The sequence below is a fragment of the Mytilus californianus genome, unplaced genomic scaffold (genome assembly GCF_021869535.1).
Source record: "Mytilus californianus isolate M0D057914Y unplaced genomic scaffold, xbMytCali1.0.p SCAF_14, whole genome shotgun sequence".
NCBI classification, from domain to species: Eukaryota; Metazoa; Mollusca; class Bivalvia; order Mytilida; family Mytilidae; genus Mytilus; species Mytilus californianus.
The window spans coordinates 16,970-161,148 of NW_026262626.1; the positions used below are offsets into that span (position 1 = coordinate 16,970).

The following is a 144,179-nucleotide window of genomic DNA, read 5'->3' on the forward strand; positions in this document are numbered from 1 at the left end:
ATGATTATTCTTTGTTTGATGTTTTACAACTAATAGTGTCTGTCTTCTTGTATCATTCTTGATGTTGCTGAAGTATATAAACCCAACACAAATTTGTCTTTTTATGTTGTCCCTAGAAACTTAAGTCTTACACTGAATCTATAACGTGATTTTGCTTTGAGACCAAAATATTGTCAAAAAATTATTAAAACAGAACTTGCATTTTCAGTTTAAGAAAGGGTCTGGGGAACACCCAGAAAGCATGATTTTGCATCATTTGTTCTATAGCTTCTTGGGCCTTCAGCGGTTCAAAAACCCTTCAAAAAAAAGTTTGCCTCGCTCTGCTCGGCAAAACATGTTTGCCAATATTTTAAAAGAGCCTTAGTTACAACCAAACTTTAATACTGTGTATGTATGCAATACATGTACATGCATTGGGGAATATAGAAGATTTCTTTCTGCAGAGGATAATAATTGATTCTGATTAAATGGTACATAATGACTTGACTATACATGTATTATTTATAATAAACAAATAATTTAAAAATTGTATGTTTTTGAATATTATAAATATAGTTGTGAAAATAAATAATCAGTCCCTTGCTTTAATGAAAATGAAAAATCTTGCTTCAATAGTGCAGAAAATAGATGATCTGTCCTCTTAGTTTACAAAAATAAATAACCGATCCAAAACAAATCCTCCTGGCCCCCCCCCCCAGAATATCAAATGGTCGTCCCCTTAGTCAAATGCGTTTCGTTAAAATATACCTTTTCACTTTTTGGTCTTTTGGAAAATGTTGTTTGTGCTGTATTTAGACCCCTCTAACAAGAAATTTGTTTTGCATGCACACATATAAAAATTGCGGTTTTTAATTTCTGAAATCTGAAATGAAAAAAAAAATTGCCCCACATTTTCTTTTTTACCCCCCTCCCCCTTTCCAAAAAAAAAATTCTTTCCCTCAAGATATGGTCATAATCTCAATTCAAATTTTCAATGGATTTTGCAACCATAATTACCAATCAAAATACATCATAAAAGTCTTAAATAGATAATTTAAAAGCAGTGTAAGGGAGGTAATCCAACATTGTACAATTTTGTTTTTGGATTACCTCCCTTACACTGCTTTTAAATTGTCCATTTACCAGGAAACCCTTGTTTTTCCCACTTTTTACCTCTAATTCCTAAATGGTTTGAGCCATAACCCCCCCCCCCCCCCCCAAAAGCCAATCCTAACCATCCCTTTGTGGTATGGAAACTTGTGGTATAATTTCAGAGAGATCCATACACTTAAACACAAGTTATTGTATGGAAGTTACAAAAATGCTTATTTTTGGCCACTTTTTGGCCCCTAATCCTTAACTGTTGGTACTATATCCCCCAAAATCAATCCCAACCTTCCTGTTGTGGTATTGAACCTTATGGTAAAATTTCATAGAGATCCATTTACTTAAACTCAAGTTATTGTCCGTAAACTAAATGCGTCTTCGGACGACGCAGACGACATGATAGCATTATACGACGCAAAAATTTTTTGGGGTCGTATAAAAATTGTGGTTTTTATCCAACACAATCATAGGTTTGAACGTTGTTTTCAATTTAGACTTGTTTTTATTTTTTCGTTTGAGCTTGTATTATATTTGCCTTCGGGTTTATATGATCCGTTCATCCTATTTTGACTCCTCAAAATTCAAGAGTCTATCCTAAATTGAGGTAAATTGTATGGCTTTCCAAATACCGTTTTGATTCCTAACATCACTGAAGAGACATTAATTGTCGAAATCCGGATATGGTGTACAAAAACCTTTGCACCTTTTGTTTGCGGTATACCATCTTTTCCGCAAGTTTATTGTTTTCTGTTTAGTATTAAATTTATAATTAAGATCTTTTATTACATCGGTGATCCGTTTATTTGGCAATCACCAATGGCAGTCAGCAGGGTTTAAGAACATTTGTTGTTCGACCTGTTAGTCAAATGCGTTTTGTTAAAATATACTTTTTCACTTTTTTGGTCTTTTGGTCTTTTGGAAAATGTTGTTTGTGCTGTATTTAGACCCCTCTAACAAGAAATTTGTTTTGCATGCACACGTATAAAAATTGTGGTTTTTATCCAACGCAATCATAGGTTTGAACGTTGTTTTCAATTTAGACTTGTATATATATATATATATATATATATATATATGAGTTCTGCCAGGCCTTGAACATTTTTGATTGATATGAAATTGAAAAATCAAACACACCTAAAACATGCTTGTAAATTAGCTTATTATTGACACTAGATTTCAAACTTAGATTGAGAACATATCTTTAAACAATACTTGTAAAACTGGTGTCCCAATGTTTTTATACTGTCCCTACTTTTGATTGGTTCTCTGCTCATCTGCTGACTCTGCCCAACGGAAGTTAGTACCTTAGCTAATAATGATTTCATGGTTCAATAAGCTAATAATGATTTCATGGTCCAACATACAAACAAACTAACCAAAGACACTACCTTTACCTACACACTCAAGTCCATATGCTGTAAGAGATCGAATGGAGTAAAAACTAGTTTATTTAACATATAATTCTCATCATTCTATTACTTCCATGAGTGTTTTTTGTATCCAGTTTGTGTTTATTAACTGAAAAATACTTTTAGCATATTTGAATATTCCAATGTTTACCATGTCATAATTCAATTTCTTTCGAATATATTTTAAAGTGTTATATTTGCCACTGTACATCATGTAATCAATTATTAATTATATTGTATGTATTATTTTAAAAACATATAGACAATTATTTATAAGAGAAATAATAAAAACAAATGAATGTGATGACTCAAAGAAAAAACAAGGTTTTTAAAAAAAGAAAATATATACGGACCTATCTTTTAAGTCATAACTATATGCAAGAGAATTTAAAAAATTATAAGTTAACTTGTCTTCCATTTTACAACCGCATTCTGGATGTATAAAAATGAAAACACTTCTATACAAAAATTTAATACCCTGAAAATTACATTATGTCTTGATATTTATTGCGTAACCAGTCATTATTTTTCTGTTTAGTTTAGTAACTAACAAAATATTAATCTTGGAGATGAAAATTGTAATTGATATGTTACCATTGTTACAGTGACATATTTTGTGAGAAAATATGTAAAAAGCGTTGTTTTCAAAACAAGGAAATGTACCACTCAGCTTTGTGGTTCCCAGTTAAGACATTGTAAATTGTATGTGTCATTTGCATTTACATTACTGAAAAATCAGCTAGTTTCAGTTTTTATAACCTTAAAACTATTCTATACACCAAATATAGTGGACCTATTGCTTATGGTATGTAAGGAACAGACTTAACCAGGAAAACTTAACATTGATTAATGATCCATGAAAATTAGGTCATGGTCAGATGATACATGCCCGGCAGACATGTACATCTTACAATAATTCCATGCACCAAATATAGTTGACCTATTGCTTACAACTTAACCAGGTAACCTTAACATTGACTAATGAACCATAAAAATGAGGTCAAGGTAAGATAAACATTGGAAGACAGACATGTTCACCTTATAATCATTCCATACACCAAATACAGTTGTCCTATTGTGTATAGTATTCAAACAAGACCAGTGCATGTTCTGAACTGCCACACTGTATGCAATTGATTGAAGCATCATGTATACTGAAGCAAAACCGATCATTCCTTTCATTGAAGCGAAGAAAACTTTGAAGACATGAGTGTTTCAAACTATTGGCAAACAGAAAGTGGCTGCACAGCAGGTGTAAAAATTCTAAATCTGCTACAATTCAACATTATGAAGCTGCAGATTAAATATAAAATCACTCCGTTTCATATAACCCACAAAAAGTTTTAAGTTTTCTACTATAGGTATTTGGGACCGACCTACATATGGATAGACGGAGTGAATGGGTCAAAAGACTTGCTATTGCCTTGGCAACGCTGATATAAACAGACAAAAAAAACCAAAAACTTATTATTGATCAATGAACCATGAAAATGAGGTCAAGGTCAGATTAAACCTGTCAGATTGACATGTACAACTAATAATCAATCTTTACACACATATATTTGACCTACTGCTTAAAATATCTAAGGAACGTACATAATAACATAACTTTAACCTTGATCACTGATCCATGCAATGAGGTTGAGGTCAGGTGAACCCTGTCTGACTGAAACCTTGACCTTGCAAGGAACCCATATACCAAATATTGCTAACCTTTTACTCATAAGTGAAATCCACATGACAATAAAACTATTCTTTTTATTAAAGCAGTCACTGAACCATAAAAATGAGATCAAGGACAATGGACATATGACAGAAGGAAACTTTAAACATGATTTATAACAAACTTTTCTAAAATTGTCCGTTTATAAATTTTGAAATTATAAAGAAACTAAGGTTTCAACTCCCTCAGGCAAAGTTGACCTTAGATGGATTTGGCTATTTGTTTTTTGGTATTTGGGTATTTTTGTCATATTGCTCTTCAACCGTTTCGGTACTTATACATCCCTCGGATTTCAAATGTTTGGCTTTGAGCGTTCCTGATGAAGGTAAATCCAGAAAAGCGCTTCGGACGCATGAAATTATTAAATGTGTTGTTTTCAATTTTTTACATCACTGGGTCGATACCACTGCTGGTGGACTATCAGTCCCCGCGGGTATCATCAGCTCAGTAGTCAGTACTTCGGTACTGACATGATTTATAACAAACTTTTCTAAAATTGTCTGTTTATAAATTTTGAAATTATAAAGAAACTAAGGTTTCAACTCCGTCAGGCAAAGTTGACCTTAGATGGATTTGGCTATTTGTTTTAGGTATTTTTGTCATATCGCTCTTCAACCGTTTCGGTACTTATACATCCCTCTGATTTCAAATGTTTGGCTTTGAGCGTACCTGATGAAGGTAAATCCAGAAAAGCGCTTCGGACGCATGAAATTATTAAACGTGTTGTTTTCAATTTTTTACAACATAAGGCATCTGTATACAAGGTATGAAGCATCCAAGTCTTCTACCCTCTGAATATAAAGCTTTATACAAACAGTTTACACACCACTGCCGGATTGTGAGCCCTATGTCTTGCATTCTGCAATGAAATGCAACAAGACAAATAGTGTCCTATTAATGCAAACCTCTTTATATGACAGCAGTTAATTCCCTTGAAAATCAAAGGGACAATTACTTTTCATGCTTAATATATGGGTACTTTGTTGGCTATTTGAAAACACTTTGCACAGATAGCTGTAGTCAAGATTTAACCTAAATTATCATTAGTAGGGATAAAGGAAAACAAGAGGCACACCTCTTCCTGTATCACTCCCTTGGTTAAAAATGCCACTGTGTCTAATGCACATACTATAGTTACTATCTGTGTTGCTGATCATTTTTCAATTTACATGTTTGACCTAGCTCCTTTAGTTTTTTAATATACTTAGCAAAAACTGCAGTAACTTCAAAACAAGTTGTCAAGAGTATACATCTTGTCATGCTGATTATTTTTGCAATTCACAATTTTAATCTAGCTCCAATAATTTTCACTATAAGCAAACAACTGCTTAAAATTGGAAAAAAACCTATTTGTCAGGGGCAATAATCCCTAAATGATTTGTTATATATTTTCTTCAATTTTTGTGGTGGATACATTTTGTCATGCTGATAATTTTTGCAAATAACACTTCTAACCTAGCTCCAATAGTTTTTTAAACAAAGCCAAGGGAATGCCAAAAAAGTTAAAATTCTAGGAGCAATAACTCCAAAACAGGTAGACAAAATTTTATGGGTAGATAGAACTTGTTATGCTGACCATTCTTATATTTTCAGTTTTCTCTATTTGATATTGTTTCAGAGATATAAGCCAAAACTGTAGTTTAACTCCTACAATATATTTTCAAACATGGCGGCCATGTTAGTTGATCAACCTGGACAAAAGTCACAAAGTTTATAGTTGAAATCCTACAGATAAAGCAAACAAACTTGTTTCAATCCAATGAGCAGTTACAGAGGAGAAGATTTAAAAAAAATAAGTTTATAGACGACAGAGGCAAAGTGATAGCAAAAGCTCACATGACCAAGTGAGTTCAAAAGGAAAGCTACCGAATGAGAATTTTGAGGAAAAAAAATGAAGCTAGAACACAATTCAAACTAGTACATTAGCCCTGAAAGACTGCATTGATCTTTTCACTTGGATATTAAGTTGATTTATGCTTGGGCTTTTGTATAGAAAATGAAAAATGATCCTTAAAATCAACAGGCAACAACAGTATCCATAATACCATTTATTGATAAAACATTCCTAAGATGAACACTTGTAGCAACTCCTTCAATTGTCTGCTAACTTGTAAAGTGCGATTTCAGCAACAAAGACACAGCTTCTGTAGAGTGATCTGTAAAAGTAAAATAAAATAATAATGATCAACTCTGATTTTTCTTCAAATTTGAAACTTTTAACTTTATTATGTATCAGTAGCTACAAGATTTAAGTGTGAAGAAATAATTCTTTTCGTCCTTACAGAAAATTTCTTCAGTACCTGAAATCTGTGTATACTGGTAAAAAAAAATTTTAACAGTGGGCTATGCTATTATTATTATACTGTTATAGTGGTTTGTTTATGAAGAATTTAGTTTATTAGACTTCTAATTTCAAGCAAAAATTCTTCAATTTTAAAATTCTAATTAGAAATGTCTATCAATGCCTCATAACTATTGTAGCTAGAAAACTTTGCATTTGTCAAGTGATTGGAAATTGTTCTTATTTTCCATTATGATCTTTTGACCAATACATGATCTTTCAATTTGTTGCTTTTCCCCAGAAATTTTCTTGTCACAAAGCAAATATCTTTATGTCACAATGTCCTATGACACGTTTCCCTCCCAAATGACACCAGGTGAACTGGGGTAGTTCATTCATAAAATGGAAATTGGAATGTCCTGTATAAGCATTGCATTGCATTAGTAATAAGGCAAAGAAACCTATTTTGACACTATTTTAACCTTTGTGTTCATTTTTTTTGGAAATCTAAAAAAAAGGGCTGTCAAAATGTAAAATTGGTATGAGGAAAATATTTGATACCTACTTCAAGTTTAAAAGCATTTTGTTAAACTTTACCTTTTGAAACAGATTCTGTCAATGCCAAATATTCAGCATCAGGATAAACTGCCTTTGCCATAGAAAGTAGTATAGAATTAATAGACTGGGTAGCATTTTCCAGTTTCTGTCCTTGTCCAAAGCATTTTCCATTTCTGTACAGGTTATTGATAATGCCATATAACTGTACAAGTCCATCTGTCATTTGTTCCAATTTAGCTTTCTTAAAACAATCTTTATTCAGATCAGAATTAATCAAAATTTCAACATTTTTCCTTATCCATAGTAATGACTTGAGAATCAAGTCTACATCCTCACAATGTTTTATATCATCAATAATCAAAATACACATGTCAAGACAGTTTTGACATTGATCACTGGAGGGTTTCAGAGAAACAGTAAAGATCTGACTGACTGAAGATTTACCACAAAATGGATTCCAAAATAGTAATATTTTGAGAGTCAAAAAACATAGACTTTTGGAAACAGATTCCGGAGATTGGTCTTGAATTTCATTTTCACTGCCATCTTGACAATCTCTTGACTGATCCAAATCATCATCATCTCCCTTGACAACTGTCTTGTTATCTGCTATTGATGATATTTCTGGAAGAGATTTTGAAGAAAAACTATTTGCCATGTGAGAAAGTGCTTTTACATCTGAGCAGCTCAATGACGGAGCACTGTAGGTATAACCTTGACCTTTAAGTTGCTCACATGTGAACTGTAAATGCTGCAGTATCGACAGGATTGTTTCTAACAGTTTGATGACTGATTCTACTGAAGAGTCAATGCTGAAATAGAAAAAGAGCAGCTCTAAAATAGCGGTTTCACTAATGTTTCTAATGGAGAATGGTCTATAATAAAACATTTAAATATATGAAAATATAAAAAGGGGAAAAACTGTAGAAAAATTGATGGCAGTTGCATAAATTCAACAGATGTGCAAATTTTCTATGACTTTTCAATGATCTGGTTAGAAAACTATAGGAGTTGAAAATAAAAAATAGTACAATATTTTGTTAAATTTCACTGAAAAAAAAAGGAATATTTTTTCTGGAAAATCTTAACTACAAACCTGAACTTTCTCAACAAATCTATAGAAGCTGTGAACATCTCCCTACTAAATGCTGTGGGCAGGAATCTGGTTTTACTATCTGACTTATCTGCTTTGTTTCCTAGAACAATGGTCCATAGGCCAGACAAAATATCCGTAAATATATCAAATCTTTTGCTATCGCTGCAATAATTAAAAAAAAAAAGTATTTAAACATTCATGGTAAAACTGATTCCAACTAATATACTTTATCTAAAAAAAATCTGAGGAATGTTAATATACCACTTGATAGTCAGAAGGAACCCTATATCAATAAAACAGGATTTGCTTATAGTCTATAATCCAGTTGAACCTTCTAGTTCACATGTATTATTTATGTCCTAGAATCCAAAGTAGCACAATCAAATCCTGAGGATATTACTATATTGATTTATTTAATAAAAAATCTGTATATTCAACAAATCATTATTAGTCCTTTTTTTACTGAAATAAGTACAAAAATTCAATTATTGCATGCTGCAAAACCATTGATATTTTTTTTTAACAGACTTCTGGTATATTTTGAGTGTTTCAAAATAAAACGGCTTGAAATCATTTGAAAATATTTAATGATACTAATGTTTACCCCATCTTCTTTTATTCATACTTTTCTTTAGTAATCAGTAAGATTCATCAAATCTAACAGCACTTGGTTGATTAACCACTTGGGCAATTAAAATGTGTAGAACAGAACCAGCAAATATGGCTAGTTCCAACATAATAAAAAGACATAACTCAGTTAAAAGCAACAACTTTAACAATCTTACCAGCATTCAACTCAAACATAGAGAAATTCTTTAAGGCAATAAATCAAACAAATTTGATGAGTGATATAGTAATGCACCTGAGATTTAACTTACCTGGTATTTATTGCATTAATCAGCCAAGTTACAATTCCATGGTTTCTTGTAAGATCCATAGCGACAGTCTTTTCTTGGAAGGCTCTGTTTAATATTTTCAACACAAGTCCCTGTAAAAAAAATCAATATTTTTGGTGGTCACATTTTGTGGATATCTAGGGTCTCATCAAAACACTTTGAAGATTTGCGATTTTTTTTTTAAGTTTCAGCATCAAACATTGTTGAAGAATTCAAACTAGAGGCTCTCAAGAGCCTGTGTCGCTCACCTGATTCTACTTTAGTTTTGGAAATCATGTTAAAATAGATTAAAATCATAACAGATACCCTAATAATGAGTGAGGCCAAATTTGGTTTAATATTGGCCCTGCAATTTAATAAAAAAATCCTGGACAGTAAATCAGCAACAAAGTAGCAACTCTTCATCAGCACCTCATAAGAAACATTTATGCCATGTTTGGTTTCATTCCATTCAGTGCACCTCTAGAAGAAGCATTTGTATGTATTTCCAATAGAGTCTATGTTAAAGGAAGTCCCCCCGCTGGCATCTATCGTGGATGAAGGATCAGCTTCAAAGTAACAACACTTAGTCAGCACCTCAATTTATAAGGAACATTCATGCCATGTTTGGTTTCAATCCATTCAGTGGTTCTCGAAAAGAAGACATTTGTATATATTGTCCATAGGGTCTGTCGTAATTTCTGCTTCTTGCTATGTTTTTGTATAGTTTTAAAGCCAGCAAATACGAATAAACCCACAAAACTTGTGACTAAACTAAGGGATAAATAAATACGGCCATCAAATCTGTTGTCTGTTCTCTCTCATCATTGACATTGGTAGCGTGAATAAATAATCAATAGTAGAAAATGATACTTTTATTAAACTTCTAGAACAGCCGATATATTTCCATACATGTACAATATTCTAACAGCAATATAATATTAACATACGGGGCGGAGCTACTAAAATAACATTCTTTCTCTTGTCCAAACGGGATTATCATAATAAATTCTACAATGACAACGTAAATAAATGCAAGGCATACAGCTATCTGCGCTGCTTCTTACCTCTAAACTACGACCCTTACTTGTAATATAAACTGCGAGGCATACAGCTAAATGCGCTGCTTCTCACCTCTAGGAACCCCCGGGCTGAGCCTTGCTGCACGCCAAATGTAAACACAGCAAAGGCTGACGAACGTGACGTTGCACTGGTATTTATTTGAAATTCCCGGAAGTAAATATTCTAAGCAAGAAGAAAACATAACGTCCAACGCTGACATAAAATATACAAGTCCTCGACTCAAAATGCTTATAATAATACACTTTTGTTACTAAAACAATCAAGACATATTATTTCTTCCAGTTGAGAGCTCACAAATGAACACTTTTGGGTTCACGATTACAATATTTACCCAACGGTAACATTCTGAATAATACATGACAAATTTGCGCCATATATGACGTTATCGATACATCTAATAACATAAAGTAAAACACACGTTAATTACTCATTCAATATACTAGAAATACTAGAAATAACTTCTGACAACTCATATAAACTCTCTTAATACAATAATAACAATATTTCTTTACTTGGAAATAACCAATACACACATTTACAACACTGCCCCTCCCCCAGAATACATTTCGTCCTCGAAATATGGTCTTGTCAATTCTGACAATACATTTAAAAAAATTTTCACAATATTGCTATGTACGTAATACTCTATTATACAAATAAAAAATCTCTAATTTGCCAAAAACAAGCAAATATTACAGCTATCTTAAAACTTAAACTTAACCATACATCAACAAACTACTGCGCCTGTTTGTGTCATAAAAACTAATGTCTGTGTTAACAAACTAATGCGCCTGTTAATACTTAAAAGGCAAAATATACATTTTTCTTCATTGTGTCATTATCGAAAATATAAAATAAAAGTCTATTTTTGCATCCAGTTACAGCACTAATACCGTATACTCCATTTAAAGTTCAATCCAAGATTCTCCATTCTATCAGACGCTGGAATTATAAACATCATGAAGCTCAACTTCTTCTAAACACCAGGCTAACCATAAGCCAACAAATGTCCTATCAAGTTCTATACCACAAGGGCACCCCGCGTATAAATATATACACTATCTCAATACTGATGCACCATACAAACATAAGTATAAAAATAGGTACAAAAGTACAACTAATAAAAAATAGTCATCAGTATTCCCCGAGAAATATCTAAAATGGTGTAGACTATAGCTCAGCATACCCATGGTGTAACCAAAATGTATATTGCAATCTAGACTAATCATTAGCCTTAACTTAATCTCCGCCAAAACAAAAATGACTCCTTATAAGTATCCCAACTGCCAATATACACCCACCGAAAGCAGCTTCCCACCAAAATAGTATTAAACAATCTTTACTGCATTAAGGACAACAACGCCAATAGGACCATCAAATTCCAGATTCTGATAAAAAATCACCTGTTTTCTAAAATCTTAAAAACAATTTCAATACCACAATATATTTCTTAAAGTGCAAAAATCTATACATATTTGTGCTTAGTGTATTGTATACTCAGTGGATAAACAAATATTACAAGTCTTCTCAATAAACCATTAAATCACTTTTTACATTTTATCAATAACAAAAAAATCACACAAGTTTCATATCTACATTATAAAAAATCCGAATCTACACAAAAATATTCTGATATTTGGCCAGTAGGCTTATCTGCTATATAGGCCCAACTATTTCTGATAATCCTGACTAGTAAATCTAAACTGGTTCCCTCCGAAAGGATTCATATTTTCTGGTTTCCCTCTTTTTCCTCTTGAGAAAGGACAATCTCTGCTGTAATGTCCCTTTTGGTGGCATGAGTAACATGTATTTACTCTACTACTATTGTTTGTATTAAATTGGTCTTTCTTCCTAACATTATGTCCATTTAACGGACCAAAATTTTCTCTTTCTTGCTTCTCAGTTTTAAACAGATCTTTTATCTCATTTAAATCCTGCTTTATGTCTTCAACATCCATTTTGAACTCCTTTTTCAAATTGTCTATGCCCATTTTAAATTCTGCATGAGTGACATATTGGGTTGGATTCTCCGTTCTACATATCTCGAAGTCTTCTGTTTTCTCTTGTGCTATACAATTTGCATCGGTATTTACTTGTCTGACATTAAAGTTTTTATTTACATTTTTTCGACAACACTCGTGCCATGTGACTATATTTATTGCATCCTGCAATGTTGCTGGCTTCTGTATGAGGTCTATTAAATTACCTGATTCTATATTTTCCTTCTGTGTAATAATTATATTCCTTCCCCCCTTTCCAAAATTAGGATCTGGGATTTTTCTATTTCTAAAATATTTCCCCAAAATATGGCAATGGAAATACTTATTCCCTTATTTAAAGATAGTAGAAGCTAAATGCACCTCTATTTCTCTAATAAATAATTGCTAGGAAGCTAAATGCACCTCCTTTTATATTTTTTTTTTCTTTCTAGGAAGCTAAATGCACCTCCTTTATAAATAATTTTATTTTTTTCTTTCTATGAAGCTAAATGCACCTCCTTTATAAATAATTTTATTTTTTCTTTCTAGGAAGCTAAATGCACCTCCTTTATAAATAATTTTATTTTTTCTTTCTAGGAAGCTAAATGCACCTCCTTTATAAATAAATATTTTCTTTTTTCTTTCTAGGAAGCTAAATGCACCTCCTTAATAAATATTTTCTTAATTTTAGAAGCTAAATGCACTCCTATATCTTCCAAAATATTCTATTTATTACAGTATAATGTATAGAGCTAAATGCACTCCATACACAATATTTGTCACTTAGTGTGTTCCATACACATTAGTATTTCTAAAAATATACGTGCCTAATTCCTTGAAACGTGAGAACTAAACCGCTGCCACCATTTTCGTAATTTCTGCTTCTTGCTATGTTTTTGTATAGTTTTAAAGCCAGCAAATACGAATAAACCCACAAAACTTGTGACTAAACTAAGGGATAAATAAATACGGCCGTCAAATCTGTTGTCTGTTCTCTCTCATCATTGACATTGGTAGCGTGAATAAATAATCAATAGTAGAAAATGATACTTTTATTAAACTTCTAGAACAGCCGATATATTTCCATACATGTACAATATTCTAACAGCAATATAATATTAACATACGGGGCGGAGCTACTAAAATAACATTCTTTCTCTTGTCCAAACGGGATTATCATAATAAATTCTACAATGACAACGTAAATAAATGCAAGGCATACAGCTATCTGCGCTGCTTCTTACCTCTAAACTACGACCCTTACTTGTAATATAAACTGCGAGGCATACAGCTAAATGCGCTGCTTCTCACCTCTAGGAACCCCCGGGCTGAGCCTTGCTGCACGCCAAATGTAAACACAGCAAAGGCTGACGAACGTGACGTTGCACTGGTATTTATTTGAAATTCCCGGAAGTAAATATTCTAAGCAAGAAGAAAACATAACGTCCAACGCTGACATAAAATATACAAGTCCTCGACTCAAAATGCTTATAATAATACACTTTTGTTACTAAAACAATCAAGACATATTATTTCTTCCAGTTGAGAGCTCACAAATGAACACTTTTGGGTTCACGATTACAATATTTACCCAACGGTAACATTCTGAATAATACATGACAAATTTGCGCCATATATGACGTTATCGATACATCTAATAACATAAAGTAAAACGTACGTTAATTACTCATTCAATATACTAGAAATACTAGAAATAACTTCTGACAACTCATATAAACTCTCTTAATACAATAATAACAATATTTCTTTACTTGGAAATAACCAATACACACATTTACAACAGGGTCCTTTGTTAAAACATTTTCCCCGCTGGCGGCCATCTTGGATGATGGATTGGCTTCAAAGTAACAACACTTGGTCAGCACCTCATAAGGAACATTCATGCCATGTTTGGTTTCATCCATTCAGTGGTTCTCTAAAAGAAGACATTTGTATGTATTTCCCATAGGATCCTATGTTAAACTAAGTCCCCCGCTGGCAGCCATCTTGGATGATGGATCGGCTTCAAAGTAACAACAGTTGGTCAGCACCTCAAAAGGAACATTCATGCCATGTTTAGTTTCATTCCATTCAGTGGTTCTTTAAAAGAAGATATTTGTATGTATTTCCCATAGGGTCCTATGTTAAACTAATTCCCCTGCTGGCGGCCATCTTGGATGATGGATCGACTTCAAAGTAACAACACTTGGTCAACACCTCATAAGAAACATTCATGCCATGTTTGGTTTCATTCCATTCAGTGGTTTTCTAAAAGAAGATATTTGTAAATATTTCCCATAGGGTCCTATGTTAAACTAAGTCCCCCGCTGGCAGCCATCTTGGATGATGGATCGGCTTCAAAGTAACAACAGTTGGTCAGCACCTCAAAAGGAACATTCATGCCATGTTTAGTTTCATTCCATTCAGTGGTTCTTTAAAAGAAGATATTTGTATGTATTTCCCATAGGGTCCTATGTTAAACTAATTCCCCTGCTGGCGGCCATCTTGGATGATGGATCGACTTCAAAGTAACAACACTTGGTCAACACCTCATAAGAAACATTCATGCCATGTTTGGTTTCATTCCATTCAGTGGTTTTCTAATAGAAGATATTTGTAAATATTTCCCATAGGGTCCTATGTTAAACTAAGTCCCCCGCTGGCGGCCATCTTGGATGATGGATCGGCTTCAAAGTAACAACACTTGGTCAGCACCTCATAAGGAACATTCATGCCATGTTTGGTTTCATTCCATTCAGTGGTTCTCTAGAAGAAGTTCAAAATGTAAAAAGTTAACGACGATGACGGACGATGACGACGGACGACGGACGCCAAGTGATGAGAAAAGCTCACTTGGCCCTTCGGGTCAGGTGAGCTAAAAATGTGACTTTACTTTGCATAGGTAAATGCAAGTTTGTTCAAAAGGATTGATCATGATGAATTCAGAGAAATGTCATATATTGTATTACATGTATATACGAGATAAATATGGTTGGTATGTATATATAACTACCACTGAAGAAAACACAAAATGTTCTTTTCCAGTTATATTTTTGTATCACTACAGAAAACAATTGATGTCACAGAACATTACTGATTGTTTTGTCTTTTGGTCATATAGCACAACATTAACAAATAAACATAGTCATAAAGACCAGTAACTTGAAATCACAGTATGTATAACCTACCTGTGAACTACTGTCACTGATGGCAGTATCAAAGAAACTAAGTAGAAGTTTGAAGGTGTATCGTTTCTCAAACACTCTATAATCAGCTGTCTCCCTCAGGCCATCCAATAACAAATTTAAAATCCAACCTCTTTCTTCCTTATACTGTAAAATTTATATGTGTATATATGTTATATCTTCTTTAAAAGAATTGAGAACAAGAGTATATAGCCACCATGTCCAGCTTGAGCTATCATAATTTCTCGAACGGTGAGATCTGGGTCAAAACCTTTACTTGGCATATATTTAAAAAAGTTGAAGTCATTATGAATATGTGCAGAGCTCCAGATAAGAATTCATAAATTGGGGCTTTTACCCACCATTTTTTATTTAATTGAGTGAAATAGTTTTTCAATTGCATTATTAATTCCAATTCACCCTTCAAGCAAATATCAAATTGGGTTTTTCACCACCAAGATCCTTAACGTATTGGGTTTTTTCATCAACACAATATTGAATTTAGGCATGTTATAATCACATTCTATCAAACAGAGATGTTCATCCATCTTATTAATAAAATATGTTTCTTTTAAATGTGATAGCTATTTTATTTGGTTTACCGGTATACACTGACGAGCAATTGTATGTTTAATCTGTGTCCGGTTTCAACACAGAGTTTTGTATTTTCCATAACTTATATTTACTGGTGGCACTAATAGGACAGTACCTATTTACCGTTCGAGAGCACATATAATCACCATTCAGTTTATTTGGGGTAGGTGTGGCTAATAGTTTTCAGATTTTTATGTAATATTTGTGAACATTAAGTGATGTAAGATAGTGTTGCCAGTCCCTATCACCTGTTTTCCAGACCTACTTAAAAAAAATATAAGTAGCTCCCAGATTTAATATCCTTGACCAGGTTTATAGGGTGGTTAAATGACTGAGACAACATTCAATTTACAAATAATCCTGCAACATCAAATAAATGACAAAGGTGTACTGCACTTGCCAATAAGTCAACTACATGTATCTTAGGCATACAGAACATTAGACCATAACCAAAGAAAGTGGCAAGCTACATTTACATTAAAACTAATATGTGTGTTCACTCATCAACTAAAATGAAATATATATTATAAATACCCTTGAACTAAAATTAAGCAATTTTTTCGTTTAATTTTATTTACATAAATCTGGGTTTACTTGTCCCTTATTAGAACTTTTGGTTTCCGATGCTGACTTCATATAAGTGATTTGGCCTTTCATGTTCCAACTGATTTAGTTCTGACGAGTTCTAAACCTGTTCTCGTTAAGGCACGCAAACACGCCATTGTAATAACACTAGCTGGGTCTTGTTTTCATCAAAATTCCTCAGCTCTCAAAAAGAAGCTAAAAACATGCTTCTATTCAATATTTTTACCGGAAATCTACTTTCGTTTTAATTCATTGCTAAGTGTAATGTTTAATCCCGAGCAATACGAAAAGAATTATGATGACATGACTAATTGGATAAAGACAGAGAAGATCTAAATGTTTTCATCACCACGTGTACCTTTAAGCAACGGAAAATTTCAACAGGGACTCTTTCAACGCTCTATTTTTAGAACGAAAGGATATTTCCGATTTTCAATATTACAAAAATAGATTTATGCGACGACTATGTAATAGATAAGGGTAAATAGCGCACACGATAGCGACTAAAAGCGTTAAGAACTCATGGTTTTGACAAATTATTGGGTTTTCCTTTGCATGAATTGGGTTTTAGAACGCTGCAATGGGCACTTGCATTGGGTTTTCAATTATTTTTATTGCGTGATCACGCAAATACGCAGCTTATCTGGAGCTCTGTATGTGTACTAAGTTTCAAGTTGATGTGACCACAACTTCATAGCAAACTATCTGAAAACAAAACTTGAACCTGATACAGGAAGGACAAAAGGAAGGACAAACCAACAGATGCATAAACAAGAAAATATATTCCCCATTCTATCATAGGAGGGATATACAAATAATTCTAAATATATGTGTATTGCTGATACGTCATCACATTCAAAAGGAATATTACAAGGATTACTCTGCAGTACCAGGTAAGGTGAGTTATTAATGTACACAATTTTTTACTCTACCACATACTTAATGTGCAAGTTAAGCAAAGATCCTGTAAATTGATTGCTGCTATTGTCTCCCTTTAATATTGTTTTTTTTATTTAATGTTGTTCAATGAAGTATTTTAAAAGGCTGTTCAGGGCCTAATCTAGGATTTTGGAGAGGGAGAAGAGACTTCTGCTTCCATGAGAGAGAAGGGAGAAGTGGTCAATTTCTTGGAGAAGTGAGAATCCATTACCATTTCGGTTGCATAGTTTTCTCGTGCTTATCACTAAGGAAATTGTTTTAAATGCAATAAAAAATATACTCGCAGTTTTTTTCATGTTATTGTAAAAAATGTATATATAGAAAGTTCTTAATAAAAAGGTTTAAACAATATAGTTGTTATTTATTCATTGATACTATTTGTACTATCAACTTGAATTTAAGTTTAAATAAAATTTGTTGCTTGGGACATGAGGGAGTAGCCTAGTAATATTATGATGCATTAAATTCATGTACATCTGCCTCAATTTATTTTTTAAATATCCAGAAAAATATGACTCCCAGTTTACCTGATGAATTTCACATGACTGGGAATTTAATTTATATCACCACTTTAATATTATTTTGTAAAACATTATCGAATGTCCAGGACATCATGTTACATGTAGTTGTAAATTGAGATTCTCGTTAAAGATTGTAAGTATATAAATGAAAATGTCTGTCAATCACATATTAATTAACCAAAACAGAGCTAATTTCTATCATTTTTTAAAGATATCTTCCCTATCAACGAAATTGTCGTGAAGAAAAAATCCACTGCTGATCACATCTGGTCGAGTGTCGTACGTTTGCAATCAAATTATCCATCAGCTGTCTTTTTATCTTTTATATTTCAAATTTTATTCAATGAAAAAATATTAATTGAATTTGATCGTCGACAGTATAAGTCCTGGGTCGTTTCGAAAATCTCAATTTCCTTGTCAGTCGCTATTTTTTTTTACCTGGGAGACTTGTAATTCACAAGTTGTCTCCCTTTTACAGATTTTCATAGCGATTTGACTTCGCCATGAAGTCAGTCGGCTGGCGAGAATTTGCAATTTTCAAAATTCTTTGGCGACTTAAATCGTCATTTCGCGGCAAGATTATGGCCTGGCTGTTAATTGCTGTTAGTTGCTCTTTTGAATGTATTGATATATATTCAAAAAATCTTTCTTATAAATTCATCATTTTACAATCTAAAACATTGTTGGTAATTTCATTAATCGTACAGGTAAAATGAAAAATAACACCACACAACTTGTTAGGTATCCATTGTTGAGGACATTGTTAACCAATTTCAACATTTTTGTGTATTATTTGGAGTGAATTTACTTCCCAGAATGCACCATTTCAGAAACAATGAATTATATAGGGGTTTGCATTTACTTATTTTTGAAGGCTTCACCCACAACGAGTTGTAAATGTTCCTTTTCTCATCTTTTGATCATCGAGAACAGTTGTTTCATTTACAAGCATTTGTATAGAAATGACCTTTCACAATATTAGTATAGTACAGTCAAAACTGCCTTAACAGTCACCTAGTTTTAGAGGTCACCTCCCTCTAACGGTCACTTTCAGACCATCCAAAACATTTTCTCTATATAATTTAACTCGTTTCAGCAGTCACCTAATTTTCCAACGAAATTGCATTTCAACTTTTAACAACTGTCATTTAAATGTTTTTAACTACCAAAATCTTCATCACTAAAAAAAACATGTTGTCAATATCAAAGTTTAAATTAAAATCGAAACCTGTTTACAACCAAGATCTCGCAACAGAAGGTGAATTCATGAATTCCAAGTGTTCAATCCTTTCAGTTTCCATTGAAAACCGTATCACCGACTTATTTCTTAACGAATTTTAACATATTTCGAATTTGTTTTTGTATTAACAGCGCCGGGATCCGCCATTTTTTATTTCACTGCTTGCAAGTGCAATAACTCTACTGATTGAAAACACCAAAACAATTAGTCCCAATCCCAGTCATGGGCGAAGTTGGAATCCGATTTATTTTTGGAACCTCATTTAACAGGTCACTTCTCTTGAGCGGCCACTGTTGATGTTTTCCAAGAGTGACTGCTTAATACAGGTTTGACTGTACTATTTAACAAATTGGCCTGTCTATCATGTGTCACCTATCCCACGAGCTCAAGGTCTACTGTTACAAAGAAAAAGCTCATAGTGTAGATATCTTAATTTCTTTAGTGTCATTTTTTCATAATATTATCTTTCTTTCTTAGATATTATCAACTGATTTTGTAAATCAAAATTAGCTTTGTAACTTTTTTAACTGCTTTGGTCTTACAAAATAATATTTGTTTTATAAATACCTCTAATGTAGAACTGTTGAACAATTTGTAGAACTCTGGAACATTATAGATGTCAAGTGTTGGTTTGAGGTAAAGGAAAGTGTTGATCATCTGGTACATATGCTGCTCTGTTACATAAAAGACAGAAAAAACATATGAATGCAGACAGATGCTGTAGCTAAATTCAGAAATTTTTGCAATATTTTTATTATTGCAAAAATTACAATGAGTAGGTTTCACTATAAAATCTAGCAGATTAAAAATTTGATACTATTATTCGTATTCAGCATTTCTGTAATAACTGATTTTGCACTTCTGTCAAATGTTCAACAAATGCACACAAACACTTTAGAATTTACAGTATAATAAAATATTCAATTCTATTTGTTAGTAAATTGATGGAATATTTTTTTTAATTTTATTTACCTTTTCTCCACCATGAAATTTGTATCAGGAGTGAATTTACTGTCTGTGTATAAGAATTATTCCCTCTTTTAGAAAGTAGGCAAAATTTTCAAAGGTGAATTCCCACAGATGAAACAAGTTTATGATAGGCTCTAGCACAAGAATAAGTTTAGAAATTACAAATGTGAACATCATCAAAATAGAAATAGACCTGAAGTTATTGTTCAATAATCATAAATTGATTTTCACAGCATACAATTGAGTCAAACAAGACTCAATTGTATTTTTTTTCACTCAAAAAGTCTACCTTAAATATCCTGGAGGTACTCTACAAAATCTCTTTTAATTGTCTCGTATATTTTGGATACAAAATACATTTAAATTCTAACCATCATTTATGTAACCTAAACAAATGGCACAAATTAAGTATTTATTTTTGGTGAAACTGATATATTAACTTGTGGTACAAATGAAATGCTGCATTTTTTAATAAAAGCTTGTGCACATCCAAAGCTCTTTTAAACCCTACTTTACCTGCTTTCAACATGAGCCTGACAACCTTGGCAAGGAATACTGTGATGATACATGGTAACTTTACATTAGGTTTCTCTATACTGTTTCTTAGTAGGTCCATCACATACAACACTTGGTCTTTCTCTGGGAACCTTGACCCTTCCAAATGGTGTAAGAAATTATCTAAGACGAAGTAGGCAGCACCTCTCATAGTGCTGTCATGGCAACTTAAGGCAGCTAGGACATAACCAAGACAACCTCTCTCTATGAACTTTCTGCAGTCAATCAATTGATCTATGGTAAGGAAAATAAATTATAGTGATATAAAAAAAAGTAATTATATTGATATAATATAAAATTGCATTGTATTTTCCTGAAGATAAACTTCTTAAAGTGGTTATATAAATATTTTATGCTTTTTAAAATTTGAATATTTATCATAGATATATAAACAAAATGCAGAATTTATAAGTTTTAGATTATATGGAAACAGGTGGCATATGGCATCATGTTAAATGTACAAGACCTGATTTTCATTTTGTTTAAACTGTCTCAGTTGACAACAGCAGGTCAAGGGTTCAATCCCTAACTGTCAAACCAGTCTTTAAAATTGGTATTTGCTGCTTCACAACTAAGCATGCAGCATTAAGGAGTAAAGGCAAAAACTAGTCTGCTGTCTTGGCAGGGTGAATTTTCATTCTACAGACTTTCACTATGTGAACTAGCCTCCTAAAAATCCCTGTCGGGGGTGTCTTTCTAGTACAAGTAGGTACTTATTCATATAACAATAATATGTTCTCATCCTGAATATGTATTTAATTTGCCACTGAATGTCAAACAGTTGTCCTTCATAATCATCCTCATCATCAAAAAAAAAATTAAGAGAATTTGTCTATGGGTCACAGATGCCCCCCTTGTAAATATGCATGAGTAAACTTCCACATACAAGGCAGGATTCACATAGTTTTAACCGTTTTGAGATTATAAGCATTGTGTTTAAGTTTCATAACATTTGGTTGAGGCAAACTTAAGTTAGGGAACAGAAACAAAATTCAGCAATATTTATGTTTATAAAGGAGCATAACTCATGAATGGTAAAAGTGACGCCACCCAATTTCAAACTTGAACTGTGTTTTGTGGTAATAAGCATTGTGTATAAGTTTTATAACATTTGCTTGAGGCAAACTAAAGCTAAAGAACAGAAACCAATTTTGGGGAAGGACGGGACGTTCGGGATGGATAAGGGTAACACTTAATGCCCCCTCCACTAGAGCGGGGGCATAAAAATCTATTTAATTATATACTCATGAACATCATTTCATAGTAATTGATGTATGAAGAAGCTTCATACATGTAAAATGACAATGTTAAGGATAAGAAATAAAAGTACAATTGCATCTATTACCTGGAGTTAAAATATGACTGAACAATGGTAGAATAAAACATGGATCGTAGATATCTGGTGATGATTTACATTCTGTACAATCCTGGAGAGTATAGGCCTGGAAATAAATATATATATATTATTCATGGTTCATTTAAATGTAATACTTGCAGAATGCTGTCCTCTTCTCCTTATAAGACTTATCAATAGATATTTCTTGATACAAATGTGTGATACGAAAAAATGTGTTAATTTGATTGGCTTATCCAGAATCATGAAACGATATTGCAACATTTCCATTGATTTGTTTGGTCATTGAAGTTTTTCAAGGTAAAAATGATGTAGATTTACTCCATGACAATGGAGATATGTGATTTTTTCAATAATATATAAAACACTAACACTTTTCACCTGAAAAGCTTATTACTGTCAAATTCTTTTTCATTCTGAAACATACAAAAAGTTTTAAAATGTCTGATGTTAAAAGTTTCAACCCTGAACAGTCAGGATTCTACTTTGTCAAAATTATCTCCCCATTAACTATTGTCAGGGGGAATTTTCGAAAGTTAAAAAAACACTAAAGAAATTCTAATTAAATATTTCGTGAAAGGGCAGACTACAAATTTTCATAGGTTAATAACTCTAGATAACACACACAAAAATTATTTTTTTTAAGTTATGCATTTTTAAGATCCACAAGTAAAGTCTGTTGTCAATTGCTTTAAGTAAAAATTTGTCATTCAAACACACCTACTCTATTGTTATGACTCATTAGAAAGGTATTTCACTTGACCCATATGTTTCATTTTTTTGACAGTAAATTGTTAATGTTATTATATAAACCTATAGCCTAAATACATAACAAATAATAGAATATGAAGCGAGATAATGTATCAAATATTTTAGCTTTATACTTTTCAGGATAAAACAATCAACCCAAACCCCCTAAACATAACTAAAGGCTCTAAAGAGCCTGTGTCGCTCACCTGCATCTTCAATTCTATTAAGAGTTAACTGACAATTTCAGTAATGTTGACATATTTGTAGATCTTATCCTGCTGATATTTTTTTCTTTTTTTAAGTTTCTATTTATCTATACTAGTTTTCAAGATAATAGGCAAAAAATGCAAAAAAATATAAAAAATTATCATTAAAGGGCAATAACAAAACGAGTCGATTGAAGATTTCCGCCATTTGTCTTGCTGATCAGTTGTGCTATTTAAAGTTTCTATCTATCTATAACAGTTTTAATATAATAGGCATTAATGGTAAAAATTGTCATTAAAGGGCAATAACTTCATTTTCGCTTGGTATTGTTTCTATCTATCTATTATAGTTTTTAAGATATTAGGCAAAAACGCAAAAAATTAGTAATAATCATCATTAAAGGGCAATAACTCCTATAAGCAGTCGTCTGACAGTTTTGACGCAAATAGACAATAGGTAAAGCTCACCATTCTAAACATTTTTGCTCCTGTCAGAATTTCTCTATTCACAGCAGTTTTCAAAATAATAGGCAAAACTTGTATTTTACCTCTATGTTCTATTTTTAGGCATGTCAGCCATCTAGGTTGGCCGGCAGAGTCATTGGACACATTTTTTTATACTAGATACCCCAATAATGATCGTGGCCAAGTTTGGTTAAATTTGACCCAGAGGAAAAGATTTTTATAAATGTAAACGACGATGGACAACGACGAAGACATATGCCAAGTGATAAGAAAAGCTCACTTAGCCCTTTGGACCAGGTGAGCTAAAAAAGGGTGTACTCAACTTTCTCTTTTCAATGAGATTATTGCTCATTTTCAGGATTTTTTCCCAAAAAACTGTTGCCCAGGGCGGAGATGCAAATTAATGCTTTCAAAAAGATCAATCTTTCCTCTTTCTGTGGAATTATTTTCGACGAAATTTATGCTTATGCACAAAAAAGATCCACATGTATATGCACCTATCATAATCGACAGTTTTGTGTAAATTTGTCTTAAAATTAAAAATTTTACATATATCTCTAACCTCCATACTATAATTTGAGTATAAACACATACATGGGATGCAAAAAATCCTAAATAATGAGCCTACATTAAACTTTTAAAGCCCATAGAAACATGTAAACAATTCAAATATACCAACTTGAACATTTTTACCTTCTCTTATAAAGAGTTTCATTTCTTTTGTTTGATTTCAACTGGATAACCGCCTGGGAATGGGACATATGACATCATACTGGTATGTACAAAAGACTAGATCAAAGAGTCAAGATTTTTTTATTTTACACAAAGAGAATGTTTACCATAAGAGAAATAGGTTTATGAACTAATGAGAATTCAATATCGCTTAATATCAACTCTTATTTTTCATTTAAATAGTCAAAGGCTCGTTTAACATTATATTGAAATTAAATACCTCGAGATGATATTAAGCGATATCCAATTCTCACTCTTGTGAAACCTATAATTAAATGAATTCAAAATAGAGCATTAATATTTTTATAACTGACCTGTAACTTTCTCCTAAGTGGAAAATTAAGTACAGATTTATATAACATTGTCTGGTCCAAGATTTCTATCACTTGGTCTATAGAGGCTTTCTTCATCAATGATGGTCCTATGGTTTTCTGGACAGAGTGGTGTTCTACTGCCTTTGGACCCCAAAGATATGGTCTGTAATTATAGATTTTAATGATATACAAGGGATGAATCTTTCTAAAAGAAACTGGTATGAAATGAAAACAATGAATAGTTGGAGTTTGACTTGAGTCTTGTTTACATTCAAGCTGTGGAATAAAGGATGACAAATCAAAAATAAATTTATACTAAAACACATCTATATGATACAAAGAATAAAACCATTCATTAACGGCATCAACACATGAAACAGTTGTTGTAACTCTTATATACACAAAAATTTATTATGTACCTATTTCAAAGATTATCTGATAAAAAAATAAATATTATTATTACATAACCAGTCAGGAATCTGGCAATAAATGTTTATTACCATATTTTTTAGACTTTGGTGTTTTTTTGTCAGATCTTTGGTCATCTATCTGGTAAAGTAAATTTTGACTTATTAAATTGTGGTATAATCATTTCTATATTTGATATGATATATTTCACAATATTGCACCACTGTCTACATTCCAGTTCAGTTTCTTACCTGTACTCAGATATAACCATTTCTATATTTGATATGATATATTTCACAACATTGCACCACTGTCTACATTCCAGTTCATTTTCTTACCTGTACTCAGATATAACCATTTCTATATTTGATATGATATATTTCACAATATTTCACCACTGTCTACATTCCAGTTCAGTTTCTTACCTGTACTCAGATATAACCATTTCTATATTTGATATGATATATTTCACAATATTTCACCACTGTCTACATTCCAGTTCATTTTCTTACCTGTACTCAGATATAACCATTTCTATATTTGATATGATATATTTCACAATATTTTACCACTGTCTACATTCCAGTTCATTTTCTTACCTGTACTCAGATAGAACCATTTCTATATTTGATATGATATATTTCACAATATTTCACCATTGTCTACATTCCAGTTCATTTTCTTACCTGTACTCAGATAGAACCATTTCTATATTTGATATGATATATTTCACAATATTTCACCATTGTCTACATTCCAGTTCATTTTCTTACCTGTACTCAGATAGAACCATTTCTATATTTGATATGATATATTTCACAATATTTCACCATTGTCTACATTCCAGTTCATTTTCTTACCTGTACTCAGATATCACACATTCATTCTTCTCATAAAGATACATCAACTTTAACAGTCTTTGATCTGTAAAAAAAATATAAAAGACCAATAGATATCCTAAAAGTGGGTAAACACAGAATCAAATATACCAAATTTGCAAACATAAAACATATGATACCAATTTCAATAATCAAAAAATTAATGTCCATATATTCTTCCTATTTTTAGGAAAAGGTCTTCAATTGATCCTCAATGAGAAATTGGCAACTGGCTACTATGAGAGTTCTAACTAGGTTATAGCACTTGTGAATATATGTGGTGGAATGAATCAGGTTTTACAGTACACCAAGTTTTCAGGCCTCCAATTTCAGTTCCTATCTACTAATTATCCTTGAGTCAACGTCTTAATCTGAACATGGATATTTATTAATAAATGCTGCACACCAATCGTAGATGCTTGTGAAGTCATCACTTACTATATTCTATGATTAACATTATTATTTTCATATCTAACATTTATCATCTAAACTCACCTGTGTCAGACAAAGTAGCCATGTAAGATCCTAAAAATATACCATAATGTTGGACAGAACAGGAGGATGAATCAGACTCAGTAAGGCTTAGTAACAGAATACTCAAATCTCCTGTAATGACAAATATAAACAGATTCAAATTATTCACTAAGGTGTAGTAGCAAATTACTCAAAATCTCATGTAACGACAAATATAAACAGATTCAAATAATCAGACTCAGTAAGGCGTAGTATCAAAATACTTTAATCTCTTGTAACGACAAATATAAACATTCAAATTCAAATTATCAGACTCACTTAAGCGTAGTAGCAAATTACTCAAATCTCCTGTAACGAAAAATATGAACAGATTCAAATTATGTTAAAGGGGCATTAGCCACAAGATATAAAAAAAAAATAAAACATGTTTTTACCTTATTAAATTATTAATGAAAGTGAAATAGTGAAATAATTATTTGCTTTCAGCACCCAATTTGGTTCAATTTTGTCAAAATAAGCTAAGAGACATCGCTGATTATTTATTCACTTGAAAGTGATTCAAGTGAATAATTCTACCTCATTGAATCCGTATTCATGTGACCTTCAATTTAACCCCTTAGCTCAGCATGTATTGCGCATGTATTCAGCTATCAAAAGGAAAGAATGTCAACACTGAAAATGTTCCACAAGGAATGTAGAGGATTAAGTAAGTAAGAAAGTGAAACAAAGGATGAATCATTTGGTTGTCTGGTTCGATTCCACAAAAAAATCATTCTTATACAGGTAAAAATGATGATAAACTTACTTATAAACCTACAATATGAAATCAAACAGACCTAGAAAAATCCAATTGCACATGGTTGCTTTCTATTTATATTTATGTTTATATTTGGTTATATGACCATCGGCAGTCTTCAGAGTTCAACTGGATGGTTAATTAGATGACGTCTAGACAAAAATGCACACAAAATGTTGAAAAATATCATCGAATCCTGTATTGTTAATTGTAATTGACTTTTTGTAATTTGGAGATACATTTTAGTACATTATGAATCAAACATGAGAATTTGAGTCAAATCAGTGAACATGAATTTGACAGCTAATGCCCCTTTAAGCTGAGTAACAGATAACTAGATCTTAGGCAATAATATAAACTGAAACAGAAAATTGTACAGAAAAAGACACGAGTGAATCAGGTCACTCAAACCTACAGGAAATCACGTTAATAGCTTTTGGCTTCAAAATTCATGAAGTGCAAGATGAACTTCGATGCTACCACTGCATCTAGTGTTATATCATATTTCTACACTTGAGACAGTAAAATTTGCAAGTTTAAAACATGAGGCTTGCTGAGCCTTTTAAATATTTAAATCCAAATGGTAAGAGCGGAGAATTATTGTATTGCACAACATTCTGCAGTGGAAACTGTTCTCCATTTGTACTTTCTTATTACAATTTATAAATTATCCACTCTATCTACCATACCTTTAACATCCTGGTTCTTTTCATTGAACATGATTGGAAGGAACAAGGAGTGTGACATCACCATCTGAAACAACGTTGTCAATGGTAACTCTTCTGGCCAATCAGATATATGTTCTACAAGTTTTGAAATAATCTTGAATGTCCTCTTGTCTGAAAATCTTGATCTGAAATTAAACAATATATTTAATGTTCTACTCTCATATTTTATCAAATAATGCTTACTGGATAATATGGATAATTTATCCTTAAAAAAATCATTATTAAAAAGCAGAAACTTTACTCTACATAAAGATTAATGAAAGTAAAAAATATGTTATTAAGTGTCAATGATGCATATCTATCTACAGAAGTTCAAATTATTTGTTTCATTCAACTAAATCTGTGGAGGGCATTTAAGTGCATTGTAAGCAAATATTAGCCAAAATAATTCCTTTAAAGTTAAGCTTAGTTTCTACATGTTCTGTTTTAGACATTAGTTCAATAATTAACAACTGACTGCCAAGATATGTCCAATAGTGGTGAAAATGGCAATAAAACACTAACAATCAATCAATCAATAATAGAACATATTTAAAAAGCATTTACTTACTTGAGTACAACTTTCAAAAACTTAGGTAAGACTTTTTCTGGTAGAACTAATTCTTCACTGTTTCTCTGAGGATCATAAAACAAATAGGAAATTATCCTAAAGTCAATTTTAAATGTTATGCTTTTAATTGTAATCTACAATTTTAAATTAATTGTTTCAAGGAATAAATTATTAGACATAATAAGCATCCAAGATTAAATGAATCTCTCTCCAAACTGATAATAGAAATAAGAAGATGTGGTATGAGTGCCAATGAGACAACTCTCCATCCAAGTCACAATGTGTAAAAAGTAAACAATTATAGGTCAAAGTACAGTCTTCAACATGATAAGCCTGATTTGAAATAGTTATAAAAATATATCAACTGTGTCCCAAAAAATCTCAAAGAGATAAACAGACTAAATAAAAAATCACCTTAAAGAAAAGCAATTAGTTCCAACAAGCACCTATACACTAAAGTAGGCATATATAGCCAATCATGAATCAAACCCTGTCCAACATTTTTTTGTTTTCTATGGTATACTGTTATACCAGGGTAAGGGAGAGTTGAGCACTCACAAACATGTTCGATTGGCACATTCTTCATATGCCTGTTTCCAGTCAGGAGTCTGTATTTCAGTGATTTTTGATTTTTGTGTTTTTTTTTGGGTTACTGTCTGTCTTATTTGTATTTAGCTTTAATCAGGGTCATTGGTTGTCTCTTTTGAATTGTTCCATATTTTGTCATGCCTTGGGTCTTTCATAGCAGACTATACAGCATAGATTATACTCGTTGTTGTATAAAGTACAGTGCCCTAACATTGTCTACATCCTTGTCCTTTGGTCTAAGGTAGATAGCAGTTTTATTGAAAGTCATACATCTCCTAATTTTCATATATCAATTTGAAACTATGGATAAAAGGGAGTGACTCAACCTTACTTGAGTTTTTCTAATAAAAATCATGGAGCTACTTAATATGTTTATTCAGTTTGTTAAAAAAAAAAAGGAGATTGTGTCTCATGGAATGTGTCCATGGGACACAGATGATGCCCCAGGCCCCCTGCTTGCATATAACGTTATAAAGGGGTATAACTTAAGAACAGTACAAGTGACACCACCCAAATTCGAAATTGATCTGTGTTTTATAGTAATAATCAGTGTATAAGTTACATAACATTTGGTTGAGGCAAACTTAATGTAGAGAACGGAAACTAATTTTGGGATGTACATGTACGTACATAGCTGGGGCATAAAAAAGGACTGCAGAATGTTGTTATAAAATGCTTGAATTCTATCACATAATTCATAAAATGTTCACACACACAGATGTGTCTCGGCTGTATGTAACTTTGATAGTATAATGCAAATGTTGAAATTAAAATGTCAACACTTTAACATTAAACTATGCAAAATTTTCAAACCAAATGAACCATGGCTGGGGTTGCAGGGCCAAATAATCTACTTGGAAATCAGATATGTAAATGTTTTTAATACAACTGCATACCATATATCATTGACTTATCATAAACAGTTCCCTAAAACTGACCTAATCACAAACTTTTAAAAAGTAAACAAAATTTCAAAGTGAAGGAACCATGTTTGAGGAGGTGAAGCGAAATAATCCCCATGAAAATGAGATGTGCAAATGATAATTCAACTGCATACCAAATATCATTGACTTACTATTAATGGTTCCCCTTAAACTGACCTTATAACAAACTTTAAGAAATTTTTGACAACAGAAGTATGCCTATGTTTTGTAACTGCAACTTTGGCGAGGTGAGACAATTATTCCAAATTGAAATAATACGGATAAAAATAACCCTTTCCCTGTTCAATAAGTAAAAAGTTTGATTTTCAGCACAAAAAAAGAATCCTATCTGTGACTCTTTTCTGCATTTAAAAGCACAAAGTTTAAAATCAAAACGACTTTGGCTGGTTTTTAGAAAATATATTTCCAAAATTTACCTGTAACAGATCAACCAGTTTTTCCATAATGCAATCAACAAGAATTTTGTCCAAATTATCCTTTTTACTGTGAACTTCAGTAACTGTTTTGACATACAGGTTGAGTAGTTTCATCTGATTGTCTGTTGATTCTTCATTAAGATATTGAAGTAATTTTACGAAAGGTAAATTGTTGATCCCATGTGACACGGCTAATGTCATCTGATTGGAAATGACTTTCTGTTTGTCTGAAATAAAAATATATACAATTGGTATAAAATAATATGAAAATAAAAATCAATTGATTTTTTCCTTACTATCTAGATTGTTATACATTTGTATAGCATGTACAGACATGGTAAAGTCAATGTTTTCCTGTTTAAAACCCCCAGACGTTTTTTTATTGCAAAGTAGAACAAGATATGCAAGAGAATTAAGTAAGCAAGATTCTATGAAAATTTCATTGAAATCAGGTTCCCGATATAGTTGTTGAAACAAGACATGAAACCCTTTTTGAGATATCGAAAAGTCTGTGTTTTGCTAATGGAAACCCCCCCAAAAAAACAAGGAAGTAGTGTAAAGCCATTAAATATAAAGATTCTAAGAAAGTTTTATTGAAATAAAGTCTCTGGTTTACCCAGGGTTGATGACAGATGAGCAAAGACAACTATCAATATACATCAATGCTTAAGATAGCAGGGGTATAAAAACACCAATGGATCCATTTACCCCCAAAAAAACTATCTTTACAATTTGCTGTCAATCTATCATGTCTTTACAATGGTAAATACAAATTTCTTCATAGGGAGATACAACTTGACCACTATTCTTGATATTTCCAAAACTCACCTAGTACTCCACTGTTGACAAGGGAGGTAATCAGCTCTACCAAACAATCTCCTTGGTTACCACTCATACTGTAAACATTGTTCATTAAGAGTTTGTACTTTTTACACACCACTTTCATCAAAGTTCTCTTATCTTCATCTATAAATAAAGTCCAATGAAATTAAAATGTATTTGGGAAAAAAATTGTTTATCTTTATTTCTGATGACTTTTAAGCATTGAAATATATTTTTTGTCACCACTAATATGATTAGAAAACCCCTAACCATTGTTTCAACTTTTGTATGTGGCAGAGGTTCCTTATTTTCTAGCAGAGCTTCAAATGTATGCACAATAAACAGGACTATGACTTAAATCTTAAATGTTAACTTTGACTTTATAAATTTTATTTATCAATCAGAAGGTGACTGTCTGGCTGATCTTAAATATCTTTATTGAATCTGGTTGACAGTTAGAAAATTTTGAAGTAAATTACCTAAGTTTGGGTTGTTTCCCACCTTCCTCACAAAGAACAAAACAAGGGAAGTAATTCTCTCTAAATGTTTATCATATTTTCCTTTCTGCAAGCTTTCTCTGAAGTAATCAGCTATCAAATGATTATGAAGGATAAGGTTTTCTGCCATGGTAATGCTGTTGGACTTGATCAAACTGTCTAAAACATATTTTTCCAGTCCAGTTGATAAGTGAGGTTGTTGTTGCAGTATTGCGTCACAACAAACCATCAATTTCTCATCTGAAGTTTTCAGCAGTAAATCAAATAAGCTTTTGGTGCATTGACTATGAAGCTTCAACAGTCTATCACCTGTATTTTTCATTAGCTTCAAAAACAGCTCAATAGCTACATAACTAAGATTTGTAAGTTGGTCGTCATTAGTTAGAAAACAGCTTGGAACTTTTAATATTGTTTCTAACAGACTTCTATTTTTCTCGATTGGCAAAGATTTTGTCAGAACTGGTAAACTGTCTTGAACATCCTTTATAATGTTTGACAATTTACTCATTTCCACACTTTGTATACCACCAAGCAATGTTTGAAGTTTACCGACATACTCAACAAAACAATGTTCAAGATTTTCAACATCGATTTTTTCCAGAAGCTTTACAAAACCGCACGTACATGTAGTAACTAATTGTGACTGAGGAGTCATCAACATATTGACTATGTCTGTGGTAACACTGGAACCAGTTTCATTCTTGACAAATAGGAACCATTTCAAAATGGTAGTATGTCTAAGAACTGTTACTACTATCTCTTTGAAAATGTCTTCGTTAGTATTTACGGATACTGACAACTGTTGGAATTCCCTACTGCAAGTAATATCTTTGACAGAGCCATCTTCCATAATTTGACTAGTCTTATCACCCTCCTCTTTCTGTTCAAATGACCCATTTGGATTGGTGTCCATGGGGTCTTGTTTCTCCATTTTATCTGTATACAATTTTACTATTTCTTCCAGACATTTGAAGAAGAATTTAACCATTTTATATCTAAAGATGTCATCCTAAATAAAAAGAATATTTATTAATTCTGAATATTTAATTATATACTGTCACATCTGTAACTTCAGAAATTTTTGTGATGTTTTCATTATTGGGACGAGATAGGTTTCGCAAAATGAAAAAAATATCATTTTTAATTTTGATAGCATTATCTGTATGTAGCATTTCCTGATATCTCAATAATTAATCTCTCATTTGTGTCCATTACTCAACAGTCACAATAATAAATGCACACAATAATTTCTTAATTTACAGTTATAATATAAATTTTGTAAATAAGTAACAGTATACCACAATAACAAACACTTGTTTGGTTATATGATTTAGCAGGAGTTTGTAACATTTAACCACCAGTTACAACAAAATGTAGGGTAACTATTTTTATACCCCTGCTCTTGCTTCAGAGGGAAATGAAATACATATACAAAAGAAAAGGGCATGTTGAAAATTCATAAAACATACTACCTTTGCACCAGCTTTTAACAAATGACTGGTGTACAGCATTAACTGTTTGGTAACTATGGAAACGTCTTCTGCAGCCACAGATGGCAAAGTGGATAACACTGTTTGCTGATTGGTTGCTTTACCTATGTAAATATTTGCCAAGGAAATGGACACTGTAGTCAATGAAACAACACTGAGCTGCTTTGGTAACTTTTGTGCCTACAATGAACAAATTTCATTTAATAGAAATATACTGCTTTGTTTACTAGATGGAGTTTGTATTGCTTTAATTCCATTCAATGGGTTTCTTATTAACTCTTTTTGCCATAGTTTTATTCTTGTTAACATTTATTTTTCAGTTCCCCTATCCTCCTTTAGAAGCATTTTATCATTTTGAGTAAATGGTTTTCTTGTATCCACATTGGGACAGAAAACACAAGCTGATTTTGTTACAAACATAAAGTACAGACATTGAAGTATGCATTAGTTATCTGTGGATCTTGATTTTTAACTTAAATTGTCTATGAATCAAATGGGAGAAAAAGAAATTAAAATTACTAATATGGTCAAGAATAATTTGAAAAGAATATTTCCTTAAATCTTAAAAAATAATTAATAATAACAGGATAATGGTCCTTCAACTGCACTTTCCAATTACTTATGCATATCCTTATTTCAATTTTCACTTTACATAAACAAATAATACCTATAAATTAGTTTTTATAACAAATTTCTAAAAACTGTTACTATAAGGTAAGTAGGTTCTTTTTCTTGTATCCACTAATTTTGCAGATTTATATGGTATAGATTATAAACTTTCAAAGGGTAAATGTTTAATCTATATTAATTGATTCTTACTATTATCAGTAAAGCTAATCTGTAGTGATTAATTTTCTTTATAATTTAATGAAGTAAGTTAGTTGGTTAAGGATGTTCGCTACTCTGTTTCAAAATAACAAGCTTTTTAAAAAACTTATAAATTGATAGTATATAAATAAAAGGAACTAAAAAAGCAGAAAAAATGAAGGGTATGTATGCTTGTTTTCAAATTATAAGCCATTGAAAACTTGGCAGGAAATAATTCTCTCTAGATTTTTCATACATTTAACATTGGCACCTTTTTTCTTTCAAAAACTATGAAAAAATAGCAAGGAATGTATAAGATTTTCAAACATGGCTTTTAAAACTATATGTATTAAATAACATTATGAAAAATAAATGTGGATAGTGTCCACATGTGGACACAGATGATGCCCCCACTTGCATATCATATAGTTATAAAGGGACATAACTGAAGAACGGTAAAAGTGATGCTACCCAAATTTGAACTTGATCTGAGTTTTGTGGTAATAAGCATTGTGTGTAAGTCTCATAACAATTGGTTGAGGCTAACTTAAGAAGAGAACAGAAACTAAAAATTCAGCAATTTTTCTATTTGTAAACACGCATAACTCTAAAACGGTTGTGTATAAGTTTCATAACATTTGGTTGAGGCAAACTAAAGTTAGAAAAAGGAAACAAAAAATTTGTACTTAGTTTTGTGGTAATGAATATTGTGTATAGGTTTCATAATGTTTGGTTGGGGCAAACTTAAGTTACAGAATGGAAACTAAAAATTTTGCAATCTTTCGATTTATAAAGGGGCATAACTCAATAATGGTGAAAGTGACACTACCCAAATTCAACTTGATCTGAGTTTTATCAGTGGAAGTCAAAATTAAACATTGCATTGTATAAAGCATTGATTGTAGTTGATTCAACTATAATCATGGACAAAGGAAGATAACTCCAATTTTAAAAATTACTTGATATTTAGAAGAAAATAAAAATTTTGCAATTTTTCCATTTATAAAGGGACATAACTCTAGTATTTGGTTGAGGCAAACTTAAGAACGGAAACTAAAATTTTTTCAATTTTTTCATTTATAAAGGGCATAACTCTAGAACAGTTAAAGTGACGCCACCAAAATTCAAACTTGATCTGTGTTTTGTGGTTATAAGCATTGTGTATAAGATTCATAACATTTGATTGAGGCAAACTTAAGGTAGAGAACGGAAACTAAAAATTTTGCAACCTTTTCCATTTATAAAGGGGCATAACTCTAGAACGGTTAAAGTGATGCCACCAAAATTCAAACTTGATCTGTGTTTTGTGGTAATAAGCATTGTGTTTAAGTTTAATAACATTTAGTTGAGGTAAACTCAAGTTAGAGAATGGAAACCAATTTTGAGATGTACGTATGTACGTACGAACGTATGTACAGATGGACAAGTGTAAAACTTAATGCCCCAACCGCTACGGCGGGGGCATAAAAAGTAGGGGTTAGCAGGCATAATTTTTAATGGCACTACATGTATAAAACCAGGGGATTCCGAATATCTGGCTAAAATTCAAAAACAATAGGAGCGAACATCCTTAATAAAATCAAATCTGCAATCAATGAGGAGTAACTGTCATACCATGTGTGATATTTCCTTATTCCAGCCTCTTAAGCAATCTAATCAAAATTTGTTTTCAACACTTGCAACTAATTTTCTTTTGGTCCCTGTGGGTAGGCAGGACATATAAACAACCAAAAGGAAGAGTTTCTTGCTAAAAATGTCATTCATCACTTGCTTTCACTAGCAATAGATTTTAAAAAAACTGCTTCGCTGAGCGCAGCTGGATACGCCCGCAGAGGTCCAACCCTGAACAGTTGGGGCAAAAATGGACACAATATTCAAGCTTGATACAGGTCTGAATTTGGATTGTAATTAAATATTTGATATATTATAGGTTTCCGAATAAATGTAGTCAAAGAACTTGAAATTGGTTATATGAAAGATTTCTTTCTGTTGTGCAATACACTGTGCTGTTGCGCAATACTTAGTAAATCTTTTGTCAGACTATAAACAAATAAAATCTTATAACTCTGAAATGTAAAATCATAAATTTATAAAAATTAAAAGGGAGCTTACAAAAATAGATATAAACAATTTACTAAAGTCTCATAAAAAATGCTGAAAGCTGAAAGCATTTTTAAGTTATTGTCCGAAAACTGGAAAATCCCCCTTTTTGTAATGAATAAAACCCATAAATATATATTCTGAAATTTATGAAATTGTTTTTTAGTTATTGTCTGAAAACTGGAAAATCCCCCTTTTTTAATGAATAAAACCCCAAAACTCGGAAACGGTAAATCAGAAATTTATAAAAAATGACAGGAGGCTCACATCAATAGATATGAACAATTCATAAAAGTTTCATGCAAATTGGTGAAATTGTTTTTGAGTTATTGTCTGAAAACTGGAAAATTCCCCCTTTTTTAATGAATAAAACCCCAAAACTTGGAAACGGTAAATCCGAAATTTATATAAAATATAAGGGAGCTCACGTCAATAGATATGAACAATTCACAAAAGTTTCATGCAAATTGGTGAAATTGTTTTTGAGTTATTGTCTGAAAACTGGAAAATCCCCCCTTTTTTAATGAATAAAATCCCAAAACTCGGAAATGGTGAATCTGAAATTTATAAAAAAAAACGAAAGGGAGCTCACGTCAATAGATATAAACAATTCACCAAAGTTTCATGCATATTGGTTAAAGCATTTTTGAATTAATGTCCAACATATTGACGACGGACAGCGGTATACCATAATACGTCCCGTAAACGGGCGTATAAAAACAGCATTCAATTTTTTTTATTGAGTTTGATACAACAAATTAACAATTGTATACATTAACAATGCTGAAAGATTGATATCAATGTAGACCCATGGTAAGAGGTGTCGGAACAAAATTTTCAAATTCACAACATCAAATATTATTGAAACTAAATTCAACCCTTATAGAAGGATAATCTGAAGGCTCCATACAACATAAAAATAAGGTTTTTCAAAAAAAACTGATTTTTGTTTTTGCTGCAACATTGCATGTTTCACAATTGGACTGAAAAACAGATTCTGTGTCCAGGCTTCACACACAAAAATATGACAGCACTCTGTTTAACTTTCAGTTCTGACGATATTTTGGGGATCCTAGGGATTTGTTGTAATGTTTCATACTTTAAAAAATTTCAAAGCAGAAATTTCATTGGTTGACTTGATGATTATCAAGACAGACTGGCAGGTTAAGGGCATACGATACAGTTACAGGGGAGGTAATGACGTTGCTAACGTAAATTGTTTTTTTCACGACGTCAAACTGCGACTTATCGGGAAAAGATGCAGTTTTCGACTGTTTGTTATCATTCAAACTGATTTATCTTGAAAACGAGTTCATGGACCCCTCTTTTTTAAAATGACATTTGGTTTGATATTGTATGAAGATTATGTGTACCAATTTTTATGAAAAAGTCAATAATGCAATTTCTTTAAATTTGATAAATATACAGCAGAAAATGACGTTTTTTTTCTACATTCATGAACATTTGATAAAATTTAATATGAGTTATTTGTAAAAATAAAATGCACAAATTTATAGGACATTTATATAAAATAGAATTTACAAATAATTTAACAAAAAACAGCTTGTGTTTATCTTTTAAAACAAAAAAGTTATGAATTTCTGTAGAAAGGAAAAATACGTCCACAAATCTGAATTTTGAGCAAATATCTGAAATTTCGACCTCAATTTACTCAAAAAATAGCACATGAAGGTATATTTTTTATTACATATTTGATTAAATCAGTTAAAAGATAGCCTTTATGCAAATTTTCATTAAAATTTCATTATGGGATCAAAACTGTATCGTATGCCCTTAAGTGTTTTAAGATCAATGTAAGGAAAGTGTGGATAGGCAATCTGAATTTCAATGTTTTCTTTGTGATTAATGTAGCCACCAAATTAACAAATAGATTGCAAATTTACATTGACTTGTCATTTATTGAGTTTGATACATATAGATTCTACCACTGCATCGAGTGTGATACGATATTTATCCACTCGAGACAGTTAAATTTTCAAATTTAAAACGCGAGGCTCGCCGAGCATTTTAAATATTTAAAATTTAACTGTCTCGAGTGGATAAATATTGTATCACACGAGATTTGGTGGTGGAATCTGTTTCTCTAATGATTTTCAAACAATAAGTAGGCAAACTTATTCCTTCCTTTCGAATGATCTGCAAAAAGATGTGTTCTTTCTATGTGACGTCATCAGGCATGGTCGCCTTTTTTCATGCCGTCACAATAGGAAATTTAGAGGAAAGCAAGAAAAATCGACGTCATAATTGGATTTAAACCAATGAAGAACTGAGATCAAACGAACCACACGTTGATTAAATTTTTTTTAAACAATGGGTGCAGAAAGGGATAAATTGACAAAGAATTAGAGAAAACATATTAACAATTATATACATTAACCAATTGTCAAAACACTAATGAAGTTAACATTCAGAAATAGAGGTCATTTCAGTCTAATTATAAAGCACAACACTTAATTACAAGTAGAGATTTAAAATATCATGAATTACAGATTCATCTATATTCTGTTAACATTTTTTTTTAGGACATAATGGAATCAGTTTTATTATTCATGTTGACAGTGCTAACTTATTTTTACTGCAATTACTGTTTGGATATTACCAATGCCAAACACACAAAACCAGATATGCAATTAAACTGTACATCATTTTATGAAAAAGGAGAGCTCTACATTGACTGTTCACTTAAAAACAGGAAAACGATTCCAGAATTGATACCTAACAACACTGTATACCTAAATCTATGCCACAATCTCATCAAGAAAATACCAAATAATATATTTCAACATTTAACCAACCTAATTGTGCTGGATCTATCTTTTAACAAATTACAGTCCATCAATCAACAGACATTTACTGGACTAGGGAACCTGCGTCGACTTCAACTGAACAATAATGAACTGCGTTACAATACCAAGCAATTCCCACCAGGAAGTTTTAGGTCTCTTCAATCACTAACACATCTTAACATTCAAAACAATGACGATTTCCTACAAATGGAACCTTTTATTTTTCCAGATAAAACAATTTCAGATTTAACAATGTTGGAAAAATTAGAACTAGATATGGATGATGAAAAAGATAAAAAAAGAACAATTCTAGGGCAAGGATATTCCTCTCTGCAGAATTTGTATTTACTTAGTTCTGAAGAATGTGATCTTTTTATAAAAAATAACACATTCAAATATACACAACACTTAACAAATTTATATTTCAATGTATGTTATGGATTTGTGATACAGACTCCTTATGCATTTTCTAAACTAAGACAATTGAGAATATTTCATTTAAGTATGAGTCGTTGGTATGGCTTGTATTCAGAAACTGAGCTGATTAATCTGATTTTAGCGGTATCACAGTCACCTATTGAAATTTTGGTATTAAGTCATATCTTTGAAAGGAATACTTCTTTCAATTATAAAGAAATCAACAATGCACTAATACTACACCAACCACCAATTCGTGAACTGACATTTGCAAATAATCCTGGTATAGTTTTTCTTAAAGCAGAAAGGGTACCAGTGCCAACTAGTCTTCAGAAACTTGATTTCAGTGGGAATTCTTTCCATCAGATATCTCTAAATCTAACATACGTTAAATATCTCAACTTAGAAAAAAATAAGCTTGGAAATTATCTTGCAAAGAATAGCTATATGCTTACACAAGACAGTATACTTGAATATATAAGTTTGTCTTGCAATTCTATTTATAAACTTAATTCAGCAATATTCAATCGACAACCATATCTTAAGTTTATTGATCTAAGTTTTAATTTTTTGACTGATGTCCATTTTGATCTTTCTTCCGTAAAACAATTACAGATTTTAAATCTTATGAACAATTCAATAACATTTTTGGATGACTTATCGATGTTGAATATAGAAAAAGCTCTTATGAAAAGCAGCAATGCAAAAATTGACCTCAGCAACAACCTTTTCCAATGTAGCTGCAATAGGCTAAGATTCTTGAAATGGATGCTGCGAAACCAAAAACATTTGATCAATTTTTCTCAATACAAGTGCATTACTGTAAATGGAAGCAATGAAGTATCATATGTATTTGAAGAAAAAATTAATCGTCTACAGGCAGACTGCACAAGAATCTTTTACTGGGTAATAATCGGTATCATGTCATTAGCTATTTTTAGCTTTATTGGAATATTACTTACAGTTATTGTTTATAGAAAGAGACAAAAACTCCGATATCTATACTACAGAGCAAAATTGAAATTTACTTCTAAGTTGAACTTTAACAAAGATTTGGGTGAATATCATTATGATGCATTTATATCTTATTCAGACAATGACCGAACCTTTGTTATAAATAACTGCATTCAAAATCTGGAAGAGAATGGAAATCTAAAACTGTGTATACATCAGCGAGATTTCACCCCTGGAGAAGACATTACAGACAACATCATAAATGCTATACAAAACAGCCGAAAGACAATCTGTATAATATCCCGAGCTTTTTTAGAATCTTATTACTGTATGTTTGAGTTTAACATGGCAAGAATGGAAAGTATTCATTCAAGGAACGGTAAAAATGTTCTCTTTCTTATATTTTATGAGAAATTATTGCCAGAAGAAATACCTTTGGTATTACATGAAATTATTCAGAAACAAACATACATCGAATACCCAAATGATGAGTATGGCAATAAAATTTTCTGGGGGAAAATTACAGAAGCACTTCATATTTGATTCATTTCAGCAAAGAATTGTAGTTATTATTGTGATTTATTAACAAATTCAAGAGAGCAAGAGGTCAATTACAAGGAAACAAAAGATACAAAATAACTGAGATAACCATCTCCATAATAAAAGGAAATAAACAATATTATACCAAGAATGATGTGAAATGAAGTAGACATGAGAATTTATTAACCTAAGACTTTTATATATACTGAGGAAAGAGACTGAGATTAATATGGTTTTTTTTCTTGTTTATGCAATTAATTGTTTTGTTATATGACCGATTTTTTATTTTGTTTTAGTACATTTTTTCTTTTTGATGAAAATAAGTGCATCTGGGTCAATATGCACAAGTCATTTCAGGAAGACAATACTAGTTACCTTTTTTTCAATTCCTGTCCGTATCGTTAACTTTGAAATGTAGGACTGCTTGTTTCCAAGCTAAGACATTTTCACAGATGTATTAAAAATTTTGTGGGTACAAAATGAGATTTAATGTTTCATAAATTTGGAAACCCAAAAAGGCCCCATGATATGAGCATGTGGCTTCAGCAAGTAAAAAATCCTTGTTTTTTAATAACATTAAATAACTCAAAAGTTTTTTCATCTTTGTTATATGATCTTCTACTCTTCAAAAGAACAAGAGCAAGAACAAATGATTAAAATCAGTCAATTATCATTGCACCGAGATTTTTAATATGCATATTTTAATTGTTTTCCTCATTTTGAGGTGCATTAGGGATATTGACCTAACTATCCCCCAGACTCCAAATGGTGTGGAAATAAAAAACCAAGTCCACTTCCCCAAAATAAAAGATTCCCCTTTCCAATTTTTCTGATTTTCAAACTCATCCATGGTTTTGATGATTAGAAACAATCTTTCTAATTTTAAGAGCATTCAACAAATAAATGGAGAATGTGTCCATGGGACACAGATGATGCCCCTGCTTGCATTTAGCGTTATAAAGGGACATTATTCAAGAACGGTAAAAGAGACGCCACACAAAATCGAACTTGATCTGAGTTTTGTGGTAATAAGCATTGTGTATAAGTTTCATAACATTTGGTTGAGGCAAACTTAAGTTAGAGAACGGAAACGAAAAAATTAAGCAATTTTTCCATTTGTAAAGGGGCACAACTTTAGAACGGTAAAAGTGACACCACCAAAATTCAAACTTGATCTGTGTTATGTGGTAATAAGCATTGTGTATAAGTTTCATAACATTTTGTTGAGGCAAACTAAAGTTAGAGAACAGAAACCAACTTCGGACGTATGGACAGACGTACAGACGGACAAGGGCAACAATTAATGCTCCCTTCGCTGCGGCAGGGGTATAAAAAATGCGTAAGGGTTCCGCGGAACCCAGTGTCTCGCCTACTTTTGCTGTTAATCGCAGTCTCAACAAAAATGAGGAAAAAAATTAATAAAAAAATATTCCTTTAGATACTATCTTTTGATTGTAAGAAGCTTCTGTCAAAGTTTGGTATAAATCCAGGATAGTTTATGAATCTAATAGATGTTTTAAAAGCTTTAACTGCAGACTGTTAATGTTAACCGGAAGAAAAACTAAGTCCATTTATAAGTAAAATACGGATAAACAGGTACAAATTTTAACAAAATTTCCTTCTAGATACTAGCTTTTGATCATAAACAAGCTTCTGTCCAAATTTGGTACAAATAAAGGATAGTTTAAGAAAGTTATCAAAATTTTAAAAACTTTTAACCACAGAGTGAATGTATTGTTTCCTGGCAGAAAAACTAAGTCCATTTATAAGTAAAATAATGAAAAAATGAAATTTTTTTTTAACAAATTTATTTCTGGATACTATCTTATGATCATAAACAAGCTTCTGTCCAAGTTTGGTACAAATAAAGGATAGTTTAAGAAAGTTATTAAAATTTCAAAAACTTTAACCACAGAGTGAATATTTGTGGATGCCGCCGACGACAACGACGCCGACGGAATGTAGGATTGCTATGTCTCGCTTTTTCGACTAAAGTCGAAGGCTCGACAAAAATGAAGGTACTTGCATGGTGACAGCTAAGTGATGAATAGACAGACACACAGGATGAAAACATTATACCCTGGTATAATTGCAAGAGTCTGACAGTTACAAAACCTGGCGAGCATTCTATGTAAATCATTATTTCCTTACCTTTCCTGGGTATATAAAGGACTTGAAATATAACATGACAGTTTTATCAATAGTGACATCTTCATGAGACTGTAAAAGGGATACTAGTGGTAGAGGGTTCAGCTGACAGTGCAATAAGTCAACCAGTAAGCTGGAGATATAATCTGTTATGACTGTAATGAAAAAATGAAATTCATCTTCAATGTACTTTAAGAATTTTGCTTAACAAATAAACATGTTAAATTTAGCAGAAGTTTAACTATTAAATTTTATCATAAAGCTACTGTATATAATAAATAACAGCTGTGTTTAAGTAAAAAGAAGGGACTACAATGACAATTTTAAGGAACCAATAGATATGGTCATCCAGAAAACTTGGATGTAAAAAAAAACAAAAATCTCAGTGTACATAGTCAACACTTCATACCATGACTAAAAGGAGGTGTAATCTATTTAAAGTCTGTTCTGCGTACAACTTAAAAAGTGTAAATTATTCTTTAGTTTGAACTTTGAAACAATCTTTAAGCTAGAAAATTATAATTATTGTCTTTAAATATATTTTATATATGAAGAAAATTATTGGAAACAAGATATAGTCATTCTCATTCCTATCTTTTTTTACCTTGTGACTGATAATCTTTCTGACCCAACATGTCATAAGCAACAATAACTAGAGGACTGAATGGGAACCTGAAATAACAAAATATGTGTCATATTTTTTAAACCGGTATCCTATTTTTTCCAATAACATTTAAATTCTAAGGCAAATAAATTCATCATCAAAGTTTTCTCTATTATGTAATTCTCAACCATTTAATTGGTATTGAACTTATATAAGAAAACCCTATTTCAAGTTTGTATGCCATACCTTCCTTCCATTTACGGGGTATATTATCAGTGATATGTCAGCAATCTTTTGTCTTGAATCATTTAATGATTCTCTTTTTTTAAAGAAAATAAGAAAACATTTTTTTTTACTTCTTTCAATGTGAAAATCAAAAGCAAATTTCAGTGTCTACTCTTTGAAGACTACATTACTGATCCACTTTAAAACAAGCAGTTTTCTTATTTGCAAGTAATATTTTTCTTAATATAAAATAAAAGAAGAAAATTCCAATGTCCCTTGATGCAGCAATACATTTTACTTTTGGAAGGGTGACTATTTTATTTGTGAAGAGGCAATAACTCCAATAATTTCTTTTTGTTGTTTTCAACCTTTTCATAAAAATCTTACATAAAATGTATGTGGGAAAGCACTTTTAACACAATATTCCACTTTATTCACATTTGCAAGGGACATAAATCCTTAAAAATGTTGATCAGCAGATTTTTTTAACTTAAAAACCTGAAATATTGCTATGATAAACCTTTGATATAAATTAAAGGATAATCTAACAAAGAAGGTAGGTGTGAGAGATCTAATAATGCAATTTTCCATATAATTTACATTTCCAAGGGGTATAACTCCCTTAAAATAGATCACACTAATTTTCGAATTTGTCCAGGTTTGCTGATATAAACATCTGAACCAAATTTGATAAAATCAATACCAAATTTTTGAACTCATCCAAGTTAATGTTTATTTTAACCTGACAATAAAATAAGAGCAATGTGTGTGCACATCCATGGATAATTAAAACCAAAAACATCATATCTTTTTGTACCTCCTACAAATGCAGGAGAAGCAATTTTAATGTGTTCGTTAATTTGGTATTTGGCCACATTAGAATGAGCACCTTGTACTAATTAACACGTGTAGTTTTTAGACTTTTAAAAATAATTCATTCTATTCAATAATCCATATTAACTGTTTTTTCAAAGGTTTTAACTACCATCAATATTTCAAACCAATAATGGTGACTGAGAAGAAAATTTTGTTTGCCTCATCATTGTTTTAGTGTAATGGAACAAAATTATCTGAAGTGTAATGATATGGTTCTCTGAAAATGTATGCATACAGTGTATTGGGAAAGAAAAGTCTAAGGTTGACAGCATAGAAAAGGGATAGGAATAGGCCTTTTATTGATGTTCTTCATCTTGACAGTTGATAATAGGTCTTCAATGAAAAACAGTTGTGAAAACAAACCTATGGCAAGATGACAATCTAGCATAAACTTGATTGTTACTCTTTGATAACCATTTATAGGTGACACACATGACAATGAACATACAGGAGTAACTAATTAATATGCCAATATAAAATGTATATTTAATATACACTACCTGATCTGATTCAGTACTGGATCATCTTCTTCTATGTCTGTATTCTGTTCATCAATATCTTCTTCTTCAATCTCTAACAGAGCTATAATTACAGAGAATATCTGTAATCTTGAATTGAGAAAGTGGGAGACAGTAGTTGCCTGTGTTTGCTTTGAGGGAAAGAGGATATGGGATGTATTTACAGGCACTGCCATTGTTATATTCATGGATTTGTGAATGTTATTATATGTGGGTTTCTAGTTTTTGTGTGCCTATAGGTGAATCAGGAATTTAATGTTCAACACAATAGAAATTTTCTATAAGCTGGGATGAAAAATTTATTCAAATCATGAAAAATCAATTCAAGAAATCAATGAAAACAACACTTATTAAGATTTGGTGTGTCTGATGCGCTTTTATGGATTAATCTTAATCAGGAAAGATCAAACACAAACATTTGAAAGCCAAGGATTTTTAAATACTTCAATACATAAGGAGCGAAATAACCAAAAAGTGACCTAAAAAGTATTGCCAAATCAATCTAAGGTCAACTTTCCCTGAGAAATTAAGAACCTTAGTTCAATGAAGTAAATGAATCCAGAACCATCAGTACTGGGAAATAAGCCCCCCTCCCCCCCCCAAAAAAAAAAAAAGGAACAGTACTCATATAGTAGTTCTTTCTTTTGACATTTATTGGCAAATCTTCAATCATGAGATACAGAACTCATACAATACAGCAAAAATCAAGACCTATCTAGCCATTTAACTCATAAATTTAATCATAACAATTTTTCATGTCTTTACTGTTAATCTAGACAAATACCTCTAAATTTCCAAGACTTCATATTCAAGTTAGAGGAAATTATAGTCATAAACAAATATCTTTCTAGAATCATTACTTAATCCAATTTAATCCAAGAATTGTCAAATTTATAAAAAGTATTTATAAATTGTTAACACATAAATTTTATTTTTGTTCCATTTCTGTCACTTTTTCCAGTAGTCTAATTTGAATAACAGTCACATTCTACAAATGTGATTTTTTTAAAAACAATCAATTGAAAACTTAATGATATGACCATATATTATACAGGAGTGATATATCCTGATGATACTGCAATTTGATTGGTTCCTTTGACAGGGGATATGAGCCTGTATACCCCATGAACAAAAGAAGATTAGAATAGTAATTGATGTTGAAATCAGGACACCCCAGTATAATATAATATTGTTATTCCTGCTTCATAGGAGATATTGGCTCACATTCCCTGTCAGTGCCCTATATCCCCAGCAACTGACGGCTCAGGAGATATAAAACACTGATTGGGAATATGTGAACATCCAGAAAATATATAATATTAAGAAAATACAACCTACCATTAATATTACTATCAGTGGTAGCCATACTCAGTGTATCAACATCTGCCCCTGAGGATTCTAAACTCATTCCTTCTGATACATAATCATTGACTTTGTCACTATAGGGGTATGGGTTACTGACATATGTTGTAAAGACTTTGGACAGGAACTTAGTTAGTTCATCTGTTTCACATACACAGCGGGTGTAATGTCTGATCCATAGGAAAAGCTCGTCTTTGTTGAAATCAAAAAGTCCAGTACTAATAAGAAGCTGTAATAACAATAATATAATTGATAAGTATATTGATATGCAAATGCAGGTCATGGTTTTGAGGTAAATCAAGAAACATAAGCAGTGTATATAGAACCTTGCAAAGCTCAAAACAAAACAACAAACATTCAGAATTTGTCTGTCTGTCTCCCTCTCTTTATAAATATGTATATATAAACCATCTAACTTTCATTTTTATGCTAAGTTAAAAACAGAAAGTCACATAGTGTTTTAATACACTTTCATGAAATAATAATGCTTTGAAAATATAAAAATCAGTTGAAAAAGGCTGGACTCTATCAGATCGACACAAAGCACAAATTATTTGTTCCTCACCTTTTTAAAGAGAAATAACAGGTAACAAAACATGACAGAAAAAACCTGTTTTTCCCTTTATTTGCTATACCTAACACTACAAACTGCTTCGAGTCTGAAAAGACCAGTTTTTGTGCTCGACCAGTAAAGTCGAGCACACATTTTACTCGATTAGTCTCGACATTGTCTCGACAGTACTTAACTGTACTTAATTGTACTCGACTAGGTCTCGACTTTACTTAATTAGTCTGATTCAGTACTTGATGATCTTGGTGTAGTCTGAAATGGTCTCTACCAAGGCTCGACCAGTCTCGACCTGTCTCAACCAGTCTCGACCCAGTCTCGACTCAGTCTCAACCAGTCTCGACCTGTCTCGACTAGTCTGGACCTTCAAATTTAGTCTTCACTGGTGTAAATCAGCTCATCTAACTAAATTATATATAGATCTTACAAAATACCAGTCTATTTGGTAGTTTGATTCATTGCTGTGAAATGAAAGAATTTAATTAATATGTAAAAAAAAAAAAGATTAAATTCAGATAGGCATCTTTAATTTTTTTTATAACTTTTTCAAATCAACTTGGATTTTCATCAAACTATGAAGCTATCTTAGTAATATATTGATCTTAATGAATCCCAGGTCATTATGTAGTTTGATGTATTGCTGTCAAATTTAAGATTTAAATTAATCTAGGTAAAAAAAGCTAGGATTTGCAGTATGGACAAAATTCAGACAGTACACTTTAATTTTTTTATAACTTTTTCAAATCAACTTGGATTTTCATCAAACTATACAACTATCTTAGTAATATATTGATCTTACTAAATCCCAGGTTGTTATGTAGTTTGGTGTATTGCTGTTAAATTTTAAGATTCAAATTAATCTAGGTAAAAAAAGCTAGGATTTGCAATTTCGGACAAAATTCAGATAGTACACTTTAAATTTTTTTATAACTTTTTCAAATCAACTTGGATTTTCATCAAACTATACAGCTACCTTGGTAATATATTGATCTTACTGAATCACAGGTCGTTATGTAGTTTGGTGTATTGCTGTCAAATTTAAGAATTAAATTAATCTAGGTAAAAAAGCTAGAATTTGCAGTTAGGACTATATTCAGATAGTACACTTTAATTCTTTTAATAACTTTTTCAAATCAACTTGGATTTTCATCAAACTATACAACTATCTTAGTAATATATGTAATATATTGATCTTACTGAATCCCAGGTTGTTATGTAGTTTGGTGTATTGCTGTTAAATTTAAGATTCAAATTAACCTAGGTAAAAAAAGCTAGGATTTGCAATTTCGGACAAAATTCAGATAGTACACTTTAATTTTTTTTATAACTTTTTCAAATCAACTAGGATTTTCATCAAACTATACAGCTATCTTAGTAATATATTGATCTTACTGAATCATAGGTCATTATGTAGTTTGGTGTATTGCTGTCAAATTTAAGGATTAAATTAATCTAGGTAAAAAAGCTAGAATTTGGAGTTAGGACTATATTCAGATAGTACACTTTAATTCTTTTAATAACTTTTTCAAATCAACTTGGATTTTCATCAAACTATACAACTATCTTAGTAATATATTGATCTTACTGAATCCCAGGTTGTTATGTAGTTTGGTGTATTGCTGTTAAATTTAAGATTCAAATTAATCTAGGTAAAAAAAGCTAGGATTTGCAATTTCGGACAAAATTCAGATAGTACACTTTAAATTTTTTTATAACTTTTTCAAATCAACTTGGATTTTCATCAAACTATACAGCTACCTTGGTAATATATTGATCTTACTGAATCACAGGTCGTTATGTAGTTTGGTGTATTGCTGTCAAATTTTAGAATTAAATTAATCTAGGTAAAAAAGCTAGAATTTGCAGTTAGGACTATATTCAGATAGTACACTTTAATTCTTTTAATAACTTTTTCAAATCAACTTGGATTTTCATCAAACTATACAACTATCTTAGTAATATATGTAATATATTGATCTTACTGAATCCCAGGTTGTTATGTAGTTTGGTGTATTGCTGTTAAATTTAAGATTCAAATTAATCTAGGTAAAAAAAGCAAGGATTTGCAATTTCGGACAAAATTCAGATAGTACACTTTATTTTTTTTATAACTTTTTCAAATCAACTTGTTTTTTTATCAAACTATACAGCTATCTTAGTAATATATTGATCTTACTGAAACCCAGGTCATTGTGTAGTTTGGTGTATTGCTGTCAAATTTAAGAATTTAATTAATCTAGATAAAAAAAGCTAGGATATTTGAAATATATCTTTTATTATAATTTCGGATAAAGTATATATGATTTAGTTATATAATTTCTTAAATGTTTTATCCCTTTTTTATATATATAATATGAATATATCAAAAAGGGATCAAACTTTAAAGAAATTATTAAAATATTTCTTCTGATTAGTGGTGATGTATAAAGCAATACCTCCTGCTTGGGGAAACTTATTAAAAAGATCACACCTACCAGAGAGTTTTAAATTCTAAATAACATTCATTCAAAATTGCAACATCCTGTTAAACTTAAATCGCAGGGCTTTTTGAATTCACTAGATAAGTAATACACGAGTTTAAGAAAAGTAGGGCTTTCTTTTTACCTGTAAAACTCACTTGTACTGAGGTAATTAAACCATATTAAAGTGGTTCTTGTATGCCATGTCTTTAAATTTGACAAAAATTATTTTTAGATATGATTAAAATACATTTTTACTGTAACTTTGGAACACATTTCCTTTTTTAAGAGGTTATCAAGGATTGTTATGAAAGTTCATGATATTAAATTCTTGTTTTAACAAAAAAGGTGTCTTTTTTTTAAATTTCATAACCTTTTTCAAATCAGCTTGGTTTTTTATCAAACTTTTCAGCTATCTTTATTATATATTTATCATGCAAAAAAACAGGTTGTTTTGTATATTGGTGTAGTACTGTCAAATTAAATGACCTAGTTAATAGGTAAAAAAAGGCTAAAATTTTCAGTTTTGACAAAATTCAGATAGATACCTATAATTTAGATATTTAAATTTGACAGCAATAAACCAAATTACCAAATAACCTGTTTTTTGTAAGAATAATATATAACAAAGATAGCTATAGATTTGGATGAAAATCCAAGTTGCTTTGAAATAATCTAAAGTATACTATCTGAATATAGTCCGAATTGCAAATTCTAGCTTTTTTTACCTAGATTAATTTAATCCTTAAATTTGACAGCAATACACCAAAACGAAAGTCCGATTGCAATAGTGGAAGGTCGCTGACCTCGGACAACGGCTAATTTGAACCTCCGAATAGTATTTTCAATAGAATTTGACATCGTTCGCCATGCGCTTGTCATTAAAGGGAAGTAACTCTTGCACTTCCGGAACTGGTACCATAGGTAGAATACAACGTTGCGCCTGCCGCTGCGTAAGTCGCGGGAACAGTTATGTTTTCCAAAATATCACGATAAGAGCAGGAGACAAAAACAATCGGTTATATAAGTCCTTGCAAAACAAATAATAATAACGAAAAGTAACACAATGAAACCGACAGTCACGAAAACTGACTGTCAAAGAAGACCAACAACCAACAATACTTTGTTTCTCAAAACACCAAGGGCCACTGGCCATGAACGCTTCAACACATCAACAACCAACGGGATTTTTTATAATTGCCGTCCGACCCTGGTACATTCTTTTTAATGGAATAGCCCTTACCTAGATTAATTTAATTCTTAAATTTGACAGCAATACACCAAACTACATAATGACCTGTGATTCAGTAATATCAATATATTACTAATATAGCTGCATAGTTTGATGAAAATCCAAGTTGATTTGAAAAAGTTATAAAAAAAGTTAAAGTGTACTATCTGAATTTTGTCCAAAATTGCAAATCCTAGCTTTTTTGACCTAGATTAAATTTGACAGCAATACACCAAACTAAATAATGACCTTTGATTCAGTAAGATCAATATATTACCAGGGGAGCTATATAGTTTGATGAAAATCCAAGTTGATTTGAAAAAGTTATAAAAAGATTTAAAGTGTACTATCTGAATATAGTCTAAAATGCAAATTCAAGCTTTTTTGACCTAGATTAATTTAATCCTTAAATTTATCAGCAATACACCAAACTACATAATAACCTATGATTCAGTAAGATCAATATATTACTAAGATAGCTGTATAGTTTCATGAAAATCCTAGTTGATTTGAAAAAGTTATAAAAAAAATTAAAGTGTACTATCTCTATTTTGTCTGAACTGCAAATCCTAGCTTTTTTGACCTAGATTAATTTAATTCTTAAATTTGACAGCAATACACCAAACTTCTTAACAACCTGGGATTCAGTAAGATTAATATATTACCAAGGTAGCTGTATAGTTAGATGAAAATCCAAGTTGATTTGAAAAAGATGCCTATCTGAATTTAATCATTTTTTTTTTACCTATTAATTAAATTCTTTCATTTCACAGCAATGAATCAAACTAACAAATAAACGGGAATTTTGTAAGATCTTTATTTAATTTAGTTAGATGGGCTGATTTATACCAGCAGAGACATATATATACACAGAGATTGGCAACTGTAACAGTGGTCAGCGAAATCCAATTAAAAACACGCATCACACGAGACTTTAACGAGATCGCCATTTTGCATCTGATCATGACAAGTTCACCACCGCTTCGATTTTTATTTTACATCAAGCTTTTCAAAACAGCATAATGTAAGTATATATTTCAATTTCGTAAATTATTTACCTTGTTTTATTCAGTTTGTAGTAATTGTTAGTTCAAATATTGTGACGATTAACGTTTTATTGTGGTCAATAATAAGGGGAAAGCTTGGCCGACATGGACGTTATGAACATTTTTTACATGGACGTATTTTTTATTAAAACCTTTTCATTCGAAAAGGAAAAAAAAACATTTATGAGATGAATCACTTTTCCCAAGACATACTGGTTTTGTGTAAATATGTTGAATTTTTCATTAAATCACCCACTTTGATGCAATTTACAATTAAAATTCAGTATTCTCGCTGTCGGCCACGTTCAATTTTTAAAATATAAAGACAGGCCCCTGTCCATGTCTACAGTCAATAAACTTTTCCATCTTTAGAGAATAATTATTCCCAGCACATGAATTACTTTCTTATGACATACTGGATTTGTGTATAACAGTTGTTTTTTCCATATTTTCACCAGCTTTGATGCAATTTACAATTAAAAATTACCATTCAAGCTGTCGGCCATTTTCATTCTCTTCAATATAAAGACAGGCCCCTGTCCATGTCTACAGTCAATAAACTTTTCCATCTTTAGAGAATAATTATTCCCAGCACATGAATTACTTTCTTATGACATACTGGATTTGTGTATAACAGTTGTTTTTTCCATATTTTCACCAGCTTTGATGCAATTTACAATTAAAAATGACCATTCAAGCTGTCGGCCATTTTCATTCTCTTCAATATAAAGACAGGCACCTGTCCATGGCTACAGTTTATAAAATTGTCCATCTTTAAAGAACAAATGTACCCATCACCATTGATCACAGGAATTACTTTCCCAAGACATACCGGTTTTGTGTATATAAATTGTTTTTTTCATTATTTCCACCACTTTGATGACATTTACAAGTTTATATACATGTATATTTACATTCAGTATCTGACAGCATTTTTTTTTTACAGGATCCTGAATGTTATAAAAGAACAAAGATGTTGATCAAATTTACCTAACAGTGCAGCATACAAGAGATGTAATATCATACATGTGCTGAATGTAGGACTCCCTAGCCTTTCTGATTGAAAAAAAGATTCCCTGGCAGACAGGAACAACTATTAGTGATGACTTTTTTCAAATGTTACTGCACAGTCATGTAGTGTACCGATTACATGTACTACTATCAATGTGATACTAACAAAATGGTTTTGTAAGAGAGAAAATGACATGTGCTTATCCTGACTGTGAAAACACCACATTATTGTAGTTCAAATATCATAGTTCATATGCCAAACTTGATGTACATGTGTATGCGATTTTTGTGCAAGTGATGGTGACATCATTGAACTAAGAATTAATACAAGACTCCGCATTCAATCAATTGAATTTGAAACAGAAGTGGCAGTTGTGCAGAGACTATACGGATAAAAATGCAAATAAATATCTTGTGTTCAACTTCATTTGTCTTCTTTACGTTTACAAAGTATACATGTACATAATTTTTACATACATGTATAACAATATGATGATGTAGTATGATTGCCAATGAGACAATGATTTACATGTATGACTATCATTGGAAGGCCACTCTATAATATCTTTGTATATCATGAGAACGGAAATGCTACCTTTGTAGCATAAAGGTAGCATAATGTAAAAAAAGGGAAAATGTTCATTTATTCAACAACACTCCTGTGAATATATAACTTGACAGTACTAAAGGCAAAATATTTCGTTTCACAAATTCCTTCCTCTCCTCGGAAAATAACATATTTAATTGTTTACATGAAATGACAAAATGTGTAGAATAAGAAGCAAGAAATGTTCACTCTACTTGTACACTACTAGTCGCTCATATTAGTCATCATCTATATTTGTTTTAGTCCTTTAGCAATGATGCTTGTTTATATTTACCTGTTGTGTTGTGTTGTTTCAGTTTTACATGTCCTCATTCTGTGATCACTGTTTCACTTCGCCTATTTTGAAAAATGTTAATGCAAATATTTTCTGCAATAAATTGAAAAGGCACAGCTGCTATGACTATTCAGAAATGTGAGGTATATGTCAATGAGACAACAACCCAACGACAAAAATATTCTTTGCACATCTATGAATGTTTAAGAATTCTTGTGGAGGTCAAAAGCACATAACGTGTACTTATATATTGGTGACCTGGTACATGTATGTACCTATTGATGCATTCCGTCCTAAACATTAATTGTGTGAAGAGACCAAGCAGTTTATATGCTTATAAAAAAACTGATATTAAAATGAAGTCCTGTATAACAAATTCCGGGAATGAGACACTATTTTATTTAAACCAGATGAGATATTAGTGGTAAAGGTTTAAACAGAAGCAGGAGATGTCAAGGGGCAATACAAAAAGTAAAAGGTCATGTAACACAGATAAAAAAATGACAACTGAAAAGAAAATAACAGCCCACATAGCACTGCACCGAAACATAAACCCACAAAAGATCAGATAAAACTTGTCTTCAATTTTAAATCTTTCTAATTTCAAACTCGAGTTTCACTACCCGATAGGAAAGAGTAAAGATAAAGATGTTGCAGTACTTCTGTGGTCTATGAAACAGAACATTAAAATTCTACAGTTCAGCAGAGCATTTTACTGTACTTATGATACACGTTGTTTTTAATCAGGGTCTGTGATATTAAGTCTATAAAAAACTACAAATAATGACAGATTCATATTCAATATTTCATGACAGCAAAAATAGTGATTTCGACAACACTGTACATAATGTACGTTCATTTAGGAAATTCATGCAAAGGTTCCACAAATAATGTAATTGTAGGTCAATCAAAAATTAATCATTTAAATCCGTTTTCCACGAGACAAAATTCTACTGGCTACATATTTTTTTTATATAAAAAATTGCTTTCTGATTTCTTTTTTTGACATGTTAAATGACTATTTTTGTTCCTGATTGAATACTATAGAAGAATGTAGGACAGTAAGTCACAGGACAAAAAGTCACGGACGAAAAGTCACAATTCAGTTTTGAGATTACTTTTTCTCTGAACAAGAAAACACTAATTTTAAAAATATTTTTTGATTTTTTATTGAACTATGATATATGAAGCAACTTTGTAATTAAAATTTATTCAATAAATATCAATGATGATCAAATAATTGTTATGATAACAAAATGTCAAAGTGGTTTGGCACTTAAATGGCTTCATGGTGCCAAGAAATATATTATTTGCATGATTAAAATTTAATAATTTTTCATTTATCAAGGCTTATGAACAATTTCCTGAACTTAAAAATGAATAAATGTAAAAAAAGATATTATTTGAAGATCTTTCTCTTATATATTCAAACAATTGTCAATAAATTATTTGTGACTTTTTGTCCTATCCAATTTGTGACTTTATGTCCTGTGACTTTTTGTATTGTGACTTTCTGTCCGTTTACCCTATTCATAGTATAGCACAGTGTTTCTGTTAAAATAAAGTTCTGGTCATGGTTAAAATAATGTCAGAATTTGTTTAGTTGTAAAAACAATTACCAAGTAATAATCCACTTAGAACTTCACCTCCGGCAAAATTCAGGTGATCGGAGGGCAATAAATTGCGTAATCGCACACCTGTGAATCCACAGTCACAACTCTAAGGAAATAATGACCGGAAAATCGGACACACATAATTTCACTGTGTAATTTAGAAGCAAACTTTAGCAAAGAAATTTTTCTTGCAATATCATGATCATTACCAGATTTTACTTTTTAAATTAAAAGAAATGCCGAAAAAAAGAAAAAAATATTTTCTCAATCAAATACATTAAAAAAAATACAACTATTTCAAGTAGTTTTTTAGAAAAAGAATTTATTTGATCTGAAATAAGTTTTCCTATTACTTTTCTTGATTAGCTATCGAGGTTATTCATCCCTGACTTGTCTACATGTTGTAGAATAATTATCGACGAGAATCTCATTCCGGGCCGCGTTTTTTAACGGGATTTCACGGAGTTGCCAATCTCTGTGTATATATGTCTCTGATACCAGTGAAGACTAAATTTGAAGGTCAAGACTAGTCGAGACTGGTTAAGACTGAGTCGAGACTAGTCAAGACAGGTCGAGACTGGTTGAGACAGGTAGAGACTGGTCGAGCCTTGGTCGAGACCATTTCAGACTACACCAAGATCATCAAGTACTGAATCAGACTAATTAAGTAAAGTCGAGACCTAGTCGAGTACAATTAAGTACAGTTAAGTACTGTCGAGACAATGTTGAGACTAATAGAGTAAACTGTGTGCTCGACTTTACTGGTCGAGCACAAAAACTGGTCTATTCAGACTCTGAGCAGTTTGTAGTGTAATAAAGAATTCCTGGTGCTATTAACAAATGAGCAAAGCTAAATGTTAGGTAGTAAGTTTCATTGTCGTTTTTACTTTTTTGTTGTTTGGGGGGGGGGGGGGGGGGGGTTGTGATTAGTGTTGATCTGCTCAGTCAAGCCTTTTCCAACTCATTTTTATCAGCAAAAACATTGCATTTGATGTGTAAGAGGAGAAAGATAAATTTATAACTTCTAAAGAGTTTAAATTTTTAATTATTTATTTATTAGCATATTATTTAAGATTTTAAAATCACTTCTACTTTTTTGTTGTTCTTTTTAGTGGAAAAATGTTGATCTTAAAAGTAATTGTTTTGTACTTCAAAATAATTTTTAATTTTGAAAAATGATTTTTAAATTATGTATGCATTTAATGGGCATGAGGTAAAAGTGTCTCATGTCTTTTAAGGCAGGAATCTTATATATTTTCATGCTGCTTTTATCTGATGTTTAATATATTATGTATAATATTAGATTGTGACACAGTAATAAACTATTTACTAACTTACTTACTTACTAATATTCTAATTATATAATTTGTTCTTATGTGCTGTTACACCACTGTCCAAGGTCAAGAGTGGTTTGAGCTCTCATAAACATGCTTAACCCCTTCACATTCTATATATGATTTGTCCCGAAACCAAGAACCTGTCATTCAGTGGTTGTCACTGGTTGCTGTATGACTTACTTGTCTTTCATGCATTATTTTTAGCATAAATCAGCCTGTTGGTTTCCTCTTTTGAATTGTTACACATTTTGTCATACTATAGACTTTTTGAAATAGCTTACTATACAGTATGGGTTTTGCTCATTGTTAAAGTCCAGACAGAGCCCTTTAGATGTTTACATCCTCATCCTAAGGTCTACAGTGGCGAGTTGTCTCATTGGCAATCATTCCACATCTTCTTATTTATATACACAATTTATATAGTTTTAACCATAACTTTCAATCGGAATTTTTTTTTCTTGCAATCCATAATTACCAAATGAAGATATCTTAAAACAAAAATACCTGACAAATCAGATGCTGAGTTGTCTTTACAAGCTGTGTTTTCTTTCTAACTTTCTTTACCATTGACAGTAATAAGTACACCAAAGAATGTCCTTCTTGACTCTAAAAAGATAAATTTATTTATATTATAAAAAATTAACAACTGATTAAAATGTCAATCTGAAATAAATAATGTATTCCTGTAATCTGATACTTAATAAATAATTTCTGGGGAAGTAATATTCATGGGTTACAAATTCCTGTGGGGATATTTTGGTTCAATATATACTGTTAATTCAGAATTGTTTGCATTATTTATCATTGCATTTGTAAAACAATGGAAACAAATGAGAGAATAACTATTCCCATTTCTGAAAGTGCTGCAAACAAATAATCTTGTTAAAATTTAAAATACAAGTTTCTGTTTTAGCAAACAGATCCTGTCTCAATTTTTTACAATTATAAACACATTTCAAAAAGTAGGTTATGTTTCAAATCTCAAAATACATATTCAAAATTATTACACCTTTTCATATAACTACTATAATAAGAAATAAAGAAACAGCACGGTGTAGTATTTTGAAGCTTTGATTATTTGACTGATGACACTAGAAAATCAAAGTGCTTTTAAGCACTGAAGGGTAAAGATTGCTTTAATTTATCAGTGGGAAGTAAAATTAAACATTCCATTGTATAAAGCATTGGTTGTAGTTGATTCAACAATTATGAACAAAGGAAGATAACTCCAATTTTAAAGATTATTTTAACAATGACATCATTGATATTTTTAGAACAGATATTAGATTCCTGCACCTTGCACAAGTTATGTAATTTTCTTGACAAGTATGACATCATTTTGTAACTTGAATATCTGAGTATATATTTCATTTGTAAATTTCTGGAAATGTTCATGGATAGGATGTTTAGAATGTTATGATTAATGCACTATATTTTGTGTACCACAAAAGTAGTGATGAACCTTGGATGATTTCGATATCAAGTCAGTACCATAGGGTTTTGATTGCATTTCATGCAATCTTTACCAAAAATGTGTTGACTGTATGCCTAATTAATACTGTCAACAAATGTTCTCTTCTAATTTCTAAGAACTAGAGAAAAAAACAGACTTCTCTGTGGAAGTGGATAACATGTTTCAACTTAATTCCTAAAAAAAAAAGATTATTAATAAATGAGCTATATTTACTTTTTTACAAAGGGACCCAAAATATAAACTATTTTTCTCACCTCCTTGACCCAGGGCAACTTCCTAGAATCTGCTCCGGACAACAACTTCAGAAGATACAACTGTGGTAAATACTCATCCAAATCTTTCTGGTCGTCAGACTGAACATGCTGTTCTGTCAAATATCTCACTCCTTCCATTATTTTACTAATATTGGTTGGATTGTCTGTCAGACAGGATGGAAAAACTTCTTGGTAAAGGGAGAGAACTTGTTCAAGTCTGATCATATGACTTGGTTCAGAAATCAATGGCATTTCTGTTAAAAAATAAAAAAAAAAAAAGACTTTTGTTTTTAAAGTGTCATTTTAAAAATTAATTTCTATTTCCATTGTGAGCATCTTGAAGTGTCCTTTTAGACATTAAACAGACTTTTGGTGCTTCTGCCATTATCTGGATAAAACCAATGGTATTAACTTCGTCTCCAAAACATCTAACCCATACATAATTTTTTTAATTCCTATAATTCCCCTAATTCCTACTGTTCACACAGGCAAACATATGCAAATCAACATTAAATGAATGATAAAAAGTTCATGAAAGCTAGCTTATGTCAAGTTTTCAGCATTTATCATCTTTTTGTTTTTATCTTTTTGTCTGAATTTTCTCTTGGTCAATGGGAGACAACTGCTTGAATTTCAGAATTTTTTAATCATTCGGATTTTTGCTAAAAAATATTGATTTATTTGAATGTTGAACTAAACAAAATGAGATGGTGATTCACAGATCTATATTAAAGAATAATGTACACTTAAAATATCTGAAAAAGTCAAAACAATTTAACTGCGGAAAAATATAGAAATCATTCATGACCAATACAGTTGAACGGCAAACGCTTTAATGGCGTCTAAGTTCAAGACATTGGTCACGTGATAAAAGGTCAGAGTTTACCGTTTTCTTGTGAACGTGTACACCTCTTGGTTTTTTACCTCGTATCGTCTAATTGTAACTCGTACATAAATAAAACTTGTAGGGTCCAAATCTTGAGTGAATAAGCTTCATTATTATGTATACTTATTTATGAAAGGTGTTATAAAAGTATTCTAAAACAACGATGGAAGTTGAAATTTTTTTTGGAAAATTTGCGTAGGTCTACGGAAAATCCCAAATCATTTCTTAAATGGGTTTGGTAACGTATGGAGGGGTATAAAATATGAAGTAAAACCATTTTCTGCATCTTATATATTAATTATAGATCATAAATTCCCCGGATACGCAATTGTGTCAGCTTATTCGTGGCGAAGCGGAGATCAACGGGAGATAACTCCGTACACGCGTCGTAGGAAACTGCAAGTTCACAACAGTAAATTCGAGTAAAATTAATGATTGTAGTTATATTTCGACACTTTCTTGAATAACCATTCAATATTTTATGTTCCTCTACTCTTGTAACATTAAAATAGTCATGGAATGTTTGAATATGGCATTTTTTCAAGTACCCTAAAACAGGTTTTTGAAAACTTCCAAAGAAGAAAATTGTAGATAACTGACTTTTCTCTGAAACTTGGACTTATTTGTATATTCTCAAACACCCTTTTGGTAGATGGAATGATACGAGTCTTTGTTTTACTTTCTTTGTATCAATATTCTTAGAAAGGATATGAAAATAAACTCAGCGTTTGTACATGTTGGTTGTTTAGAACAGTTTGTTTAAATATATTAAAATTTCACTCTAAAATTAGACTTGAATTTTTATATTTAAATAAGTATCTAACATAGAAAGTTGTTAATCTGGTGCACTGAAAATGTTCCATCAGAAATGAGATTTAACAAAGTTATTTAGACTGAAGAACTTGTCACTTTTTATGCTGATCATATGGAGAAAAAAGAGTGATATTATAAATTCTAACACAGCATCAATTGTGAAACAATAGTTCTTTCCTACAGACATTTTATTTTTCAAGATGTGAGGCTTGCCGATCAATTTACATATTTAAGATTTCACTGTTAAGAGTGGAAAAATAACTTATTGACAGAGATTCTGTATGGAAATGTTTCTCTTGATATTTTTAAATACATTTATGTTACCAACTACATTGTATCTTTGTTTTTCTACTATGATCTGCAAAGAGATGGGTTCTTTATGTGTGACCTCAATGATTGTCAAGCATGATTATTGGTAGCCTTTATTCCTGATGTAACAATGGAAAATTCTGAGAAAAGCAAGAACTTTTAAGCAGATCCAGGTCTTTTATAAAGAGAGGGTGGATTATTCCTAATTTCCATATACAGAAAAAACATATTTCATTTCATGCCAAATAATTACATACAAGAGGGGTTTATCAGCCATTTGTCAGCAGAACTTGTGTTACAATAGAATTTAACTTTGCATTACATTAAAATACAATATGGAAAAAAAGAAAATGTAGACAATACATGCCCCCCTCCTCTTTGAAAATTTGCTTGATCCACCCCCGAGATAAGAAACTATATAAGATGTACAAGTTCCGTTGCTCGCTCTTAATCAAGAGAAAAAATCTGAACATCCAAAAAGCCAGAAAGGGATTTAAAAACATTATAATCAACACAAAGAAAACTGAACAAAAAGCTGTATTGCAATCTGATATCATACAGTTCTCATAATTCCTATTGCATGTATTACTTCAAGTTTTGATTTTTTTCCCTTATATTTGAATTCATAAGTCCTACAAACAACTGTTGAGTCTTTTAATTAAATTATTGATTGAATAATGAATGATTAGCTAAGCTGGTCTGTAAATAAAGTCTGAAAATGCTTTGTTTAAATAAAAGAGTGTTATTATGTCATAAAATATACTGAATCAACTTCAAATTTAATCCAAATTCATATTTAACTGCTCTAAAATGCATAGTCAATTGAACTACAAAACAAAAACCTGAGACTACTATAACAATTAACATAGAGATTGGTCACTTCCCATGTTATAGTAGTCTCAGACAAAAACAAAGCTGACTTAAATACATGTACAGTATGTTCAGAAATTTTTTGAAGAATGGACAACAATGAGATATTTATTTTTCTGATATCAGAAAAAATCTCATAGTATCAAATCAGAATGAGAGTTCTTTTTATTGAGATAATCAATTTAATCGCATTATTTACTTTAATAAAAACCTCATGATAATATCTGAATTTACAGTCATGACTTGTCAACCTCTACACTTAAAAATTTAAGGTTCCTAGGCCTAAATGTGGTTGAAATACAGACAATTTTGGTAACTTTTACAAAAAAATCTCTTTTTTATGACATACCTTACAATTTCAGAATAAGCTGCATTAAGTTATATATGTATCACATATAAGAATGCTAGTTTGTATTTTAATATCATGATCATCATGAGTATTGCAATAAGTTGTTATTATTCAATTAATTAAAAAAAACATCAATTATTTTTGAATTGATAGATCTGGAACTAGTACATACATTTGTTTTTTTAAACATCTATATACTATTCATTAGGGAACTTATTCAAATATATTTTGTACAAGACAGTCATGGCAGTTCACAATTACAGTGGTCATTATAAACATAATGACACAATTTATACAACCAAATCTTATTGTTGATATATGTAAACTGAAATCATTGCAGAATTTTTCTTTCAAATGATTTAATGTTTGTTAGTCACTTACTTTAAATACTTAACCTGTACTAAAATAAAGAGATGTGGTATGATTGCCAATGAGATAACAGTATAGAAACTATCCACCAGAGTCCAAATGTCTGTTAGCAGTTAAATTATAAGTCACTTTACAGACATCAACAATGAATACATTTCATTGTTATCAGGCAGATGAGGAAAAAGAGTAATGATAGCTTTTTAGCTTACTACATGTACAAGAGAATATAAGAAATATAATAATATAAATAAGGAAATAATACTGACAAAAAAGACAGGACTTAGCCACTGGACTATATGTAAAGTGTTCCCTTACTAATCCTTAAAGGAGCTGCTGTATACTTAGAAAAAAGGTTGTTGAGGACTTGGCCACATCAATCAGCATTTTTAGACACTACATTATGATCGATTGCAATCTGCCCTATTTGCTCCAACCTCTAATGAGTATTAAAATTAATACCTAGGGTGGGAATTAAACCCATGTATGTTCATTTACTCTATTGTTCTCTATGTACATACATGTACATGTATATGAAATATATCAAATGCAAAAAAAATGCTGGAATGTAAATATGGTAATTTACATCATGTACATTATTACAGCCTCTTTTTTTAAGGACCTAGTAAAGGAGGTCCATGGACCTAGCTAGACCTATTTCTTAGGCAAGGTGTATTATATAACTCTTGAAAGTAGTTAAATGCAATTGTAAAATTAATTTTATCTGCTGTTAAACAATAATAACACGATAACAGCGTGCAATTTAGGTAAACAAACATCAATAATCTACCACGTGTTTGTCTGCTGACAGTGCTGTGCTTGAATATTCAAAACGACCCATCGGGTTTATTTACACGAATGTTTGCTAAAGCAGACAGTTAAACATGTCTGTTTACCTAGTAAGTTCTATAAAAAATGCATTTGCTGTTATGATTTGTGTATGCATGGAAATATAATGAACATAACATTGATTATTTACCGTAAATATTGAATACACATCATTCCTGAGCTATACACACAAAACACATGGCACTGTTGTAACGATGGCTGGTAACGTATAGCCACTTTATAACAGTAAATCCCATTGGATAAGCGACCCTACACAGTACATAATATGCAAATTAATGATTGGATACGAATTTGTGTCAGCTCTCAAATCGATGGAAAAATGTAAACAATGGAATCAGCCATTTTGACATAGGAAACAAACTAATTTTGAATCTTGGATTAAAGGACATTGCGCACATTGCCAGCGTATCATGCATAACCAGTCATGTGCAAATATATCTTTTAATTAGTTTTATACACTTACTTTTCTATGTTTTAGTTAATTTAATGTTTTAATTTACTACAGAACGGAACATCGTTCTCAAAGACGCCGTAGAAAAAATTATAGGTGGCGCTGTTTGTGGGCGTAAACATTTTACATACGGGTACTTTTTTTGTCGACAAATTGACCTCTATCTGTCAGATTCAGGCGTTTGCCGTTCAACTGAATAATTTATTTCTTCCAAAATGTCTTTGCTATTAGGAATTGTACATCCACTACAAACCTAATGCAGCATCATCTTCTAACTTTGGTTCTTTGCCTTTCATTTGTGTGACAAGTTTATCCCAACATTGGAACAATGATGGCACATCTGGTATAGCCTAAATATTATCAAAATACTATTAAAATTTAAAACTGTTTTTATGAATTATATCATTCCAGGACATATATGAAACAGTGGTTCACTGTATTTACAGAAAGTAAAATATTAGGGCATTATTTCATATAAGTACCACATGTTGCTACAAGTTAAAATAAGAACAATTTTGCCCATTGTGTTAATTTTCATGCATGACTAGTCACAATAGATATACAGAAGTGTAAAAAATCCCACATGTATGAGAAATTTTCCAAAGAAAGTCAAAAACTGTATAACCTTCATCTGGTAAATTGTGTGGTGGCTGAAATATGCTAAAACAAACTTGAACTATCTTTCATCAAATCAGGCATGTCTAAATGAACACAGATAAATTGTACTGAATTCACTGTGGTTTATCCAAATGGCACAATTTTAATGTTGGTTAAAAGCTTAATAAAGCTTATGTTATGTTTTTGTTTGTATACTATGCTGACTCAAAATAAAGCTTATTTATATTTTTTAGACAATTTGTGTTCAAAATTGTTATCCTTATTTCTGTAATTTGTGTGAATTTGTTTTTGATCTGAAAATTTTCATACCTTAGAAATTTCCTTTCTCATTCCCTCAATCACATTTAGCCAATCTTCCTGACTGTACAAAGACATTAAGGTTGATCCTTCAGGACCAGACAGAAGTTTGAGTAAGGCTGTAGACCTCTGTAGAACTATCTTAAGAAAATCCAGAACAACGTGTCTGACTACTAAATCTTTATGCTGAAGAAGAAAAAAAAATATATACTGTACTAGAATTGCAACAAAATACGGCAGATTAGTGACCTATAAAAATCAAATATACCAAAAATTTAATCAGAAGAAGTATATTAAACAGTTTCATGCATTTAAAATTTCATTCAATATGTGAAAAGGTATGAATATAAGGAGAGTGATAATAAAAAACCTGGATAAATGTGGCAGGTACCCATTGGATCCCCTTTATCACCTGTGTAGTAAAATTTTTTTAATTTTTTAATGTTTTTAATTTTTTTCACTTTAAATATTCATGGAGGTTTATGATACACAAAAGTTGGGTTATATGCAGGGTCATAAAATAGTAGTTTTTCTTGTGTATTATTTATTTTTGTTCCATGTAACTAAATGTTCTACCAAATAATCAAGCCATTTTCCTATCTGAGAATAATAATGGAATTTTAAGTTCCTCATTATGAATTCTTTCTGTATAATCACTCTGAAGTTTCCCTGATATTGTCAGAATAATACTAAATTTTAATGAATTTTCTTTTACTTTCCATTTTTGTGGTTTCCCATTTAATGAAATTGATACATTTTCTTTTGTTCAGGATTACAAAGATCAAAACTTAAATATTAAATTTGCAATTCAAATTGTTTTTTTTTAATTAAAAGTTGTACATTTTTTTCTGGTGAACTCTACATAAAAATGATCAATTTCTAACATAAAGTATTTTTTTGCAACATTTTCAGCTATCGTCTTTATTGTAGAACATTACATCTAAACAATCAGAGTTTGTATTTAGTACAACACAGTTAAGTTTGCTTGAATTGCTTCTTAATAGGTGAACCATCAATTCAAATTTACATTTTTTACACTCTATTAAAAGGGAGAAAAAAGATGCAGATAGAACATACAGAATCAAATTTATTCACCAAAAGAGTTCTTTTTTAACCTGTTGTCAACATTTATTGAGGTAGACACAGTCTTTTATCTATTACCTTTAATCCTTGAATAACCGTGTGAAATATCTGTGATGGCGGGAGTAGTGTTGTTAACAGTACTGTGACCATCTTTCTTACAGGCATTACCTCCCTTATCTTTGTCAAACCAAAATTCTCAGGCTGGTAACTGTAAATCTGTTAACATAATAATAATAGTTTAGGTAAAACTAATGTGATTAGAATAAAAAGTTGATCAGAATGAAAGTAATAAAATCTAAAAATAAAATAATCTAAAAATCTTGAAATGTATATGAAATTGTATAAAGAGTATAGAATATGGTTTGACTCCTCCTTAAAACAAATAGTTATGTTTCATCTTCTAAATTAAATTATTGAACAGCATCCACAGAAAAATGATTTCATCTTTTATTTTTGTGTCATTGAACATTATTTGTTAGTGAAACTTGTATTCTGATTTGTACAATGTTCAGTCTAGACATGTTTCTGATTTGTTCAAAAGTTCCTTCTAGACAGGTTTCTGATTTATACAATTGTTCTGTCTAGATCGGTTTCTGATTTGTACAAGATTCAGTCTAGACAGGTTTCTGATTTGTACAATTTTTCTGTCTGCACAGATTTCTGATTTGTACAATGTTCAGTCTAGATCGGTTTCTGACTTGTACAATGTTCAGTCTAGATCAGTTTCTGATTTGTACAATGTTCAGTCTAGATCGGTTTCTGATTTGTACAAGGTTCAGTCAAGACAGGTTTCTGATTTGTACAAATATTCCTTCTAGACAGATTTCTGATTTATACAATTGTTTGGTCTAGACAGATTTCTGATTTGTACAATGTTCAGTCTAGATCGGTTTCTGACTTGTACAATGTTCAGTCTTGATCGGTTTCTGACTTGTACAATGTTCAGTCTAGATCGGTTTCTGATTTGTACAAGGTTCAGTCTACATCGGTTTCTGATTTTTACAATGTTCAGTCTAGACAGGTTTCTGATTTGTACAAATATTCCTTCTAGACAGATTTCTGATTTATACAATTGTTCTGTCTAGATCGGTTTCTGACTTTTACAATGTTCAGTCTAGATCGGTTTCTGATTTGTACAGGGTTCAGTCTAAACAGGTTTCTGATTTGTAAAAGGTTCAGTCTAGATAGGTTTCTGATTTGTAAAAGATTCATTCTAATCAGGATTCTGATTTTCACAGGGTTTGGTATAAACAGGTTTCTGATTTGGACAGGGACAAGTCTAAAAATGTTTCACTGCATTTCTACTAGACTTCTCTGAACAAAAGCAATTTCTGTGTTGATAAGTGTCTACAATAATATATCAATACAGTACTTAGAGCACAGGAATATGGTTTATTATCAAAAAGGATACAAATCTATCATACCTTCATAAGAAAGTCCATTGTTGTAATCCACTTTTTTGAAAGTCTAGGTGTAACAGAACTGTGTAATGAAGGAAGATAATATTGTAACTGATCAGGGCAAGCCACCAGTGAGTCTACAACCAATTCTTGTATTAATGGAGTTTCTATCACTTTTGTCAGTGATGTTAAAAAGGCTGTTATAACATGATTCTGGCTTCTGAAAGAAAAAAAGCATTAAACTAACTTAAGATAAACAGATGTATTCCTGATGCTTTATTCATGTATGCCATTTTTTTGTATATTCATATGTCCTATAAAACATATCTTCCAAAAGCTTTCTCTAGTGTTACATTCAGTTGAAATATTAGGATTTAGATAATTACTTCAAATTTTTTACTATGTATTTTACAATTACTTTTCATAGTTCATGTAGTTTAAGGGGGAACAGATTTTAACCCTTACCATGCTGAGCCCGTCATATGACGGGATGACCCAAACCACCGTTATTTGGCTCCAATGGCTCTCCATACTTTTAGAGGTCAACTTTATGATTTTATGATACTTATTTCGAAATTGATGCATGTTCCCTCAACCTGAGGCTATCTATTGTCATGTTTCTCATGTTTAAGTTGCATTTTGAGCTCAAATACGAACTTGGAAAATTGAAATCGGATAAAACTGGTTTTTCTGGAGGGGTGGGCTTCCCTTCTGTGTCTTACACAGGAAGTTCAGAGGCCTAAAACTTTCAAAAATAGTGTAAACCCGCAGGCATATATCTACTGATCATAATTATTATCGAAACACGCAGAGGAAACGACTACTTCCGGTTTCAGGTCCAGTTGAAGTCCAAAATCGGATAAAAATCGTGAAATTCCGTATTTTTTGTCCAAATGACCTTCTTTAGACTGGTGTTCCCAGATTAGTTTCACTCCAACCTAAGAACTGTTGGGGTTAATGTGTTTACTGGGGTCCACTGTACATGCAGACTACAGCTGGATACCTATATCAGCATCCCTCGGTCTTTGGGGTCAAGAAAAAGGACGAAAAATCGTCAAAAATGACGCTTTTTGCACCTGATGACTAACTTTGCATATTTTTGCAAATAAACGAAAATTAGACTTTTTCTGAAAACAATTCAGCATGGTAAGTGTTAAGGCCATTGGTGGTAGAAATCGATTTTTTTCCAGTTTCAGGGTAGTACAATTAAAACATACATGAGACCTAGGGAAGGCACTTTGAAATTTAAACTATGGGTGGATGTCAAGTACAGTGAAAATGAAACAGAAATTTATTATTTGCCTCTATAGGTTGTCATTCTATTTTGAAAGTGCCTTCCCTGGGTGTCATGTTTGTTTAAATAGAACAGCCCTAAATCAATTATACAGGCAGACATTTAATTATGTTCCTTATGTTTTATCATCAAATTTTACATTTTTACTACTTTTCTAGAATGATGTTTAGACCTGTAAGATGAGAGATATTAAGTTGGATAGTTCAAGATATAAGACCACTGACTTCAATGTAGTGTTGTCAATGGTTAATCGGTTAACCAGTTAACTGTCGAAAGGACAAAATATCAAATATCAAAAATGCCAACCAGACCTTTTTTTTCAACTTTAATAGATTTGATATAAATGCCCATTCAAAAATGGTAAAACGCAAATTATGTGAATGGAATTAATGTATAATATTACTGTGTGGTACAAGTAGCAAGCTTAATGAACTCAAATTGAAACACCCCACAGCACAATTTTTCTGGGACTCCAGAGAAAATGAAACAATCACCGGTTATAGACATTGTTAATCCAATGATATTAAGACGATTTTCATCTTCTCAATCTGAAGCTTAGTTATCACAAATGCCATAGTAGATATGATAGTATTGGATTATCAAAAATAAAACTTTATCAGGACTGCTCAAAGCCAAGCCTTATAATGTCAAACCATAAACTTCAATTCATCTTATTATAAAACCGTGCATTTGTAGTAGAGCACTGAAGAGCTTTAAAGCATCAATTTAAACTATCGGTTATCCGGTTAATCGGTCAAAAGATTGTCTGAGTAACCGGTTAGTAAAAACTGTTCAATTTGACAACACTACTTTTTCAAGGCATATTAAACAAGTATTTATAACTTTAACTGCTCATAATAAAAGGTTTACTTGATTAAAATATTATCAAGAATGCACAAACTAAACTGTCTAGTCTACCTTTCTGATTATGAATGAATTTACTTTGACAGTCTTAAAGATAAAGCTTTTACTACAAGTATCACATAAACTTCAAATTGCAGGATTAGCAGGGATATTTCACTCCAGTATAATACAGAATGATATTCAAACTGCTGTTATCTTACTTCTGAGATGTTCCGAAAGATTTATCAAAGAAAATAATTCCATATTTATACGAAGTACAAAGTTCTATCAGTACTTGGTGAACCATCTCAGATGCCATCTGCTTTTCTTCTAAATTATCAGTCTCCTCTACCTGAAAAACATGCATGGAGATGTAATAATTTACAGTGTAGCAAGGATTTGAATAGAAAATGACCAAATGATGCATACTGATTGATGGGTTTAGTTGTAAGACAATTTTGAAATGGGAAACAAATTTTCTGAATCTCTTAAAACCTTTTTAAATACAAGAATATGTGTCCATAAAACCTGTTGAGTTAACTGCTAAATCTGGGCCAAAACCCTAATTTGTCATATTTGTTAAATGTTCACATCATAATAAACTTGTGTACTAAGTTTCTAGTTGATGTGACCTCAACTTCATGGTCAACTACCTTAATAAAAAATTTAACCTGATATAGGACTGACCAACAGGCTGACACATAAACTGGAAAACATCATGCTCCCAATCATCATAGGCAAGACAAAAAAATATAAATGATGAAATAGTCTCTTACTCAAGATCTGATACTAATTTTCTAAACATTTTCGAGATTTTCATTTTTAGAAATATACTGGTCAAGGACCAGTAACCGACAGTTACCAGTTACTGTCGCTTTGCATTTTATGCAATAACGGACTCACTGTGAAAATCGACATACTGCTATTATCTTCATAAAAATACTGTTATTTTATTTTCTAAAACTTGGTTTTGTTTGATCGAATTGAGGCTTTGAAATCTTGATTATTTTTTCTTATACCGTGTCATGGGAAGATACCCGTGCGTGGACATGTTGTCATCACTTTATGACACCCTTGATTTTAGAAAACTGATCATTTTCAGATAAAGTAATAGCAAAGCTTTCTTTGGACATAAAATTTCTTTTAAGGGAATAAAAAAGATTTAGTAATTCTATAATCAATTTCTATAATCCCCTTCAATGCAGTGTAACTTGTTGATTTCAGGTGACATAAATCCAAGATCAGTTCAGCTTGAGCAAGAGTCCAAGAGATTTTGAATTAATGGACAGAATGACGATATTGTTGGTTCATTTGACAAATCTCTTTTTCTGTTTACCTCAAAACAGCAAAATATGACAATAATTTTTGGATTAATAGGAAATTTCTATTTCCTAGGAAATAGATTCATAAGTGACGGTTACAGGGGCTCGTACCCATAAAATTTCAAGCAAAAATCGGCACACTATACTAATAACCCACTTTTCATTGTATTTAAGAGGAGTTAAAGTCTGAGTCTATGGTCCTAGACCTATTTTTCGGTAATCCTTTTTGTGTTAAAAGAATATTTCCAAAAATTTTTCCTGTTAAAAGTTATTTATGAGAAAAAAGGTGAATTTCTAATGGTACTGGACCATTACATTTTTAGATATATCCTTACCTCCATAGTATCATCTTGCTTATCATGCTTGCCATATTTCCTCCATTCTTGTATACCTTTCCAGTGATACAGATTTCCTAAATGTTTCATATTTTCTTCAGTGAATATTCTCACTTTCTGTGTCTTACTAATCACTGGATTTTGTATCACCTGTAATATAGCCAAATACATGTAAACAAATGAAGCACTATTATCAACATATAGATTCCATCCTTCATTCAGTTCAATATAATATTTCCTAGAACAAGAACAAATATTTAAATGTAAGGCTTGCTGAGCAGTAGGGTGAACAAATTTCACATGCCAGATATAGGGCCTCGGTGGCCGAGTGGTTTAAGTAGTTACTACTGTAATCACTAGCCAGTCAACACTGAGGTTGTGAGTTCGAACCCCCTCATGCGGGTGCACTCGACTTCAAACTTAATTGACTAGGATTGTCAGTTTTCCTATCGAAGGTCGTGGTTTTCTCCAGGCACTCCAGCTTCCTCAACCAATAAAAACTGGCCGTCAAGAAATAGCCAAAAAGCGGTGCTTAAAAGTGGCATTAAAACACCAAAAATCAAATCAAATCACATGCCAGATAAGACATAATATTGAATCAAATACTGTCTTCCCGAGGTCTGCAAACAATGAGTTCTAAACATCATCAGGCATGGTCACATCTAACTCATGCCACTTAATGGCAATGAACTGAATTTTACAGATGTCCTATGTACATAACCTTTTGACTGTAATATTTGAAATCCAAGACATGGACTTTCCATTAGTACTCCTGAGAGTAATTTCTAAAGCATGACCTTTCACATTTTGAAGTGAACCTTTGATTTATAAATCCAAAAAGACCTGGAGATTACACCACTGATATCCATTTCGAATCCCTGAATTGAAAAAGATGACTGAGTTGACAGTAAAAATTAATTGGATTACTCATTTAGAACTATATACTACATTTTTTCTCCAAGTACATGTAAGCATCTGTTTCTGAAATGTGACTTTTAAAAACTTTTTTGTTAATGCTTCAAGAAATATTTTGGACCTATCTTCTTTAACAAGTAGTTTAAGATAGTGTATACTAAATTTGTTATTACATCTTTACCTTCTCCAGTAATGTATTAAGAACAAGCTGTACTGTTTCTATGTTGTCATAACACAAACCACTAAACAAGCCTCCAGAAAAATCTAAAATGCAGAAATTGCTGATTGTCAATTTTATATATATACAAATACATAGTCTTAAACTATCTTATATATCAAACTTTAATTGACAAATTCATCGCTTCACACATGTTCAAATTGTACCTAAGGGAATAAAAAAATGATATATTTTCCCCCCAGCTGGTGACAAAATATTGCTGATGTAATTGTTTGTGACCCCAACATCCATATCCAGTACATTATTCAAAGTGTTTGTGAGCACTGAAGGGTACAGATTGATTTTATTTTGCAATTTTGTGAATTTAAAATGAAACATTGAAGTGTATTTAGATAGGCAAATTATAAATTTGAGTTGAAGCTTTCTTCCTTTGTTCAAGATTGTCATTTGCAGTAGAGTCTATTTTTATAGCAAGATTCATACACCATGAATGACTTATGTAATTTTCAATATAGAAAATGTTTTCTTGACAAGTATGGTAATTCAAATGCACATCACATTGTAATTTGAATATCTAAGTATAGCATATCATCAATAAATTGCATGACATTGACTGGATAGGATCTAAAGAATGATACTTCACTGCACTATTTTGTTTGAATTATCAAAGGTAGTGATAAACCTTGGAAGATTTAGAATTCAAGTCAGTACCATAGGGTTTTGTTCCATTTATTTTTGCGAAACCTATCCAGTCACAATTTTTGCAATTACAAAAAAAAATAGAACAACATTCTAACTTTATAGTATTTCTAATAACCTTGTACATTTTACACATGTACATGACAGGTGTCACTATATATATTGGAGAAAAAGCTACTTTATACCTCTCCAGAGCACCAGATTTCATCACTGGTTTTCTGTCACCTTTATTATTTTCAATTTTTTATTTTTGTGTGTTAATTTCTGTTACCATGGTGGTTTCTGTCCTTCAGTTTATTGCCCCCTCCCACAATCAGCCCCTGTTGGTATTTTCTTATATTTTTTCATTATACAGATAACTTTAATATCTACCTTTCAAATCCATGAGCTGTCTTATAATGCTATCACTTCCTGACAACATAAAACCCAGAACAAAATGAATCATACAAGTCCGTACATCTTGGGGATCCTGAAAAAATAAAACTTAAAGATATTAAATATATCTAATATGACCAGACAACTAGTACAATGATTTTTAAATTTCTGGAAAATCTGCTACATGGTTTTGGTACATCTATCATGTCATCTTCATATCATGTCTATCTTATATTTATGCATATCAAGTTTACTCGGTCTTATCGTGTTGTTAGGCTACTGCCTCATTGACATATAATTATACCGACATCTCATTGTATTCATTAAATTAATAAAGACTGTATGTATAAAAGTCAAAGTCTCACAGAACAACACAAATGTGGTAAAATGTACAGCCATTGGAAGATATCAGGTCATTGTCATTACTCAGAAATCTGTTGTTGATTTAAGTTCTTGCTATCATTAGTATATGAATTTGAGTCTTAAACAGTCATTTTGATCTTGAGATCAGCTGAAAAGTCTGAACAATAAATTATTAAGTCATGTTGAGTCTTTCAGTCATTTTTCAGACTAAGACACTGCAGTAAATTCAGTACTTTTCATAAAATCACTTGCAGTCAATTCAGTACTATTCAGCAGCTTTTTGGAAATTAATATGTTGTTGATGTGTAAAGGTAAAAGTACTGATCATGAACACCTGAAATTGACTGATAGACTGAACATGACTTAATAGTCTTTTTATCTGTTAAGCTGTTAAGATAAAAATGACCAATTCAAATTGCTTAACTAGTGTATTGTACATTAACAATCTATGAATATATAATCCTATATATAGTAACAAAATAGGATTAGGAACTTAAAATTAAACATGCATTGTCTTTTCATGCCTTTACTTTATATATAACCTGTGCTAAACATGCTAAATAACTCTTGTTATTCATGTTATTAAAGCTTGCCATAAGATTTTATTTATTTTGTTCTAAATATATTTCTAACTGTCTTTTCATAATGTTATCCAAAAGAATGCAATAACATGTTAGCTTCAGTACTAAAATAAAGAATTTAGAATTTGCCCCTCTATATGGTGGTAAATGTAGTAACTAAATACACAGTCATTTTAGTGGCATGCCAGTGTAAATATAGAAACAGGTGACCATTTTACACTTTAAGTAAGCCACTATACATGTATATCACAACCATGACAACAATTTACATTGATTATTCCACTGTGCCATTTATATCCTGCCACTACAAATCACCATGGCCTGTCACCATGACAACTAGTGAAAATGTTTAAAATGCCATGATACTAAAATTCTAAATCCAGTATGTTAGTACTGAAGTTAAACCTTAATACTGCCGACATAATTAAAACTGACCTTTCTATCTCTTCTGGAATACAACAATTGTATGTTAGGATTACTGAAGTCAATCTGTGTAAGGATGGCTCTGGCTGAAGTCTCTCCTAGCATGGTCATAGCTGACAACAGTTTTAATGTTGTTTTGATTTGACTGGCCTTGTTCCTCTGTGACAAACTGGAGTATAAAGAACCAGTATGGGATCCCCATATCTTCTTTACAATTGTATGTCCAACAGTCTGATACTTTGACAAATCGTCAACCAAACGAATCAAAATGCATTCTAAAACTTCAAATATTAACTGTAGCTGTAAAACAAAATACAAATTCCATTATTACAATTTTGTAAACTATTATATAGGCATAATTATCATGCAACTTTTATTGCTGACTATATATATACAGTATGGGTTTTGTTCACTGCTGAACAGTGACCCAAGTTGCTTAGGAAACACTTAAAAATATTTTGGTTTGCCAAAACCCTACCCAAAGGTAGAGACAGTGGGAAGGTACGTAGGCATTTTTTTTTTCGGCAATGAGAAATTTAATTGTCTGATAAAACTTTTTCACATCAGGACAAAAAAAGATTTTGAGTAGGCAGCTATTTTCTGGGTAGGTAGGGTTAGGGCAAACAAACATATTCTTTTGTATGGCCTTTAATACATCTACGTCATTTGGACTCATGTGGATAGCTGTCTCATTGGCAATCATGCCACATCTCCTTATTATTATATATGGATCAAATTAGATATTAAGAAGGGATATATCATCCACATCACATGATTTCTCAGGACGAGCCTTGATTTTTTTATGCCATCTAAGAATTATGAAGTAATATTAAAAACCAGGACCTGATCTACATTATGCTGGTAATTGAATAAATATATTTAATGGGGGATATAGATGTACATTTTTGAAAAATATGTTGCAGTGACTCTTCATTGTTTCTTACCAAACTTGAAACAAAGTTAACACAAAGTAGCCATAATTGAACTACACTTGAAATTAATTGGCTGTAAGGCCAAACAAATATATAGTTGTTTCCTGTCTTCCTATCTACCCTCAATTCTTTTTCCGCCTTATATTTGGACAATGTTTTAATAATGAAATTAATGTAAATTTAAAATATAGATGAACAGGAGAATGTTAGACAAAGACCTAAATGCACATTACTTCATACAAAATCATTTTAGAAATGTGTTTCATGAAATGGTTTCCACATCTTTAAACTACAAATGGAAAAGGGGATAATGAAAACTATTGCAAAAATCTTTCGATCAGTTTAATTATGATACTGTTGTCAAGTCATTAAAGATGGCATGTTTTGGAATTAATGTTGATTTCACTCATATGATATGGTCTTTGCATCGAAAATAAACACATTTATTCTTAAACCAGTTGTTGGCATTTTACAGTCAGGGGGTTTTGTTCTTCTCATATAATTAATGATGGCATGATACAGGAGAAATTGTGGCTGATTTTGATATGATGAAGACATAATCTTTTGATCAATTTAAGAGGTCTGGAGCTGACATGTCAGTAACTGCTAGTATTACTTTGTTCTTCATTTACATTTTGCATAGTTTCTTCTGTTACCAATTATAACATCGGACTCATTCTTTTCAACTGAGTTTATTGTCCGTATTGCTGTATGTTTGTTTATTCCACATTGGCTAGAGGTATAGGGGGAGGGTTGAGATTTCACAAAACATGTTTAACCCGCTGCATTTTGCGCCTGTTCCAAGTCCGGAACCTCTAGCCTTTGTTAGTCTTGTGTGTTTTTTCAATTTTGGTTCATTTGTATGTTTCCGAGTTTAGTGTGGTGTCCATTTTGCTGAACTAGAATACATTATTGTTTAGGGGCCAGGTGAAGCCCGCCTCCTGGGTGTGGGATTCTCTCGCTGCATTGAAGACCCATTGGTGGGTTTGGGCTGTTTTTTTGCTGTTTGGTCAGGTTGTTGTCTCTTTGACACATTCCCCGTTTCCATTTTCTATTCTATCATAAAGAATCTAAAGTATAGGTGTACCTCTGATGGTTTTCTATCATAAAGAATCTAAAGTATAGGTGTACCTCTGATGGTATTCTATCATAAAGAATCTAAAGTATAGGTGTACCTCTGATGGTATTCTATCATAAAGAATCCAAAGTATAGGTGTACCTCTGATGGTATTCTATCATAAAGAATCTAAAGTATAGGTGTACCTCTGATGGTATTCTATCATAAAGAATCTAAAGTATAGGTGTACCTCTGATGGTATTCTATCATAAAGAATCTAAAGTATAGGTGTACCTCTGATGGTATTCTATCATAAAGAATCTAAAGTATAGGTGTACCTCTGATGGTATTCTACCATAAAGAATCTAAAGTATAGGTGTACCTCTGATGGTATTCTACCATAAAGAATCTAAAGTATAGGTGTACCTCTGATGGTATTCTACCATAAAGAATCTAAAGTATAGGTGTACCTCTGATGGTATTCTACCATAAAGAATCTAAAGTATAGGTGTACCTCTGATGGTATTCTACCATAAAGAATCTTAAGCATAGGTGTACCTCTGATGGTATTCTACCATAAAGAATCTAAAGCATAGGTGTACCTCTGATGGTATTCTATCATAAAGAATCTAAAGCATAGGTGTACCTCTGATGGTATTCTATCATAAAGAATCTAAAGTATAGGTGTACCTCTGATGGTTTTCTATCATAAAGAATCTAAAGTATAGGTGTACCTCTGATGGTTTTCTATCATAAAGAATCTAAAGTATAGGTGTACCTCTGATGGTTTTCTATCATAAAGAATCTACAGTATAGGTGTACCTCTGATGGTTTTCTATCATAAAGAATCTACAGTATAGGTGTACCTCTGATGGTTTTCTATCATAAAGAATCTAAAGTATAGGTGTACCTCTGATGGTTTTCTATCATAAAGAATCTAAAGTATAGGTGTACCTCTGATGGTTTTCTATCATAAAGAATCTAAAGTATAGGTGTACCTCTGATGGTATTCTACCATAAAGAATCTAAAGTATAGGTGTACCTCTGATGGTATTCTATCATAAAGAATCTAAAGTATAGGTGTACCTCTGATGGTTTTCTATCATAAAGAATCTAAAGTATAGGTGTACCTCTGATGGTATTCTACCATAAAGAATCTAAAGTATAGGTGTACCTCTGATGGTATTCTACCATAAAGAATCTAAAGTATAGGTGTACCTCTGATGGTATTCTATCATAAAGAATCTAAAGTATAGGTGTACCTCTGATGGTATTCTATCATAAAGAATCTAAAGTATAGGTGTACCTCTGATGGTATTCTATCATAAAGAATCTAAAGTATAGGTGTACCTCTGATGGTATTCTATCATAAAGAATCTAAAGTATAGGTGTACCTCTGATGGTATTCTACCATAAAGAATCTAAAGTATAGGTGTACCTCTGATGGTATTCTATCATAAAGAATCTAAAGTATAGGTGTACCTCTGATGGTATTCTATCATAAAGAATCTAAAGTATAGGTGTACCTCTGATGGTTTTCTATCATAAAGAATCTAAAGTATAGGTGTACCTCTGATGGTATTCTATCATAAAGAATCTAAAGTATAGGTGTACCTCTGATGGTATTCTATCATAAAGAATCTAAAGTATAGGTGTACCTCTGATGGTATTCTATCATAAAGAATCTAAAGTATAGGTGTACCTCTGATGGTATTCTATCATAAAGAATCTAAAGTATAGGTGTACCTCTGATGGTTTTCTATCATAAAGAATCTAAAGTATAGGTGTACCTCTGATGGTATTCTACCATAAAGAATCTAAAGTATAGGTGTACCTCTGATGGTATTCTATCATAAAGAATCTAAAGTATAGGTGTACCTCTGATGGTATTCTATCATAAAGAATCTAAAGTATAGGTGTACCTCTGATGGTATTCTACCATAAAGAATCTAAAGCATAGGTGTACCTCTGATGGTATTCTATCATAAAGAATCTAAAGTATAGGTGTACCTCTGATGGTTTTCTATCATAAAGAATCTAAAGTATAGGTGTACCTCTGATGGTATTCTACCATAAAGAATCTAAAGTATAGGTGTACCTCTGATGGTTTTCTTTTTCCTCCTTCTAACAGTTGTAGTATTTCTGTACATTCTTCTGATGATCTACAGTATCCTGCTACAATGTCATAACCTTCTCCATCTAAGAACTTGTCTGCAGCATCATGAAATTTGTCTAAAGCTACAAAACCATATAAAATGAAATATTCAAAGGTAGAATTGTTTATAACACTGCTGTTTAAATAGAACACAGTGGCGGATCCAGAATTTTTCATAAGTGGGACCCACTGACTGCCTAAGAGGGGGCCTGCTCCAGTCATGCTTCAGTGATTCCCTATATAATCAACCAAATTTTTCCCCAAAAAGGGGGGGCCCGGGCCCCCTGAAAAACCCTCTAAATCTGACTCTGAAACAGATTTTTTTTTTCTCACCAAATTGGTGCCCATTAAGGAGGGCAAATATATTGTAACACATAAACAATAACATTTTAAACATTTGCAGATCAATAATTATGCAATGCAATCTAGACATGAGACATGTATAAATAAAAAAAACACCACACAAACACAAAAATTACAACAACATATGAGCTGCGTCAGCAAGAAAACAATGACCTCATTGGCCTCAATAAATCTAGAAATGCTGAACTTTCATAATTTTAGACTGTTAAAACTTTATTTGAGCATATGTTAAAACCAAATCTAGTAATCCATCAAATCTTAGATTATTACTACAGACTACACGAAATTTGTCGGACCGTCGGACAAATCTGGTGAATAACGGATCGGTCTGTTAAAATTTTGTTGAATTCCACTCCGTATGTCCGGTGTTGTTTTTTTCATGGATTTTTCTAGCATTCTAGCAAAATTCCCAAACGATCTCAAAATTCATTTTCATCTTTATTATTCATGACAGCGATGTTTATTTTGTTCAACCGCTAGCTTTATGTCGAAAAATCGCCAACAAGTAATGTATAAATCCGGGAAAAAACATATCTGACTGACAAAAACAATGGCTGCCATCAATCGGAAATGTAGACAATACCAGGTCAGATTCAGGGAACGGATAAGGCTAATTCCGGGTTTGCCGATCAAATACAATAAATAAATAAAAAAAATCCAAGCAGGTCACAAAATACAGCTACATGTATGAAATATAAACACTAGAATTGAAAACCAAAAGATATATGAAAAAGAAAGAAGAAACAGGAAATATTTTATACAGAAACTCTAAATTATTTTTAGTTCACAAATAATTTTCATGTCAAAATCCAATAAAATGTGACATTACTTTTCTCTATCACTGAAATGCATTCAAGCAATTGTGCACAACTTTCATCAAAATATACACTCTTGTCACATGATTTTGTTTTTGTGCATTTTGGAGAGGAGTAGGTCACAACAAGTCATAAGTTTGTTGTATTTTGTCGGATAATATACAATTAGATGTAAAAAAAAAATGGTCTGGTAAAATTTCATTCGGTCTGGTAAAGCTAGGTTGTTTACCAGACCGAATGTCCTGTGAAAATAAAATTCATTCGTGTAGTCTGTTACTAACTCATGTAACTGATGTGCATGAATAAAGAATAACATACATTTTTTGTAATTAATATATATCTTACAGCAGTAGCTAATACATGTACATCTGTTATAGCGAAATAGGAATAAAGGAGTGTTACCAAGTCACCTAAGTGGGCTATAACAATTTAATAACACATTTCATTTGAAATGTCCTAAATATGACATAAAATTTACCATGTTTACAGGTCAAAACATTTTATTTTGAATGTTATGGGAAATCAATTAAAGCAGCCATTTAAAAAAAAAACCTGCTCTTTACATAGAAAGTATCCCTTTCAGGAATTTAGTCAACACAACTAGGACTAATACATGAAGTTACATGATATATTACTACCTATTCCTCTGCCCTCTGTTTATCAACACATATATCAGTGTATATTTTTTGATCTTACCTAAGAATGTGGTGATGGGATCTTTTAATTCAACTTTGAAATGAACTTCTGTGTATTCATCCTTTTCTGTCTTCTTCTTTTTTGGGGATTTAATTACAGCCGAATCTGATTTTCTCTTATTTTGAGTTTTATCCTTCATGCTCACATGTGATTTTCATTTCCTCCGTTCTAATGACCTCTAGAGTCTTCAGTCGTTTTTAAGTTCCGAATAATTTGTGTCTAAATAAAGAACCAGCACCCGTTCCAGATATTACTCACGACTTGAATGACATCACGAACAAAAACAACACAGGATCACAAGAGAAAAAGTCATTTTATATCTTCTTTTGACAAACTAGGGTTCTAGAATCATAAACAGAGAAAATGGACAGTATCCTTTATATATAATGATGGAAATTTGTGTCTAAGATTCAAGAAAGCTACGAGTTTTTGTTGTATTTTTAAATGTAAATATGTACAACGGAAGTAAGTTTTACAGGTTGGGAAAGATTCTCGGGCTCGTAAATGGATATTATTCCCATATATGAGTATTACACCTCAAAACCGGTATCAATTTTCAGTGAAATAAACTTTAGATATTGAAGATTTAAGTATATTATGTCCCAGTACGGAACAACAAAAATATGTCACTCACAGATCACTTGTTTTTGGAAAGATTGGAACTATTGTTCCAAGTCTTTCCTAAGGCACCGGCCTCCCTAACAAGAAGTAGCACAGGTAAGCTACTAAATCTACAAAATGTATACACACTGAAATATAGTTCCCTATAACAGACTACACGAAATTTGTCGGGCAAATCCTATGAATAATGGATCGGTCTGGTAAAATTTTGTTGAATTCCGGTCCAAATGTCCGGTGTTGTTTATCGTCCAGTTTTGTTTTTTTTTATTATCGTATTTCTGGTTGAATACTACTTTCTTTGTATTTTCAAATTTATATATGAAAAGATAACATGATTGGATTATTAAAATATACGTAAAGGAGCCATTCCTGGTAAAGCTGCAAAAAAGAAAATAACGGATGATGAAAGGAAAGAAAAAAGCAAAGCATATGAGACACACAGACCATCACAGAAATTGAATAAAAAATGGCAAGAAAATTGGCCGTGGCTTTTTGTGTTTGGTTTCGTGATGAAGCTGAAAACTGGCTGTCCCTTTTCTCTTTTACAAGAGACTCTTAAACAATATATCTAGATAAACTTAGTTAAATCACCATTTTTTCTTTGATGTGCCTTGTCCCAAGTTAGAATCATATGTTAAATAATTGGAGTTATTATGATGGTAATAATTATATTCCTGAAATGCATTCAAGCAATTGTGCACAACTTTCATCAAAATATACACTCTTGTCACATGATTTTGTTTTTGTGCATTTTGGAGAGGAGTAGGTCACAACAAGTCATAAGTTTGTTGTTTTTTGTCGGATAATATACAATTAGATGTAAAAAAATTTCATTCAGTCTGGTAAAGCTAGGTTGTTTACCAGACCAAATGTCCTGTAAAAATAAAATTCATTCGTGTAGTCTGCTATAATTCTCATGTCTGTGTACATATGCACATATGAACTGTGAAAAATTTGGGTTATATTTTTGGAGCAGTTCATTCAAGTATGTACATTTATGTCTTAAAGGTTTGTCAATGTGCTGGCTATTTTCGTCACTTTGATTAGGTAGGAGTAATGATACAATACCAGTATGATTGACAACTGTCATGATCACCAAACAATCAGAGGCAAGGTGGGGCTTAATTACAATGCGCCACCTCCTTAAATGCCAATCATATTGACCACATTACTAATCAACCACAGTCTTACATAATTAAACAGACCCTTCATTATACATCTCAATACACAAATACTTGACCTCATAATTGAATACACAAATGTATATATTAGATGTTTGATATATAGAAATGATAGATTTATTCATTGCCTATTACTTTTGATCTACACTACATAGAATTATTCTGTAAATTATGTCTGAAAGATAAATGATTAATTAAGGATTAACAAGATTTTTTTTTTCAAAAGAAAAGACAAAATTTGAAATCTAAATATAAAAAAGGTATTCAAGTAAGGCCTATATTTTACTTGATAAATCTTTGCAATAATCATCTGTAATTAATCAATAATTTAGGTTAGTACACTTATCAGTGATAGGCTTGAAACAGTAAGTAAAAGTTTAAAACCCTTAACCCGAGCAAACCAATATATTTTTATGCCCCCGTGGCCCCGTCGTAGCGGAGGGGGCATTAAGTATTACCCTTGTCCGTCTGTACGTACGTACGTCCCAAAGTTGGTTTCCCTTCTCTAACTTTAGTTTGCCTCAACCAAATGTTATGGAACTTATACACAATGCTTATTACCACAAAACTCAGATCAAGTAAAAATTTGGGAAGGGTCACTTTTACTGTTCTTCAGTTATGTCCCTTTATATCTTTATATGATATGCAAGCTGGGGCATCATCTGTGTCCCATGGACACATTCCACATTTATTTAGTTTATCCCCAGCAAATGTCTGTTAACAATTCTAGTCATTTGACAATGGTTAAAAACAAGAAGTGTAATTTTGCAATTAAGAATGAATCCCAATTTCAATAAAATAAGTTTTTTAATTTGTTTATGTTGAAAAAGTACAGCTTTCAATGCTCTTTTCGAGAAAATTTTAAATCATAAATTTAATTTAAATACACTCTACAACTTTTAATCTTCAGTGTCACACAATCATACATGTAACTGTTTTCAAAATCAATAAGCAATTCTTAGAGGAGAAAAATAGTACACCTATGTTTCAACTTACAAAATGCCCCAAAAGAACCTTTTTAGATTAATTTTTGAGACAATAAAGTTCTAAGCATTAAGTCTATCTGTTGGTCCCATGTCCTACAAGGACAATTGATAAACTTTAACTTTATTAGAAGAATCTTTGTTTTGCAATTTCTTCTGTTTTGAAAGATAAAACATAAAAGGTGAAGCATGTAACTGGTAACATTATTTGGTTAAGATATAAATTATAAACTGCAATTTAAACGAAACTGTTGTGCAAATTAAGGGACCTGCTATCATTGATTCACATTGTGCTCATTTTATTTACTGAAAAAGTGCTTATCCTTCTAAAGACCAGCAGCTGGTTGTACGAACGTGTCATTAGGCTAATGAGTCATTAAGTCTTCATTAGCCTAATGCATCGATCATAAAGGCTTAATGTAGACTTAATGACCCATTAGGCTAATGCAACGTTAGTACAACCGGCTGCTGCAGTTCATGCAATTGTCATGATCAGCAATAGTGTTATATTAATGTTCTTTTTGTCCACACCATACATTTTTACCTAAATATGATTTGAAATTATTCAAACTACTCTTCCAATCTTTCCATGAGTGATTTCCATCATTTTGATTATTATAGCGCCTTCCTCTGAGAATGGTGATGAGCGACTGTAGAGTCATTCAAAGCAGCTGTTTCAACCTACACAAAAAAAAAAACAACTTATAAACTAAAATATTATGTCTTTTGTAAATGTAAATTGCATTTCTCATAAATCACTGAATCCTCTTACAGATTCAGGTCAGCATTTCATACTGCCCATTAAAACCCAGAAAAATCCAGATTTTCTCAGTATTTTTCACTGGGCGGGGCAATACTCTTTGCCAACTCAGACTTTGCAAATGACTGATATGTAGATAATAACTGACTTTGAACATTGGATTACTGATACTCTGGGGCTGGTTGTTCCACTTGTCGTTAAATCTAACTCTGTTGTTAAAATATGATAATGCATTGTTAAACCTGTTGCTCATCTCTACGTTAAATTTAACGCAACGTTAAACTGTCGTTTTAAACTTCTAAAAAATCAATGCTGCTATAGACCTTCGTTAAATACTTAACAAAGGGTTATAATTTGTAAAATGGCTGCTCTGTTGATGACACTTAGGCAAAGAAAGGAAAGAATCTTTAGAGGAAATGTCTCTCATCTAACAAATTTGACAGATACTGAAATGAGGGCAAGATATAGGTTTGGAAGGGAGTCTATTGCCTACATTAGCAATCTTGTGGAAGATAAACTGAGGAGGTCAACGACAAAGGAAACTGCTTTAACAGTAGAGCAGCAAGTCTGCATATATAGCGTTGAGGTTTTATGCCTCTGGGTCATTCCTACAAGTGATTAGAGATACGATGGGGTATGACAAAGCAACCGTCTCGAGAGCTGTGAATGATGTTACTAATGCTTTGATTGACGTTAGAGACAACTTTATGCAGTGGCCAACAGACGTTTTTTTCTAAAAACAGAATGAAGTGTGAATTCCACAGAAAAATGAACTTTCCCAATGTTGTTCACCCATCTGTTTTAAACCAATTCTCATAAACAAGATAACATTTTTTGTTTTAGTTATATTTTCCTTAATTTATGTTCAGAACATTTATTTAATCTAAAATTTGCTGCCAAAGATCTTGAAAGAAATGCCAAAAAATGTGAAAAGTCAGAAAGAGAAGAAAAAGGAAAGTTGAAAAAGGTAAACCATAACATCTACAAATCAACAAACATTGAATTTTATTCATCAAATATGGCCATGATGACATTATGAAATTAATATTAAAATAAGGAGAAGTGGTATGATTGCCTATGAGACAACAAACTATCCACCAGAAACCAAACACATGGATGGTAGCAACTAAAGGGCACTGTACAGTCTCCAACAATGAGCAAAACCCATACCATAATAATTGACATATATAGCAAGCTATCAAAGGCCTCTACATGATGAAATGTAAACAGATTTAAACAAGAAAACCAATGGCTGATTTATGTACATGTACAAAACAACAAATGAAAAAACAAATACATTGTATGGTAAAGGTTTGTTTGTATAATAAAATGAAAGGACATCAGATGAACAATGTACAAAATGTATGTCATAGTATCAAACATAATATGATGTATTTGAACTTGTTTTAAAAGAGTTCTATACACATGTATGGTCAACAATGAGAGGTATTTACTTTACATCACAAAGAAAAGAGGTTGTCCACCATGGAACGAAGTGCAAAATTGTGTTTACATTGATGTAGTTTGAATATAACATGTCTAATGACAATTTTTAAATTTGAAAATATAGGCAATTCAAAAAGGTAACACAGAAGGTGCCAAAATACATGCTGAAAGTGCTATACGACAAAAGAACCAGGCACTAAATTATCGTAGAATGAGTGCCAGAATTGATGCTGTAGCTGCTAGAGTCCAGACTGCTTTAACCACAAAACAGGTAACATTGACTTTAGCATAAGAATATCAACATGATGGGCAGTGTACATGACACAAGTTTTTGAAATATACTCATCAGACACAGTCAAAACCAGTGACATATTTTAAACTCTTGAGACTCGTGAGACTGGGGTCCTTTTATTTTCCTCATATCAAAAAAGCCTTCAATACATATAAAAACCAAATTATTCTATATGATCAACTACAATTATGGTACTGTGGATTCCATATTATTTGTTAGATACCAATATTCGTTGATTTCGTGGGTATAAGTGAACCACAAATTTAAATGTTCAACAAAGTATAAATTTTCTGAGGGATTGTATGTAGACTTTGGCAAAACCACGAAATCAAAAATCCACAAAATTACGATTTCAACTCAATCCACAAAAATCGGTACCCACGAAAAAAATTAATCCACAGTAGTTGATCAGTAGCTAGGTAATATTTTTTTCTATTTCAAAGAACTTATTTACATATGCTTTATGCAACTATCTGTATGGATGATTTGTCATATGTTATTTCATCCAATAAAGACATTGTTTTTGTTTGGAAAAAGAAAAACACAAGGGTTAAACAACATCATTAAATATTGATAATGCCTTCAAGAATATTTATAGAAGCCTTTTGCTTTGAAAAAAATTTGTTCTTTCTTTTCAATGATAATAAAAATTGTTACATCATGTACATTGAACACATACAATCAGGAATAGTTCGTTTGTCCATTTTAATGTACCTTTGCTTATGGATTTAAGTTTATGAGATAGTATATGTATTAGGGTTAGGGTTGGTTTAGTATAGCTCTGTATTGCCAATGATGTGTTGGGTTCCAAAAAGTAAATGAAAACTGTACAATATTATCAAAGAAATCTAATGAAGACCACTTTTAAAATTTTCACCATTTATGTAATTTACAAAATATTTCCTTGATATTTCCAGGTTACAGGATCTATGGCAGGTGTTGTGAAGTCTATGGAATCTGCAATGAAATCAATGAATTTAGAAAAGGTAGGGTAAAAACAAGCAGTATAACAGAGGTGGTAGGGTAAAACAAGTTGTATATAAACAGAGGTGGTAGGGTAAAAACAAGCAATATAATATAAAATGTGCTAAAACTGTAATGGTTTAGAAAGTTTTGTCATTAAATTGTTGGTCAAATTTATTAATCTGTAGTACTTACTTTTCTTTTAGTGATATACAAGATAATATATATATTTTTAATTGGGACTTCATGGTACCTGTAATAATGTACCGATAGTAACATTTTGAGATGGTAAACGTGTGTATTATCATCCTTGATTCTGACCCTAAAATTGGAAGTAGAACTGATGGCAAAATATTTCATTCTAGGTATCACAGTTAATGGACAGGTTTGAAACACAGTTTGAGAACTTAGATGTCCAATCTCAAGTAATGGAGAACACCATGTGTAATTCATCAACATTAACCACACCACAAGGAGAGGTTGATAACTTAATGCAACAAGTAGCAGATGAAGCAGGGTAAGGGAGATAATACTGTAAACCAAATTATTTTGGCAGATACTTTATTTCTAGTTGACTTATACACAGCTATATCTTTTTACAATTTTGTAATAGTCTTAAACTTTATGTATTTATATGAGGGAACCAGGGTTGGACAAAACCTGGGTTTTATGAGTATTGCCCAGCCCAGTCGGAAATACTGGGAAAACCCAGGTTTTACTGGGTTTTACCAAGTAAACCTGGGCAATACTGGGTAATATGAAATGCTGGCCTGAATTTTAAAGAGGATTTAGTGATCAATCACAAGTGCAATAAATTAAAGATATTTATAAAAATAAGATAGTATTTGATTTATGAATAAGTTGACTTGTTTGAGAGTCTTATAATACAAGTGCATAAATCTGAGAAAGTATTGTTCTTGCAACTCTGAAACAAGTGTACATGAAGACTCATTATAGACAAATGAAAAAAGCTTTACTCAATAATCCTCATAAAAATCTATTAAATCACTATTCTGTCTAGATTGGTCAAACTGTTGACATAAAGCCTAAGAATTCAATTAGGTTTTTTTTCAAATATATATAACATATTTTTAATTAACAATTATATGTAAGGAAAACTACTTTCAAACCATTTCTGTTCATTGCTAAAAAATGTTTACTAAGTTTTAGCATATTTAGCTATAACACTATGAAACTACAAGAAGTCTTTACTATTTTGTGTAAAAATAAGCTTAAAAATCATATTGCCCAGTATTACCCGTTTCTGAGAGTATTGCCCAGCCCGGGAAAACCCAGGCCTGGGTAATACTTTGCCAACCCTGAAGGAAACATCCAAGTTACTTATAATTGGGCTATTTTTCTACTCATGAAAAATTAATGGCTTGGGACAATTAGTTGGTCTATGGTAGACAGTGGATGAGATAAAACCATTAAGTTCAGACTTTTTGAAACATATTTGTCAAACAGAATCAAATGGGTGCTCGCGACACTCATTTATTCCACAAATGATTGTTTGATTTGCATCCAGTGGCAAATATACATGCTTTTATCAGGACAATCAATACATTAAAGAATTACTGTAGGTATTGCAAGTGCAAAGTTGATTAACTGGAAGGAAAGTGAGAAATTTGGACTGCCACACACAATAAAAAGAGGAAATTATTTACATGGACAGCAATTTGGCTTTACAACAGCACACTTTTTGACCTCCATTCTTTAACCTAGACTCTCTCAGCAAAGTGTATGGGATTTAAAATCCCCATTCCGCATGGATTGCATTTTTGATACAACCCTCACATGCAGGGATGAAATTAGTGATATAACTCAAATATGAACTAAAAAATAAATGATTCGGTTGTATTATGTTGGTTGTCTAGTATTTACTGCATAACTCTCTACTTTCTTCGAAATTAAACTCAGTGTTTTCAATATAAAAATAAAACTTTTTCATTTTAAATATTTAAGTTTATCACTTTTTAAATTGCAGACTTGAATTAAATATGGACCTACCGTCAGCTCAGGGGTCAGCGATCGGGACTGCATCATCAACACAAGCATCATCAGAACAGGTTGGTTTATTGCATAATGAATGCAGAGTTTTAGGGTTTTTTTTTTTAACCAGTAGTAAAAATGAGGTTCATTCTGAATAGAGGTGATTCCATTTGAAGTTCTTTTATAGTGAAATTAAGGTTGTATAATTGATTAAGATAAGATATGGAGCAAAGGGGAAAAAATGATACTGTTGAAATTAATAGGTGGACACAAATAAGTTCTAATAATTTTGTCCTGGGCACAGATAGTTAATGATGACATAAAGATAAAGTGGTTACATTTTTAGAATAAGTTGTATCTCCTGTAAGATTAAAACATTGTTAAAATGCCAGTCTTTGTAAGAATCAGGCTATTTTAAAAAAAATCAAAACATGGCCTAAAAAAACACACCGACCTAACCATCCTATTTTGAAGCTGCCCTCATCCTGAGTTAGTAATGGTAGGTCTTTCATTTCTGCGTGTCTGGTAATTCGAGAAATCTCTAGATAACTTTTAGTAAGAATGATAGCAAATTACGGAGTTAGCTCCCCTTAATTGTTAATTTCTAGTGCATTTCAACCAAATTATATCTTGAATTACCAGAATAGGAAAATGAAACGAATATTATATTCGTGCACCATTATACATTTTGAACATATTTTAATGTCATCTTGAGTGGGTTTTTGTTTTGTCATGTTTTCACCACTGCCTGATTCTTATGCAGATTAGCACTTAATTGTTTCGGCTTCAATGCACTGTCTGATAATTGACAATGTAAGAGCAGACATGATTGAATAACTTTTCTGATTACAGATGTAACCCGAAATTTTTTTTTATAACTCTTAGATGTATGATCAAAATATTGCACATGGATATTTTACCCTAACAATTGTTTGTTTAGTATAAAGTTTACACATTTTCCTCCTTTTCATTTTTACACAATGAAAAAAAAAGATAAAAGAAAAAATCCTTTTGAATAGAGGTATTTATAAGAAAATATTTAGTTAAAATATTATAGACCTTGCTGTAGAGTGATTCACTTTGAAACATGATGATTGCTGTTGATTGAAGTGAAAACTCTGATTTACGACCTTGTCTAATAAATACCATGTGTATTACACTTTAAATACAAATATATTTGACCCATGATCACCAATATTAACTTTAAAAATTCTCAAAATTCACACCAACAGTAATTTAACTCAATTGTGCACACGATAGATAGTTATTTATTGAACATATGATTTTATTTTTAGGATGAATTATCACACAGGCTGGCAAAATTACGGCAGATGTGAAGATATTTTGAAAATAGGAACATGGATAATTATAGCGCATTATATTACATTTCTAGCAAAAGATCAAAACTGTGAATTCCATAGACACTGATTTTCTGATTCATACACAAATTATTGCATGATAAGAATATAACTAAGGACTTAACTAGGCATGTTATAAAGTGTGAATATTCTAAGGATCCAGGAAAAGATGTATTGTTATTCAATAATTTGTAAAACCAAATATATGAAAATATCATTCTGCAAAGATAGTGTTATTGAATTTTCTTCTTTTCACATTGACTTAAGACAATATAATATAGGTTATTACTAGTTTATTCATTAAGTAGCTTATATGTGTCTAATTATGTGCAAAAAGATCATTATAAACGAGAGACTAATAAAACACAAGAATGACTTATAAACCTACCCTTCTCTAACAAAAAAATCATCCCAACATTTTATAATTGTTCAAATTGTAATGAAAAGTTGATTAAAAAAAAACAAACTTTACTATGTCTATGTTATCGTGATTTTACAATGTTTTATTATGTAATTAAGTACAAATTATGTTTAGCCTGTACATTTCTCTTTGTTATGTTATATTAGACATGTTGTATGAGTGAATGTTACATAAAGTACATATTTATTATGATGGTATAGTTTTTGTCTCACCTGCGACGAAAGTCTTGGAAGGCTTGCTTTTCCTGTAACGATAATTGCATCGGCATTAACAATGGTTAAGTTTTTTGCTTTAACAGTTTGAGAGGAACTACTTGATATTTTCTATAAAGTTGCATTACTATCAGTACATATCATTTTGATTAATATTTTGAGGCCCTTCCCCCAAGTCATGGTCCAGTGACTTTCGATTAATAAGCAAATTTCAATGTGAAATTTTCTGCTGAAGTTAACTCGATAAGAACTACTTGTGATAGATCTATGATATTTTCTATAAAGTTGCATTACTATCAGTCGTTATCAGTTTGACAACTATTTCCAGGCCCTGCCCTCTAGGTCATGGTCCAGTCTGTGACTTTGAATTAATTATAAATTTTTCAAATGTTATTATTTTAATGTTGCTGATAAAAGTGGTTTGTTCTTACTAAAGGGATGCAGAATTATATACAGAGTAGGTAAGTCAGTTTATTGTGACTTTGAATTAATAAGCAATTTTGATATAAAAATAAGGAGATGAGGTATGATTGCCAATGAGACAACTATCCACTAAAGTTCAAATAAAGTGGATGTAAGCAGTTATAGACTACCGTATGGCCTTTAACAATGAAAAAACCCATACCATATAGTCAGCTATAAAAGGCCCCAACATGAAAAATATGAAATAATTAAATTGAGAAAACTAACGGCCTAATTTATAACAAATTAAATTACGAAAAACAAATATAACGGACATGAACCAACGACAACCACTGAACTACAGGCTCCTGACTAGGGACAGACACATAAAGAATGTGATGGGGTTAAACATGTTTGTGAACGCTCAACCTCCCCAAACCTGGGACAGTAATGTAACAGCACAACATAAGAACAAACTTATAAAAATCAGTAGAAAAAGGCTTAACTCGTCAGATTGATACAAAGCAGAAAAACATCAAACATAAACACAGACTGGACATGGCAGGGTATTTATCCATCCCTCATCCAACAAAACAGAGTGCAGATCTGAGAGTACTTGCAGTTACTGACAGCTAGTTCAAAGCCATTAACAACTAATAAAAAAAATCATGTATCTAAGACTAAAATATCAATCAGTTAATGTTAAGATTTCTGCTTAAATCAGTTTGATAGTTCAAATAACACCTAATACATCTCAGTTTGATAATTATTTTGAACCACTGACCCCTATGTCATGTTCCAGCAACTTTGAATTAATTAGTAATGTTGTTGTCCATCAGATTGTCTTTTCAGAATTTTCTGCCTACAGGCAAGACATATCTCTGACACAAAAGAGAACAGAATTTGATATGGAATTCTGTCATTAGTTTGTTCATTCTTCTTTTTACAAGATAAGTTTTGCAGGTCCAGATCTAACCATGTATGAGGGTTAACAGAATATAGAGATAAATGGGCAAAAATAAAAGGATAAAAAGCAAAAAAATATAATAAAAAAAATAAAGTGGTGCTAAAATATAAAGAAAAATTGACAAATATATTAAAGAATAAAGAAATGAGGAACCCTCCATCCCCCATCCATCCCCCCTCCATCCCCCATCCATCCAGACCTTTATGTACAAGTTAAAATTTGACAAATGTATTTTGTTAGTAAACATATCTTGTAAAAAAATATAGACCATACAAAAATTACACAAGATAGTCAGGCTGTGAGCACTTTAGCAAAGGCCCATGGAAAAAATAAAAGAACAACACCTTTTAGTGCAAGAATGAATCTGAACGGACAACCAAAGTTGACGGACGCGAAGTGATAAGACCTAATAATGAAAAGACAAACAACAGCCAAAAAAAACACAAGGTAGAAAACTGATGACTGATCAACAAGAAATCCACCAAAAAACAGGGGTGATCTAAGTCTTGATAGGAACTTTGTAAGTTTTGTTCACAGATAATAGAAACTAAAATCAACACAAATTATATTTTATCCTTCTGGAGCACCTAATATCATCCCTGTTTATGGTGGAATTTTTGTTGATCAGTCTAATTTTCTATGTCTTCTGTGTTTTGTTGACTGTTGTTTATCTTTTCATTGTTAGCTCTCATCACTTGCGTTCGTCATCTTTGGTCGTCCGTTAACTTTTCACAAAATCTTCTTCTCTGAATCTACTCAGCCAAACTTTGCAACAATCATCATTACCGTATTAAGTTTAAGAATTGTGTCCCATGACCCCGCCTTTTATGGCTGACATAGCTAAAAATAGAACATAGGGGTTAAATGCAAGTTGTGTCTATTATCTTGAAAACCGTTATGAATGGAGAAAATCTGACAAAGTAAAAATTATGAGAGCTGCCTATTGTCTGTTTACATTAAAACTGTCAGAAGACTTCCTTATAGGAGTTATAAATTTTACCGTTTTTTTCTTCAAAACTATAAAAGATAGAGAGAAACTTTAAACAGCATAAATGATCATCATGACAAGATCTACAAATAAGTTAATTGACTGAAATCGTTTGACGACTCCTTATTACTCTTGATAGTAGTGATTGCCCTTAAATGTGGATCTTTTTTACCCTTTTCTATGTTTAGATGGAGAGAAACTGTTAACCGAAAAAAAATATCAGCAATACAAGATCAACAAAAACAGATTTTTGTCATGAATTCTATTCTTGTCCACAATGTTGGAAAGTGTCCATTGTTTAAGATGCACATTTACCTAGGGGAGCGACACAGGCTCTAAAGAGCCTGTAGTTTTTTGTTTTTTTTTGCCGTGGCTTTGTCAGTTTATCTTCAACTTATGAATTTGAATATCCCTTTGGTATTTTCCGCCTCTCCTCTGAAAGTAATATGTGCTTTGAAGCTCTTGTAATTCCGAACATTGATTTCAGCTCCCCAATTGTGAACTTTCTATTTCTATGAAGCAACATTCCAGCAGCGCCTGCATATGGAGTATATATCTCCCAGTTGATACAATATTCCAGGGCTTGCGTTTCCTATTATGATTTCCTTGATAGAGTCTTGCTGCTCACAAGCTATTAAACCAAGAGTTCCAAGTGGTGAAGTTGAAATTATCCCTTAGAAAATTTTAAGAACCCCATCACGAGTTGGTTGACCGTTATGGAATATCTGTCATATCTCTTTCACGGATGACGACGGATCTGCTTACTCTTCCGGAGCACCTGAGATCACTCCCGGGTTTTTGGTGGGGTTCGTGTTGCTCAGTCTTCAGTTTTATTTTTTGTGTTTTGTATACTGTTTTTAAATAGAAAACAAAGGCTATGGGGTTTCCATCTATGACATAAAATCAGTACATGCACAGCAAAAACACACAAAAAGCAAAGGAACAGCGCTTTTAATGCTTTTCTTCATCTCAAAGTCACAGTGAGGCCTTCAACACGGTGCTAAAAACTCTCACCTCACTGCAAGAGTAGAATTCTTTGCAAAATGATTCGAATAGACTTTGTACGATGTAATACCACCAAATCGGGCCCGGTCAAAAAAGAACATATACTGGAAAATAGTGTATTTAAAACAAAATAGTTCCTACTCATCGGTGTAAATATCAATAGATGTATACGATATTTTAGTAATTAAGGTATCAAATGAAAGGTGAGGGACTGGTGATCCTTGTAAAACACATATTGACTGGTAATTTTGGCTAATACTAAAATATATGAATGAATTCTAAAATTGAGGGCATATATTGCCTGTTTCTCAGGTATGAAATACCTGGTTTGGTGTATCCAAAGTTCCGGTAACCAGTACGGTCTGGTGTGTAAATAAGGATAAAATTGAGAATGGAAATATATATATTTATATATTCACCGTAATTTTAAGAATAGAGAACTCAGTAGAGGATACATCCTAAGCACGAAGAAACTTTCTACGGCCTCCATACAACACGAGAGATAAACTCCGTTAATATAATAGAAAAACAAACAATATCTTGTCTTTTTGGTCTTTTTCATTTTTTGCTATGCCGTAGTCAGTTTATTTTTGACTTATGAGCTTGAATATCCCTTTTGTATCTTTCGCTTCTCATCTGAAAGTAATATGTGCTTTGAAGCTCTTATAATTCCGAAAATCGATACATAGTTTTAAACCAAGCGGCAAGTTTGAAACTAGATATTGTTCATGTTGCCATGAAGCCCTGGGTTGATATAGAAGACTAATAATTATGTAACTAGTGTAAATAAAACTGTTTTGGGTTCCTTTGCAACTGGTTGTAATTTGTGGCGCATTACATTTGCACGCATTTTGGGATTAAATTTGTTTAATTGCACTCAGCTTTTTATTACATTTTCGTACATTCATTTTACAGATAACGCAAGTAAATGCAAAGATAATGCATAATAAATTTGTCAAAGTTATTAATTTTGAACATATTTATAATTCTAAATTAATCATTTTTCGTATTGAAATCTAAAAAAATATATTCAATGATCATGAGAGACCCCGTTAGCGCTTAAGCTAGTAACAATGGATTTCCTTTTCTTACCGATTGGAGACGTTTATCCTGCGTTTGAAATTCTTTATGGTGCATCGCAATGAAATATTCCCTATATTTCATGGCGATTCATCATAAAGAATTGCAAAGGCAGGACAAAAACTATAAAGAGATAAATAAATAAATAAGTATATACTTTTACCTATGTATTATCTAAAGTTATACCTGTAAAAATAAAAAAAGCTTTTCGCGAACGTAATGAGTTTTACGCGCAAATACAATCATGGTAATGCGCACGCAAACGTAAATTATGCACCGGTCGTTTTCACTGTTTTCCCTCCTTTTACACTTAAAATTTCTCCTGCTTTCCGCTCCTTATGTATTTTTTACATGTTCATATATTTCAACATCACGATTTTTGTTAAAATGAACATAAACTTTCATGCTTGAATTTAAGTCCTGAAATTTGCACATACTTTCTACGGATTATTTTTCTTAGTACTAGCAGTTTAATTGTCATAGCAAAACATTATAAAGGATTGCTAAATGAAAACCGAAATAGTACGGTTAAAAAGTTGGGAAAATATATTTAATCATTACTTTTGTTAAGTTATTTCGATATTATTTATTAAACGAAACCAATCAACAACCTATTTCAATCAAAAAGTACAGAATTGATATTAAAAAAAATGCAAGGAATTCACCCTTGTGCTATATGACAACAGCGGTGCATGATCGATTACGTCGGGAAATGATTAGCTAGGGTCGGTTGGTCATAGTTTCTATTCCTGATCTTGAAAATCCTTATCAGGAATGTCACTATGTTGAAGCTATATTTTCCCAAAATAACTACCATATACCGCGATCATTGATTTGTATAGAAGATCTTATTATTAAATCCATTGCTCTAATATTTTTGTTTAGTCGTTTGAGCTCCGGCTGGCATTTCGGTCAGAAAGGCGGCATTGGAACCCTACTTTCTCATAAAATATAATTTGCAAACGATGTCGGAAAGATATCATAACATTAACTGACCTATGGTATAGTCACTTTTCTATCATTGATGATAAGTATGTAATTTTATCTCTTGATGTTGTCAGATGGTTTTAAAAATAATAATTGTTCAACTTGGATTACTGTGCTATCTATTGACACATACCGCGTTTCATTTTGTTCATATTAACTAAAATATTGAACTGTTTTTTCTGTAACAGTTTAGGTAGTACCTTTGTATGCCCCACCTACGATAGTAGAGGGGCATTATGTTTTTCGGTCTGTGCGTCCGTTCGTTCGTCCGTTCGTTCGTTCGTTCGTCAGTCCGTTCGTCCGTCTGTCCCGCTTCAGGTTAAAATTTTTGGTCAAGGTAGTTTTTGATGAAGTTGAAGTCAAATCAACTTGAAACTTAGTACGCATGTTCCCTATGAAATGATCTTTCTAGCTTTAATGCCAAATTAGAGTTTTGGCCCCAATTTCACGGTCCATTGAACATAGAAAATGATAGTGCGAGTGGGGCATCCGTGTACTATGGACACATTCTTGATTATATTTATTTTTGAAAATTAAAGAAATTAATATAAGATTCGTTTATACCACACTTTACAATCATTTCTATGAATATGAAGTTTGGGTGCCGCGTGGTTTGAATTTCGACTAATTTGAAATAAATATTTGCTGCTTCTCCGGTGCTCACTGATCTCGGCATCACAAAAATCGAATGATTAAAATTTATCTACATTAAAGTTCAAATTCAAATCTGTATAAATGTCATGCATAAATAATTTAAAAAACATTATATATAACAAAATTGAAATACAAACACAAAATACATTTTTTAAGGCATATAGTAAATAAACTAAATAGGAGACAAAGGACGCCATGTCTTTAGTCTTAATAACACTTTTATTTACAAACTAAGTTTTGCGTTGGCAGGTTTTAGATATAATTGTTAATTTCCCCATTTCTGATAGATTAATAAAGTTCAAGTTATCATTTTGCATTTCATTAAAATTAATATCTATTATACGTATTTACGTCCTCAATTGATTGTTTTATGTTGGCATCTTAGACGTATAGGCTTCCAATCAAATATTTAGGATTTACGAGAAATTTTACGTAAAGTTTTCGTGTGTGTGAAAAAAGTCGGCGGCCCCTGGCTTCTCTAATAGTACGGAGGAAGTATCGGAAAAATCGAAAGAATTGTACAAAAGATAAGGTTTTTTAGAAGGAGCTTCAATATTGTATGTTGATCTATCATGCTATGTTATTTTATTTTTTTTACAGTTTGATGAAATTTTGACGTAAGTATAAGAAGTTATGACTTAGTTTTATAAATTTGAGGGCTTCTGAAGAAGATGGTAATAGGATCTCTCATAAGGTTTCAACGTAGGTTTCATGCATGGGACCAGCAATGATTTGCCATTCGATTAGCACGATACATGATACGGAAACGCGGATATCCTAGCTATTCGTCATTCCCGTAAAATATGAAAATGTGTATATTTTCCTACACTAAAAGTATGCTACATGTATTCTCGTAATTCATGAATATTTGATGCAAAGACTTGAAGTACTCTTAATACAAAAATTAATTTAGAGTATTGATTAACGAATTATTAACAGCATATCCCTTTTATACTTACTAATAAAGCTATGAACGTTATAATCTGTTTATAAACACTAATGGTCTTCCATAAATCTTAAATCGAGTAAATTTCAGAACTAATGTTTGTAGCTACAGTATTTAGAATTCAGACAAGATTTTGTCAGACACTGAACTTATCAAGGACACTATGTTTACACAGTTTGTATACAAATAATTTTCAATATGTTTATGACAGAATTTCATTGACAGAAACACAAATACAAAGTGTACAATTACAATGTAACACCCAAAAGTAAGGAAAGCAGATTTAACATTTACACAATCGATCTAGCATATTTACAGTAGCTGGTACTGACTCGTTCTGATTCTTGAATTTATTATTTAGGATAGTGTTACATGCTGATTGCTTATATATACATATATATATATATATATAAACAAGTCTAAATTGTAAACAACGTTCAAACCTATGATTGCGTTGGATAAAAACCGCAATTTTTATACGTGTGCATGCAAAACAAATTTCTTGTTAGAGGGGTCTAAATACAGCACAAACAACATTTTCCAAAAGACCAAAAAAGTGAAAAGGTATATTTTAACAAAACGCATTTGACTAACAGGTCGAACAACAAATGTTCTAAAATCCTGCTGACTGCCATTGGCGATTGACAAATAAACGGATCACAAGGTGTAATAAATGGATCTTAACTATAAATTTAATACCAAACAGAAAACAATAATTTTGCGGCAAAGATGGTATACCGCAAACAAAGGTGCAAAGATTTTTTGTACACCATATCCGGATTTCGACAATTAATGTCTCTTCAGTGATGTTAGGAATCGAAACGGTTATTGGAAGGCCACATAATTTACCTCAATTTAGGATAGACTCTTGAATTTTGAGGAGTCAAAATAGGATGAACGGATCATATAAAGCCGAAGGCAAATATAATACAAGACCAAACGAAAAAATATAAACAAGTCTAAATTGAAAACAACGTTCAAACCTATGATTGCGTTGGATAAAAACCGCAATTTTTATACGTGTGCATGCAAAACAAATTTCTTGTTAGAGGGGTCTAAATACAGCACAAACAACATTTTCCAAAAGACCAAAAAAGTGAAAAGGTATATTTTAACAAAACGCATTTGACTAACAGGTCGAACAACAAATGTTCTTAAACCCTGCTGACTGCCATTGGCGATTGCCAAATAAACGGATCACCGATGTAATAAATGGATCTTAAGTATAAATTTTATACTAAACAGAAAACAATAAACTTGCGGAAAAGATGGTATACCGCAAACGAAAGGTGCAAAGGTTTTTGTACACCATATCCGGATTTCGACAATTAATGTCTCTTCAGTGATGTTAGGAATCGAAACGGTATTAGGAAAGCCATACAATTTACCTCAATTTAGGATAGACTCCTGAATTTTGAGGAGTCAAAATAGGATGAACGGATCATATAAACCCGAAGGCAAATATAATACAAGCCCAAACGAAAAATATAAACAAGTCTAAATTGAAAACAACGTTCAAAACTATAAATATATATTATGACTTATTATAATCAATAAAACTGTAGTCATGGTAGTAGCGGTTTATATAATGCATAATGTTAGACGGTTCAGCTTTGCACCAACCTATTTGTAATTGTGTTTGTAAACATCTGTAGTTTGTCATGGAGCACATGCATATATACCTCATTGAGAATGTCATTGTGAAGTTATCGTGACAAATTATATCACACTAAACAACAGCTAATACCTATAAACAATTTATGCATACGAAAGTCGTCAACTTATTCAACATCATATAAATACTAAGTCAGATTGAATTTTGATTTTAATTGTAGAAGTTAACCATAAAAGTATGTCTGACATAAAGTCTGTTGCTTGTACATTCATCGAAGAAAATAAAAAACGACTCAATGACCTCAGCCAAGACATTTGGAAAACACCAGAGCTAGGTTTCCAAGAGTTTCATGCACATGGAGTGCTCACAAAATTTCTTGAGGAAAACGGATTTGATGTGACTAGAAAGTACAAACTAGACACTGCCTTCCGAGCTGTTTATGGTGATGGAAAGCCCCATATTGCAGTTATATGTGAATATGATGCTTTACCTAATATAGGACATGCATGTGGCCATAATCTTATCGCAGAAGTAGGCGTGGCTACAGGAATTGCGATAAAGGAAGCAATGTCAACAAAAAACCTGAAATGCGGAAAGGTAAGGATCTTGAATTAAAAGATAGAAGAAATTTTATCTATGTCAGATGTTGCATGCATTACAGGGTAAGATTTGTCACATCTCCGCTGTTAAATACAATTAAAAAATCGTTGCTATCCTAAGAAAATAATTGAAAGATAAAGTTTTTTTTTTGTTTTTTTTTTTATAAAAGCTGACAAAAACACAAGCGTTTGTTAGCATCGTTTGTTATCTGATACTATCATTTGTATCTATTTAAAGCTGTCAGTAATTGGTACACCAGCAGAAGAAGGGAAATGCGGAAAGTCATACATGATAGCTGCAGGTGTATTTGACGACGTTGATGTGGCCATGATGGCTCATCCATCACAGTTCACATTATCTAAACCTCTTATGGTTGCTATGACTCCGTAAGTTTATATATACATTGCAGAGTCAAGTTCTGTAAATTCTTGATTGACAAGAACAATCGCCACATTATTGCTTTTCTTCATCTTTAAATAAAAGTTTTTGGATCTTCAGTAATAAGTAAAATCTTTAACATAACTTATTATTCCAGATGTTCTGGAAGGGGGTAAACATTTCATGTGAAACATCAGTCAATCTTCAGAGTATTTAGTTTTTTAATCCGACATTAAACCACAAATTAGGAAATATTATGGAATGTGTTGTGACTATGCCTATTTGCATTTGAAATTAAGGGATAAGAATAAACATTTCCGTGTTGATGGATAAAAAATATCATAGCGTAGTTCCTATATTTAATTCAGTATTTAAAACCCAGTCGCCAATAATGACCCGTCTTTACATTTCAGAGTCCACATTACTTTTACGGGAAAGGCATCGCATGCATCGTCTTTCCCCTGGGACGGAGTCAATGCTTTAGACGCAGCAGTAACCTGTTATAACAATATATCATGTATGAGACAGCAGATGAAACCAATGTGGAGAGCTATGGGTAAGAAGTAATACAAGTTTAATTCGCACAAGTTGTCGTTGTAAGAAGACACTTATTCAATCTTGACTGGGCAAAAACAAAAGCTATATCTTATATCGTGCAGCAAATTTGAAAGATTGGTAGAAAATTAAGTGTCCAAAGTTACTCAATCTATAAAAAACTGTATGTGTTCATATCGGTTTAAAATCACTGGGCAAAGCGTTCGGTATATATATAACACGCATTAACGTAGGGTTGTTTGTAGCAATTATCAATAAGGGAGCTACCATTTGATTTTTATGGGGGGGCTAGGATGAAATTTGAAAAAAATAGGCAGGACAGGAGTTTTGATTAAAAAAAAAGGAAGGATGAGATTATTTGCAAAAAAAAAGGCAGGATAACAATTTATGTAAAAAAAGTCAGGATAAACTACAAAAAAAAAAGGCAGGACCGAATAGAGTGAAAAATAAAAAAGCAGGACCGAATACAGGGAAAAATTAAAAGGCAGGACAACATTTTTCATCCTAGCCCCCCCATAAAAATCAAATGGTAGCTCCCTAATGTCGGATGTATAGAAAACTGGAATCGATAGTTGCTTTACTGTTATTCTCATTTTACGATCATTTTTACGAGCTGATAATGTAAGCCGAATCTTTAAATTACTTATGACCATTGTAGTTTGTCATTTTTTATTCATCATATAGGTTTGCATGATGCATAAAACGAGTATAAACGTCTAATTGATTAAACTGCGTTACCTTTGCCAACGCACATTTCTTTATTCCAGGTATAATTAAAAAGGGAGGGGATGTCCCAAATATTATTCCTAATGAAGCAGAACTCGAATACTACCTCAGCACACCAACAGACGAAGAGCTTGATATTTTAAAGGAGAAACTCGTTGGTTGTATCGAAGGTGCAGCAACTGCAACAGGATGTAAGGTACACATTTCATAACTTTTTTGACACTCGGAACGATTTAGGGGGATTGCCAGATTTGGGGTCAATTACATGCCAAAGCAATTAATTACATTTCAATTACATTGATATTTAAATGTAATCAATTACATCACAATTACATTGATTTTCAAATGTAATTAATTACATTACAAATACATTGCCAATGTAATTAATTACATTTCAATTACTTTTCGTCCAAAGACATAAACAAGAGCTATATCATTTAGAATGATATCATAAAAATGACACCAGACTAGAATAGAATGAATTTTTTTATATATATACATGCAATTTTTAACAGTGAAAACATTTGGACAAGTTTTCAAATTTCTAACGTCATTGTTACATTTAATCACTATTAGATTTTAAATACTGATTATTTGATTGCATTTCTTATTTTTATGAAAAAAATTATAAAAATATATATATATATATATATATGGATCCAAATTAATATATTTTTTATTCTTAAAATAATTTTCCTAAATTTAAAGTTTCTTCTAAAAATGTTAATTTAGATTTTAAAGGTTTTCTTCTTTACCTTATGTGAAATTTGAAGTAACTTTAAAGCTTCCATTTATTACAGAAGAGTAATGGTAGCATTTTCCAGACTTGTCTTTTGGCAATTCAAAATTGTTTAAGTATATTGAACTCCATTCTTATATGTTTTGACTGCTGTATTTAAAATTTTGTAGAAAGTGTTTAAGTCTAGGTTAGTCTATAAAAAGGTATATACTATGAAATTAAGAGCGAGGGGCTTGCCCCGAGCTCTTAATTTCATAGTGTATACCTTTTCATAGACTATCCAATTTAGCACATATTTACAACTCGAGTAATCTTTTAATTGGTCTATTGATAGTTTATTTTGGCTGACTACTTGTATCACAGGTGTTTGTAAAACGAAGCTCATTAACGAAGTTTTGTAAATCTACTCACTAGTATCATTGTAAAATATGTGATTTCAAAAGGCCCTTGACTCCAGAATGAAAAGATGGTAGCTGCTGGTGTAAGTATGTATATTGATATAAAGCGGTGTTTTACTATACATGTTCTTCTTACATGGTAAGATGACCAAATAAATTGACCAAAAGCAGGCAATAATTAAATTGCAGTGGAAGCTTTACATGTTTTGAAAACATTTTTTAATTTCACTAAAAACTAAAGCTATACTAAATTTGAAACATATAGATAGTTTGTCCCCATAGATATAGTCTAGCAGATAGGCATTAAAAAGCAACTACCAATAGATCAGAGATTATAGGTTTTGTGTGTTTTTGTTTTTGTTTTATTATTTGAAAGTAAAAACTAAAAGATTTATCAGAATATGTTTATATATATAATTGGCACATTATCTTCAGACATAATCACAGTTTTTCAATTCATGACATCGTCCTGAACATGCATGAAATATTTGCCACTGGAAATTAAGCAAACGATAATTAATAAATCAATCAATTCATGACGAAATAGATCACCTTCCTTAAGAAAGTTTAAAAAATTATCACCAAGTTGCTTTAATTTCCCTTCACAAGGTTTCATAGTACACACTTTTTTGTGTACAAACAAAGTAATTGCATGGATGATACATTATTACATTATCATAATTTTAAGATATCGTTGTACTCTAATCAAGGTATAAAGAACCATATGTATTACCCTTTATTTAAATGAATGAATGAACTTTATTCTCACAAAACTACATGTCATAGTTACAGAGAAAATATATATCTACAATTACATATATGTATATATAAGCATGCACATGTGTGAACAAACGTAACTTAACTTGGAGGACTGACTTTCACCTGTATTATTTTTATAAACTTACATAATTTTTCTAAAATGATAGTATTGTCTGAATTAAATAAACCGTTAAATTTGTATGTATTTGGATTTTTACAGCAATATTCAGGTAAAAATTTCTTTCTCTCTACATCCAAAGATTTACAAGTCATGATGTAATGATATTCGTCACCAATACCACTTGAATCGCAGAGATGACAAAGTCTGTCGTTTCGTGACAAGCCTCGCCATCTTCCCGTCTCAATTGGTAACCGGTGACTTCCACATCTAAATTTGCAGTATACAAATAATAAATTATTAGGCAATATGTTGAGATAATTCTCAAATTTCAAATTAGTCTTAAAAATTCTATAACATAGGCATTTAGGTAAGCTATCTATATGTGACAAACATAATTGTGTGAACTGATCTTTAAGTTTTTGTTCCACACTTTTTGATACCCATTTGTCAGCAAACTGCATATTCCAAATATTAGACATTCCACAATTATCTAAAACATTTTTTATATAAATCAACCATTTACTTTCAAAACCATAGTTATTTAGATTTATAAGTAATAATTTATAAAGAACATGAGAAATTTTACACTCTTTACCGTTTATAATTCTGCCCCAAAAATTTATCATACGAACTTTTGCATAAAGAAGTATTGGGAATCTGCCTAGTTCAGCATAAACTATACAGTCTGGGGTTGATTGCTTTAAATGTAAAATGAGTTTGCAAAATTTTAGGTGCACCCGCTCTAATAAGTCAAAGTTTTCAAAACCCCAAATCTCTGACCCATATAACAAAATAGGTACAACAGCCTTATCAAAGAGATCTAGTTGACATTCGATAGATAAATTATTAATTCTACTCTTCTTCAAGATAGAATACATAGCCTTTATTCCTTGGTCTCTTAAATATTTTCTAGTTTGTAAAAATGAACCACTTTTTGAAAAGAATATTCCTAAATATTTATAATTTTTAACAATCTCAATTTCAGTATCATTAATAGAGAAATTCAAATTTTGTGGAATTCTACCATTAGCAAAAACAAGAACTTTTGTTTTATCAACATTTACCTTAAGTTGCCATTTGTTACAATATATTGCAAATTTGTTTAACATATTTTGTAATTCAGTGTTACTATCCGCTAATAAAACAGTGTCATCAGCATATAACAATAAGAAAATCTTCAGATACACATCTAGTTCATTTTCTAGGTCTGCACTTATTGACTGTAAACCTTTTGTATCTAACTCTTCTAAAAATGCTTGTAAATCATTCAGATATACAGAAAACAAAGCAGGAGATAAATTTTCACCTTGTCGTACCCCAATTTCACAAGGAAAGAAGTCAGATTTCTCATTATTGAAGACAATACGGGATTTTATATCTTTATACATATTTTGTATAATTCGGAAAAACTTTCCGTTAATATTATTGTTCAAAAGTTTAAATAAAAGGAGATTTCTTTGAATAGAATCAAAAGCTCTCTGAAAATCAATAAACGCACAATAAAACTTTTTCTTCTTTAATTTCAAGAGTTCAAAAAAGGCATAAAGAGCAAAAATATGATCATTTGTGCTGTATCCTGGTCTAAAACCTGCTTGATTTTCTTGTAAAATTAAAAACTCATCTAAATAATCACAAAGTCTATTGCTTAAAATGGAAGTAAATATTTTACCTAAACTGGATAGTAACGTTATTGGCCGATAGTTTTTCGGTTCCCTTTTACTACCTTTGTTTTTAAACACTGGAATAACATTTCCTAAAAGCCATATTTCAGGTAAGAAACCTGTATCGAAAATTAAATTGAACATATATACATATATATCTAACATCAATTCAGAAGATGATAAAATATATTCATTTATTATTAAGTCGTCACCAGGTGACTTATTATTTTTAACACTTTGTATACCTTTGATAACCTCGTCTCTTGTTATTGTTTTATTCAAGAAATAATTTGATCTATCAGTATCAAAATTGTTATCTAGTTCAATATTCGCTTTATTAAGATTATCTTTATTCAATTCTTTAAAAAAATCATAAAACTGTTTGATATCAATGTCATTATTCACTGTACGTTTAAACTTATTGAACATTTTCCAAAAATCACGTGGATTTTTCTTACGTAATGCTTTCATTTTCTTCTTCAAATCATGATTAAAGAGACGAATGCTATCATCCATAGTTTTTTTATATATTTTTTCATTATTTCGTAGTCTAACTTTGAAAATATTAGACCCATAATGTTTATACAATCTTAATGACTTTCTATAATCTTTTCTACTATTTTTACAATCGAGATTAAACCATTCTTTATTATTATAATCTTCTTTTGAATTACTACAATCTTTCGTAAATACACCAAAAGTTTTTTCTGCTGAATCAAGCAAAATCTTAGTAACATTGGTAACAATTTCATTTACACTACTTTGATCCACTTTACTAATATCATCATGTATTTCTAAGATATGTGACAATAATTCATTAACCTCATCTCTGTTTATGTTACTTGTAAAATCAGTACTCTTTTCATGTTTCCATTTACCTATGTATTTGTCATTATTTCTAATACATGTATTTACTTTTAGCATGTCCGATTTTACATTGCAAGCTAGTTGTAAAAAGATTGGCGTATGAATATCCGAATATAAATTGCTAAATTGCATAATTTCAAAATCAACAATTTTGTGAAACATATTTGCAGAGCCCAATACGTAGTCAACTACGCTTAAGTTACGACTTGTTGGCTTACCAACTTTGTCAGATAAAAATCGACCGTTCAATATAAATATGTTATTATTTTTACAAAAACTAATAAGTTTTCTGCCATATGTATTTACTGTTTGATCTTGAGAGTTTCTTTTCCTCGGTATACCAAGGTCGTCTAAAATGCCTATTTCAGAGAACTCATTAAAATCAATCAATTCATTCACAAATGTATCATCAAAATCATCCTTATCATAATAATCAGCTAAGGTACCAGTTCGGCTATTAAAATCGCCAAATAAGCAGACATATTGTGAATCTTTATACATATTATGCAATTCTATCTCTATCTCAGATATAGCATCATCTGCTGTATATAATGTATTAATAGGTGGAATATAGATCACACCACATATTAGATCTTGTGGTAGCTGTACTAATTTCTTACAAATTTTAAACCAAAAGACAAAAGGACAATTTGTATCTATCGGAGTGATATAATTTTTAAAAACACTTTTATGGCCAAAAGCTAAACCACCTGATCTATAATTTGAGAATTTTTTTCTATTTTTACAATAAAAAGTGAAGTTTTCCAAAGATATATCATCTAAGTCATCTAATTTGGTCTCTGAGAAACAAACAATATCATGGTCTTGTAATAAATTTCTAAATTCTGGATATAGAAGTTTGGATTTTAAACCACATACATTTAGTATCAATAATTGTAATTTATTGTTTTCTTTATAAGTAAAGTCAGTGTGAATAGTATTAACACTTTTACTACGGTGAAAATCTGTTCCACTCGAGTACTTCGGTTGACAATAGCTGTCCTTTAATCCTCCTTGACCTCTTTAACTTTGGATTTGCAATTTACGGGGGTCTCGACCAGTGTTTCTTGTTTGGTTATTTGGACCATAGGTGGTAGTTTTCGGGCGTGCCCCTCGTCCAATATATAATTGTCTTTCATTTGTCTCCATTCTTGCCTCGTCGTTTCTGTCGGGTGGGATGAATTCAGCCCCGTCAATAAATAACCGATCTTTTTTTAGGTGAACTTTCCGTTTTTGACTTTTGGCTTCTTTGAAGTAGGGCCACAGTAACTTTCTCCTGTCATTTATTTCTTTTGGATATTGTTCATTCACTCCGAAACGGGTCCCTTTCAACGCTGAAGCTGCGTATCGTACTAGCTCCCTGTCTTTGAAACTTTTGAAACGACAAACTATCGGTCTAGTAGTGTACAAATTTCGATGAAAGAAATGGCAATTGTCAAAAACATTTTTTAGATCCAAAGATTTTAATAGCAGGATATTTAAAAATCAACGTGAAAACTAATTACAAACTATTTAATTTAATTTGGAACACAGCATTTTATTTCAAAATGGCTAGCGGCAATTTTTGTTTTAAATATCTTGATTATGATACAATGAAATCTTACCCTTGTGGTCATACATGCGTAGTTACTTAGTACACGGGAAAAGTATGTACTATGAAAATTAGAAGGCAAATATAAGCAATTTGATTGGACGAGAAGTTGTAAGTATGTGCTAAATATCAATCTGTACAGATTTTAACATATACATATGATGGTTTAAAATAAATGCCTTTGGCATTTTAATCAAGGAGCAAACTTGTACATCCTAATTAGTTGAGTGAAAGGAATAACCTGAGGCTAAGATTATAGTTTATTGTTAGAACAACATATTTATAAATTGTATGTAAATAAATTGGTAATGTTTTTAATTTTTATATTTTAATGTAAACATGTGAAAAAATCAATGAACTAAATACAAATAAAGATTATTATACATCCTATAATGATTAATGAAATATCAAGGTATGTTATATTTTTTTCATCATGATAAAAGTTTAAAAAGTATTTTAAAAAATCAAAGTACCAAGTGCATACTAAATATAGGAAAAAATAAATTTATAAGTTGCATCAGAAAGGCCAAAAATGTTAAAAAAATTCCCAGCAATTATTTGAATGTAATTCAAAGTAATTGAAAAGTAATTCATAATTACATGACAAAAAATGCAATGTAATTCATTACTTTCAATTACATGTAATTGAAAATATTATATGCTCAATTACACATTACATTGAATTACTTGCAAAATTGTAATTAATTACAGCTAATTACAATTACATTTTTAATAACCCCAGGTCTGTTGGCATATACATCTTATTGCTATTTGTCCGCCATTATTGAACATTGCAAAGGGTCCCGTAAAATTTTGACGTCACAATAAAAAATGTCTGACGTCACAAAGGAAAAGTGATGGTTATATCACGTCAATAGTTCAAGTGTCGCAGATTCCCAAATAGCGATAAGGTCTAAGAACATAATTGACCCTATGTTGACTTCTTGATGTCTTTTTGTTTTATATGTCTAGTTGTGTTGCTCCTTTTATTCATGTATCTGAACATTAAATATAAAAAAAGGAGATTTGGTATGATTGCCAATGAGACAAATATCCACCCAAGTTCAAATGAAGTGGATGTAAGGAATTATAGGCAAATGTACGGCCTTAAACAATGAGAAAAACCCATACCGTATAGTCGGCTATAAAAGGCCAGACATGAAAATATGAAACAATTCAATTGAGAAAATTAACGGCCTAATGTATAACAAAACAATTTACGAAAAACAAATATGACAGACATGAACAAACGACAACCACTGACTTTCGACAGGCACATAAAGAATGTGGCGGGGTTAAACATGTTTGTGAGCGCTCAACCCACCCCTAACCTTAGACAGTGGTGTAAAAGCACAACATAAGAACAAACTATAAAAATCAGTTGAAAAAGGCTTAACTCATCAAATCGATACAAAGCAGAAAAATATCAAACAAAAACACAGACCGGACTTGGCAGGGTATATATCCATCCCTCATCCCTAACAAAAAAAATACAGATCTGAGAGTACTCGCAGTTTCTAACAGCTTGTTCAAAGCTAATAACAACTAATAAAAAAAAATCATGTATCTTAGACTAAAATATCAATCAGTACACCTCCAACATCCAATGGATTTTTTTTTTACGTCATTAACAATCAGAGAAAAACATGACCTTGTGCAATGCCAAAATATATATATCGACAGATTGTAGTACCATGCAAGTGCATATGTTTATAATAATAATATTAAAGTTAACATTTATGAACTGTAGCTTCGACAATCATACCAATCCTAATATATCAGTTCAAATCATTTTAATCACTTTCTCTATCTGTCTTGTTTTCATTTACAACTTGAAATTATGCAAATGCTTGTTCTTTATGTGCATCAATTCTTGTGAACAGTTATCAATTTTTTGAAATTGCCCATTACCGTAACGGTGTACAGCAATCAAATCCATTCATAAAAGAAACCTTCAACAATATAACAAACCTAAAGTGTTAAATTATAATGTGTCTAAATCTTATTTAAATAATGCCTTTGAAGACACCCAAATGATAGCCAACTCCTCACGACGGATACGTGTATTGTTCATGAATTCTTTTTTTTTTTTTAATTTTTGTTCGCAAAAATGCCTGTGTCAGCGTTTTGTGAAATAAGACGTAAAACATTGAAATAATTATGCACAAATTAACATTTTTTTAGACATCTTACGCGCAGTCACAAATAAAAGGAAATAAATACCGCTTTGCTCACAGTGATCTGAGGTCTAGCGTTGCATATAATTCGCAAACGGAAACAGCAGACATAACCAAACGTCTCCCCGTGCTTCAGGTTTATGCTTTTATAATATACTAGATACTGGAGTGTGTGTCCGAGCGAGAACACCTCTATGATAACCTGTTTCTGTATTGTTATGAGTTACAATTTATGACTAAAATCAACAAAGACCTATCGAAACAACATCTGATACAAAAATTTGATAACACTTTTAGATATTTGGATGATATATTGGTTCTCAATAATGACGACTTCAGTATGTACACTAAAGAGATTTATCCTGCTGAACTGACTTTAAATAAAGCTAATATTAACAATGAACACTGCCATTTCCTGGATCTTGATATCTATATCTTTAACGGGAAGCTTAATACCAAAATGTATGATACAAGAGATGATTTTTCATTTCCTATTGTTAGTTATCCATTTTTAGATGGTGACGTTCCCTTGTCACCATCTTATGGTGTTTATATATCTCAACTTGTTCGATTCGCTTGTGTATGTAACAACGTATTTGATTTTAACGAAAGAAACCTCTGTATTACCTAAAAATTATTACACCAGGGTTTTCGTTATCACAAACTAGTCAAAACATTTACTAAATTTTATCATCGGTACAAGGACATGATTCGTAAATATAATATGTTGGTGGTTCATGTCTGTCATATTTGTTTTTCTTAAATTGTTTTGTTATATTTTCTGCAAATAGTTTTCTCTTTGAGTTGTTTCACATTATTCATGTCAATGCCTTTTATAGTTGTCGTCTGTTAACTTTTACAAAAATCTTCTCCTCTGAAACTACTTGGCCACAATCATCAATATTGTTTCTAGTTTTAAAAAAATGTGTACGCTGACCCCGACTCTCAACGTAAATTTTATCATCGGTACAAGGACATCATTCGTAAATATAAATCAACATGCAGATATCTTATACGTTCAGGTATTTCACATCCAATCTTTTATGGTAATATTCTATACAAAGCACAGAAATGTCGACATTCACCTCAAAAGCTAACCAAACCGTTGAACAGACTTATTCAGAAGGGATATAGTTACGATACTGTTGTCAGGTCATTAAAGATGGCATATTTTGGTATTAATATTGATTCACTCATACGGTCTTTGCATCGGAAATAAACAAATTTATTCTAAAACCAGTTGTTGGCATGATACGGGTTATGTTCGTCTCATATATTTTATGATGGTATGATACTAAAACCCTAACGGGAGGGATTGTGCTTGATTGTCATATGATGAAGACATAATCTTTCAATCAGTTTAATTGAGGTCTGGAGCTGGCATGTCAGTAACTGCTATATATATAGTGTAGTCCTTTGTTAATTTACGTATCATTGTCATTTTGCTTAGTTTCTTTTGTTACCTATTCTGACATCGGACTCGGACTTCTTTTAAACTGAGTTTTACTGTGCGTATTGCTGTGTGTTTGTTTATTCTACATTGACTAGAGATATAGGGGGAGGGTTGAGATCTCACAAAACATGTTTAACCCCGTCGCAGTTTTGCTCCTGTCCCAAGTCAGGAGCCTCTGGCCTTTGTTAGTCTTGTATGTTTTTTAATTTTAATTCATTTATATGTTTTGGAGTTTAGTGTGACGTCCATTTTCATTGAACTAGTACACATATTTGTTTAGGGGCCAGCTGAAGCCCGCCTCTGGGTGCGGGATTTTCTCACTGTGTTGAAGACCCATTGGTGGTCTTCGGCTGTTTTTTACTCTTTGGTCGGGTTGTTGTCTCTTTGACAAGTTCCCTATTTTCATTCTCAAATTCTATTATTCAGTCTTTGTTGATAACTGTTTTTTTAAATTTAATTATCGAATATCGATACATATTTAAAGGGTTCATGTGGACCCTTTGGCTAAAATGGCTGAGTTTTCATCTCAAAATTTACCTTGAGTACAGACAAACCTGTGTATCTGGAAAAAGTTTTAAGACATAGCATACCCTAGATAAATAAAATTCAAATACATTTCATGTTTTAGAAAATAAGAAACTTAACTGGATTTTGCAGTGCACTTTTTTTCGTCCCTGCAGAAGATGATAAAATAAACAAACAGTTGAGTTTCACTTGATATGGTCCACTCAGTGACACAGTTAAAATCACCAATTGTTGTCAGGTATCTATTATCCCTCTATTATCCATTTCAATCAATACAGTTCACTTCAATTATTACCTATGGGGAAGTTCTCAATTCTTTGTTTATTTTGACACCTTCTGAAGGAACGGAAAAAAGTGCACTCCAAAATCCAGTTAAGTTTAAATTTTCTAAAAAATAAAATGCATTTGAATTTTATTTATCTAGTGCATGCTAATCCTTGAAACTTTTCCAGATACACAGGTCTTTCTGTACTCAGAGTAAATTTTGAGGTGAAAAAGCAGCAAATTTAGCCATAGGGTCAACATGAACCTGATTCCAAAACAACAAAATCGTCGTGGAAGTAAAAAGAAAGCGCTTCCGGTGGCAATTTTTACCTAAATTGATATTGCTTTATTTCTATTAATCTGTTCTGTAAAATCAAAACAACTGTCAGAAAGAATGCAAAATGCTCCTAAACAACTATCTTTTAACCTATTCATGGACCATGACGAGGTTAAAAAAAAGAGGACTTGTACACCTGCAAAAGTTCTTAAACATAAACTTTATTCAATTATAGAATACGAGAACATATAATGTAAATGATTGAAATATTGACATATCTTAGAAACATGAAAAATGCAACGTTTTTTTACCGCTTTTTATCGCTAGTATATTTCCCATCAAAATGAAATGATTGAGCAATTATCCCAACTTGCACCACATCTCTTAAACTAAACGTTAGAAATGCGTCTTTATTGCATCCACATTAGTATGTTAGTTATCATTCTTTTTCTTTCATAGGCAACATACAAATTTGCCGATCACTTTTATTCCGCTTTAATGTCAAATAACAGAATGGCAAAGCTGTTTGAATATAATGCGTCATCTATTGGCGTCCATATAGACAATGATCCGGATGTGGTACTTAAATATGGTGGTGCCACGGACATGGGAAATGTATCAAGGATTGTTCCGAGTATACATCCTAAGTATTATATCGGCACAAAAATATGCAACCACAACGAAGGATTCACAACAGCTTCGGGTAAGTAATTGCGCATTTTGTTTACAATACCAGATAATCCCCAAATTCATCATTAATCTGCATAATCCTGGTAAATAAACACACACCATGGATTGTGTCTTGTATACAAAATTTGATTTATTGAAAACTAATCTATGGAATGAATTGAATATTATTCCAATGTCAAGTGTATTCAAATACCAACCGTCAGACTATCATTTTAACTCCTACAATTATCTATGGATACTTCTATAAGAGTGAAAATTCAGACTGTTCAGTTTAGAGACGCGTTTTAAAAAACTCCTACAAAATAAGAGGGAACACAATATCTAGATTAAGGCTACTGTAGTTTACTGATGTTCAATTCTTGAAAACTGACTAAGAAGAGACAACTCGAGGTAACAAACACAAACGGAGTGACTCGCATAAACTCCAAAAGAAGCGAGAACGGTTGCGTCGACAGGGTCTCATGTTATGCATGCATCACTTGCCATGCGAATCCACCCTCAGTCAAATTATCACAATAGGGAATAGGGCACAATCGGTAACATGACAGATCAGACAACAATACTGGTATGAAGGTATATAGCAAACCAAGATGCATTTTTGGTTTTCTTTTTTAAATTCGATTTGAAAGATGCGTTCAATATAGCCAACAAATGTCAAAATTTTCAGTGAAAGGACCCACATGTATAGCGGATCGTAAAGTTAAAGGATTCTGTTAGCTTCTTTTCACTTTCTAGTATAAATTCTGCTTCATCCGTACACAACAAGTCTGAGAAAGAGGTACATAGTTGGTTACTACTTGAAAGCATACTATTCCTTGACATACAAGTCCATCAAACTGCACAGATATGTCTGGTTAATTTAAAAAAAAATCAAGTATCCTGATGATGTTAGGTTCAGAAAACCTTTTGTACGAACCATTTTTTTCATCACGTAAGAGTTAACTCTCCCAAAAAGAAGCAGTGGTATCAGGATTGACTATTAATTTGAATTATATCAAGTTGACCCTTCCGGAACCCATGGCTTTTTGGCGGGGTTCGTGTTGATGTTTTTAGTTTTTACTTTCCGACATTTTTTATGACTTGCCATAATTTTGGGGGTTTGTCTCCGACTTGAGAGTTTTTATTCTCCGTTTGGTATCTTCCATATCTTATTTATCTAGTTTAACTAATTGCTTTTTGTTCTGTCGGTATTTATAGATTTGCGGCGGGCATTTCCCAGTTGAAAAACTGTGAAATAAACTAATTTTAGGTTTTACCATGTATCCTTTTTGTATGACAACTCCATCTTTCAGTTTTGAGCAGAGATTATATGGTCAAAATAGTTAAAGAAGAGTAACAATTAATATAACAAAAAGAAAAATTAAAAAATGAGTAATTGACGAATACCGTATCTATATATTCACTGTAATGAAGCCGGTAATCGTCCCCATTTTATATACCTACTGCTCTATGTGGTTTCTTCTGAATTGTATTTGATAGAGGAAGTCTCATTAATTGCTATGTATTCCTATTTTAAAGGAGACCAAGCAGCACAACCATACACATTAGCTATATCAAAAGCTTTGGCAATGACAGCATTGGATATCTACACAAAACCAGACGTTCTTAAAGAGATAAAGGAAGAATTTAATGACCTTAAACAATAGTATTATGACATAATAATTGTAATTAAAATGATCAAACAATTTGCGCCGTAATCGTATTACACCTCGATGTGTCCTACAGATTGTCTTTGTACTACCATCTTTACTTGGCATTACAAGTGTCTTAGTGGTTTTGTAAAAAGGATTTTTCGTAGGCAAAAAGCTCAAAATACATAGAGATTGCATAAGATTAACATTTTCAACAAGTAATTGTGTCTGCAAATGACCTTATTTTCCTTTTCAAGTTGAATTTGTTTGTCTCTAGGATTATGAGTATAATTCCGTTCACATATATCAACCTAATTTCCATGGTCCGTTGGTTAGGTTAGTTTTTAGTTTGTTCGAATTGGTCTGTCTCTTAGGCAATATGCAAGAACAGGTCCGCAGTGTTTTGTAAGTGAACTAAAAACTACACATGATAGGTGAACAATATTTGGTATGAAACTTTCGGTACAGTGTTCACTAACATACAAAGTTATTTAAAAGTGGTACATTAATAAATATTGTAATCTCATCTTACGACTGTTAAGTAATAGCTACTTTGTACTAGGCGTTCAGGTGGTATTACATACAATATAAGGACAATGTCCGATCGTTCTTGTCTCCATAATCCTGAAAATGTTTACTTTGTTTAATTATATACAGGTTAGAACTCTGTTGTTAATGTAAAAAATACCAGGATTAACATTTTGCACGCCAGACGCGCGCATCGTCTAGAAAATACACATCAGTGACGCTCGATTAAAACAATTTAAAAAGGCCAAATTAAGTACGAAGTTGAAGAGCATTGATGACCCAAAATTCCAAAAGGTTTTGCCAAATGAGAAGGAGATATAATGCAAGGAAGCGCTTAAACTTTTAACAGTATTTTCTTCATACTAGTTGATTCCGACATATTAATGGAAACCTAAAACTAAAGAGTTACTTTTGTGCGGGGGTTGGATCAAAACACATTAGAAAAGAAACCACAACTGGACCGATGTACCTTCATGAATGGAAACAATCTACCACCCAGTGGTAGCAATAAAACAATACATGATTCCGTCATAATATCGACTAGGTATACACATTTCGGAGAACATTTTCAATGTAAACCTGGTTTTGGCAGTACACTTAAAACTCGAAGAACAGTTCTTGCATGGTTAAGAATACTGGTAGTTGAATCTTTCAAGAAAAAAAACTCACGTAGACAAAACATCACAAAGTAGCAATTGGAAGAATTATAAATGATGGCATCTTTTAACTTTTTTGTTGGTGCGTCTACCAGCAACCAACATAGCTGTTCTACTGTTTTATGTTATATTCTGTTAAATGTTTAGTCATCATGCCAAATTGTGTAGAGGTTTTTTAACCAAACGACAAGATTAAAATCTGCTGAAGTTCCCTCGGATCCGCAAACATTTCCACATGAATACAATAGAGTATTCATTGCATAGCGTTTGTATTTATATTGGAAAAAAATGAGCAAATTTAAAAACAAATTAAATGAAGTTTATGTTAAACTTTGAATTTGCATAAGCTTATCTACAAAGTCAAATTACTCATGCTTTTTAGGGTAGCTTGATTGTACTGTAAATACCTGACCTCTTTAAATTGCAGTAGTGTATTACAAACAAACAATACATATGGTGTCACATAAGTAATTAATTTCTTGTCACAGAGGGACACGGAGACATGAACACATGAAATATATCACCTGTTTATTGTCAACAAATAACACATCAAACATGAATAAAATAACAATTTCTAGTAACATTTGTGGTTTTAGGAAAATTATTCTATCAAATATACACGCATACTTTCACAAATGGTTCTGGTTAATTTAGGTGTTCTTTCTTTTCAAACCATCTGATTATAAGTCCTTGTAGCTATATCCTAAGCTATTTTAAATCTTCAAATTATGTTTTCAGCATTCATAATATCCTTCTCAATGTCAATTAGCAAGGATAAAATTATAGTTAAAAATGTAATCAAATTATGGCAAATTAAAACAAGTAAAAGCATGTATAACAATATAATTTGTAATGGCATTAAAAAGTGCCACAACAGATTATAATAAGTTAAACGAATATCAATTTGAACTGCAAGGTGTAACTGTAAGGAGTAACTCAAAAGTCTGTCATATCACACGCATTTACATATAATATAACATGTATAATGTGTGTACAATTATTAATATCAAAATTTTTATTAGATGACTTGAACCAAGTTATGTATTTCAAAAGCAAATCCTGTATTCCTTATGCCCAAAACACCCACTTTTAAAAATCTCTTGTGTAATATGCCCTATTCCGTTATAAAAAATACATTTGAAGATAACAATGTTGTAAACAAAATCATTATATTTAATTAATGCTGTCTACATATACTTGTAATCAAAAAGATTGAAATAAAGCACAACGTCGACACACTTTAAAATATATTAACATATTTAATCAGTTATTTTCAAAGAACAATTGTACCTGGTATGAGAGAGCGAAATTTCATGACTACTGTGGATTCATTTATTTTCGTGGGTATCAATTTTCGTGGATTGAGGAAAACTTGCATTTTCGTGGATATTTGATTTCGTGGTTTTGCCAATCTCTGCATACAAAGCCTAAAGAAAATTTGTAATTCGTTGAACATTTAAATTCGTGGTTCATCTGTTTCCACGAAACCAACGAAAATTGGTATCCAACGAATACTAATGAATTCACAGTAACTGAAACTTATGGAATAAAATTTCTAGGTATTATACACAAATGTAATAGCATTATCTAACAATATCATCAATTCTTATCTTGACAAAACTCTTGCCTATTCACAAAATTATATAATTTTTAAGTGTAACATCATATGAAAGTAAGTAAAACATGTTACACATAAATAACAGTTAAAGTTCTCGTTATGTCTGATAATTAAAATAAAACAAAAATAAAACAAAATCAACAAAGTAACATATATTTAAAAAAAAAATCATATTTTAAATTAGCTATTTTCCGTTGTAGATCAATGTAAAACAATACATTGTTTCGGAAGAAAAGGGAATTTTATGTTGTCAATATAGATCAAATTCTTGTCATGTGTATGATCTGTGGTCAGATGTTTACTGCCACATGATATGAGTCACAGAGAACAAACTATTCTTTCTTGTTGCTTCCCAACTTTGAAAGGGCGTCCTCCAAAAGTGATAAATCACCTGTGGAAAGAAAAATGCAATGATATACTGAATATTAAATGAATTATACCTAGTATTGTCTTTAAAGGATAAGCATATAACATGTTTAAGAAGGTGGGTGAGTCGAAAAATGCAATGCTAACACCATGGCAAAAAGACGAAATGACAAAAACAGAACGTCCAAAAAATCATACATTGAATACTAAAGATTAAACAATATAAACACCAAGAAAACAGGAAGGGGTGTTAAAATTTCTTCCATATGCTTGAAGCGATTTTGAATTCTTCTTTTGAGAACCCTGTAGTTCATACACATTTTGTACAGGTTCAATTTCATAAAGTGCAAAAAGACCGACATTCCTAATTGTAAGTCCAACTAAAGTTATAAAGTTTGCGCTTTGTTAGTGTACGTCAAATGGTTATATGATCTTATATCTAAAATGAATTGGGTTGCACAATTCTTTTAGGAATATTCTTATAAAACCAGTTGTCAATTTTCTTTTTACAATTATAATTGTGTATCAAATTACCTTTGATTGTCTTTGTAAGATTGATTATCTGATCTTTACTGTCAATAACCTCAACGCAAAGTGTGTAAGGGTTGTATCTGACACTGAACGGTCTTGGTATGGTCGATGCAAATGCCCTGAAAGACAGAAATCATAAACATGAACGATGTAACGGATAGATAAAACATTATCCGTTTGTTGAGTGCATACTTTGAAAAGTCTCAAGGAAGGGAATACGTTTAGACATTCCGATGAAGCTCCTAAGTATTACTCATTTTCAAATAACAAGAGTACTGTAGCGATTTTAAAGACACCCTTTTGAACAAACAACTATGATAAATGCAAAATAAAAACTGAACCTTATCGAATACTATAGTTCCTTTTTCACTTTTGCTTGATCCGCCACTTAAGTAAGCTGTATTCGAAAATAGTTTATAAGTAGTTTTTTCCTTTTGATATCTATGGTGAATTCTACTTACAGATGATCATTGTATTTAAGACAACGTTTCATACAGAATATAGTATATGGTAGAGAGTTTTTTGAAATAAGAGTCCAAAATTGTTCCTTGACAACAACTTTGTATTCATTTCACCTTTCCCTTTTTCATTTTAATTAGAGTTTTGACATTTTTAAACATGCTATGATACGATACATTGATAGATACATATTGACTTCGATGACGTTATTTATCATGTTACCTCATTTTCTCCTTTGCCGAATCAAAGCTATCAGCTACATAATAGATTGGTTGGAACTCTGTGATAGGATACTGTTGTTCAGCTGTCTTTGCTGGATCAAATGGTCTTGTTTCAGGCTTGTCACTTACACAGTACTAAAATAAGACCATAATCTAATGTAAAAAGCTACAATTTCGAAAGTACAAGAAACAGCAGCTCTTACTAATCTAGATAATCATGACGTCTGCTGGTATTTTTCGATTCTAGTTTGTATATATCCTCACAGAAACACTATGTTTAAAGTACCCCGACAAAAAATGTTTAGTCTCGGTAGTATATGATATTCAGTACGGTGACGGAGTATCTACAGACAGAGAAATGGTCGGATATATGTTTATTTATTTGTGTTTTTGTATAAAATTGAAGGAAATAAATACACATATGACTATTTTCGATTGTGAGATGTAATATTTTCTACAACTGGCCTAGACTAATGGAGAAATAAATAAAAATGCGAGTCCAAATGATGACTAGAGTGAACCTTACCTCGAATTTGTTTACTTTCTCATTAAATTGTGCACAATGTGAGGAAAGAAAGATATATACGTCTGGCGTATTAAATTATAATCCTGGTACCTATTTACACCACTGGGTCGATGCCACTGCTGGTGGACGTTTCGTCCCCGAGGGTATCACTAGCCCAGTAGTCAGCACTTCGGTGTTGACATGAATATTAATTATATGGCCATTTTTATAAATTTCCTGTAACAAAACTTTGAATTTTTCGAAAAACTAAGGATTTTCTTATCCCAGGAAGAGATTACATAGCCGTATTTGGGTCATCTTTTTGGAATTTTGGGTCCTCAATGCTCTTCAACTTTGTACTTGTTTTGGCTTTATAACTATTTTGATCTGAGAGTCACTGACGAGTCTTATGTAGACGAAACGCGCGTCTGGCGTATTAAATTATAATCCTGGTACCTTTGATAACTATATACATGGTATTATTCCAATATAAATAAGAGAGTGCTAACAATGCAATTTTTCATATAATAAATATTTCCAAGGGGCATAACTCTTTTAAGAATAATTGATCGGCACTGATTTTCGAACTCATTCGAGACATTGCTGATATAAACATATGATACAAGTTTCATAAAATTCTGACAAGAATTGTACTCGTGAGAGCACTAACAATGCAATTTTCATATAATAAATATTTCCGAGGGGCATAACTCCTTTTTTTTATTAAATTGAGCGTTGCGGGTTGAAAAGGGGGGGGGGGGGACAACAATAGACTCCAAAGATGTCATAGGTATTAAATGTTGTTCAGGAGCCAACACTTCTTATTATGTCTTTTACGATCAAGTTCACGTCAAGGCACATGAAAAGATAGCATACCAATGTTAAATTAGATTCAATATAAATTTAAGGACAAATTAACGTGAGAGAAAATCAATCATTGACATTCCTTGAACTCTCAAAAATGTTAAACTATCTATAGAGCAAACATTTAATACTATGCAAAAAAGATATAAGCAGTAGGAAATATCACGAATAGGAACCCGACAGGATTGTTCAATGGTAATTTTGAAAGCTTATACTAATTAGTCCAATTTTATGTGAATTTGATCTCTGTTACTCATTTAAACAAGAATGTGTCCATAGTACACGGATGCCCCACTCGCACTATCATTTTCTATGCTCAGTGGACCGTGAAATTGGGGTTAAAAATCTAATTTGGCATTAAAATTAGAAAGATCCTATCATAGGGAACATGTGTACTAAGCTTCAAGTTGATTGGACTTCAACTTCATCAAAAACTACCTTGACCAAAAACTTTAACCTGAAGCGGGACAGACGGACGGACGAAGGGACGGACGGACGAACGAACGAACAGATGGACGGACGAACGGACGCATAGACCGAAAAACATAATGCCCATAAATGGGGCATAAAAAGCGGCGGAATAAATTAAAGGGAGAATCAAAACTCACGATCTCAAGTGCTTAGGAAGGGTAAGTGATGTTTTTACAACTTAACAGTTAATTCAACTGTAATCTATACATAAGCCAAATACAGTTTGAATTTATACTCAAGCCTAGTCCTAATTTGAGATGATAAAAACTAATGTTGGAGTGTCAAATTCTAACAATGTCAACAAACATACTAGCAATTCATTTAACTTACCTGTAATTCACCAAACGACGACAACAGTCCAGCACCATAAGCTTTTATTTCACCGTTTTGTCGACATAATCCAAACTCAACCGTAAACCAGTAACACTGAAGTGTAAATACTAATATTTAAGATACAACTACGATGCAATGGTATTTGTATGATATCAAATTTATATAATGATTGAAACTAAGGGCTGTTCAAAAATTGATAGTGATAAGGGAGGACTGGAGGCACTCAAATTAATTGATTGTTAACGATTGTCGTTTTCGTAGAAGTTTATAATAATTATAAGTAGAGATAAAATTTTATATAATTGATGGTTGCGCTTCAATGCGTTTTATCCTGAAACAGTCCTAACGTTATTCTTTAACGATCTTTTATGAGGAAAATTGAAAATTAACAACTCTTTATAATGTATGAATATTTGATGATTAAAGTTGCGTCTATGCATCAAGGTTTTGTCATGGCAAACCAATAATTGCCCATAATACAAACGATGAAAAATCTTGTTTGCATCTATAACAAGTAAAACGTAAAAGAAAAAAAACTGTTACATTAACTAACCGTAGCCAATTTTTGAATGTATTCATCTGGTGCACCAAGACTTGCCAATCCAATTTCTTGTGAGAACTGTGCAAATGATGGATCAGCAAATAAAGGCACATGTCCAAGGACTTCATGGCATATATCTCTATAAAAATAGAATGCTTATTTTGACCAAACACGCATGTCGTTAAAAAAATGTTAACATGAAATGAGCTGTCAAACTGACAGCAAACCGGGTTTATTTAATTTGAAGGCACTTTCAGGCATGTTTGACCTGCCACGTGTTGTGCCTATTTTCCAGTTAAATCTACCAAGGACTATATCTCCTAAACGGCAAAAGTGAAATTCATCAACTTGAAACTGACCTCCATTTTATCAACAGTAATAACATATTAAAATTTGAAAAGCATTGGTTGTACGGTTCATAGATTATTAAACGGAAACAACATGAATTGAAATTTAAAAATCTATGAAGGACCATAACTCTTGAACAGAAAAAGTGAAAATTTTTAATATTTTGTTATCACTAACAACATATTTAAATTCGAAATGCATCTGTTGAACAGTTCATAAGTTATTGTTGACAGTCGCCTGTCAACCTGTACTTCTCCAAATTAATAACCGGATGTTTTCTTCGGGAAAACTCGGTTAAAAGTAAATGTTGGTATTTCATATAAAATAACAAGGTTATGGTTATTTTTGGCACACATCTCCGTAAAAAGTTATTTTAGTAATAATATTTCCACTGAATACACCAAACATGTCAAGGTAAATGCGTTTATTGTAATATATTAACAAAACAGTTTAAAACGAAAACAATGTAAAGGTTAAAAACACATGGATAGAAAATGAAAATAGTTATTGGAAGAAAAATAGGTTTACCAAGGTTTATGGACCTCTTAATTAAATCGATAATAGGTGAAAAAGACTGCCATGTTGTAAAAGGTGTCTGTCAATAAAGCTATCGTTTTGAGATAATATTGAAAGAGAAAGCCTTAAGATAGCATGGTCCATATAATAAAAAAGGCAAAAATCTTCAGAAAGGACAGAAGACAACTTACGGTTCTGGTGTGTACATTGGTTTTGATCCATGTCTGATGTATTGTGTAGAATGAAATACTCTGAACGCAAGACCAGCAAGGAAATCACGTGATGAAAGTAACCCAGCAACAGGCCGTAATCTGAACCCTGTGCAATCTGAAATTTCAAAATGTTAAACTGAACAAACATTAAGAAATTTAAATTCTTGATTTTGTTGTTTTTTACCATTCTGTATGTTTGTAAGGTTAAGAATAATGTTTAATATAGAGATAAAGTCATGACGAATGGTGATTTTAACGTCAAATTGCGTGAACCTATTGTTCTTCTCAGTAAAAGTCTATGTATTACTTATTACAGAAATACGTCCTTCCAGATGAGAATAAATTAACATTTTTTAGCCAGATTGAAGCAATAATGTGTTTTACTGTCCGGTGGTAATGCGCATTACCGGTAACATAAAGTATCTACTGATATCTCTCAATGTTTGAAAGTATTTGAACAAAATAGCTGCATAATTTGGTTATTGCATATTGTATTTAGAGAATGATTGGTTGGTTTATTGGTTTTAGGGTCCGGCTATCATTTAGGATATTGTGGACTATCGTACCAATTGTTGCAGGGTTGTTAGAGAAAGATTGTTGTAATGTTTTATAATTGTATATTGATACTATGAAATGTTTTATAATTGTATATTGATACTATGTAATGTTTTATAATTGTATATTGATACTATGTAATGTTTTATCATTGTTTATTGATACTATGTAATGTTTTATAATTGTTTATTGATACTATGTAATGTTTTATAATTGTATATTGATACTATGTAATGTTTTATAATTATATATTGATACTATGTAATGTTTTATAATTGTATATTGATACTATGTAATGTTTTATTATTGTATATTGATACTATGTAATGTTTTATAATTGTATATTGGTACTACTATGTAATGTTTTATAATTCCATATTGATACTATGTAATGTTTTATAATTGTATGATGATACTTTAAGTGTTGTCTAATGAAAGTGAAAAGATTTTGGGACGATTTTTACACTATTTTCTCTTACATTTTTGCCTTTCTCATTCAGACCATGATGTCTCTATACCATTGTACTTTGGTTTACGAAAATAAAGATATATATATGCTATTGTATGTAGCTGGTGGATCTGAAAAGCATGTATCCTCATTGTAACGGTATCTTAGACGGGATCCGCGATCGTTATAATTTCAAAACCTAATGTTCTCATATGTAGGTTTGTTTCAACGTTTGTTTAAAGGAAAATGTCGTGTAAACGAACAATTTTAATTTTCATCTAACGTTAATACCACTATTGGTTTACTGTTAGTTCCCGAGGGTATCACCAACTTTCCCGGCGAATAATCTTCAATAATTGAAGGATCGCTAGAAACTTAAAGAAGAGAAGTAGAGGTCAGTGCTTTAGTACTTTACGTTCAATCACATGGTAACACCACATGCCGGTTTGTTTGAACGAAAACGTTGTGCAAACAGATAATTACGATTGTTTTGCTTCAGTCATAACATGATTCTAAAATTCGCCGTTGATAAATTCAGAAGAAATTATAAACTCACTCAGGCAAATACGACCTCAGATAAATGTGGGTTTTTTGTAGGTCCCTTTTGGTCACATAGCTCTCAACATGTTTTATTCTTATACGTTCTTGACTTTCAGGTGATTGAGTTAGAGCGTTCATAGTGAAGGTAGATCAAAAGAGTTTTTTTTCACAATACATTGCGTTCAATGTGTTATCATATTATACATATGCTATAAATAAGCTTTATATTGACACATTACACAGTCTCTCTGTCAGATGTTTTCAATTCTTTTTGATCGAAGATATCTTTGATGTCTAACAATCATTCTTCTTTTTTAACCATGTTTAATTCAGTAACTATACCTGATAACATTAATTACCTTGTAAAAAGTTTGAAATATCTTGTAATTGCGGTAGATTGTCTTCTTTAAAACCACAGTTATCACACAACAGAGGGAAGATGTGGTTAAATTCACGACAAGCATGTGTTGGGTATAGCTTTGTTAATTCTCGGAAGATTGTTCCCCTACAAAAAAACAGACATATAGTATATGGCACAGAATTGTTAATTCAAATTGCAACCTTTTTTTAATGTAACAATACTGATAAAAAAAAATGTACTAACAAGATGAAATAAGATCGTATTGACATAGAGGAATTTCGCTCACGCGGTCTCTAAGCTGCATCAACAGATTCCAATCTGATTGAATGGCTGCAAATATCAAACAGAGCATAAAGTCCACCTCAATTGATATGACACATAGGTTTACTCTTTGTTAGCTTTGGTGAGATTGATTTTAAATTCCGAAAATGAGACTGTAGACGACAAGCAAATAGTCTTATAACATTTAACGCTGCAGAATTATTTTCTTGTGTGGAACCTCGAGGGGGATTGTTTGGCACATGTTCGATTACGTCTTTTGTGCATGTCTCTTGCAATCACTTGTCACCTTCGAGAAAGTTTATAAACTGGGTTAGATAATCGTGTACAGTAACAAAGTGTATATGCCAATGCATGCGTATTGTGTTTGATAATATGACTTAATTGACGTGATTATGATGATTTTTGCAAACAGCTTCTATCAAATATGAAATTTACGAACTCAACAACTCAATACAGATAGCCATTTTGTGTGATAGAATCTTACAACCTAAGTAATTAAATATCACACGTTGCAAATTCTACCAATGCATACATACCATGTTTTGATTTCGGCCGGTGTGTAGGTAACCCTTGGTATTTCTTGACCACTGAAAGAAAATATAAATTTAAAGCTGTTTTACATTGTGATATTTCTTATTTTCATGTTAATATATAATAAAATTTTTTTTACATTTCGAAAATCTAATACCTTAACAAAATATTTGTTTTGGAATGAATCGTTTACTTATTATATTATGTGAAGTTGTTTAATATATTTTTCCTTTTAAAAAGTCAGTCACATTCTGTAAAATGTCAGCTTGTATGGTTTTTTTCGCGCTGATTTTTAATATGTCATTAGTAGTTCTTCATCGGGTTGCAGATAGCATGCATGGTTGCAATTTTCGGACTATCCCCCAGAGACCAATAGGTGTGGATTAAAAAAACAACTATATAGGTCACCGTACGACCTCCAAAAATGAGCAAAACCACAACCGCATAGTTAGCTATAAAAGGATTCCGGTATGACTAAACGAGAAGCAATTCAAAAGAAAAAATACGGTCTGATTCATGCTTAAACAAGAAACTTAAAAGAAATAGGACAGAAAGCAACCAACGACGACCACTGAGTTACAGTCTCCTTACTTGGGACAAGCACATCAAGAATCAGGCAAGGTTAAGCATGTGTCCGACCCCTAGCCTTGGACAGTGGTGTAGCAGCACAACATAAGATTAAACTGTTAAAATCAATTGGAACGGGCTTGACTCATTAGATCGACACGAAGAAAAACAAACGAAAGCAAAAATCAAAAAGTACCGATTAAGAGTACTCACAGTTTTTGAAAGCTAAATCAATGCCAATTTTAACCAAAAAAAATGTTTTCGCAGGCTAAAATTATCCCATTTCACTTAGGTTTATCAAACTCCACTCGGTGAATTATAAACCAATTATACTTATTCAACCTCATCACAATAAGATGTGGCCAATAGTTAATCGTATATGTAGTAACTTAATTTAGTTATCTTAATCAGATCTTTTAGTGAAATGACGATCTTTAAACGGCATTTGTATATATCATTTGCAATAAAAGTCAAAGCATTATAAGACTGTGCATTTGTAGAAAAAGGTAAATGCTGATATTGTTCAGCATCAAAGTGAATTAATTATATATCCCCTCTAGTTTTGTTTTCATTATTTGAATAAAACAAATCCTATGCATGCATCAATGACAAATTTAACTTACTGTTTGTAATTAAATGCTATGTCTGCAAACTCTTTTCGTCTTGCTCTGTAAATTTTGTCAGTAAATCCCTATAAAGAAATAAAAATGGTATAAAAGAAAATAATTCCATAGCGGGAAATGCAAATCATGATGGTCTCGATGGTAGGTCATCCATTTTTGTATTCTTTAATTTATTATGCCATTTGTCAATTTTTTTTATATGTCTTGACCACTATTCTCTATTCTTTATATTTCAGCACCAAATATTTTGTTATTCTTTTTTGCATTTGCCCATTTTTCTTTTATATTTTTTGGCCTTTATTCTGCACTTTTTGCCCATTATTCAGTAAACCCCATCCAAATCCTCAATCATTAAAAGTGATGGAATGAAATAAAAAAAAAAAAAAGAGAACAAAAAACGGGAAATGTTGAACGTTTGATATTCGCTATAAAGTCGTATAGAACTACTTATATATTTTTGTGAATTGTATACTTTTGAAATGTTTATTTACATTGCTCTACATATATATGTGTAACAAAGATTGAGTATCCATTGTCATAGCGTCATGACAATGGATACTCACACTGCATAGTCATAAAATGATGATGAATGATCACAACTTTTACATGTGCTGTGTATACAACTAGATACGACGTTAATTAATGTGGTAGAAAAGATAGATATATAGTATGAATGAAAATATTTCAATAACATACCAAAAATATATTACAAACTTTTTTAGAGAATACACAAAATTGACATTTCTAAACTTACAGGATGGTCTGAATCCAATTCTGATCCGTAGCTTAAAATCTGGTTTGCAAACCGATCCAGCTCAACAATCTTTCGTGGAAACCATGGAACTGTGGAACATACAAAAATGGTTATCAAAAATGTAAGATTGTAAATCATATCAGGCAATGTAAATTTGCAGAAATTAGGAACAATCACCGCGCCGAGTTTTGAATAACATAAACGGTACCAATTTTTCTTCACCAGATGCGCATAACGACAATCAATGTCTCTTCTGCGATGCTCGAGGCAAAAATATTTAAAAATCCAAAGCTTATTAAAACGATGAGGAGCTATAAACCAAAAAGGAAAAAAAAAATATAGCCAAAGCCAGGCAAGGAACCAGAGCGTTGCATGAGGGAGAGGATGAATGATTCAATGCTTCAATGCTCGGCTAAAAATGTAGACAACAAATACTGTTTTAAAAGTGCACCTGTATATTTTTTTTAACTATCACAGAACTGTATACAAAGTTATTAATTTAGACTGCGTGCGCAACACAAAGTGGCAGAATAAGCAGACGGTTGATTGAGGCCGCTAAACAACAAAAAGAAGAGCATTGCATATTCACCAAAAACAGCAACCTACTGTTTTTTGCAACGTTTCTGTCGGAAATGTTTTCTGAAAAGTCATTCATTTTGTTGAAGTTCTTATTCAAAACTTTTTTGAAAAAAAGATATAACTTACTAGCATCTTTATCAGAATCTCTGGACAAAATACTAAATGTTGTAGATTTCTCCTTAAGTTCTTGTATGGCTTCTTTGAGTCCTCCGGTTTTGTTGTCACATGACACGAAAAATGCGTACAACGCCTTGTCTTGTTTGGAGGGACGAGATTCTATATGATGTAAGTTCACACTGTGTTTCTGAAATAATTGTATCAAGACATTAATCAATGTACGATGAAATAAGAATGAAACTTATTAAGCATTTACATATATGATGCATTGTGACGTGTATTCTTCTACTATTTTGCTGGAATTAACAACTTATTTTCACCTTTTCATTGGGTTAGGTGTTCAGGGGCGGATCCAGGATTTTTGAAAGGGGGCGTAATATGCTGGGAAATAGGATAGATACAACCAAGCGTAGCGAGGCGAAACTATTTTGGACTATTTTATGCTAAAACTCATTCATACTCGTGAGAAACAACATGATATTTCCCTTTTTCTTTTAGGGGGCGATCAAGGAATGCGTACATCTTCCACGCCCTACCCTGGATCCGCCACTGTGCGTTTCTAATGAATACCCGATAATAAATGGGGTATGAATGCTACTTATTTAGTATTTTTAATTTTCATTTATACGTTCATATGTGTGTTCTTATACGTATTCATATGACGTACTTATATTTCCGACAATTGTTCTGGAAAAAAGGAGACATTTGCATAATTGTCAACCAACAATAGAAAAATTCACATCAAAAAATTGTCATAAGTCTGTAATTTACCACATGCCAATAATTTACTATTAGGAGTGGAATTTGTATAAGTGACCACTGGTTTTCTTATCCGTGCATTATATTGCTGTACGTGTACATGAATTCGTAGGTTGTTTTTTTCAAGAATAAACATTTTTTTTAATATACTTTTTACTTAATCTAATTACCTCGAATATTCGCAATGCTCCACAAAGCGCTCCGACTTTCTCTGGCAATGTAAAAATTAAACTAAAGCTGCCATCAAAATCCTGTTTTTCGTCTAGATACCCATGATACTGTACGGATGAATGCTGTAACATACCAAAATGTTCATTAATATGAATACTCATTTTATAGTTTTTGTTCATGCATGATTCTTACAGAATAATCTATTTCACTGCAAAAGTATTAATAAACATTCATAATATCTATGTGGATCAGGTTATCTTGAAGTCGTCTTCTCACGTCACGTGATAGGTCTATGTACAATTGGTAGCAAATGGTCTAATAGAGAACAATCATGAAACAATATACATTTATTTATTTGTTCACCCAAGAAAAGCAAATACTTCCCAAGAATCGAATAATATAATTTGTGTTTACTTTAAATCCAATGACCTAAATATTTAGTTCAATTATATTCTTAAGACATTTACTTCAACATAACACTTGTCAAGGTTTTTTGGATAGTGCCTTATCAGTAGGATAAAAAGCGAGGACAGACCAACAAGCAATGTGTTCCTGTTCATATGAAAATGACTTGAAAATTGTGTTCAATAGAGGCAGTTGACAGTTTTAAGAAAATTACAACAATCGTTTGGTACCCTCACATTTATTAATACAAAACCATTGAACACAATGTATAATGAGCGTGGTAAGGTTTTTTTTTAATTTCTAGTATACTGGAATTGAAATCGGCTGGCATAATGGCCTTTACTTGTACACTAGTAATTTATTTCAAAAATGACAAAATCATAGTAAAATCGTGGTCGGAAAATAGCCGCTTAATTTATGATGATCTCCTTGAAAATAGTAATCTAATTTTCATATTTGCGGTTTGCAGATTAAGGACTGAAGCAACATGTTGTAAACGTTCTTTGAACATGGAAAGATGGCTGGCTACTTCATTCGATTTATAGAAGTGACAATACATGTGTACTACCAAAAAGTACCAAATGGTAGTTACAATCGTAACGGTTGGAGACCTTTTGCTCAAGGAGATTTCCCCTGAATTACCTACAAATTCGACCATCAACACTTTTGTTTGACAGGAATTCATCACCCTGCTCTTAAGATTCAATAATGTATGGTTGAAAGTGGGTACATGAACTTAAATCGGAAATTGAACTTTGTAAAATTCAAAATTCATCTTATTGTTGGAGATTTGACTATGATTTTGATGTCGCGGTAAAACAGTCTTTATATATCGAATGCATATTAAGTATAGTGATGTAAAACGTTAAACTGACCTGAATACAATAAAACATAAATCCTTCCATATCAAGGCAAATCAACGATATTACCCGATGTAGCTGTGCCGGGGTTAGTCGAATTGATGCTTTTCAACACTTTCTTTGTGTTCTCTAGTTTAATATTTAATATTTGGGTTTCTTGGATTTCTTTTTTTTTATAATAGTATTGAGATATATAAGGAATACGTGTCAATGAGATCATTTTAGTATAGTGTGTGATAATATCCTTCCGCGTTTCGCAGCAGGGAGGAAATTTACTACAGAAAAGTTTTCTGCATAAAATGCATGTTTAATCACAAGTATACTTGGTATTCAATTAAGAGCGGGAATTTTCCCACGTATTAAACTTTTTCAACCCAACACTGATAAAGTCAAGTATCTTAACTTCATTTAGACATGTCGTTTCTTTTTATCCTTTTACTTTATCATCAGGACTTCTATAAGTACTTCTTCATTTGTTCACAATATGTAAACATAAGTTTTTTCTTGAATGAACTATATATCAAACATGCATATGTCTTCTCTTGAATGAAGTATACATTAAACACGGCTGGTAATCTACACACGCAGAACAATCGGTTCTGCAATGAAAACCGTGAGAGGATTTTCCGGTTATGCTTGAGTGGAGTAATTGTCACCGCTTCAAAAGGTATGTACATTTCTAAATCGCAATTTCCTAATTCAACTGATCAAAATATTAAAAATCGGAGAATGCTATGCTGTGGTGAATACTTTAACAAAGAGACACATGTATCATTTACTGTTGTGCATGGAGTAAAACTCCTACAAAATCAATCGAGTGACTCAGTAATTGCTGAAAAAAGTGACATTTAAATTTTGAGATGGTTCTATTAACAGACCTACAAGTTCAGATTTAGTTTTTTTTCTGTCAACTGGGTTGAATGTCGTTTTGGGCGGCGTGTACGCTGTCCGAAGGTGATAGACGTCTTAATAAATCCAAAAACTGCCAATTTTCATTATTTCATGCGTGAGGGGATCGGTTCTGATTGAGGACATCGTGAATGCGTGGGGGGAAGTGCAAACATTTTCTTAATCTTTGGCCTTGTGACTTTTCTCGACTTATGTGTTTTCATGTACCAGCTTTACATGGAAGTTCAGCTTTGTACGTTAAGTATATGACGTATCACACTGCAGGCAATGGTGGCGTGTTCTATTCATCTAAAAAATAGATTAAAGTCTTAATGCATGCACATGCACAAGAAAAAAACATAGTCAATCATAAATAGTAAGTAAGTAAGTAAGTAAGTAACTTTTATTTAGAGTCGGGCATGATATGTACAATTCAACAAGGTAAACATGAGCTCTGTAGAGCTCTTAACCGACTTGATATTTAAAAACAAATAACAAATTATAAGCACATTTGAACCTGAAATAAATCTAAACCATTTATATTTACGTTGTAGCCATTTCCATTTCCATTGTCAATTTATATTTATTATAAACTTCAATTAAACTATGCAAGTTACTTGCCTTTCTTTGAAGTGATTGTTGCATTTTTCCATATAAAGATATGATTGCACTTCCCCTCACGCATTCACGATGTCCTCAATCAGAACCGATCCCCTCACGCATGAAATAATGAAAATTGGCAGTTTTTAGATTTATTAAGACGTCTATCACCTTCGAACAGCGCACACGCCGCCCAAAACGACATTCAATCCCGTTGACAGAAAAAAAACTAAATCTGAACTTGTAGGTCTGTTAATAGAACCATCTCAAAATTTAAATGTCACTTTTTTCGGCAATTACTCGTGGGACGATTGATTTTGTAGGGGTTTAACTACATGCACAACAGTAAATGATACATGTGTCACTTCGTAAAAGTATTCACCACAGCATAGCATTCTCCGATTTTCAATATTTTGATCAGTTGAATTAGAAAATTGCGATTTAGAAATCTACATACCTTTTGAAGCGGTGACAATTACTCCACTCAAGCATAACCGGAAAATCCTCTCACGGTTTTCATTGCAGAACCGATTGTTCTGCGTGTGTAGATTACCAGCCGTGTTAAAGTAATTCAATGAATGAAGAATATTTTCACATGAATTATTTTAATGTATAGTATCTCGGAATATTTCCGGAAACGGTCTTTCGAACATTGGGTTTTGGACTACTTAATTTTGAAAGTACTTTTACAAATGTTTTACCCGTATAAATCGTTTTGTAGGTTTTTGTTGGAAGACGGGGTTGTCAAAAATGAGAGATGTTTTACAACTTATCCTACAGTTAATTATTTTGATGATACAATTACACATGTTTAAATGTTTCAGTATCTACTCGAAGTAAATGTGATGTCCTCTAAGATATGTTGGCCAGTCGACAAATTCAATATGTTTTATTACATGTATATATAATTCATTGCATTAAGTGTCAATATGGGAACGTACAAATATAACATGTACCAATCCGAAAACCACAAAACAACAACATTGTATATTTATTTGGAAAACCGACTAAATGACTCCCCTGGCTGTATAGCTAGCTGGAAAACCGACTAAATGACTCCCCTGGCTGTATATCTAGCTGGAAAACCGACTAAACAGCTACATTGTCTACCTCCTGTCATTGATGAAATAAATGTTCAATTCGTTCTTAAAATAATTAAATTTTCATGCAAGAAAAAAAACGTATAAAGATATTTTATGAAATTCAGATAAATTTCCATAATATGAGTCGCACACTCTACGCGTGTCGGTTCTCAATCTTTCGACAACAACAAAAAATGACCCGACTGAACTGCTTCTGTTCTGATCTAGGTTAATAAAAAGTGTCGCGACGTATAATGACATATCGTATTGTTCTACAGAATATTGCTGTGAAGATTATGTATCGCCTTGAGATGAGTAATTATAATACATACAAATTGATTCATTATACAACAGGCACTGTTCAAATAGACAAATATTAATCCCTCTTTCTATTTTTGCCAATGGGATCTTAAAATAGTAAATTATCCATTCATGATGGCAAATTTGCAAGACCAGAATATTTGTCTGTAAATTGCTAATAATATTGTTTGACACAACCTTTCCTTGATGTTTTTGAGTGATATTATTGCCTGTACTCAGCAGATATTATTGCCTGTACTCAGCAGATATTATTGCCTGTACTCAGCAGATATTATTGCCTGTACTCAGCAGATATTATTGCCTGTACTCAGCAAGATAGTTTAAAGAGTTTCAGTCTATTCAAAGTTTGTCTTTCAGTGATTTTAAAGTATGATATGGAGCTTACATCATTGAGACAGCTACCCACCACGCAAATAAACTTAATACAATAAGAGGGCGCACAGTATAAATTCTTCAACGATAGACAGGTATATTTACAATATGTCGAGCTCTTAAATCGCCCTTAATCTTTAAAATAATGAAACTATATAACAAATCTTCCATCATCACCAATTGTTTTCAAACATTTAAAATCGTCCCGAATCTATTAATAATAGCAGCCCCCCCCCAAAAAAAAAAAACCCACATCTCACGTTTCTCACGATTATATAACTTTTTTTTATATCATAAACTATAAGTTGTCCAAAACAATTATCGACTAGCTCTGCTCGGCAGTATCTATTCCACTTTCGGGAATTACGCACCCCTTTCAAAAATCCTAGATCGCTCTTGAAACGTATTTCTTATTCGCAGGTACAATAAGTTTTCATAAAGTTTTGACTATTTTCTTTTTCTCAAACCAAAGATATAACTCAAATCAAAGAGCACTACAATTGTGTAGGCGTATGTCACAAGAAAGGCAGATAATAACCAATCTTATCAAAGTTATTTAGCAGAATTGACAATTTCAATTGTATAATATTGCAATCGTTCATCAAAAATAAAATGTAAACAAAGATTAAACCGATTAAAAAGTCTTATATAGCGATTACAACAAACATGTTTAAATATCCACTACATATTAAGCAACGGCATTACTGTAAAACATTAAACTGACCTGAATACAATAAAACATAAATCCTTCCATATTTAAAATAAAATAAATTAACGATAATATCCAATGTGGATATAAATATAACTCTACAGCTGTGCCTGGGTCCGTCTAATTTTAATATTGCATGTATATTTCAGATGTATTTATACCATATCCGAGAACCTTCAATCATCGGTTTATATACGGTTGACATTTTTGATCGACAATGAAATGAATAGTTTTTTGTATTTCATCATTTTCCTATATAATTGCATCACTGTTGTATATACCTGCTGACGACCCCCATTCAATTAGTATAACATGCAGGTCTTGTGATCAAAGAAATAAAAAGAAAAGGATGCATACTTAAAATCTGCATATTTTTCGTCAAGTTATTTTTTTCTAAACTGATATTTACTAGTTTGATTTTTAGAGTAAATGGTTAATAAATTAACAACAAGTCTTCTTTAACTTACTTTTAATCTACTCGGCTGATTTTGGGGGTATTGTAGGGGTCAAGTCATATTTTCGTGTATTAAAATCGTATGTGCTAACACATTTCGGTGAGAACGCTCGTTTAAACTGTTAAACAATTTTTTGTACATGTATCAATAGATCGTGACAACCAGTTTTCCGTAAAATAAAGACATATTGTCTTATTTTTACATTTCATTGTTTAGATCTTGAATTTGCATAAGGTATCTATTATCTTTAGATTTTAAAACTACAGATATAGGAACCTTTTATTTCCCAACTATGCACTTGATCCCCTCTTTTTTCTTATTTGTATGGTGGGGATGACACGCTGTTGGTGTAGGATATAGGGATTTAAAAGCTGGGATCTGGGAAAAAGAAGTGGGAAAAGTGGAAAGTGGGATACAAAAAACGGGATCTGGGAAATGAGCATCTCGTTTCACCCCCCCCCCCCCACCCCTTTTTCTTTTTGTAAGCGTCGAGAAATGACCACAGGACATGACCAGTAGCTCTTTAATGGTCGAGAGATATGATTACTAGTATTACATCAAAAAGAGAACATAGAAAATTACATACAATTATAAACATCACGGGATTCGTTATAAAAATTTTAAGTCAAACAATATAGTTTTAATTCAATAAGTAAATAATTTTATTTGTAAACGCGGATATGTTTAAAAGGAAATGATTAAACCTGTAAAATGACAAATTACATTGATAAACACTTCAACTGAATGAACTGGCATATTTACAAGTAAAAAAGAGATATTTTATACTGTAGAAAATGTCAAAATTTAATGGATCGTTGTTGTAGGTGAAGTTGGTAAAAAAAGACTTGTGCAATCAAAATAATGGATTTGTCCTGTGCACCAAAAAACGACTGCTCCACAGAGATATTCAGGACGCTCCATTTGTTATAAAATATTGTGTCAGTATCTGTTTTATATACATTGTGTTTGTTATGGGTATAGGAAATCAATCACAACATTGGGTCTTCTCTTTGTTAAATCAATAATAAAAAAAGTATGTCATCCACATATTTACAAATTTTGCAATTATTTTCTTTATAAATATGTTAGAGGGACGATAGTTTATACTATTGCACGTATTGAAGGACATTCAATATCATTATGCTTATCAATTTGCATTTCCAAAACTTTCCATGCAGATATTAATTATAAAAAAACTAATTATACTTACCCCAGATCCCGTTCCATTTTCAATCTTCTGTCGTTTCTCGGGAGTCGGACCATTACCGATCTTAGAACTGATTCCATTGTCCATGTCTAGATTTATTTGATGCAAATATGCTGCCCGTATTTACTTTTACAGTTGACGAAAACCGTATAAGTCACGACCTTCACATTGCTTTAAATGGAATAAATAATATTATTGGTCAAAACATGAAAACAAAGGATTCAATTGGTTAAACCTGACACACCTTTGTTCCATTTTTGTGATAAGCGTAAATACAGACAAGCTTACATAAATATAGACAATATTAAGTGATGGGCATGGATTGAAAAGATCTTTAATCAAAACAAAGTACAATAAGAATTATCTACATGACGAAACAGTTAAATGAGCGATTGTAATCAATATAATATAAAGAACTTTAATTTTGAAAGAAAACGCCCGCAGTTTAGAGATCTTCAAATATAAGTTAAAAATGATTAAGAATAAGAATAAGAAAAGTAATAATTGAGAATAAGAATTTTATTCCAAATGTGAGGGTCCCAGAAGGCCATAGTAACATATAAACAATAACACTAGAAACATTTGAAGAACAATAAATATCGTATAAAAATACATAACAAGTAGTAAATATACTGAGTGCAAATAGAAACATCAAAATAAAAACTCACAAATTTTATTTAAACGTGCACGGGATCATACTGTACAAAATGCAAAGGAAAATTGTTACTCTGCATTACTTGTTCATAACATTTGTTATAGGGGTTCATTATGGAGAAATATACCATCCAAAGTAAAAACTTTTTTTTTGGGGGGGGGCTCACAAAGGATATTTATCGCTTTTTTTTTTAAATTGAAAATTTATGCAGGGGTTGCGTTTCTTTTAGTACTCAGTATATATTGTAACGTTTACTTACTGAAGTCTCAAGTAAGTAAGAATTAAAACTGATATTTATATTAAATTGTATGAATCTTATGAATTTGTCACAATGAGATTTACATTAAAATGATTATGATGATGGATTGGTTTTTAACGTCCAGTGGCAAATATTACCTGCATGACGAGAAAAAAGTACTGTAATATAAATATGAACCCTTATTATACTAAAACTACACGCTAAATTGGACTTAAACATGCATCTTCACAAGGTAACAGTCTGGAAGAAGACATGCAATCCTACCAGTACATATATTATTCGGACTACGCGGCGGCCTGTCTCAGTTTTAACATACCTCCAATAAATGTTATTGTTTTAGTGGAGAGGCAGCAAATTCCAATTTTCAAGTCTTTGGTTTGACCCGAACAGGAATTTAATCTTGAATCATAGTGTAAAAACATTGAAATATAATGGCACAGAAAAGGTTGTAAATTATAGCATTGATATTAATGTAATAGGTTGTAAGTATACGTCGAAATTTACTTACCTTTTGTTTCAATGCTCAATGATCGAATTTTGAAAGATAAATCTCCCAAAATCAAAAGACGATTTTTCAATATGGCCGCCCGCAAGCAACGTTCGTTTGACTCTGCGGGATATATAGATACGCAGCCGCGCCCGGTCAGCATGGTGACGATGCCTTGTGTAACGAATATGCTACACTCTTTGCACTTTAAGGAATCTCTGCAAAACCGTTTTAGTGTTTAGTAAGTGGCATGTTGCAAGACCAGATACACCCCTCTAAATCATGTCCTCATTTTACAGTGGCAGTCCAAATTTCCCGTCCTCCATCCGGGCAGGGCATACCTATTTTTTGAATTTGTTCTCGTACATGATTTGCATGACATATTTGCCGCTGTACATTAAGCAAACAACAAAATCAGTCAATCGTTATACCTGTGATTTATACCGTATTTTAAATATTGTGTTTAAAAACGGAAAATAATTTCTAATTTGCCGCAGCATTGTACAACCAAAATAGTCTTTAATATCCTGTATACTATCTTGATACATACACAAAGTTTTCGAACAAGGAAACATATGAGCAATTGAATGGTCAATAAGTTGGTTTCATGCAAATTTCTAACAACTTTGAACTTTTGTAGCACCACGCTAGATTCTGTCAAAATTGGCTCAGCTATTTAGTGGTCTCTATAAGCACATGGAGGAAAAACACACCAAATTTTCTCTTTTTTTCAAGTCATAAATTCTTATTCATTATAAACCAATTAAAAGTTGTTATTTGCAACCAAGCATCTCTGTCACTTATAACCTTTCCCAAAATATCGTTGGTTCTTTGTCAGGACGCCAATGTAAACACCGTGTAGCGAAGGAGAACAGTACACACTCCAGAAGTAGTATCCATCGTATTGTTCATAACAAGTGAAAATTTATTATAATCGTAGTAGTTTATACGTCATGAACGAAGAAATCAGGACAGGACTGTGCCTATAATACAAATGAAATCTTTCGAAGAAACGACTCTTGTTTTACCCACAAGAACTCTTAATCTATAGACTTCCTTGAAATGCCTGTACTAAGTCAGGAATATGACAGTTGTTTTCCATTCGTTTGATGTGTTTAGGCTTTTGATTTCACCATTTTTGATATAAGGGACTTTCCGTTTTGAATTTTCCTTGGAGCTCGGTCTTTTTGTTATTTTACTTTTTGTAAGCAGCAACCGTCTATCAAGAAAATACACACCAAATTTTCTTTTTTTTTCAAGTCATAAATTCTTATTCATTATAAACCAATTAAAAGTTGTTATTTGCAACCAAGCATCTCTGTCACTTATAACCTTTCCCAAAATATCGTTGGTTCTTTGTCAGGACGCCAATGTAAACACCGTGTAGCGAAGGAGAACAGTAAACACTCCAGAAGTAGTATCCATCGTATTGTTCATAACAAGTGAACTTTGTGATAATCGTAGTAGTTTATACGTCATGAACGAAGAAATCAGGACAGGATTGTGCCTATAATACAAATGAAATCTTTCGAAGAAACGACTCTTGTTTTACCCACAAGAACTCTTAATCTATAGACTTCCTTGAAATACCTGTTCTAAGTCAGGAATATGACAGTTGTTTTCCATTCGTTTGATGTGTTTAGGCTTTTGATTTCGCCATTTTTGATATAAGGGACTTTCCGTTTTGAAATTTTCCTTGGAGCTCGGTCTTTTTGTTATTTTACTTTTTGTAAGCAGCAACCGTCTATCAAGAAAAATACACACCAAATTTTCTTTTTTTTTCAAGTCATAAATTCTTATTCATTATAAACCAATTAAAAGTTGTTATTTGCAACCAAGCATCTCTGTCACTTATAACCTTTCCCAAAATATCGTTGGTTCTTTGTCAGGACAGGACTGTGCCTATAAGACAAACGAAGTCAATCCAATGTCATATGAGACGTTAAAGATATACTGTAAAGGTAATAATGACGACCCTTAATCTTTCGAAGAAACGACTCTTGTTTTACCCACAAGAACTCTTAATTTATAAACTTCCTTGAAATGCCTGTACTAAGTCAGGAATATGAGAGTTGTTTTCCATTCGTTTGATGTGTTTAGGCTTTTGATTTCGCCATTTGATAAAGGGACTTTCCGTTTTGAATTTTCCTTGGAGCTCGTTTTTTTTTTGTTATTTTACTTTTTTGTGAGCAGCAACCGTCTATCAAGAAAATAAAATGTTATACCCAGTAGGAAATAAATAATTCATCTACATGTGCTGTTGGAATGTTATAAGGACTTCACATGTTTTTGGAATAACCATTTGGGGCCAAAAGTTAAGAAATACAAGTATAAATATACTAGTAGTTGGGAATATCAAAATCAAAAGGGCCTTCTATCTGAACTAATTTTAAGAAAAAAGGAAATTCAAAAGCCATTGCCTTAATCTTTCACTTTTAGCTTTTGGAAAAAAAACTTATACTGTAGCTGGTAAATTGAATAAACACTATACCAGAAAATACTAGTAGAGGACATAACGTAAACATGCACGTATTGGGCGATGGGACATATAGTTTAAATTGAGTTATCTCCCGTTTCCCAGAAACGATTTTAAAAGATATGCTTCTTCCCCCATATCATTACAAAATGCATTATAAGTACAAGTGATAGGTCCAATGCTTAAGTAAAGTATAACTGATGACACTTCAATGGGCGTCTCTAATATTATAGAATTACAAGCAATAAACGTGATAAAACATTATGGATAACTCATATTTCACTCATTCTGAATCTCGATTTTGTGAGTTAGTGTTTTCCAGGAGTTAGAACTCACACATATAATGAAAAAAGAAATTCGTTCTTCCCAAGTTACATATGTATATGGTTATCCTACTAAATATAAAGCTTCAATACGACTGTTCGGTTAACTCTTGATAATTCCATGTATAAAACAAACAAACATAAATTGTTATGTTATGAATTAGGCCGTAGGCTTTTCGTTTGAATTGTTTCACATTTTTTATGCCGGGCCCTTTTATAGCCGACTATACGGTATGGGTTTTTTTCATTGTTAAAGACCATATGCTGGTCTATAATTGCTTACTACCATTTCATTTTAACTCTGCGGTGGATAGTTGTCTCATTGGCAATCATACCATATCTTCTCTTATAAAGATAAACAGATCTACACGAACTTCAATCGTAGTGAGACAAAATGGGTCGACCGTTCAAGCATCTCCTGATACGCATGGATTATCCATCAGACGATAAAATGTACTATCACGCCTATTCAGTAGTAAGAGGCAAAGCCTGGAACTGGAAATGTTCTGTAAGTTTTCCCTATTGTAACTAACTCGACGAGTCTTATTTAGACTAAATGCGCGTCTTGTGTGTCTGGTATCTTTGATGACTTTTTATAGAATGCACGAACAATAACCTGCAATTTTGATAAAGAAATTAATAAATTTATGTTCTAATATGTACATATAAGTTTAAAAATATGGAAAAAATAACCGTGGTTGCATAAAAGCGCCGTATATTATAATGTATATTGGTGTATAACTATATTTTCCACGTACTTGTACTCATACATACCGGGTACTGTGGATTCATTTATTTTCGTGGGTACCAATTTTCGTGGATTAAGGAAAACTTACATGTTCGTAGATATTTAATTTCGTGTTTTTGCCAAAGTCTGCATACAGGCCTATAGGTAATTTGTCATTCGTTGAACATTTAATTTCGTGGTTCATCTGTACCTACGAAAACCACGAATATTGGTATCCAACGAATAATAATGAATCCACAGTATATCTTCAGTTTATATGTACTTATGTTTGCATTTCAAACACATTGATTGATAGTTATCAGATAAAAACTGGACTGTGTCCAGAGGTATTCATATTGACGAAACAGGTAAGTTGATCAATATATATTTCTCTAAAATATCGAGTAAAAACCCTGTCAAAATTTCTTTAATTTTATGAGACACTTTGTAAATGTCATTCTTGAATTGTGCATGGTCAGTTGAAATAGTGAACAAAACCATGACAGATAGAACTACTGAACTATGTTAAGAAATTATCCATAGATTCCACTTACTGGTACCTTATAAGAAAGCGGAATTAATTCAGTTACTGCTGAAGAGGAAGATTCTTGAGAGAGAGAGAGAGAGAGAGAGAGAGAGAGATTTGAAATATAATTTACAAACGGTATTTTTGTAGATTTGCTGTTTCATTAACGTTTATCCCATATGTTTGTCAATGGTATTCCCGTCAATTGTAATTTTTATACCCCGTTAAGAAACGTGTTGACCCCTGTCTATCCTTTAGCTGTCCATACAGTTGTCCGTAAGTCCGTCCGTCAGTTCGTCTCTCCTGTGAAATTTTCGTAGTATTTTTCTCAGGAACTACAAAATTTTAATCAAGAGTTAACTGAATACTTAAATTTATGCAACAGTAAATTACCGCTGTTCGAATCTCATAAATCGATTAAGAAGACAAATCAAGGTAACAAACAAAAACTGAAGAACACACAATAACTACGAAGGAGCTATGCATGCATCAACTACCATTCGAATCCACCCAAGAGCACATGTGTTCATCCCTCATGTTCGGGTTTCAATGCTTTATTTTGTGCCTTTGGTATTTAATGTATTTGCTGTTTCTTTTCTATCCCTTGCACTGAAGACCATTTTGAACTGTCAAAAGTGCCAGGTTAATGGAGTAGAAAATTATGTGTATCAATCGTTTATGATTTTTTTTTTAATGTTTTATGGTTAGACATGAATTTTTTTTTATGTCTTATGGTTAGACAAGACGCATTCACCAATCCGTTATTGTATGATGCTAAATTACTAATATGACTTTTTATACAATAGTAATCAATACCTATACATTGTACAGATTATCAACTGTAAACTAATTCTAACAAATGCATGACATATTTAGTACTGGTTATATCATTATATCATATATATATAAAACTCCAATCAAAAGGTTTTAAGTAATTGACGGTATGAAATCCTTGACTTTTATACTTTACTAGGTATAAATCGCTTACGTTCTTAAAAATCAAGGATATCATTGCAGACACAGTCTTGGCGAGCGAGTTGAAAAACATAAAGACCGAATGAAGGCATGAAGAAACATCACTGTCCATAAAAAGAAAATTAGCAAAATGAAATTTTTGTCGTAAAATTTGATTATTTCTCTTACTCATTCCTAGTTCTCTTATCATTTGTATTACTCTAATTTTCTTTAATCCTTTCCTTCTTCCACAGACTCTGAGTAACGGTGAAAATTTAAATATTGAAACATAATCATTGCTTCTCATTTACAGAATTGAAGAAACAAATGTCGGAGCTTCCGATACCGGTGATAGATTTATCTAGGGCCAAGACGGACCGGATACAACTAGCGAAAGAAGTCGTTCACGCCCTTGAGAACATAGGATTTTTATACATTGATAACGTAAAAGGTATTGATTTTGATAAGTTATTCAAAATATGTCAGTGGTTCTTCGGGTTGCCAATGGAAACAAAAATGGAGTTAACAAGAAAAAACTTTAAATCTGAAAACCACAACCTTTATCGAGGATATTTTCCTGTGGTAGAGGGCGAACCAAGCCGGAAGGAGGGATTTGAATTCGCTCGAGATGTTCCTGTAGACGATAAAACTGTTTCGCCGAACAACTGGATGTATGAAAAATCAGTTTGGCCAGAAGAAAACGGCACCGTTGCTTTTAAGGAATTCTTACAAAATATGTATGAAATAGTTCACGAAACATCACAGGAAATACTACGACTGGCTGCACTTGGATTGGGGATAGAAGAAAACTCATTCGAACATTTATTTTCTGATAAACCATGTTCAACCTTCCGTATAATGCATTACCCTCCATGGGAAGGGAAACCTCCTGAAAACGCAATTATAGAAGATGGAAAAGTTGTGACTACGCCTGAGCATATGGACTCCGACTTTTTAACATTGCTTCATATCTTTAATTATGATGGTCTCGAAGTTCTTAATTTGGACGGTAAATGGATAGCTGTCCCACCTAGGCCAAACAGTTTAATTATGAACATAGGTGTAACGTTCTCACGGATGATGGCTGGACGTTTTAAAGCAACCAGACATCGGGTTTTAGATATCGGGATAGATAGATTTTCAGTTCCATTCTTCTTATCTCCATCTTTTGACAGTGATATAGGAGTCAATTTCATGTCTAAGTTCACCTCAAATGGACCCGAACATGTTCCTGAAAAATTCGGTCCATGGCTCCTTCATCGGATCAAACACGAAATTAAATATTTTGAATATAGAGACTTGCCTGAAATAGAAGATTAAATATTGCAAACGAAACATGTACAAAAACCTTTAGCAACTATAAATTAGAAATATAAAAAATCGGCTATGTATTATTTGCTCAAATTTACTAATTACCAACTAAACTCTGAGATAAATTAGTCAAAATAAAGGCAAAAATGGGATAAGAATATAAACATGCAATTTGAATTTAATTTGATAATTATATTCATGAGCATGTTTTTTATAGTCTTTTGTAAATTCATTCATAACATTTTCAGACTCGTGTTGACTTAAAGAGCTTGACACATTGTGTAGACTCTTGTTGAAAACCGTTTGATGATCCTCATATAGATGTCTTTTTGTTGTTTGTGTCGTTAGGTTGCTATCTCCATAGCACGTATATCCACATCTCCTTTCATTTTTGTATATGGCATTTCTAATGCGGTCTTCTGATTTACTGATTGCTGTTTGGAAAACTTCCAGTGACAAATATTTCAGGCATATTCAGGACTGGAACAACTTAACAATAACTCAAAGTAGGCTCTGCAAAGTGGGGGGACCATAATTATATTGTGTAAAAATTTGGACTCTTACTTTTGAAATTGATGGTATATTTTATACGAACCATATTTTTTGTCCTTGTAGCAGGCTACCAATGGATCCCTCAAAGAGTCGTTGTAAGTGTGCTTCTAGAGACACATAGACAGCGTCGAATTTAATGTCCCCATTCCGACCGGACGTGATTGCGTATACAGACATCACACACCGTCAAACGAACGACCCTCTTTAGCATTGATCTACATCCGACAGGAATCCAGGTGACCATATTTTTATACCCCAGTCAACTCGCAGTTTTTCAAAAAATCTTAACCCCCTGAAAGACCAGTCAGTT

General features: G+C 31.9%; 5 protein-coding genes across 5 annotated transcripts; 3 read left to right on the forward strand and 2 right to left on the reverse strand.

The window, feature by feature from the left end:
* Positions 1-6,253: 6,253 nt before the first annotated feature.
* On the reverse strand, positions 6,254-80,156 carry LOC127723966 (nucleolar pre-ribosomal-associated protein 1-like). The gene is made up of 34 exons (XM_052230676.1): positions 79,960-80,156; positions 78,029-78,168; positions 73,954-74,241; positions 72,572-72,668; positions 71,504-71,586; positions 70,408-70,557; positions 68,972-69,102; positions 66,638-66,833; positions 65,292-65,429; positions 64,143-64,316; positions 63,469-63,565; positions 58,323-58,576; positions 57,099-57,200; positions 46,425-46,677; positions 45,069-45,150; positions 43,468-43,535; positions 42,867-43,018; positions 33,073-33,270; positions 31,583-32,609; positions 31,110-31,247; positions 30,282-30,508; positions 28,334-28,398; positions 27,745-27,908; positions 26,281-26,391; positions 25,768-25,831; positions 24,500-24,662; positions 22,024-22,120; positions 20,640-20,912; positions 19,722-19,828; positions 15,279-15,422; positions 9,032-9,141; positions 8,154-8,315; positions 7,097-7,869; positions 6,254-6,374 (listed from the first exon to the last, which is right to left on the reverse strand). The coding sequence occupies exons 1-34, from the start codon at positions 80,096-80,098 to the stop codon at positions 6,322-6,324; spliced, it is 6,420 nt and encodes a 2,139-aa protein (XP_052086636.1). The 5' UTR covers positions 80,099-80,156; the 3' UTR covers positions 6,254-6,321.
* A 33-nt stretch (positions 80,157-80,189) lies between these two features.
* On the forward strand, positions 80,190-90,168 carry LOC127723968 (charged multivesicular body protein 1b-like). Its single transcript, XM_052230677.1, has 7 exons — positions 80,190-80,329; positions 84,374-84,471; positions 85,075-85,221; positions 86,160-86,228; positions 86,571-86,722; positions 88,193-88,274; positions 89,493-90,168. The coding sequence occupies exons 1-7, from the start codon at positions 80,323-80,325 to the stop codon at positions 89,532-89,534; spliced, it is 597 nt and encodes a 198-aa protein (XP_052086637.1). The 5' UTR covers positions 80,190-80,322; the 3' UTR covers positions 89,535-90,168.
* A 7,116-nt stretch (positions 90,169-97,284) lies between these two features.
* LOC127723969 (peptidase M20 domain-containing protein 2-like) lies at positions 97,285-114,863 on the forward strand. Its single transcript, XM_052230678.1, has 7 exons — positions 97,285-97,391; positions 99,053-99,429; positions 99,670-99,818; positions 100,224-100,366; positions 101,133-101,287; positions 112,383-112,626; positions 114,132-114,863. The coding sequence occupies exons 1-7, from the start codon at positions 97,313-97,315 to the stop codon at positions 114,257-114,259; spliced, it is 1,275 nt and encodes a 424-aa protein (XP_052086638.1). The 5' UTR covers positions 97,285-97,312; the 3' UTR covers positions 114,260-114,863.
* A 1,078-nt stretch (positions 114,864-115,941) lies between these two features.
* LOC127723970 (phenylalanine-4-hydroxylase-like) lies at positions 115,942-135,781 on the reverse strand. The gene is made up of 13 exons (XM_052230679.1): positions 135,603-135,781; positions 128,700-128,822; positions 127,780-127,957; positions 127,075-127,163; positions 126,321-126,388; positions 125,136-125,186; positions 124,316-124,461; positions 122,393-122,528; positions 121,350-121,476; positions 120,794-120,889; positions 118,625-118,758; positions 117,947-118,062; positions 115,942-117,437 (listed from the first exon to the last, which is right to left on the reverse strand). The coding sequence occupies exons 1-13, from the start codon at positions 135,684-135,686 to the stop codon at positions 117,379-117,381; spliced, it is 1,407 nt and encodes a 468-aa protein (XP_052086639.1). The 5' UTR covers positions 135,687-135,781; the 3' UTR covers positions 115,942-117,378.
* A 6,552-nt stretch (positions 135,782-142,333) lies between these two features.
* On the forward strand, positions 142,334-143,477 carry LOC127724835 (1-aminocyclopropane-1-carboxylate oxidase-like). The gene has a single exon (XM_052231854.1). It carries the CDS (start codon positions 142,334-142,336, stop codon positions 143,324-143,326), a length of 993 nt encoding a protein of 330 aa, XP_052087814.1. The 3' UTR covers positions 143,327-143,477.
* Positions 143,478-144,179: the final 702 nt, after the last annotated feature.

Bases quoted from the DNA above. Each gene is read 5' to 3' on its own strand.
- LOC127723966 (XM_052230676.1), bottom strand. From the start codon at position 80,098: ATGAAGGATAAAACTCAAAATAAGAGAAAATCAGATTCGGCTGTAATT. The intron at 57,201-58,322 runs GTGAGAAAAATA...TTATCTTTTTAG, and splicing joins AGTTGCCCTGGGTCAAGGAG to AGTCAAGAAGGACATTCTTT. The intron at 25,832-26,280 runs GTGAGTTTAGAT...TTTTTTTTACAG, and splicing joins GGCTACTTTGTCTGACACAG to ATCAAAGACTGTTAAAGTTG.
- LOC127723968 (XM_052230677.1), top strand. The intron at 85,222-86,159 runs GTAACATTGACT...TGATATTTCCAG, and splicing joins CTGCTTTAACCACAAAACAG to GTTACAGGATCTATGGCAGG. The intron at 86,723-88,192 runs GTAAGGGAGATA...TTTAAATTGCAG, and splicing joins CAAGTAGCAGATGAAGCAGG to ACTTGAATTAAATATGGACC.
- LOC127723970 (XM_052230679.1), bottom strand. From the start codon at position 135,686: ATGGACAATGGAATCAGTTCTAAGATCGGTAATGGTCCGACTCCCGAG. The intron at 126,389-127,074 runs GTAAGTTTAGAA...ATTTCTTTATAG, and splicing joins AATTGGATTCAGACCATCCT to GGATTTACTGACAAAATTTA. The intron at 122,529-124,315 runs GTAATTAATGTT...TTGAAATTTCAG, and splicing joins TATTTCAAACTTTTTACAAG to ATTGCACAGGGTTCAGATTA.
- LOC127723969 (XM_052230678.1), top strand. From the start codon at position 97,313: ATGTTTGTAGCTACAGTATTTAGAATTCAGACAAGATTTTGTCAGACA. The intron at 99,430-99,669 runs GTAAGGATCTTG...ATCTATTTAAAG, and splicing joins AAAACCTGAAATGCGGAAAG to CTGTCAGTAATTGGTACACC. The intron at 101,288-112,382 runs GTACACATTTCA...TTTCTTTCATAG, and splicing joins CAACTGCAACAGGATGTAAG to GCAACATACAAATTTGCCGA.
- LOC127724835 (XM_052231854.1), top strand. From the start codon at position 142,334: ATGTCGGAGCTTCCGATACCGGTGATAGATTTATCTAGGGCCAAGACG.